The sequence below is a fragment of the Rana temporaria genome, chromosome 5, assembly GCF_905171775.1.
Source record: "Rana temporaria chromosome 5, aRanTem1.1, whole genome shotgun sequence".
Lineage (NCBI taxonomy): Eukaryota > Metazoa > Chordata > Amphibia > Anura > Ranidae > Rana > Rana temporaria.
The window spans coordinates 279,458,650-279,602,828 of NC_053493.1; positions in this window are offsets into that span (position 1 = coordinate 279,458,650).

A 144,179-nucleotide genomic window follows, 5' to 3' on the forward strand; every position below is an offset into this window, starting at 1 on the left:
AATTATATACTGTATATATAAACAAATCTATTATATATAAACACATCTATATAAACAATTTTATTATACAAAACCGCTTCTATAAAAAACACACATACATGCTCTCCCCCATCAATGTAATACAGTTGTAGTCACTAATATTGTGCTCTGCTTTCTTTCACACAGCAATGGATATAAGCAGGGGCGGACTGACAACTCATGGGGCCCCCGGGCCATAGGAGATTATGGGGCCCCCGGGCAATAGGAGATTATGGGCCCCCAGGCAATAGGAGATTATGGGGCCCCCTGGCAATAGACTATGGGGCCACACAGTATACACACACACTCATACAGTATACATACACAGTATACACACACTGAAAAGGTATTGGAGAGGCGGGGCAGCTATAATCTTGGGATATTTAGACAAAAAGGATGTCGGTAGGGAACATTTCAGGGACAGATGTAAAAAAACAACTGATTTTTACATACTGTCCCTGGTTTTACTGAGGCTGGCAACCCTGATGGGGCCCCCTAGCGGCATGGGGCCCTGACCTATGTACACTGACCTGCCTGACATACCTACACTGACAGTAGTGACCTGACCTACCTACACTGACAGTAGTGACCTGACCTATATACACTGACGGTAGTGACCTGACCTATGTACACTGACCTACCTGAGATACCTACACTGACCTATGTACACTGACAGTAGTGACCTGACCTATGTACACTGACAGTAGTAACCTGAATTATGTACACTGACAGTAGTGACCTGACCTATGTACATTGACCTACCTGACATACCTACAATGACAGTAGTGACCTGACCTACCTACACTGACAGTAGTGACCTGACCTATGTACACTGACAGTAGTGACTTGACCTATGTACACTGACCTACCTGACATACCTACACTGACAGTAGTGACCTGACCTACCTACACTGACAGTAGTGACCTGACCTATGTACACTGACGGTAGTGACCTGACCTATGTACACCGACAGTAGTGACCTAACCTATGTACACTGACCTACCTGACATACCTACACTGACAGTAGTGACCTGACCTATGTACACTGACCTACCTGACATACCTACACTGACAGTAGTGACCTGACCTATCTACACTGACAGTAGTGACCTGGCAACCCTGATGGGGCCCCCTAGCGGCATGGGGCCCTTGGGCAGTGCCTGAGGGCCTGAAAGTCAGCTAATGTCATAGCTTTCAACAGTTGGGTAGTGACAGATACATTGTCTTTGATATAAGATCTGTGATAACAAGCCTAATGTCAGGATCAGGGGCGTTGCTAAGTGGCAAAAAGACCAGGGGCTTCAGCCCGAAGTTCAAGGCCAGAAAGCGGGGGGGGGGGATATGTGATGGGCGCAGGCTTTTTTGGACTGGCCCGTGACCTACATACACTGACCTACCTAACCTTGCTACATTGACGGTAGTGACCTACATACACTGACCTACCTACACTGACAGTAGTAGTGACCTATATACACTGACCTACCTACACTGACAGTAGTGACCTGACCTATGTACACTGACGGTAGTGACCTGACCTATATACACTGACGGTAGTGACCTGACCTATGTACACTAACCTACCTGAGATACCTACACTGACCTATGTACACTGACAGTAGTGACCTGACCTATGTACACTGACAGTAGTGACCTGACTTATGTACACTGACAGTAGTGACCTGACCTATGTACACTGACTTACCTGACATACCTACACTGACAGTAGTGACCTGACCTACCTACACTGACAGTAGTGACCTGACCTATGTACACTGACGGTAGTGACCTGACCTATGTACACTGACTGTAGTGATCTGACCTATGTACACTGACCTACCTGACATACCTACACTGACAGTAGTGACCTGACCTACCTACACTGACAGTAGTGACCTGACCTATGTACACTGATGGTAGTGACCTGACCTATGTACACTGACGGTAGTGACCTGACCTATGTACACTGAGGCCTTGTACACACGGTCGGACCAAACCGATGTGACTGGTCCGTCGGACCGTTTTCATCGGTCCACCTCTGAAGTGGCCGTACAGCCTGATATGTGTACACACCGTCAGTCCAAAATCCGATCGGGTCAGAACGCGGTGACGTCAAACACACGACGTGCTGAATAAAACAAAGTTCAATGCTTCCAAGCATGTGTCGACTTGATTCTGACCATGCGCGGGTTTTGAACCAATGCTTTTCTGTACTAACCATCAGTTTGGTCCGATGGGGCAGCGGTCCATCGGTTCAGTTTTGAAGCATGTTTTAACATTTTGGACCGAAGGAAAACAGACCGATGGCCTATACACACGGTCGGTTTGGTCTGATGAAACTGAACTCCGGTTCATTCTCATCGGTTCGGTCCGACCGTGTGTACGGGGCCTGACTGTAGTGATCTGACCTATGTACACTGACCTACCTGACATACCTACACTGACAGTAGTGACCTGACCTACCTACACTGACAGTAGTGACCTGACCTATGTACACTGACGGTAGTGACCTGACCTATGTACACTGACAGTAGTGACTTGACCTATGTACACTGACCTACCTGACATACCTACACTGACAGTAGTGACCTGACCTATGTACACTGACGGTAGTGACCTGACCTATGTACACTGACCTACATGACATACCTACACTGACGGTAGTGACCTTACCTACCTACACTGACCTACCTACACTGACCGTAGTGACAGACATACACTGACCTATATACATACACATTAAACTGTCTCTGACCTACCTCAGCGGTGTCACAGCAGTCAGTCATTCCGGCGTCAGAGGAGGAGCCGAGGAGGGTAGAAGAGCCGAGGACTGGAGCCTGGGAGAGCCGAGAAGCCTGAGGAGAGGAGAGCCGCCCGCCCGAGCGGCGAGTCATGTGTATTTGTAATTCTCGCCTTCTGGAGCCAGCAGCGCCTGTGATGGACGTCACACGTCCCGCGGCGCGGTATTGGTCCAGTGGGATGTCCATCACAGGCTTCAGAAGGTGGGACCTGCTGCTATGGCACTCGGCAGGAATCGGCTCGGCGGCGCTCAGGATCAGATCGTTCGCGGCAGCCGCTCGGCTCGGGGCTCACAATGGCAAACCTGCATGCCTGAGTCTCGGGGCTTTATGGGGATCCATTCAGGGCTCCAGCCACCCAAGCCCGGGCCTCCCGACACCCCTGGTCAGCATGGAGCTATCAGAGAAGACCACCAAACGTCTCTGGCAGATGTCCACTATTCATACTCCAGCTACACAGTTAATGGCAGTGAGGAATCCTGCTCTTCTGCTATAGATCCTCCTTTTCCATACACAGACATGATCAGAGAAGAAAATGGAAAGAGCAGGGATGGAGCCCCAGGGAATGATATCCTGTAGGAGAGGATCCCTACGATCAGGAGCGGACTGACCATTCGGGCTCTCGGGCACTGGCGAGGGTCCCATGCCACTAGAGGGCACCATCAGGGTTGCCCGCCTCAGTAAAACCAGGGACAGTATCTAAGAATCTGTGTTTTAACTACTAGCCGACCAGCCACCGTCATTATACGGCGGCAGGTCGGCTCTCCTGGGCGAGAGCCCGTAGCTATATGGCGGCTCTTTGAGCGGGCACTAGGGGCGCGTGCGTCCTGCCAGAGGCGCGCACGCCCCCCGCGCGCCCCCGACTCCCGTGCGTGTGCCCGGTGGGCTCGATCGCCGCCGGGCACCCGCGATTGCTCGTTACAGAGCGGGGACTCGGTCCTGTCAGGGGGGGAAATGCTGATCTTCTGTTCATACAATGTATGAACAGAGGATCAGTGTTTCCCCTAGTGAGGCCACCCCCCCCACAGTAAGAACACACCCAGGAACATACTTAACCCCTTCCCCGCCCCCTAGTGTTAACCCCTTCACTGCCAGTGGCATTTTTATAGTAATCCAATGCATTTTTATAGCACTGATCGCTATAAAAATGACAATGGTCCCAAAAATGTGTCAAAAGTGTCCGAAGTGTCCGCCATAATGTCGCAGTACCTAAAAAAAATCGCTGATCGCCGCCATTACTAGTAAAAAAAATATATTAATAAAAATGCCATAAAAATACCCCCTATTTTGTAAACACTATAACTTTTGCGCAAACCAATCAATAAACGCTTATTGCGATTTTTTTTTACGAAAAATATGTAGAAGAATACGTATCGGCCAAAACTGAGGAAAAAAAATGTTTTTTTATATATTTTTCGGGGATATTTATTACAGCAAAAAGTAAAAAATATTAATTTTTTTCAAAATTGTCGCTCTATTTTTGTTTATAGCGCAAAAAATAAAAACCGCAGAGGTGATCAAATACCACTAAAAGAAAGCTCTATTTGTGGGAAAAAAAGGACGCCAATTTTGTTTGGGAGCCACGTCGCACGACCGTGCAATTGTCAGTTAAAGCGGCGCAGTCCCAAATCGCAAAAAGTGCTCTGGTCTGTGGGCAGCAATACGGTCCGGGGGTAAAGTGGTTAAAAAAAAAATCCCAAGATTATAGCTGCAGTACCTTTTCAGTGAGTGTATGTGTATTCTGTGTGTATGTATGTTGTGTGTGTATACTGTGTATGCATACTGTATGTGTGTTTGTGTGTATACTGTGTGGCCCCATAATCTATTGCCCAGGGGCCCCATAATCTCCTATTGCCCGGGGGCCCCATGAGTTGTCAGTCCGCCCCTGCCTACGATGACCAGGAGATGATAGATCAGTGTCCTGATCCAGCACAGATCAGTGTGCAGTGATAGAAGCTTGTCTTCCCCTCCTGTTGTCATCTGTCATTTTCTGTATTCCCTGCAAAATGTCACCATACCATCCAGTATGATCAGATCCCCCATCCATCCTCCCTGCCAGCACGGGACAGATCAGATGTCATCAGGCCCATTTTACATGCTCTGGCTCTCCATGGGCAGAGGAGAAGCTCTGATCTCCGCTCTCTCCCTCCATGCTATCTTCGCTCTGGAGTAGACTGGGAGTAAATTCAGCAGGGTGAAAGGAGAGGAGAACAGGACGGCCCAAACAACTAGCATAGCCTGGCTGCTCCTTCCCCTACCTGACACACATTTAACACTAGCAGCCCCTTCCAGATGTACTGTCCCGGGGAATGCACTAAGTTTATTAACCCTTCACTACCTGGGGGCTCTTCACTCCCCCCTCCTCCACCCCAGGTAGATCCAGTAGTCACTTCAGTGATGATGGAGGAAGGTCTCTCCTTCGAACCGAACTCTCTGTGTACATACACATACCTCACTCACTGCAGCCACATGATCAGTCATCCCCCGGGCCAAGTCTGCACTTCCACTGACTCAGGTGGTGGACTGGAGTAGAGAGAGAAGTGGCGAAGAGTGTGCGGATCGATGGGACAGTGGGACTATGATGAAAGCAGCTGGGGCCGGCGGCACTGAGATGGTGCTGCACTGCTGCTTAGCTTACCTGTCCGGTCCGCCTAAGAATTAGAGAGGCATCGCTCAGGCCTTGCTCTGCTTTTATTCCATCCACACAGTGAGTGGTGGGAAACTGCAAGTGATGCCGCAGTTCCACGCAAAGCACTGACTACTGTCCTCGGGACAATCATTAGAGAGTGGGAGTGTTCTGGATGTATGGCTTGCGCCCCAAGGACACTCTAAAGCCAGTCGAAGGAAGCTTCTCAGCAGCAATCACTTGATTTTAACCACATCAAGCCTCCCATAGACAGCTGTGTGTCCGGTATCCATTCACATTTAAAGGATCACTTTTTTTCATAAATAGCTTTAGGGGGGTGGGGGTGATGCCCGTGCGCCTCCTATTGATGGATCATCACTGGCAAATTCACTGTATGGTACGAGTGCACTGCAAGTGTACTTGGAAATGCAGTCACTGTAGATCTGTGGGGAAGATCTGAAATTAGGGGAAGTTCTGCTGATTTCTATCATCCAATCATGTGCAAGCAAAAATGCAGTTTCTTATTTTCCTTGCATGTCCCCCTCAGATCTATAGTAACTGCACTTCCAAGTGCACTAACCCCCATTGCTTTCATGTGTTTATGTTCTTGGTGATTGATGCCCCCCACCCCTTATAATCCTTCTATAGATTAGATGCCTCCCAAATCTCCCACTATAAAAAGCAGCCAATTAGCATGGATGGCTTGGTGTGGCACCACCTGAAAACAACCGCACCTTTCATTTGCAGCATATTACAAGAAGATCTCAGAGCTAATGTAAATAGCTGCAAACAATTAAGAGAGAAGCAAAGTAACGGTGGTCTCTTGTTGTCACCAATAGGGTAATGACCAACATACAGTAATTTTTTTTCTATAAACTGTATTTGGAAATTTGCTTTTCTGATTTTATAGGGCTTTTTGAAAATGTATTAACACATACATGGGTGTTGGGAAGTTAGAAAAAAATAAATCATGGTGAAGGGAGCGGTTGTAGATTGGACAAAAATTCCAAATATCTTCTTAACCTCCCTGGCGGTATGATTATTTCAGATTCTATGTGCTGAAAGCGGTACCATTATTTTGCATTGAAATTTGGCGTTTTATATTGTAGGACTACAATTCTTAAGAATAACTCACTTAAATCTGTCCAAACAAGAGTCTAGTAGACATCCTGGGTATAATAAAATTTGAAACACAAAATCATAAATTATAATATAATCAATACATATAAATAATTATAACAAATAATATAATAATAATATAAAATGTTTACTTTTAATTTTTTGATGACCAATTTTCCCACAAATCATTATCGCTCAATTCTGCAAGTGATTCTAATTTATTATCGCTGTTTTTTAGCTGGTCTGAAACCAGTTTTTGGTCTGAAACCACAAAAGTTACATAGTTACTAACTATGTAACTATGTAACTTTTGACATAAAGGGACACTTTTTGGTTGCTATGGACAATCTCCAGTTTCCAGGCAGAAAGAACAGTTTTTTTTTTATATAAAAGAACATGTAGGACACTGGGCAGACCACTAGGGACAAAGCGGGTGTGTATTTTTTTCATACAGTACTGTAATCTATAAGATTACAGTATACTGTATGTAATGTGTCTATTTACTTTTTTAAATTTGGCGCCGATCTCCGCCCCCGTGCATCATAATGTCGCAGGGAACAGAGATTGGCGGCACACAGGCACTGTGAATCGAGCGAGGAGGACACTGCTCGATCACACAGCAGGGAGGCATCGCAGGATCCAGGGACAAGGTAAGTAACTTGTGCCTGTGGACACTGCGAGGCGGTCCCGAGTCTGGCTCGGGGTTACCGCTTTTGGTCCTTATTTTCACCCGAGCCAGACTCGGGAATACCGCTCAGGGGGTTAAAAGTATGTAGACAAATACTAAGTCAAGCTATCTAGGTAAGCATTGGGAGACTTTGGGTTGGATTTACTAAATACAAATAGAGCATTCACGTTGCAAGAGAAGTTTCAATTTGCAAGGGAGGTTTCCCCAAAGCTTAACCACTTCCCGCCTGGCCTATGGCCGATTTACGTCCGGGAAGTGGTTTTGAAATCCTGACTGGACGTCCATGGATGTCCTGCAGGATTTCATGCCGCGCGCGCCCGTGGGGGCGCGCAGCGCGGCGATCGGTGATGCGGGGTGTCAGTCTGACACCCTGCATCTCCGATCTCGGTAAAGAGCCTCCGGCGGAAACTCTTTACCACGTGATCAGCTGTGTCCAACCATGGCTGATCACGATGTAAACAGGAAGAGCCGTTGATGGCTCTTCCTCATTCGCGTCTGACAGACGCGAGTAGAGGAGAGCCGATCGGCGGCTCTCCTGACAGGGGGGTTTGCGCTGATTGTTTATCAGCGCAGCCCCCCTCGGATCGCCACACTGGACCACCAAAAAAAAAAAGCTTTTTAAAAAAAAAAGATGCCAATCAGTGGCCACAAATGGGCACTGACTGGCAACATTGGTAGATCAGTGCTGCCCCACAGTGTCCATCAGTGCCACCCCAGTGTCCATCAGTGCCACCCCACAGTGTCCATCAGTGCCACCCCACAGTGCCCATCCATGCCCAGTGCCCACCTATCAGTGCCCATCTGTGCCATCCATAAGTATCCATCAGTGCCACCCATAAGTGCCGCCCATGAGTGCCCATCTGTGCCGCCTATGAGTGCCCAGTGCCGCCCATGAGTGCCCATCAGTGCCGCCCATGAGTGCCCATCAGTACCGCCTATGTGTGCCCATTAGTGCCGCCTATGTGTGCCCATCAGTGCCGCCTATGTGTGCTCATCAGTGTCGCCTATGTGTGCCCATCAGTGCCGCCTATGTGTGCCCATCAGTGCCGCATACCAGCGCCGCCAATCAGTGCCACCTCATCTGTGCCCATCAGTACTACCTCATCGGTGCCCATCAGTGCCGCCATATCAGTGCCCGTAATTGAAAGAGAAAACTTACTTATTTACAAAAAAAATTACAGAAAAAAATAAAAACATATTTTTTTTTCAAAATTTTCAGTCTTTTTTTAGTTGTTGCGCATATTTTTTTCGCAGAGGTGATCAAATACCACAAAAAGAAAGCTCTATTTGTGGGGAAAAAAGGACGCCAATTTTGTTTGGGAGCCACGTCGCACGACCGCACAATTGCCATTCAAAGTGCGACAGTGCTGAAAGCTGAAAATTGTCTTGGGTGGGAAGGTGCGTAAGTGCCTGGTATGGAAGTGGTTAATGAATAAGATGAAGCTCTGCTGAGTTTCATCATCCATGTGTAGAAAAAAAAAACAGTTTTCTGTTTTCCTTGCATGTGAAATTTCACCACATTCACTAAGGTTTGGGGAAAACTCCCTTGCAACGTGAAAAGGTTGTTTGCTTTTAGTATGTAATCCCTTTTGTTTTTTGTATACTATACATGACATCACCATACTGTTCACTGAAGAAAGCATTATATTAAACAATGCAAAGTCCTTCCAAATAAATTTGCTCCTACTTATTGCGTTCACCAAAAATCTTTTTATCATACAGTAACAAAACCAACCTCTTCTGCTTCTGCTGCAACCACAGTTGCTACTTGATTTATGCTATATAATAAACAAAATAAATAAATACATTTTATATACCATGATTCAAGTGTTCACATCAGGGAGCATGGCCAGAACAACGTCAGCTGTCGCCATACCCCGTGACTACATCGGGTCGGTTTGACCGGCATTCTTTACCTTGGTTTACCCATACCTTTGAATTGGTACTCTTGGATGCCTGCTCCTGAGCTCTGAGTACTGGCGGGAAGTTCTCTGGCTCTGAGTATTGGCTCTCTGCTGCTGGCCCACACCATTTGGTAAGAGTACCCTATTACCAAAAGAGATACACTAGAACATCTTATTTTGTGGCTGCCATGCTACACAAGAAGATCTGTGTGATGCTTCTGGATGCCAAATGCCACCCATTGACTTCTAGCCAAGGAGCTGTAGGAGCCCTGTGTGAGCTTTTGGTATTTAATTTCTCAATTTTTTGTGTCCTAACAGGTTCAAGTAATGTTTTGAAAACTACATTTAAGTGTGGACATTTTCCCTAAGGGGAATGCAAGTGTAATGTATCCTGGGTAATAGGAATGTCCTATGGGGAAATCCCTGTTGTATTTACTAGACCCCTTTAGTGGAAGCAGAGACAGAAAACGTCAGGTAATTTGTTGTTAAACTCCCACTTAGAAGAAGATTAGGATCCCCTGTTACCCAAGTGCGGACACAACATTGGAATAAAATAGCTGCAAGATAGGGGTCATCACATCACACATATATGTTTTGAGACATGGTTATATTATCAAAATAACGTTTTCTCAACTCCGTTGTTTTTTATTAACCAAAAAGCACAATGACTTTACTGGTTATTTTTACTGTTTTGATCATTAAAATAGGAAATATCTTACAAATGGTGACTTACCTGTTTGGATAGTCTGGAGGGACCAAGGAATACAGTCCAACATTGATCTAAAATGATTATGCTATATCTTGTACTGTATGTACCACTAAATATTCTGTATAGTTTCTTTCCAAAGTATACCTGATTGTAACTTGATGAACCAAATGTAATGCAATATAACACATATATTTGTCAAAACAGTGCTGATGGGAAAGTTCATTAGTCTTTTTTTTTTTTTCCAGATAAACATTTATTTACAACTTTGGTATAAGAATCAATAAATGTTACTGTTTTGCACTTTTAGGGCTGTTATTATTTTATAGGGAATAATTTATCATTCTAATAGAGACTAATGACATTTGTAATACTGAGAAAATATGTTCTTCTTTGAGAAAACAGCTATTAAACGTTCAAGAAATATATTTATCCTTCAGATAAATAAATAATTTACCACTTATGCCCTGTACACACGATCAATTCATCTGATGAAAACGGACAGATGGATTTTTTCATCAGATATCTGACAAAGCTGACTTTCATCCGTCTTGCCTACACACCATCGGTTAAAAATCCGATCGTGTCCAACGCGGTGACTTAAAACACTACGACGTGCTGAGAAAAATGAAGTTCAATGCTTCCGAGCATGCGTCGACTTGATTCTGAGCATGCATGGATTTTTGACCGATGGATTTCCCCACAGACGATCATTTTTTTTCTATTGTTTTTTTAACCATAAGAAAAATTAAAAACAGGTTCTATTTTTTTTCACCGATGAAAAAAAAACGATGGGGCCCCCACACGATCGGTTCGTCCGATGAAAACGGTACATCAGTCCATTTTCATCAGACGAACCGATCATGTGTACAGGGCATTATAGAGTGGCCATTGAATGGCCACTCGGTGTACTGAATTCCTGCTCGTTGTACTCATTTTTTTGAGTATCCCTTTTTAAATATCTTTTTTACTGTGCTTGTGTGTGTCCCCTAGCACTTGTGAGAGCAGTAAATGTGGTCACACTGCCAAAAATGCCCCTGCCATTGAACTTGATTATGATGAATGACAAACCTACCTGCACCCTTCATAATAATCTTAATAAATTTCACAAGATCTTGAACTTCTGGATCAACCATTAATTTCTTGCCGATTTTCAGCTTTTAGCACTGTTGCACTTTGAATGATAATCGCGCGGTCATGCAACACTGTATCCATATGACATTTTTTCACACAGTTTTCTTTTGGTGGTATTTAATCACCACTGAGTTTTGTTTATTTGCTGCTAAATAAATGGAAAAATACACATATTTATATATATAAAACAAAGTCTCAAACAATGCATATATATATATATATATATATATATATATATATATATATATATATATATATATATATATATATATATATATATATATATATATATATATAATATGTCCAATAAAATAGTGCACAAAGTATGTAACTCAATCACAAGAATAAAATAAATCAAACAATGTATAAACTTATATGAAACATAGTCCCTCAAAATAAAGTCCCAATAATAATCAATGGAATACAATAATGAAAAGTGCCCAAAAAATGTTGTGTACAATTGTCATGTGGTCTGCTCTAAATGGTCAATGAGATCACATGGTTCTAGAAGCAGACTGGTACAATGATCTGTCATCTGCTATGTCTGGTCTGCTATGTCATCCCCCTTCTCTTGTGTGTTCTGTGGCATTGTAAGAATGTGGTCTGCAAAAAGCGGGCCTTGAGAGGAAAGGAAGTCCTCCTCTTTCTCCCGCTGCTCTGCCACGAGTGCCCTGTCTATAATGCCACACAGAGTCTGCTCCAGCAGGAACACAACAGCGATTGTGTCACTGATGCATGCATTGTCACAGCTCACTATCCTTGTTGCCTCCTCAAATGGTGACAGTACAGTGCATGCATCCTTTATCAGCAACCATTGGAGTGGGGGATAAAAACCAAGCGTTCCTGAGCCTGTCGTTGTGCCATAATCACACATGTACTCATTGACAGCCCTCTGTTGCATGTGCAGCCACTGTAGCATTGCCAAAGTTGCGTTTCACCTGGTAGGCATATCAAAAACCAGGCAGTTTATGGGCAGGTGTAATTCCCGCTGAATCTTAGCCAACCAAACACTGGCTGTGTATGGCCACCTGAAATGGCTACAGACTCGTCTGGCCTGCTTTAGTAGGTCTTGCAAACCTGGCTACCTGTTTAAGAAAAGCCCCACCCTTGGGGATTTTCTCCTTTTCTATTCCATACAGGGGTGTTGGTAACACATATAGGTTTCCCTTTTGATGTTACTTTGCAGTTTAAGAAATGTATGCACCACCAAATTGAGGACAGGTGCTAGGCATGGTACGTGTGTCAACTTCCCTTGTCTAAGGGCAAACAGGAGGTTAGTGCCATTATCCCACACCATCATTCCTGGCTCGAGCTGGCGTGGTGTGAACCACCTCTGGGCCTGCCTTTACAGAGCTCAAAGAATCTCTGCTCTGGTGTGGCTCCTGTATCTAAACAGACCAGCTGAAGCACTGCATGGCATATTTTAGCCTGACTCATTGAATAGCCCCTTGAATGCTTAGGGGGTACTGGTGGTTCATAGGCTAATTCAGCAGAGGAGAGCATGGAGGAGGGGGATGATGAGGGGGTGGAACTGACAATCATCACCGCCATCCGTTATGAATATGTGATGGCAAAACAGGCTGCAACACTGAGCCCTGTCCTGCATCCTTCTCAGTTGCAAGCAACAGAGTTTTCAAAAACAGAGTTTTCCATTGTGCTGTGAACTAAATATACAGTATCATCCCTGACCATACTTTCTGGACCACATGTCAGCAGTAATGTGGAACTTGCGGTTAACTGTCTTGTCCAATGATGCCACAACATTGCCATCCACATGATGGTACAGAGCTGGAATGGTCTTATCTACAAAAAAGTAGTTATTGGGAACCTGCCATTGTGGTTCAGCAAATTCTGCAAAATCACAGAAGGGGCAGAATTCACCTGACAGAAAGGCAGAAGTTGTAAAGGAAGCAGCTTTGACACACTTGAATTTAAATGCTAGGCATGTGGGTGGAAGTGACTGTGTTTTCTTTTTCTGCAGCATCTGGGGCAGTGAAATTTGCCTGCTATAGTCTACAGCTGATGGTGTGCTGCTGGCAGACATGCTTAAAGGACCTGTGACACCCTTCACTACACTATCATCCATGTCACTGGAGGCTGCTGAGAGGTTATGAGATATTGTGGAGGTAGACTTGAAAGTTGAGGAGTGAGGAGGAACATAATTACATTTGTGTGGCTTTCAGGTGCTCTTACCAACGGGCTGAGTGGTGGGAGGTTAAATGCCTTGGTACCCAAATGGCAGGTGTTTTTGCCACGTTTGATCTGCTTGAGGCAAAGTTTACAAATTGCAACAGTGCAATCAGCTTCACGTGTGTTAAAAAAGGCTCTGACAGCTGATCTGTGGAAAGTGGGCCCGGTAGATAACAGCCCCACAATGTGATGGGATAGGGTGGCTGCTCTCTACTCTTCCATAATGGCTGCCTCTTTGGGGTTGTTCCAAACCCTAATTTTCCTCCTCTGCTCTATCCGGCACCTAAGTCAGTGACCTCATGATCATCCCTTTCATCCTCATCCTCACTGGAGCCAACTTGGCTATACGCTGTGGCTGGGGGAACATGACTGCCAATTTGTTGTTTATCAGTGTTCTTCTCTCTCTGCAGACTCATGTTCCTACCTTCCTCAACCTCAGAACCAACATCAAAATCAAGTAATGCCTGTTCATCATCAAGGTGCAAGTGGCTGACGCTGTGTTCAAATAACTCAGCTGACTCCTCCATGCATGATGGTGGGGCTATGGCAAGAGCTATGGACAAGGAGGCAGAATAAGCTGCTATTGCAGCTATGGTGAACTGCACACTAGTCTGGGTCATAGAGGATAAGGAGGATGAGGAGCATTTAGTAAGCCAGTTCAACACATTGACCTGGATTCAAGAAGCAATTGCGCCTGTGTTACCATAAGTTACACAGTGCAATTGCTTACTTGCCCCGGCGTAATGAATGCTCCTGATTCAGGAACCTCGTTACGCCGACTGCAGCCTAAGATATGCGCGGCATAAGGCTCTTATGCCCGCATATCTTAGGCTGCATTCTTGCGATGGCCGCTAGGTGGCGTTCCCGTTGTGCTCAGCGTATAGTATGCAAATTGCATACTAACGCCGATTCACAACGTTGCGCGAGCCCTGTGTACGCAATTTACTTTGTTTCCGTACGGCGGTTTTCGCGTAAGGCTGCCCCTGCTATTAGGGCAGCCAATGTTACGTATACCCGTCGTTCCCGCGTCGCGAAATTTGAAAGTTACGTAGTTTGCGTAAGTGAATCGTGAATGGCGCTGGACGCCATTCACGTTCACTTTGAAGCAAATGACGTCCTTGTGACATAATTTGCCGCAATGCACGAAAGTTTCCCGACGGAGCATGCGCTCTACGCTCGGCACGGGAACGCGCCTAATTTAAATGATTCCCGCCCCCTATGGGATCATTTAAATTGCGCGCGCTTACGCCGGGCATTTTGCCGGCGCGCCCACGCAATTTACGGAGCTACTGCTCCGTGAATCAAGGGCAGCGCAGTAATTTTGCGGGGGCGCAGGGCAAAATCGTTGCCCTGCGCCACCATAAAAATAGCGCAATTTTACCTGAATCCAGCGAATCCTCTGTGTGCTATGGCTGGATAGCATGGGCAACATCACTAAACAGAGGAGATGGTGCCCTGCCTGAGAACAGCCCACGTCTACCTTTGCTTGTGGACACAGATGCTGCTGGCCCCCTTACAGTGCATGGAAATGTCTGCCTTTACTTGTTGCCTCTGAATCATGATGGGGAAGCTTATTCCCGAAATGTAATAGAGACAGGGAAATGTGTACTTGGATGCACTTTAATAAATGGAGGGTAGTGTTTGGTGGACTTTAACTTGAGTACTCAATACACAGACACACTCCACAGACACACTACAATATACTGCAGTAAAACTGCACTGAGCCACTTCAATGCCCTGCAATAAAACTGTGATGCATTTCAATATACTGCAGTAAAAGTACACTAAGGCACTTCAATATACTTAAACTACGTAGATGGTTCTTTACTGTAAAAGTGGCAATGATGTGGAATTACCTTCCAAAGGCGGTGGTATCAGCGGGGAACATTGATAGTTTCAAAAAGATAAGCACTTAAACGACCGCAACATACAGGGATATACAATGTAATACTGACATATAATCACAAACATAGGTTGGACTTGATGGTCTTTTTTCAACCTCACCTACTATGTAACTATGTAATATATTGCTGTAAAAGTGCACTAACACACTTCAAAATACTGCTGTAAAAATGCACTAACGCAGTTCAATATACTGCAGTCTACACTGACACACTTCAATAAACTGCAGGTAACCTGCCCTGAGACACTAAACTGACACTACAGTAAAAATTAACAGTCACACCACACTCATGCTGCACTAATCACTATATTCACACTACACTGATATTTTACACTCACAATAGCACATAATAGCACACTAACTCGCTAGTAGCACGGAAAAGTACCAAACCTGTTCTTTCTATCTCCACTCCAATATCACACTGCAAATAACTGCTCTGGGGCAGGTCTATTAGCAATGAGCCATGATTGGGCACAGTCATTATTATTATCTCCAATCATGGAACTGACAGTGTCTTGTGGCCAGATTGGGCAAAATCCTTCATTGCCTCAGCCAATCAGGGCTTTCAATGCACTGTGTGGCGTGCAGTGCATTGTAGGGTGCTCGACAGGCCAAACAGTCAAATGCCCTGACAATATGGGTGTTCTCGAACAGGCGAACAGCCAATGAACTCATGCAGGGCTGAACGGTTCACCAAATACTACCAGGCACCATGTCCATAACTATTTTACAGCTTAAAGGGTAATTTGTTTACATGTATTGTATTAAACTTTAGGTCTAATTTAAGCATTTGTATAGGAAATGTATTTATCATACTATTTATAATTTATCATACTATTCATCATACTTTTTGTTTTGATATTCCCTCCTAAAATAAAATGTCTTTACATTTAATCAGAAATGCACCCTGAAAAACTGTGAAATGCCTAGAACATATACCTTCCACTTCCACTCAAAATAAGTTATTGAATGCTTATAATAGTCTTTCTAGCTTGTTAGAATGTTATTCACAGAGATAATTGAAGTATCACTTCAAAATTCTATTGGGAACAATTTTCTATTAAAAATGTGATCAATATTTGGCAACAGAGAATACTCTAAAGAACAGAAGGCAAATAGTAAGCAATAAATAGCATAAAAATTAGAAAGACCCAGTGGCAAAATCTTATGAGCAGAATTTAAGTAGATTTAAAAACGATGCAATTGCGCATCATAATTGGATTTAATAAAACAGATTATTGAGTCAAATTAAGACAGTCAAATTAATAAACTATCACTTAAAAACTCTTGGTTGTTTATCATACAAATCCTGTTGATTATTAGATATCAATTAATATCACATATTGTATCTACTGGTATATAAAGGGTATAATTGCTGTACAAAGAGTCAGACATTTATCTCTGTATTTGTATTTCTAAAAAATACTTAATATACATTTCATTTTGGGCATTGAACTATTTGAATTAGTTCTCTATGCCAAAATATTCCACAGGGAAAACATTTATATTAATTTTGATAATTTAATAGGGGCTCAAAAAATATATGTAGCGCCCTGCTGTTTTCCATAGCTGGTGCTGCCTTAAATTTAGAGCGTGGTCAGAGATTTAACTACCTCTGACTGTATTGTTTTACCAAATTTGGGCCTCTGTTCCAGCCATGGCTGTACTATGAGTGACCACTATTGCTGTCTGGGGTGTTGGTCCCACCCCAGGCCAAGGGTGGCAGCAGTCGAGTCAAGGTGTATTGGGTGTTTTTCCTCAGCAGCCAATCAGTGGGGATTGATCACCTCGCTGTGCATGCTGGGGGAGAGTACTTAAGGGGCAGACGTCATTAGTTTGCAGTCGTCGATCGCTGGTCTGTCATCCAACTACCCCCGTGTGTGGCCCTCATGGCCGGGGGTGCGTGTTCAAGTGTTCCTGGCTCCGGGACCACATTGGTCCAGGGTTGTGATCCACTATGTAGGCCTGGTAGTCAGACCGGGTTTACAGTTGCAGAGTGGTCCTGTGCTGTCTGTCCTGAGGGAGGAAGTCACGTGATGAAGAACCTGTCTTGGAGAGCATCCAGCCAGAGGCTGGTATCTCAGGAGAGGCCTTGAACTTCATTGAAGGACACACGATTGCTGAAAGGCTGAGTGATGGTCGCCTGTCAGTTTTAAATTTTCAAGTTTATTCAAGAGAGATCTGTGTGCTTAATCCTGTGTTGAGAAGGATTCTGGACCGAATACATCTCCACCTTTGGGAAGGTCTGTGGCAGAGACTTTGCTAAAGTTTTCCGTGTGACATCCTGGCTGCTAGGCTAGTGAGAGAGGCCTATCCAGGTGCACAATACCCACTGTGACTAGAGTGGCGACGAAAGTTACATTGCTGGAAGCGGGATTGTTTCCAAACAAAGTTTTACACCTGAACCTACTACCTATTACCCCTCTACCTCTTCAGCTACTACTTTTATTCTTGTAGTGTGGACATTGCAGTTCTTCTCAGCTCTCATCGTATACCCTAGACAGCGAAGGAATAGAGGTAACATGCCACCCAAAACTAACCAGCAGCTAGGGGGTAGTGCTACATATATGTATATTTATAGTATACAAAATATATGTACATTATTAATGAAAATATACTGCATATGAACCAAGTTTCTGTTGCAATTTATTAGCTCAAACATAGCCTAATAATCTTAACTTGAATATAAAAAGGTTTGTGTAAAACTTTATTCCTATAGAAATTCAAAGGAAAAATTGAGATCTAATATTCTTAGGCCTAAATTTGTTGAAAGACCTCATAATTACTGTCAAACACTTTCAAAACATGATTTATAGCAAACTGCTGCAGAAAATAACATGCAGTAACTTTGAATGTCCACTGACCATGATATTGCGAAATAAATATTTTTCACTGAAGACTGTCACTGGAGATTGGCCACAAGGGCTCCATTTACATTTATGGAACACTCACTTACTTGCCTACACTCTCACACCTCTCTGTAAAATCCCAAGAAGCAAGGACAAGAAATCCAGGGCAATCTCCAAGTGTACCTAATAAGGTGGCCAATTACTGTATATGTGTGTGTGTGTGTATATATATATATATATATATATATATATATATATATATATACACACAGTGCTGTGAAAACATATTTGCCCCCTTTCTGATTATTTTTTGTTTGCATATTTCTCACACATTTAAATGATTCAGATCATCAAACTAATTTTAATATTACACAAAGATAGATTTATTAAAGGGGTTGTAAAGGTAAAAAAATGTTTTCCCTAAATAGCTTCCTTTACCTTAGTGCAGTCCTCCTTCACTTACCTCATCCTTCGATTTTGCTTTTAAAATGTCCTTATTTCTTCTGAGAAATCCTCACTTCCTGTTCTTCTTTCTGTAACTACACACAGTAATGCAAGGCTTTCTCCCTGGTGTGGAGAAAGCCTCTTGAGGGGGAAGGGGGCGAGCAGGCAAGTCAGGACACTCTCTACTTTGCCGATAGAGAAAGGAGCTGTGTGTTAGTGGGTGTCCCGAGACTCCTGCTCGCCCCCTCCCCCCTCAAGAGGCTTTCTCCACACCAGGGAGAAAGCCTCACATTACCGTGTGTAGTTACAGACAGAAGAACAGGAATTGAGGATTTCTCAGAAGAAATAAGGACATTTAAAAGCAAAATGGAAGGATGAGGTAAGTGAAGGAGGACTGCACTAAGATAAAGGAAGCTATTTAGGGAAAAACATTTTTACCTTTTTAACCCCTTTAAGGGAAAAAAGCTGTTCAAACCTGCTTGGCACTATGTGAAAAAGTAATTGCCCTTCCCATGCTGAATCATGAATAAACTGTGATTAACCACAATTTTTTGGAAAGCTGAGTTATATTTCACTTGCCACAAAGAGGCCTGATTACTTCCAGACCTGTTGAATCAAGAAATCACATAAATAGAAGCTGTCTGAAAAGGGAAGCACACTAACAGATCACAAAAAGTCTCACATCATGCCACAATCTAAAAAAATTCAAGAACAGATTAGAAACAAACATGCATCAGTCTAGGAAGGGTTTCAAATCCATTTCTAAGGCTTTGGAACTCCATTGAACCACGGGGAGAGCCATTATCCACAAATGTAGATAACTTGGAACAGTGAAAGTGAGAATTAATCTAGACTAATAAAGTGGACTTTTGGCGGTACAAGTAACTAATGTAAAAAATCTATAAATATTTATTTATAAAAAAAGCACATGTAGAAAAAATTGTATACACAACTTTGTAAGACAGTAGTGTCAGCATATGATTCCAGTATATATGACAATGGTATTTTAAAAAAACGTATACTATATGCAAATATACTCATAATATGAGAACATATAGCATCAAAGGGTATATATAGACTTTTAGTTATTGAGACTGGGTTCAATATGCGAGGTGGTAGATCTTGCTGTTACTCTCAAAATGTTTCACGTAAAAAATGCTTCATCAGGAGCATAGAAGTAGACCAAACGAATTTCAGAAGAAAAAACGTTAATTCGACTGTTAGCAGTAGAACGGTGTATGTACAATACTTTAACCTAACCAGCCTCCTGGGCATTGGGTAGGTGTTCGTTTTATGTAGTAATAAATAGGTAGACTGTGACACAAACTGTCAGAAGACAGTGGCAGATAAGCGACAAGAAACCCCAATCCGACTTGGAACAGTGGTAAACTTCCCAGGAGTGTCCGGCCTACAAAAATTATTTCTAGAGCATGACGACAACTCATCCAGGAGGGCATAAAAGAACTAACAACATCTAAAGAACCACCTCAGGTAAGATCAGTGTTCATGATTCAACAATAAGAAAGAGACTGGGCAAAAAATGGATGGAAGCTGTCCACCAGAAGAGCCACTTATGACAGCAAACAGCATGTTATCAGTGAGGAAACAAACTCCAATGTTCCAGGAAGTGCTACCTTCACTTCCTAGAACATTGGACTTAGCTTCTTCACTGATAACATGCTGTTTACTGTCACAAGCAGCTCTTCCGGTGAACGGCTTCCATCCAATGTGGCATGGCTACATCCAATGCGGCATGGCTGCAGATAAGCTCTTTGATTTCATATTTATGCGAGTTTCCATTTGGCTTTTAATTCACAATTAACCCATTGATGCTGCACTTAGCTTGCACCTCTGTGTGTTCTTTTTTTGTAGTTTCAGAGATATGTTCCTGTCTGCCTACAACACCTTTCCTATGGGATTTTTATGAACATGTTATGAACTACCTACCAGAAGCATATATTACCACTTATCTAGGTGGATAGAGGCTAATTCATGTGAATAGTGCATTAGCATTTGTTTGCACCACAATTTCAACTGTTGTTTACTCACTCAGGCTGCAGGCATCCAGTAAAATCCAGACACAGGATTGAAGGTTCCATCCCACCAAGGACATTTTTGAACCTTCACGCTCCAAGCCCCATTCAGGTTTACAGGATCCAGAAAAATCCAAATACACAGTGTTCTCTGCTCAGAAGCGATAGTGTAGAACCTCACATTAAAGCGGAGTTCCAGACTTTTTTGATGTTTATTAAAAGTCAGCAGCTACAAAAAGCATAGCTGCTGACTTTTAATAAACATACACTTACCTGCTCTACTGTCCAGGGATGCACCGCACAGAGCTCCGCTCCTCTCCCCCCCTCTCCGCCAGTGCCTCCATCCTAACTGTGGGCACCCGGCCGTGACAGCTTTTGGCTTCACGGCTGGGCACTCACTGCACATGCACAAGTGGCGCTGCGCTACCTGATTGGACAGGCAATCGCCTGGGACCTGTCACATGTCCCAGGCGATCGCCTACAGAGATGGGCTGCCAAAAGGCCATATGACGTATCGCCTTAGTGGTCCCTGGGCAGAAGGAGGAAGTGGGACAGGAAGTCCCACTCCTCCTGAAGCCCCCGACCCCCCCAAAAAAAATTACATGCCAAATGTGGCATGTAAGGGGGTGAGGAGTGGATTAAGCGGAAGTTCCACTTTTGGGTGGAAGTCCGCTTTAAGTCTTAATGTAAATCTTGTGTAATTTTCTCCTACACTTTCACAGTTGCAGGGCCTCCCACTGTCACTATATATAATGTATAAATATATAAAGTAAATATACAGTATGTCTGCATCATGTTGCATTAAGACCAAACAACATAGCAAATTTCAAACAATTTAGCATTACAGTTTTCAGTTTACGTTTTTCTTTAGTTTCATTCAAATTCCATGCAATAAAAGTGCAATTTGGTTTGATTCATTGAATTTTATGGAGCTAAACCAAAGCATAATGAAATTTCTTTTCTACCTCTGAGCACCACAAAAGTAGTTAAATTATTAACTTTATTTAATTGAAGTGTTAATATTTAATGAGTTTTTGTTTTTCACCTTCTTCTCGTTTTTGTCTTCATCTCTTTTTTTTTTGTACAGGTGAGAACAGCTTAAGGAAAAAGTTCTGTCTACAAATAAAAAAAGGGAACAAATCAAAGGTTAGAAAGCATATGTAACAAAATATTTCTACAAGGCAGCTATGTTGTCATTATGCTTTTGACATAAAGGTAACCCATTTAAATTAGCAATGGCAAAACAAAGAGACTATGAGCTCTAATTTAGCACATCGATCAAAAAAGTGAACGTGAGCTAATGACACTGTTGAATCAGGTCATAAATGTATTGCTTTTTAAAAGCAATCACCAAGCTATCAAGCAATAAAGTGTATGGGGTAAGTGCTTCTCCTAAGACAGAACTGTCACTGACAATGATATACTGCAACAGTAAAGCATAAAAAATGATTTCTTTCATGTTACAGGTATTGGTTGCTAAAAGCCCTGTGTGCCATGTTATGCTTACAGCTAATATTCTGCTTAAGAAACAAGATTTTTATAAATGCGTAGGTGATTTAATTAACTTGTTCTGTAATATAATGTAAACAGCAGATGAAGATGTGTAAAATGCAGTAACTCAAAGTAGTCAATCACAATATAGTTTACTATTGTGGATGTCTAAGCTTTGTGTTCAGGTCAACCATGAGTTTGACCTGAACCCAAACTGTTTGCAGTTTGCTGAATGGACAAAATAAAAGATTTTGCCATTTTGCCTGCCTGAACCTCCAACTGCTGCAACCAAAAGTCATTCACTTGTTGGCAAGCCATCCACTTTTTTCAAATTGTAAACATCCAAGGTGACATTATTAATGAAATATGGCCATCCCCAGTGCTGCTGTTCACATTCCAGCAATGCATAGGAATTTTTAGTTGTAGCTGGAGAGGATTGTCATGCACGGATCGTTGTGATTGATAATGGATTTACATCCTTGAATGTCTTGATTGACATTGTATTTACATTGTAGGACTTTTTTTCAGATATGTTTTCTGTCATGAAATGTCATTAGAGAGGAACTTACAGTAACTCTCCCCCTTATTTCATCCCACCCATCCTCCTTACCTGTTATGATGTGTTCTCTTGAAAATATACACTCACCTATCCAAGAGATCCAGCGTTGCCCCTGCAATGATCCACTGTTCAGCTTCTGTGTCCGGCGACACCATCTTGGTTCTCCTCAGCCAACTGCATCTTTCAGATTTAGGCAGCCCAACTTCAATGGCACACAAGTCTCTGCCCCCTGGTTGCTGTGTGAATGGTACTACAGCTTCCTGGAATATGTGATGGCGTTTTCCATGTTTCCCAGAGGGCTGAACATTTTATCTCGGCTTATTATTATGGGATTATGGGGGGAGGAGGGTTACAAATATTAAACATGCCTTTCCAGGGTAAAGTTCCATTTTAAGTAATTTGAAGTGACTATGCATGATAAAGCCAGGGTGGCGATGGATCAGTTTCTATAGTGGTTTGGCCTTTTTCTTCTAGCTTCCAACTTAACCTAGCTAAATTTATATATCAAACTTTTCTTTTTCATACTAATTTCACTTTTCAGTGTTGCAGGGCATAAATAGGAGGTGATTTAGTTGTAATTAAGAGGTTGTAAGCCTTTGTGTTTTTTCACCTTAATGCATCCTATGCATTATGGTGAAAAAACACCTTGCAGTGTCTGTCCCCCCAGCCACCCTGTTTTACCTACCTGAGCCCCAAATTTCCATGGGCGCGATCCGCCATTGCTCTCTCCTCGGGTTCTCGGCTCTTCATTGGATAGATTGATAGCAGCGCAGCCATTGGCTCCCGCTGCTGTCAATCAAATCCAATGACGTGGGCGCCGAGTCCTGCATTCGGCGGCTAAGGCCGCCAATTTCTGGACAAGGTAACCCTTGTGATATCCCGCAAGGTAACCCCCTTGGGATATCGCTTCCCAGAGGGGGTTATCTGATGCGGGGAGGAGCTGAGAGAACCGCCGTGGGACCTCAGAAGAGGATGTTCGGGGTCACTCTGTGCAAAACAAACTGCACAGTGGAGGTAAGTATGACATGTTTGTTTGTTTTTTTGTTTTTTTAAATCGAACCTATAGTATCACTTTAAGGATTAAATTACAAAATTGTCTATTTAACAACAAATTCAAGTAAGCTTGACAATCATACCCAATGATCACTTTGTATTAATGCATGTGTGGTATTATAGGAAACCTAACTTCTCTATGCAAAAAGGTTGTCAGGACCTGATCCATCTGCTGGTGGCACTGTTGCTCCCTGGGCAGAAAGCTGTAGTTCCAGAGTCCACAAGCAGATGTTATTCAGCAGCCAAAAGGTTCCAGTAATCAGCTTCTCATTGTCCCAGCTGCTGGGAAGGAACTTAAGTTTCCTTCTTGCTGATACACCTAGCATCAGTGTCTAGATTTGCCTTGCTTGCAGATATTGTATGGCGATTTATCCTGCTTCTGCTCTTTATGTAGCTTTGAATCCTGTACCCTGCACCATTGCTGCATTACTTCTGCTCCTTTTTCCTGTACTCAGTCCTGATTCCCCACCTCCATGGCATCCTTGGCATTCCCTGTTATCCTTGTCCCTCATTTTGTATATACTGTATATTTGTACATTTTGTATAAAGTGGTTTTACAGGCAGAAGGTAATGCATAGAACTAATTCTATGCATTAAGATAAAAAACCTTCAGTTTGAAGCAGCCTCCCTCAGCCCCCCTAATACTGACCTGAGTCCCATCTCGATTCAGCCATGTTGCACAAGAGACTCGGCTGTCTGGCCGGGACTATCCTTCCTGATTGGCTGAGACATATTGAAAGGACTTTTGTGGACCTGTTAGGTAGCCATTTGTGTCGCTGAACTCTGTCCCTGATGGAAACAGCACCCTGTCCCTACACTGACAAAAAGTATATGAATGTATTAGACACCTATATACTAGAGCAAGTAGCACACCTCTACCAGTGTTTGAAAGGACTTTTGTGGACCTGTTAGGTAGAGATCTGTGTCGCTAAACTCTGTCCCTGATGGAAATGCCAACCTCTCCCTAAACTGACAAAAAGTATATGAATGTATTAGACACCTATATACTAGAGCAAGTAGCACACCTATGCTGAAAGGACTTTTGTGGAACTTTTAGATAGCTATTTGAAATAATACAGCCTGTCCCTGCTCCAAACACAGCACCCTTTCCCTATACTGACAAACAGCAGAATGTAAGATGGACGCCAGATCAGGTCTATTTATAAGGTAGGGGGTATGTCCATGTGCTGAAATGTCTCAATTGGCTGTCCTGCACCACCTGATGGATGTGTCATAGGTCAAAGTTCTTACCCATGTAACATTGTGGACCGCTGCGAACATCGCCAGATGTCCGGCGGTTTGGCAGACCGCAAACGACCAAAGTTTTCCGCGAAACGACCGCCTGGCGAACCGGCAGGCCATCTCTAACAGTGAGCATAACACCCTTCTCACCCATAGGATGTCCCCAAAATGTAAAGAGAGGCTGCAACACAATGGTGATGGCAGCAGCTGTTCACGGCACACACCTACCACTACTGCACATCAACTAAACTCTGCTCTTACTGGGCTCTGCATGCCCCACAGCTCTCCACTTCCTCCAGCTCCTCCACCCCATGTACCACAGTCAATGCACCTGACCCAATATCATCATTCCTGACATCTCATAAGCCCATTTTGGATATCACTTTAAAAGAAATGCTCATGTCGCTTCACTCCTTTCTACAAGCAGACATGCTGCCTTGCACCAACAAATTTAAAGGGGATATACAAGATCTGGAAGAGCGAGCGGACCACATAGAACAAAATCTGGGGAACTTTGCCTCTTCTTTTAATAACCTACTTGACTTCCACAATGAAAAGGCTGATGAGCTCTCCTGGTTGCGAGACAAATTGGCAGATCTGGAAGACAGATTCCTCCACAAAAAACAAAAAATTAGAGGCATTTCCAAATCCATGCAGAGCCAGCAGTCTGCATACTATATGTCCACAACCTTTTTTCAATTTATCTTCCTATGATCACTGAGAAGGAACTACTGGTAGACAGAGTTCACTGTCTTCTGAAATTTCCTTACCTTCCCGACAATGTACCCAGGGATGTCATTCTTAGGATCCACTTTTACCACATAAAGGAAAAAATCCTAAATGTTTTCCGCAATCCAGACTACATTCAGAAGAAATATACCACTCTACGTCTGTTCCCCAACCTTTCTCAACATACAACAACCAAACAATTGATATCTAATGAACTTTAACTAAGAGACGCCAAAACCCTATTATTAATGCATAAGTTACTCCCCTCAATTCGATCGTTTCCCACTCTCTCACCCTCTGGCACTGTTAAAAAAAAGCAATACTTTCTCTACATTTGATCTCCTCCGCACACAAAAACCAATTCCACTCCAGGAATACCTTCATTTTATGCAAATAAGACACTTTTATATCTCCCATTATAGTCTTACCCCTTCCTCCCCTCCGCCTCCTATGAACAGATCTGCCGAGAGGCCCCTAGAGTAAAGGGCCTCATTTCAACTCTCTATAAAAAAGCAGTGGCTTTGTGTTTTTCAGTTAAACCTCCATATAGGTTGAAATGGGAGACAAACTGTAATGAACAGTTTGCTCCAGAGAATTGGGATGCCATGCTGGCAAACCTTTGTAAGGCCACTAAATCACTGGCAGTTAGGGAAATTGCCTATAAGGTAATGGCCAGATGGTACTACACTCCTTCCAGACACCATGTAATGTTCCCGGGGACGTCTGGATTATGCTTTAGAGGCTGCCAGCTGCTGGGCACATTCAGACACATATTTTGGGATTGTGAGCTCCTTGCCCCGATATGGAGAGGGGTGACTGCTGTTGCCTCTGCAATATCTGGAACTTCTTTGAAGCTCATGATCCCAATGTGTTTACTTGGAGCAACAATCCCAGGGATCCTTCGCGGGGAGGAATGTCTAATACACACTATTTGTATATCTACTCTATGGGTCATTGCTCTTCACTGGAAGTCCCCTGTTTTACCCCTATGCTCCACCCAAGACAGAATTGATATGGTGATGATTATGGAAATGATTTTGTATACTCTACAGGATAGGATGCACCTGTTCGACCGTAGATCGGAACCTTGGAAAACCAATAGGCACATTCTGTTGGCACAAAGCTAAAGATTGTGCAAGGTTGTATAAAAGTATAATACCCTTGTGTATACCTTTTTCATATCTTTTTCTGTATGCTTTGGAATCGAACCTTGTTTAAATTTTTTCATGTTATGCTTTGGATGTCAATTTTATGATGTACACTGTTATATTATTGTATGATTTTTTATTTATTTTTTATTTTACCTTTTTAAAACAATAAAAACTTTTGTAAACAAAAGAAACGCCAAAACAATCAATCAAGGACCTGAGAAAACACAAAATTGCCTATAGGTGGGATCCGCAGAACAAGCTTAACATCTCCTACAATGACTCCTCAGTGATGATTACCACAGCTTGTGAGGGCCTTCACCTGCTCAAAGAATGGGGAATTTTTCCCAACCTTCTTCTAACCCTGACTTCCCCCCCACCACTGCTATAACACTGGAATGGTAAGTGGTTTCCCACAAGAAAAAGAACGAAAAAAACACAGCCCAAGGAACCGCTTGACTGCCTCAGCAATATTAAGCCATGTCTCTTATGTTTGAACCTGGAGCTTTCAACCTTGGCTCAACTACACTGGAGAAGAAATGCACAGATATCTCTGCACTTGGATTCCACAAGGGTTCTACCTTTTTTCCCTACTTTTTCTACTAGGCGCCAATAAAAATTTAGTGGCAAAATAAAATGCTAGCTGTAGAAACTTACTACGATAGTAAAAAAAATGACTGGATGTGTTTTTTAAATGCACAAAGTTGCAAAAATGAAGGCCGTTACAGAATACAAAGGGTACACTGTGCTTGGAGGAAAATAGGTTTAAACTCTGTATGCAGAAAGAGTTCTTCCTAGAAATAGCTGTAAAAATGTGGAGAAGCAAACTTACTGGGCTAGTTCAAAACATGACTGGATGTAATTTAAATGCACAAAAATAGAAATGGATATTAATATTTTATTATAAATATCACTGTAGATTGAAAAGTTCTTGTTTAGAGCCAATTGGATAACACTTTGTAAAGTTATTCTGTATTCCCTTGAACCAGCTTGTAGGCAGGTTGTGTCCTGTGTTCATGTTAGCCAGACTTGTTCGGTCCAGGTTAAGGGGGAGGGGGATAACTCTGCATTGCATCCCCTGCTCACATTTGCGGGCTTTTGGGGTCTGGCCTCCTGTCCTCTGATATATAAAAAGGCAGAGGTTTGGGTATCAAGAAAGCACAGGTCAGCGGACTAAGAACATGAATCTTGCAGGACATACTGAGACTTGTATTTTGTCTTTGGAATATATCAAAGCCCTGAACTTCTCCAATCGAGTTGTGTCAGCAATGTACTTCACCCATAAGGACTGTACCTATGCTGGTACACTGGGGCAACCACTGTTACAGTTAGGCAGGGAATTGACGTTTGGCCATGTTATGCTTATCATTCCAAGCTTTTTAGTAAAAGTTGTTTAACCACACAAAGTCTGGCCTGGAGTTACTCAAGGGGTGCATGTGGGTCCTGGCACACAAACAAGGGTCTAAGTCTACTAGAGCACGCAAAAGCAACATCACAGTAACAAAACTGCAACCAGTCCTTAATGTAGTACTTGGTAAGATGACAGGTTCTCTGGTAGCGAGGGGGTCCAGTGTTTTATGGCTCCATCTCTAGCGGTCCGTCTCCACCGTTCCTTGCATTGGAGTGGATTAGCGTTACAGAGTGTGATGGCCTGATCACTAGGTACAGAGAAACAAAAGTTAAATAAGCACATATGAGGTGCGTGCTGTGTGCTTGGCAGGACCCCCTTCTAAGAGTGAGGTAGCATAGGTACGCTGACTGAAACACAAGCAGCTCTTTGGAGAAACTCCACATATATGCTGCACACAAGTGGCTCATCTCTGTGTTGGGGGACTGTCCTAATGTTTTATTTTCACATGACCGTGTCCCTTGTTTGGTCTGGGAATTGGTGAGCATGCCTTTGGACAAGATGTAATTCCTGTGCTATAACAACCGACCCTGCTTGCCACCTGGTAAAGCCCAGAAGAACCCACCCCAGGGTCGGCCCCCTGTGTGACCCACATTTGACACCCAACAAGTTAATGGGGACATATGGAGGATATGTCACCTGCCTATCACAAAACACACCCTACCCTCACGAGCTGTGGTTAAGTGTTCTTAGAATGCAAGATTATTATTTTGTTATGTCTTTTTGTTAAACTTGTTGAACATTGTGCTTTAGCCTGCCGCAAAATGTAAAAGTATATAATCAACCGATAACTGTAGATTTATGCCTAATAAGGAACATTTTGGGCTCACTGCTTTCCTTTACCAAATACCTTCCTCCCTATTTAGTCACACACATCTTCTGAACAGTAAAACAAATCCATGCATTGTCCATTAAAATCAATGCCAATTGTAAAATTCTCCCAATACTGCACAGACATAAACAGGTGGAAATTACATACTGTAGGAGGAATAATGAGGAGGTGGGAGCTGCAGTATATAATATTTTTATACATGCTGGTGCTTTATTGGGACCGTTACATTTGTGAGTCTCCTTTTATGCCCAGAAATTCACCACTGCAAAAAAATACTAATGGAGACCTAAATTAGGTTAGTAGCAGTTACAATATGACCTTATGTGAAAGCTCCATTAACAGATATGAATAACGTATTTATAAATATTCTTTAGTTAGAGTTTGATCAATGCGGGTGTGTAGTATGTCCCTGTTATGAAGATAGTTGACAATCGTTTGATCTGATTGAAAGCTGCCAAGGGGAATATTCTCTTAATCACACAGGGGATACTGTATATAGAGGACATTCAGATGGTTTGGTGCCTGAGAATTTATTTAGACAAATGAAACCAACTCCATATATCCACTTCAAAGGTTCCCCTCATTTATATATGCATTGAAGGTGGTCATCCTCTCAGGGAGGCATAACTTGACTTTTGGGCACTCTGTCTAACCCATGCATATGTAATTTTTCATCCAAAAAGATGGAGAACCTGTGCATACTTATTTTTCCTCCAAAAAGGTTGTGCTAAGGATTTTTATTAAAGCTGTTGAGTTATGGTAACTAAAGGAAAGGATGAGGGAATGTGGCTTCCGCATGGCACTCACATCTAAGCTAAACCCTGGCCAGGGATCAACACATTACCATGCCAACCCACTCCTCCAGCTCACTATGCAAGGCAGGCAACAGTTCTGGGAGACACCTGGCTTCTAAATTGTCATTATCAGGCTCCACCAAATGGTTTCTGGCAACAGATCAAGCAGATTCCTGTGAGCCAAGTGAACAGTAGGGATGAGCTTCGAGTTCGAGTCGACTCGAACATTGCTTGTTCGCCAAATAGCGAACTATTTGGGGTGTTCGTGGCAAATTCTAAAAGCCACGGAACACCCTGGAAAAGTCTATGTGAGAAATCTAAAGAGCTAATTTTAAAGGCTTATATGCAAGTTATTGTCATAAAAAGTGTTTGGGGACCTGGGTCCTGCCCCAGGGGACATTTATCAATGCAAAAAAAGTTTTAAAAAAAGGCAGGTTTTTTTTTGGGAGCAGTAAATTTAATAATGCTTTAAGTGAAACAATAAAAGTAAAATATTCCTTTAAATTTTGTACCTAGGGGGTATGTAAAGTATGCCTGTAAAGCAGCGCTTGTTTCCCGTGCTTAGAACTGTCCCTGCACAAAGGGTCATTTCTGAAGGATAAAAAGTAATTTAAAATCACTGCTCCCAAAAAAAGTGCTGTTTTTAAAACTTTTTTTGCATTGATACATGTCCCCAGGGGCAGGAACCGGGTCCCCAAACACTTTTTAGGACAATAACTTGCATATTAGCCTTTAAAATTAGCACTTTAGATTTCAAACGTTCCAGTCCTATAGACTTTAATTGGGTTCTAAAGATCACAGGAACTTTTGGTCTATTTGCAGGTTCTGGTGCGAATCGAACAGGGGGGGGCGTTCGGCTCATCCCTAGTGAACAGGCCCAATCCTTGGAGTAGAGTAGGTCCTCCTCCACGCACACCACTTTCACACACCAAAATTCCCCCGGCCTTCTGCCTTTGGTTAGATGCTCATGAGGAGGCCATTAAGGAGCTCCAGGACTGAAAACTGAATATGTCCCATTTTGCACAGAAGACATTTTAAAGGCTTCTTTAAGGCGCCTTTTAATTTTTTTTTGTTTCACACATTGCTGGACTCCCACTACATATCTGTGTTTACGATTTTTTTGGGTCCCCGCTACTGTCATGTTGACCACTATATGGTTCTGAGGATGTTCTCTTTTACTACAGATTTTATATAATGTTAGGGGCCTGAAAACATTCTGATATCTGAATATACAAAAGGAATGCCGAAGGTACACAACACATTTTGAAATTCCGAAAACAAATTGGTCCAATATTGCATCAAGGACCAATTCCTTTTGGGAATTTCAGATTTTTTGTTTTAATTTTTAGCATTGTTTATTCAGAATAGCATTAAATTACGTTGGCGTATCTTGTTATACGTCGGCGTAAGTTCTTTGTGAATCTGGGCCGTAGTTTGCACTTGTAGTGCAAAGTGGATTTGCCTTTAGTAAATAACCCCCTGTGTGTCACAATTCTACAAATCCCTCTTCCAGCTCTCACACGTCTCCTCTATTTCACTGAAGATGGAGGAAGCTAATTACAAGCTACTTACTCAATGGAGCCATACACCATTTAAGCTTTGTGCTATGTTTCCATCCAATTCTTCACTATGTTGGAGAGACTGTGGTGGACACACAGAACATGGTCATATCTGATGGGACTGCCCACTCACCCATTCTGACAAGATTTGGTCAACATGATTTCTGTTATACAAGGTGATAATCTGCGTTAGAAGCCCTGGATGATTCTGTTTCATTGTACAACTGAACCAATAGGCAAATATTAGAGATCTGTTACACTTCATTTTCTAAATGCAGCAAAATATTTGATCCCTACATTTTGGGGGTAAAAATGTTTTCCCATGTTAACCCATTGGTTACGCTAAGTGATGACCTATGCCTTATGGAAGAACTGATGCATTTAACTAGAGGGTCTATAGATGGACACTCTAAAATATGGGCCTGTTGGTTTGAGTTTAAAGTTATTGTTAACCACTTCCATACCGGGCACTTACGCACCTTCCTGCCCAAGCCAATTTTCAGCTTTCAACACTGTCGCACTTTGAATGACAATTGCGCGGTCGTGCTACACTGTACCCAAACAATTTTTTTATCATTTTGTTCCCACAAATAGAGCTTTCTTTTGGTGGTATTTTATCATCTCTGCGGTTTTTATTTTTTGCGCTATAAACAAAAGAAGAGCGACAATTTAAAAAAAAACACAATTTTTTTTACTTTTTTATTTAATAAATATCACAATTTTTTTTTAAAAATATTTTTTTTCCTCAGTTTAGGCCGATACGTATTCTTCTACATATTTTTGGTAAAAAAAATCGCAATAATCATATATTGATTGGTTATAGCATCTACAAAATAGGTGATAGATTTATGGCATTTTTATTTTATTAATTTTTTTACTAGTATTGGCGGCGATTTGCGATTTTTTTACTGTCACCGTGACATTGCGGTGAACACATCGGACACTTTTGACACATTTTTGGGACCATTCACATTTATACAGCGATTAATGCTATAAATATGCATTGATTACTGTGTAAATGTGACTGGCAGGGAAGGGGTTAACCACTAGGGGGCGTTGAAGGGGTTAATATGTTCTCTAAGGTGTGTTCTAACTGTAGGGGGGAGGGGACTCTCAAGGGGAGGAGACCGATGTGTGTTCCTCTGTACTGGGAACACACATTGGTCTCCTCACCGCTGACAGGAGGTGGATCTGTGTGTTTACACACACAGATCCACACTCCTGCCGTGATTACCGACAATCACGGGGCACCCGGTGGCAATCGCGGCCGCCGGGCACCCGCGCTGGGTCACAAGCTTCGCCACGGGCGCGCGCCCTAGATCGCCGGGAACGCAGGACGTCATATGATGTCCACCCGGATCGAGGAGGGGTTCCTGCCGCCGTCATTTTACAATGGGATGTGGTTAAGTCTCATTTTTTTTTGTTAAAAATAAGAAACATGTTATACTTGCCTGCTCTGTGTTAATGTTCCTGTCTTGTACGTGATTATGCTCAAAGATCAGAGTTTTGGGTGGAAGAGGATAGCACTGGAGATGGCTGGTAAGTGATAGATACGTTCTAAAATTACCTACATATAAACCGTAATTAAACCTTACAGTATTGGTGGAATGCCTGCTGCAAGGGTGGATTTTATTTTTATTTTCAAGGAGCTGAGCTTTAAATAAAATGTATGTTTCAAGCATCTATATTTAGTATTATTGAAAGTATGTGAAGATAAACAAAGTGAGTGAAGATAAACACACTTTATGGCAAAACATTTATTAGATACAACTATCAGCTTACAAAACATAGCAGACTGTTTGCTGTGAAAAAAAATGTGAATGTGAATAATCATTTTTTTGCAGGTTTGTATAAAGAATTTCAAATGTTCTTGTCTTCCTAAGAAAATAAATGAAAAATAAATAATAATATGATATGATAGCTTATATTTACTATTTCTTATAGGCTTGTGCTTGAAAGCGATTTGATTTGTTGGACCAATGAGCGCTGCTAGTGAAACCAGCGCCCTCAGGGAAATCGGAAGCTAACGTTATTATTTAAATGAAGACTCACTAGAGAGAATTGGAGTCAACAAGATTAATTTTAATGATCTGTATTTCTGTGTATTGTGTTGCTATTTGTACTGTAGTGACTCCATGTGACAAAAATAAATAATAAAATGTAAGCATTTGCTGTACCACACTTCAGGTTATGCAGCTAGGATTTGTCTACTTAGGCCGCATACACACGATCGGTCAAAACCGATTTCCTGCGTCGTATCTTTGTTTTGTATCTTCAAAACAAGATACGACGGCATCTCAGGTTGATCCGACAGGCGTACATCTTAGTACGCCGTCGGATCTAAGATGCAAATTTTCGGCGGCCGCTAGGTGGCGTTTCCATCGAATTCCGCGTCGAGTAGGCAAATTAGCTAGTTACGGCGATCCACGAATGTACGTCCGGCCGGCACATTTTTTTACGTTGTTTGCGTTCGGCTTTTTCCGGCGTATAGTTAAAGCTACTGTTATGAGGCGTACCCAATGTTAAGTATGGCCATGGTTCCCCGTGTAGAAATTTGAAATTTTTACGCTGTTTGCGTAAGTCGTTCGCGAATAGGGATTTGCGTAGAATGACGTCACCGTTGGAAGCATTGGCTTGTTCCGGGTTAATTTCGAGCATGCGCACTGGGATACCCCCATGGACGGTGCATGCGCAGTTAAAAAAAAACGCTGTTTGCGTCGGGTCACGACATATTAACATAAAACACGCCCCCATCACAGAGATTTGAATGCCGCACCATTACGCTGCCAAAGATACACTACGCCGCCGTAACTTACGGCGCAAATTCTTTGAGGATTCGAAAAAAAAAGGTAAGTTACGGCGGCGTAGTGTATCTTAGAAACGCTGCGCCCGCCGCAATAATGCGCTGCTGTACGTGGATGTACCCCAATGTTTTTAAATGTCTTTGTTTACAAACTTTTTTATTAAAGTATATAAAATATACACTGGTGTGACAAGATACATAAAAGAGTAGAAGTCACAAGTATAATCTTGAGTCATAATATAAAAAATATAAAAAATTCAGGAACAAACCTAGGAACCATCAGAATACATTGATCAATAATGGTACAAATGTATATATATATATATATATATATATATATATATATATATATATATATATATATATATAAAGAATATAAAAGATATACCTAAGGATATTGATCATACAGATCATGGTAACTTATACAGTTACTACATTATTTTAGGACAGCAAAATATGTCTATGAGTCTTCCAAGCTTCCCATTTGCGACAGGTGCAATTTATCCTTTAGAGTCTTTTCCTTTAAAATTACCCCATCAATCCTATCCAAAATAAAACTCCTCCCCTCATGGGAATCCCTGCCGCGAATACTAATTCTTATCTGCCATTTCCCTCTTCTGGCCATCCCACCCTTACTGTGTCCAAAGGCCACAGTCTTAAAACAAGCAATCTACTAGCCGACATGAATCAGTTTTACAACAGACCTGTCTACACATGTGGGGCTAGGGTTATTAGGACCAGTATACCTATACCCAGTCACTCTCAAGGTACTCTACGGAAGAATACCGTACATTAAACTGCCAGCCTATCCCTCCCTTCTTCTTCTATGCTACCACCTAGTGCAATTCGGCTGGAGGAGACTATTAATCCCAATACTCTAGTTAACACCCCTGTGGACTCCATTGATGAATCTATGTATGTTCACTTACTAATTAACAGTTCACCAAACACTTCTGATCCATCTGCAGTTCACTGTTCACTTGACCGACCTTAGGTCTATGAACATTCCTGACCCCCTCACTGCTGATCATCCCCCCAACATTACCTCTTCCCAAGTAACTCTTATTCCCACACCCAAAGTTTCATGTTTATCTCCTTCTGTAGATCCCACTTTTTTAGCCCCAAGTCCTCCTCAAGCCAACCCCAAAAAAAATAAAACTCACCGGAGAGGCTGCAGAGGAGGACGAAAAAAGTCCAAAAACCAACATAATCAAATACCGCAAACTATGAAAATATTAAATCTTTCTTCCCACAACCTCTCTACTGTGGATACTACTCTGCTTGGTCGAGGACTTAACTTTGCCCCATCAACAAACCAAATACTTTTCTTTTATTTAAAGATCTCAATAGATACATTCGAAATCTTACCCTCAAAAGGTCCTTTGAATATGATGGTGACATCATAGATGCTTTGGATTCTTTAACTGAGGAAGATGGCTCATTGAACCTCTCCCCTTATAGTCCACTCATCTTTTAGGCCAAAATATTTTTTTTTACCCTGCTCAATCTAAGGGTCCTTATCTTGAGAGATTTTATAGAGTGGTGTACACTGATTTTCTTAAGTTTTGCCAGTCATCCTCCACTGTATGGATGATACACAACCAACACAACCTTTCTGCTCCCGAAACCAGAGCTCTTGCCTCCCTGATACATACGGCGGATATCATTATAAAATCTGCCAATAAAGGAGGAGGGATAGTCTTGCAGAACAGAGCAGATTATATTAAAGAAGCCTAGAGACTTTCTTCTGATAGGGCCACATACAGTAAACTTAAGAAGGACCCTACTACTGATTTCACCCATGAGGTTGAGTTGTTGGTCAAATCAGCTTTTGACAAGGGAGTTATCAATAAAATAGAAGCATTTTTCTTCCAAAAAAGTTTTTACCAGATCTCATATTTCTATCACCTACCAAAAATTCATAAAAAGTCTACATCTCCTCCTGGCAGACCCATTGTGGCTGCTATGGATAGTGTGACTATCAGTTTTAGCCAATACATTGACCAATATCTAAAACACCTAGTTCAGCAGTTACAATCCTATATTAGAGATGGTTTCCATCTCTTGGAGCTCCTTGCACCATACAAATGGGAACCTTCCTACATGTGGCTTTTTTTAGACGTTAATTCCCTCTATACTTCTATTCCCCACCAATTTGGTCTACTAGCTCTGGATTTTTTTGTTGTCCAAGACCCACTCATTAATATCAGACAAGCTGATTTCATTTTGGAAGCCACAATTTTTGTCCTATTCATAACTATTTTGACTTTGATGGCGATTTTTCCTGCAGGTACCGAGAACCGCCATGGGTGCCAACTTTGCCCCATCATACACAAATCTAGCCATTATTGGGAAAATAACTACATCTGGTGACACAATCTTTTTTCCACCAATATAATTTTTTTCGGATGATATATCGACAATATTATTGTGATTTTGGATGGGCCCCCTGACCTCATCACTTCCTTTGTTGACCACTGCAATCTGAATCCTTATGGTCTATCCTTTACCCATGTCTTGGATCCCACTAGCCTTGCTTTCTTGGATTTGGAATTAGGCCATGTAGGTGATACCGTAATTGCCAAAAATTATACTAAACCAATGGCTGTCAATTCGTTCTTGCACCACAAGAGTTGTCACTATCCCAAATAGATACAAGATATACCTAAGGGACAGTTATGTCGCTTACAACAAAATTGTACCTTGGATACTGGCAAGGAATACCCGGAGGAACTAAAAGAGAAGGCATGTGACTTCTATTCTAAGGGAAAACCTGCCAAAATAGTAAGAGAACAGACAGACCATTCTACTAGGTTCATCACTACTTTTCACTTTCAATATAAAAAAATACTCAGTAAACATTGGAACATTTTACAACAAGATCCCCATCTCAAAATTATCCTCCCACCACTACCTAGAGTCACCTATCAAAAAACCCCCAACCTCAAAAACAAAATTGCCCCCAGCAAATTAAAAACACTCACACTACCCCCAGCCCTACTACCTTCATACCCTTGGTATATGAAATTGCGACTGTACTATGATTCTTTTCCTTCTTCCTTTTTGGATAGACTATTTAAGTTTTTAACCTTGTTTTTGTTGTTCCTACTACAGGTTCCTATATTCCTTTTTATCTTATATATGGGGTGGTGGGATCGTATTCCAGTGAGTATGTGGTAATCCGGCCATGACAATAGAGATAATATAGAATATTATGTATTGTACTAAGCCAAATATTACCAATACCTTTCAATTTGCACACATTGCCCAATATTACCCCCTTCCCCCCTCTTTTCTCTTTCCACCCCCCAAGAAAACCTTTTCCTGGGACATAGCCCCTTCCTCAGAATTTTTTCTCTATTACTTTCTCTCTCGTATTTACTGTCATATTTTAGTACATAATTTTCTCCCTTTTTATGTTGGCTAATGTATTTTATATTAATAGGCTAATATATTTTATAATATTTCATATATTGATTGATTAAGCTTTTTTATATATGTATATTTTTTATTTTTTTTTATTTCATATTTACATATTCATATTAATTAATAATATATTTTCAATACTAATATATCACATTAAGAATGTCTATGGTACTAGTAATGTTGACACATACATTTTTTTTTTTTCATCTTTTCATCATTTTTTTTCATAAATTTTTTCATAATTAAAATTATGAAATTCTTTCATTCATTTTTTTATTTGTTTATTAATTTGTTTTGTTACTGCTAACTGTTAATCAATTTTATTATTTTCTTATTACAGTATATTGATCTATTGGTTTTTATGTCTAGTGGTTCTTTCTATATTATTTTTTTCTATTTTTTTTATAAATGTGTATTGCCATGGCTATGAATTTCTTTCCCCCTATTTACATGTATTTTTTTTTACTCCACCCCCGCTTCATCATATAAACACTGCCCTTTGATTCCATACCCTATGCTTGAAAAAGGAACGTAGCTATCATACCATTTTTATCACGCATTCTCAGAAACGCGTCGCATTACAGTGACGTCACGCTGTTTGCCTTCCAAGCCTTTCAAGCTTTGTTTCCCATCATTGCGGACACTGAACGGGAATTGTGAAGCTGCAGCGTGGCTTGTCACAGGCTCTGGTGCTTCACCACCACCATCATCCTTCCCTGGAATCTATACCCTGCATCCTGCAAAGCTGTGATCCCACCTTACCCTCTCTGGATTTTGATGTGCTGCACTTTGTCAGCTATAAGAGGACTTGCTTTGACCTGCGATTCCACCTCATCATCCCTGGGATCTGATGTGCTGCATCCTCCAAGCCAGAAGCGGACTTACTGTGACCTTTAGTCCCACCTCTTCAGCCCAAAAATGTACCCAAATTCAAGTTTCCTTTTTTCCATGTGAGTAGATATTGTTGTTAAAATAAATTGTTTATGATATATACTCATAGGCACCCCTTTCCTTGTTTTTTTAAATCTAAGGTTGAGGACAGGGGGACTGTTGGGGATTTCCAGTGTAGAGAAATAGCCCATGAGGTCGATACACAAATGGTGTGAATTAATTTGTACTCCCTGCAAAGGACACCCACAATGGGAGTTCCAATGAGATGCAATGAAATTGTAAGATTTAAAGTCGTGCCTGATATCGCTGAGGCTGTAGAAGAAATGTTATTCCACACAGAGGAAAGATGGCCACAGTCCTAAAATCTATGTTTGATTGTACGCATAAGTGACATCCCTGAAAACAAAGTCCTGATGTTCCTGGATATATGCTTTGAGTTTGTAAGGGGTGTAATACCATATGGTTAATACCTTAATGGCGGTTTCTTTAACTGCTAGAAATGTCTTACTTTTTACGTAAATTATCCAGCATTACATCCCAATCTTCCGGAGTAAACTGTGTGGCACATTCAACTTCCCACTTGGTCTTATAAGGAATCCCTCTGGAAAAATAGGAAGTTACCACAGCTTTATAAAGATTTGAAATGAGGCCCTTACCTCTGGGAGAGTCACAGCATAGCCTTTCAAAAATGTAGTTGGGGAGGATGTAGCAGGACCGTAATGCAAAATATAAAAATGCCTAGTTTGCACATATTGATAGTATTCTTGGATAGGAATTTGTTTCTGCGTACATTAGAGCAGGGGTCTCCATACTTTTCAAGCAAAGGGCCAGTTTACGGTCTTTCAGACTTCATGGGGGCCGAATCGGGTATAAAAATGCCCCAGGGCCGAGCATCAGTGTGAATAAACATGGCCCCAGTAGGGGTGGCAGTAGGGAGGAGGAATAGTGCTCCATCATTGCTATTAGTCTAAGAAAGAGTGCCCCATTGTTGGTGCCATTGGGAGGAATAGTGCCTCATATCATTGGAAGCAATACTGCCCCAAAGGCCGGATGAAGACTAGCAAAGGGCCACATCCGTCTAAGGTGACCATGTAATTAGCCTGCCACCATGACAAGTGTTCTGGAGAGCTGGAGTAAATTATGGTTCTCCCAGGAAGGATGAACTTAGAGGTGTCGGTGAGATCAGGCTAAGTTTACTCTTATAGAATTTCCAAAGAATTAAAGATTGGGTAACAATGGTATTAAGGGGGTGAAGTTTACAGTGAGAGTTAGAGGGAGACCATAGAATATATAGGAGGCAAAAAGGGCAATGGATATAGTTTCAAATTTCACCCAAAATTAGGTAATCCTAGGACACCCGTAGATTGGAATTTATATGAAACTTGTCTAGAAAATCTAGGTCTTTTGTCTTGCCAAATAAATCTATTAGGCCGAGTACTCACGATCAAACATGTCCGATGAAACCGGTCCGCGGACCGTTTTCATCGGACATGTCTGCCCTGGGACTTCTGTTCGATGGCCGTACACACCATCGAACAGAGGTCCGCGCGTAAACAATACGCGGGGCGTGTCCGCGGTGTCGCCGCGTCGATGACGCGGTGTCGCCGCGACAATGACGCGGCGACGTGGGCGGCCTGCCTTTAAAAGGCTTCCACGCATGCGTCAAAGTCATTTGACGCATGCAAGGGATGGCGGGCGGCAGGACATGTACGGTAGGTCTGTACAGACGACCGTACATGTCCGGGCGGACAGGTTTCCAGCGGACTGTTTTAAAGCAAGTCCAGGAAACAGTTGTCCGCTGGAAACCTGTCCGATCCGCCCGAAAATGGTCTGCTCGGGCCTACACACGGCCAAACATGTCTGCTGAAACTGGTCCGCGGACCAGTTTCAGCAGACATGTTTGGTCGTGAGTACGGGGCCTTAATGTCTCTTTGTAGGTTATCAATAAAGAGTTTTGGAATATTGATGGGAAGAGTTTGAAAAAGCTATAAGACTTTAGGTAACAGATTAATTTTGACAGCCGTGACTCTCCCTAAGAACGATATCTGAAAGGTGCGTAAGACTTTAAGTAAACTCCGGAGACGGGATACACATGAAGGATAGTTTGCAGCAAAGATAGAAGATAACTGTGGTGTGATATATTTTCCAATATATAGGGCCAAATTCAAAAAGCACTTATGCCGGTGTATCTCGAGATGCGCGGCGTAAGTGTAAATATGCGCCGGCGTATCTATGCGCCGTATCCCCAAAACGAGATACGCCTGAAAACCAGATTTTTCCGACCGACGTAAAAAGATTACACCGGCGCATCGTGGGCGCAAAAATACGCTAGATGCACCATTGTTTTGCTATGCAAATATGCAAATGAGGGAGATACGGCGATCCACAAAAGTACGTTTGACCGGCGCAGGCTACGCGCTGTGCACATCAGCTGTACGTAAAAGCAGCTTTAACTTTGCACCAGACGTGTGCAGGTCAGCTAAATTAACACCGTTAAGGACGAGCTGAGCAGCCACACTTGCAGGACAACAATCTATATTTGGAGAAAAAGGGATAGGATCTGACTGGTCTAGACTCAGTAATAATGTTTTTAACAATAGCACCTCATCCCAAAATTATATATGGGAAAGTAGAACAGCAGCGGGACTATAACGGTGCATGCAGAGACCAATAAAGAAAAATAGAACCAATACTATAAATTTTAATGATTTATTAAAAAGACACAAAGTAGCGTCAGGTTGTAAGGCATTTCATAGGTTATACAAAAGCCTACTACACAGATCAACAAACTGATCACTAATACAAGATTAAAAAGTTCCCGTAACAGACATTGGTACTCTAACAGAGATCGCAACCTGGTTGGTAAACCCTATATATTTCGCCCGGTTAGGCTTCTTCAGGGGTGGTTGGGATCAGAGTTTAGGATTCTGATAATGACATATGGAAAAAGAAAATTAGTAATTTATACATACATACATTAAATATACATAGACAATAAATGAAGTCGCTCAGCCAGTGTATAACACATAGTGCCCACCTGCTAGTCCGTAGTGGGAATAGAAAAATTACAGGGTGCGTATATACCCTGATTCCATCACATGCCTGGCAGATCAGGCCGGATGAGCACAAGTTGACAGCCACAAGGATACCCTAGGCAGGAGAAAGTGAGAGGCCGCCGCGGATGGAATTCACAGCGTCCCAAACCATCGGAGGGGTAAGGGGGGCACCCAAATAGCAGGGTGACCAACTGTGGAGAAGAATAACAACATCAGTGTCTAATACAATAAAAATGTTTAATAAGAATATTTATAGAAAGTAATCAGAAAAAGTGTACACTCACAGTGCTTAAATGAACGGGTATAGCATCTGTGGAGGCATGCGCCCAGCTTGAGACCGAATGCTTGTCAAATCTGTAACAAGCTAAGTCAAATAATGTGTCACAAACTAAGCAGAAAAATAGTTGTTGGAAATCAGACAGAAAAAAGGGGGAATGAAAGAACAGTAAGAAAATGAAGCAAGAAAAAAGGATAGAATGAAGTAAACAATAGTTTACTTCTGTATTCCAAATATCAATATAATAATTATAATGGTCTTCAGCAAAAAGCTATTCCATAATAGGATCAAAGAATAAAAATATAAAGAAGTATATTGAAGTAAAAAATCCGCTCATAAGAAAAAGTTTAATTAGAAAAGTAAGCCAGGAAGGGCTTGGTAGGAACACAGTTGGTGAGAGACATAATAGTTAGTTTAAGCAGGGAATGCGTTTTGTATAAACAGCAGCTATTAGGCATGATAGAGAAAATACCTGGTCAATCGCGCTGCAGCAGCACGAGTTGTCTCCACAGGAGTGTACAACACACTGACGCTCCAGCACAGGACATAGTCCTGATATACCCCTAGGCCCCTCCCACACGTCCGTGCGTCAGAGGAGGCGCGGTCGGGCGTGAGTGGACACATAGTGTCAGTGCGCAGACGCCCCACACTGATGCTTAGCGTGAGGCCTACAATCCCCAGCAGCCCCTGGGTTGGAAGGCGTGGACGGCCGAATGATCGGCCAATCACAACGCGCCGGGGGAGGGGCACCGTCAAAGAGCGGCGCGGCCAATAGGCAGGGAAAAGAACCCCATGTCTAAGAGCCGGGAGTGGCCAGAACGCCGGTGGATGGGGCGGGGGAGCCAGCAATCAGGGGGGTGAAGGAAAACCACTGACAGAAACGGGCTCACAAAGTGAAGCCCTTGGGTGTCCAAATGGAGGGAGACATACAGTGAAAAAGCAAACGCGGCAGCAACACAAATCCAGCAGTGTAAACAAAGGGGGGATGATCCAACGGGCAAAGAAAAAGCAACTTGGTATGATAAAAGGATATGTCATGGCCCAGAACTTAAAAAGGGCAGGGCCATTGAAAAGCCCAGTATGGAAATAGGCAGGGTGACACATGCATATATAAAATGGCAGAGCGATTGACAACAGAGTTCATACATATCAATAGTGATTGTAAAACAAAATAGTAATTGGAATCAAACAGCATCTATAGCATTTGTATACACAAATAATATTTCATACATGTACATCAATTAGCAAAATGCCAGAATAGCCAAGAGAAGAAAAACAGACAAAGGAAGAGAAAAGGAAAAAGAAAAACAGGCAGAAAGATCAGGGGAGAAAGTGAGGCATATAGAGGGAGAGAGTGACAAGAAGGGGTGGAAAAAGAGGAAGGGGAATCAAAAGATAAAGGGAAGGGAAGTGGGAGAAAGTGGGACGGGGGAGGGGGAAAAAAAGAGGAAAGGAAAATAGAGAACAAGACAAAACAGACAAATGATGCAGAGTGACAGGCATCATATATTTCATGCTGGAACAACCCAGACGGTCGCCCGATGAGAGCATGGCAAGTCAAACAGTAGGGCGCAGGGGCAGCAGGATTAAGACACCTCAAATAGATAGCCCTTACAGGAAAGATTTAAAGCTGATATATTCATTCAGTCCTGGATAATGGGTGGCGTTTAAAGTTTGTATCCATTTGGTTTCGAGTTGCAGAAGACTGCGATCAATACCCCCACCCCTAACATGTGTAGGCACATGTTCCAGGGCAGTGAATTTCACCATAGTCGGCTCGAAATTATGTTCATGTCCAACATGCCGACTGATGGCAGTGGTGGACAATTTTTTCCGAATGGGTCCAATGTGGTCTGATATACGTTTGTGGAAAGGTCTTTTCGTCTTGCCTACGTAGAAGCACCCACATAGGCATTTGGCCAGGTACACCACGCCAACAGTCTGGCATGTGACCCGATGCCGGATAGTGTGGGTACGTCCACCAGGCAGGACGACTGTCGATCCACTTAAAATAAAAGGACACATATGGCATCCTTTACATGAAAAGGTGCCGTTGATTGTATGTGAGGAATGTTCTAGGGGATTATGATGACTCTGAACGAGTTTGTCCCGTAGAGATGGTGCTCTTCGGTAAGTAACTTCTGGTCGATCCTTAATAAATTTATTGACAGTATTGTCAGCCAGTAATAATGGCCAATACCTATCCAAAATTTCCCTAAACTGTGCATGGCAAGCAGAATACTGAGTAAGCAGACGTATTGGTTGCAGGGAGTTAACCCTTTTGGGGGGAAAAATCAGGTCTCTGCGGTCAATACTCGCAGCTCGATTGTAGGCCTTCTTCAGGATATTGTGACTATACCCTCTATCTTTCAAACGGAAATATAGACTTTTGGCAGCTATTTCATAATCTTTCTTAAGGACACAATTCCTTTTTAATCTAATGTATTGGCTGTAGGGTATGCTTTTTACAAGCGACTGCGGATGGCCGCTAGAGGCATGTAGAATGGTGTTACCTGCAGAAGGCTTACGAAAGAGAGAAGAGTAGACAGTTCCATCCGATCCAATGAAAATGGTAAGATCTAGAAAATTAATCGATTTTTGACTGCATTCCATGGTAAACTTAAGATTAAAGGTATTTTTGGCCAATCTGTTCATGAATAACTCAAGTTCCGTTCTGCCACCAGACCACAGTAGCAGAACGTCATCGATGTATCTGTACCACGAAATAACGTGGCACAGATACATCGAGGATTCATCATCAGAAAAGAGCTCCTTCTCCCACCCCCCCAGGTACAGGTTGGCATACGATGGGGCACATTTAGTCCCCATCGCAACCCCCTGCACCTGGAGGAAGTGGGAGAGTCCAAACATGAACACATTTCTGGTGAGGATGAACTTAAGTAGACCCAGGATAAACATATTATAGGGTTCTGCCTGGTCGCCTCTATCCTTTAGAATTTTACCCACAACTTCAATACCCCTATCATGGGGGATTGCGTTATAGAGACTTTCAATATCGATAGCAACCAGCCAGGTATTGGGTGGGACTGATATGCCGTCGATAGTTTGCAAAAGATCAATCGTGTCCTTGATGTACGAGGACAGGGCGGTAACATGCGGGCGAAGATAATTATCAACCAGAGAGCTGGCATTTTCTGTTAATCCCGCACAGCCCGATACTATGGGTCTACCTGGTGGGCATTTAAGAGATTTATGAATCTTAGGTAGGGCGTACATTGTAGGAACCCTGGGTTCCTGAATATTCAAAAAGTTCCACGTATCCTTGTCAATCAGGCCCTGTCGATAGGCCTGAGTGATAAGGGCGTAGTATTCATTATTAAAGTTTAGAATTACTGACTGAGATATGGGGCGGTACCAATCCTTATTTTCAAGGATCTTGTAACACATATGTTCGTAGTCTTTTACGTTCATGACTACTACATTGCCCCCTTTGTCTGAGGGTTTGATTACTATGGAGCGATTATCCTGAAGACTTTTAAGAGCTTGTCGTTGGTTGAAAGTAAGGTTTGGGGAATTGTTAGAAAGGTCAATTTTCTCCACTTCTTTTATGGTCTGCTGAACAAATGACCATATACTGGCATTTTTGTTCAGGAGTGGAAAATTTAACGATTTAGGTTTAAAGGACATAGGTGGGGGAAAGGTGACCTGTGGGGCACATAATCCCAAAGTGGGTGGTACCAGGGGGGAGTCATCATCCACATGACCCTCCTCCCATAGTTCCATCAAAGTCTCGATGGCCTGTATCTCATCGGCATCATTTTTAAGTTGCTCAAAATTGCTATTGTCTGACTCGATAGATGGTTTATTGTAGATGACCTTGAACATTAATTTCCGGGCAAAGAGATGAATGTCTTTAATCATTTGAAATTTATCGCCTCCCATGGATGGACAAAATGTCAGTCCAAGCTTGAGGACATCAATCTCATGTCCACTTAATAAAGTGGATGATAGATTGATGACCTCAAGATCCAGAGAGGGCGTACTCACTTCATCGTGGGTATCGGGGTGGATGACAATTCCATCTGTTTGCCTAAAAAAATTGGTGCAATCTTAGGATCTATACTTGCCGAACTCTGGGGAAAGAGTGAAGATACATGTGAGGATACATTGGGTTCGCTTACCCGTCTCGTCGGGGTGGTATTGGGTGTCATTAACAGAGGCGACGTAAGTGCCGGAGCTCGCGGAGGGTGCGCTAATAGGGCATTCGTCACCTGTGGGGTATCAGGATGCAAAATTCGTGATAAGGAAGATGGACGAAAGTTGTCTAAAATAGAAGAGTTAGTAGGTAGACGCTTAGTGATATTGAGACCGGTTTGTGATAGAGATTCTGAGGACGTGGATTTTCGGTCATTTTTACGTTTCCGTGGGAAACGATCGTGAGACATCTCTCGGTATACAGTTGACTGACTTGATGCTGTGGAGGAAACAGAGGTAACATTTGGTATATTAGTCAAGTTAGCAGGCATGTTACGTGTAGGCGGGTGAGCTGTAGCTTTATTGAAAGTTGGTTGGTTCCATTTATAAGCATACTTATTGTCATAGGCAGCCTTGTCTCTAAGATATTTGCCCTCCTTAAAATTGATTAGGTCAGTGGTATACTCTTCCAGATGTTCTTTTAGGGATTTCTCCCTCTCAATGAACAGCGGATTGGATACTGATAATACAAGTTCAATGTACCAGGCGTTAACCTGAACATCCAGATCTTCGATTTCTGCCTCGTATTGGTTGCATAAGATGTTCATCATTTCAAATGAACAGGACTGTAAGTTCTGTTCCCATCTAAGTTTGAGGGCGTCATCTACCTTTTTGAGATTGGGGAATATTTGTATCCTTAGACCCCATGGGGTGATCTGATTTTCAACGTATTTAATAAAATATTGTTTATGCCAAAATATTCTGACCTTCTTTTCCAAAAGTCGTTGTAATCTAGAAAATGCTCGATCAAGCTCGGGAATAGTTATGTCAGCATTATTTGTATTAGACTGAATTTTAAACATAAAACCTTCCCATGCAGCACCACGAAAGTCTGCCATGCTGACAGCAAAAGACAACCTGAGAGGAAAATCAGCAGAAAGACCGAACAGGTAATAACAGGCCAAAACAATAACAAAAACAAAAACACATATACCGGGTGCCCTGTAACTGGTGAAGTGGGAAACTGCACCGGCCAAGGCAACCAAGTGGGGGTGACAATGATGCACACTCAAAGTGCTAGAAACACTGTCGGTAGAAGAGAGCTAGGGGAAGGGAACAGAAGAGGATCCAAAAGGAGGATCAGAGAGAGCGTGGACTAAATGGCAAAGTGATGAAGACTAAGTCTTATGAAAATATTTACAATTTAACAATAAATGTATCACAATCCCAATATCATGGGTTCATAAATACAGCCCAACGAGCATTGCATTTAATCATACGTTGCTAGGTCAGTCAGGTCCAAATATGATGTACTAAAACATCCAAGAGAATATTTGGAGAAAAAGGGATAGGATCTGACTGGTCTAGACTCAGTAATAATGTTTTTAACAATAGCACCTCATCCCAAAATTATATATGGGAAAGTAGAACAGCAGCGGGACTATAACGGTGCATGCAGAGACCAATAAAGAAAAATAGAACCAATACTATAAATTTTAATGATTTATTAAAAAGACACAAAGTAGCGTCAGGTTGTAAGGCATTTCATAGGTTATACAAAAGCCTACTACACAGATCAACAAACTGATCACTAATACAAGATTAAAAAGTTCCCGTAACAGACATTGGTACTCTAACAGAGATCGCAACCTGGTTGGTAAACCCTATATATTTCGCCCGGTTAGGCTTCTTCAGGGGTGGTTGGGATCAGAGTTTAGGATTCTGATAATGACATATGGAAAAAGAAAATTAGTAATTTATACATACATACATTAAATATACATAGACAATAAATGAAGTCGCTCAGCCAGTGTATAACACATAGTGCCCACCTGCTAGTCCGTAGTGGGAATAGAAAAATTACAGGGTGCGTATATACCCTGATTCCATCACATGCCTGGCAGATCAGGCCGGATGAGCACAAGTTGACAGCCACAAGGATACCCTAGGCAGGAGAAAGTGAGAGGCCGCCGCGGATGGAATTCACAGCGTCCCAAACCATCGGAGGGGTAAGGGGGGCACCCAAATAGCAGGGTGACCAACTGTGGAGAAGAATAACAACATCAGTGTCTAATACAATAAAAATGTTTAATAAGAATATTTTTCTTTATTGGTCTCTGCATGCACCGTTATAGTCCCGCTGCTGTTCTACTTTCCCATATATAATTTTGGGATGAGGTGCTATTGTTAAAAACATTATTACTGAGTCTAGACCAGTCAGATCCTATCCCTTTTTCTCCAAATATTCTCTTGGATGTTTTAGTACATCATATTTGGACCTGACTGACCTAGCAACGTATGATTAAATGCAATGCTCGTTGGGCTGTATTTATGAACCCATGATATTGGGATTGTGATACATTTATTGTTAAATTGTAAATATTTTCATAAGACTTAGTCTTCATCACTTTGCCATTTAGTCCACGCTCTCTCTGATCCTCCTTTTGGATCCTCTTCTGTTCCCTTCCCCTAGCTCTCTTCTACCGACAGTGTTTCTAGCACTTTGAGTGTGCATCATTGTCACCCCCACTTGGTTGCCTTGGCCGGTGCAGTTTCCCACTTCACCAGTTACAGGGCACCCGGTATATGTGTTTTTGTTTTTGTTATTGTTTTGGCCTGTTATTACCTGTTCGGTCTTTCTGCTGATTTTCCTCTCAGGTTGTCTTTTGCTGTCAGCATGGCAGACTTTCGTGGTGCTGCATGGGAAGGTTTTATGTTTAAAATTCAGTCTAATACAAATAATGCTGACATAACTATTCCCGAGCTTGATCGAGCATTTTCTAGATTACAACGACTTTTGGAAAAGAAGGTCAGAATATTTTGGCATAAACAATATTTTATTAAATACGTTGAAAATCAGATCACCCCATGGGGTCTAAGGATACAAATATTCCCCAATCTCAAAAAGGTAGATGACGCCCTCAAACTTAGATGGGAACAGAACTTACAGTCCTGTTCATTTGAAATGATGAACATCTTATGCAACCAATACGAGGCAGAAATCGAAGATCTGGATGTTCAGGTTAACGCCTGGTACATTGAACTTGTATTATCAGTATCCAATCCGCTGTTCATTGAGAGGGAGAAATCCCTAAAAGAACATCTGGAAGAGTATACCACTGACCTAATCAATTTTAAGGAGGGCAAATATCTTAGAGACAAGGCTGCCTATGACAATAAGTATGCTTATAAATGGAACCAACCAACTTTCAATAAAGCTACAGCTCACCCGCCTACACGTAACATGCCTGCTAACTTGACTAATATACCAAATGTTACCTCTGTTTCCTCCACAGCATCAAGTCAGTCAACTGTATACCGAGAGATGTCTCACGATCGTTTCCCACGGAAACGTAAAAATGACCGAAAATCCACGTCCTCAGAATCTCTATCACAAACCGGTCTCAATATCACTAAGCGTCTACCTACTAACTCTTCTATTTTAGACAACTTTCGTCCATCTTCCTTATCACGAATTTTGCATCCTGATACCCCACAGGTGACGAATGCCCTATTAGCGCACCCTCCGCGAGCTCCGGCACTTACGTCGCCTCTGTTAATGACACCCAATACCACCCCGACGAGACGGGTAAGCGAACCCAATGTATCCTCACATGTATCTTCACTCTTTCCCCAGAGTTCGGCAAGTATAGATCCTAAGATTGCACCAATTTTTTTAGGCAAACAGATGGAATTGTCATCCACCCCGATACCCACGATGAAGTGAGTACGCCCTCTCTGGATCTTGAGGTCATCAATCTATCATCCACTTTATTAAGTGGACATGAGATTGATGTCCTCAAGCTTGGACTGACATTTTGTCCATCCATGGGAGGCGATAAATTTCAAATGATTAAAGACATTCATCTCTTTGCCCGGAAATTAATGTTCAAGGTCATCTACAATAAACCATCTATCGAGTCAGACAATAGCAATTTTGAGCAACTTAAAAATGATGCCGATGAGATACAGGCCATCGAGACTTTGATGGAACTATGGGAGGAGGGTCATGTGGATGATGACTCCCCCCTGGTACCACCCACTTTGGGATTATGTGCCCCACAGGTCACCTTTCCCCCACCTATGTCCTTTAAACCTAAATCGTTAAATTTTCCACTCCTGAACAAAAATGCCAGTATATGGTCATTTGTTCAGCAGACCATAAAAGAAGTGGAGAAAATTGACCTTTCTAACAATTCCCCAAACCTTACTTTCAACCAACGACAAGCTCTTAAAAGTCTTCAGGATAATCGCTCCATAGTAATCAAACCCTCAGACAAAGGGGGCAATGTAGTAGTCATGAACGTAAAAGACTACGAACATATGTGTTACAAGATCCTTGAAAATAAGGATTGGTACCGCCCCATATCTCAGTCAGTAATTCTAAACTTTAATAATGAATACTACGCCCTTATCACTCAGGCCTATCGACAGGGCCTGATTGACAAGGATACGTGGAACTTTTTGAATATTCAGGAACCCAGGGTTCCTACAATGTACGCCCTACCTAAGATTCATAAATCTCTTAAATGCCCACCAGGTAGACCCATAGTATCGGGCTGTGCGGGATTAACAGAAAATGCCAGCTCTCTGGTTGATAATTATCTTCGCCCGCATGTTACCGCCCTGTCCTCGTACATCAAGGACACGATTGATCTTTTGCAAACTATCGACGGCATATCAGTCCCACCCAATACCTGGCTGGTTGCTATCGATATTGAAAGTCTCTATAACGCAATCCCCCATGATAGGGGTATTGAAGTTGTGGGTAAAATTCTAAAGGATAGAGGCGACCAGGCAGAACCCTATAATATGTTTATCCTGGGTCTACTTAAGTTCATCCTCACCAGAAATGTGTTCATGTTTGGACTCTCCCACTTCCTCCAGGTGCAGGGGGTTGCGATGGGGACTAAATGTGCCCCATCGTATGCCAACCTGTACCTGGGGGGGTGGGAGAAGGAGCTCTTTTCTGATGATGAATCCTCGATGTATCTGTGCCACGTTATTTCGTGGTACAGATACATCGATGACGTTCTGCTACTGTGGTCTGGTGGCAGAACGGAACTTGAGTTATTCATGAACAGATTGGCCAAAAATACCTTTAATCTTAAGTTTACCATGGAATGCAGTCAAAAATCGATTAATTTTCTAGATCTTACCATTTTCATTGGATCGGATGGAACTGTCTACTCTTCTCTCTTTCGTAAGCCTTCTGCAGGTAACACCATTCTACATGCCTCTAGCGGCCATCCGCAGTCGCTTGTAAAAAGCATACCCTACAGCCAATACATTAGATTAAAAAGGAATTGTGTCCTTAAGAAAGATTATGAAATAGCTGCCAAAAGTCTATATTTTCGTTTGAAAGATAGAGGGTATAGTCACAATATCCTGAAGAAGGCCTACAATCGAGCTGCGAGTATTGACCGCAGAGACCTGATTTTTCCCCCCAAAAGGGTTAACTCCCTGCAACCAATACGTCTGCTTACTCAGTATTCTGCTTGCCATGCACAGTTTAGGGAAATTTTGGATAGGTATTGGCCATTATTACTGGCTGACAATACTGTCAATAAATTTATTAAGGATCGACCAGAAGTTACTTACCGAAGAGCACCATCTCTACGGGACAAACTCGTTCAGAGTCATCATAATCCCCTAGAACATTCCTCACATACAATCAACGGCACCTTTTCATGTAAAGGATGCCATATGTGTCCTTTTATTTTAAGTGGATCGACAGTCGTCCTGCCTGGTGGACGTACCCACACTATCCGGCATCGGGTCACATGCCAGACTGTTGGCGTGGTGTACCTGGCCAAATGCCTATGTGGGTGCTTCTACGTAGGCAAGACGAAAAGACCTTTCCACAAACGTATATCAGACCACATTGGACCCATTCGGAAAAAATTGTCCACCACTGCCATCAGTCGGCATGTTGGACATGAACATAATTTCGAGCCGACTATGGTGAAATTCACTGCCCTGGAACATGTGCCTACACATGTTAGGGGTGGGGGTATTGATCGCAGTCTTCTGCAACTCGAAACCAAATGGATACAAACTTTAAACGCCACCCATTATCCAGGACTGAATGAATATATCAGCTTTAAATCTTTCCTGTAAGGGCTATCTATTTGAGGTGTCTTAATCCTGCTGCCCCTGCGCCCTACTGTTTGACTTGCCATGCTCTCATCGGGCGACCGTCTGGGTTGTTCCAGCATGAAATATATGATGCCTGTCACTCTGCATCATTTGTCTGTTTTGTCTTGTTCTCTATTTTCCTTTCCTCTTTTTTTCCCCCTCCCCCGTCCCACTTTCTCCCACTTCCCTTCCCTTTATCTTTTGATTCCCCTTCCTCTTTTTCCACCCCTTCTTGTCACTCTCTCCCTCTATATGCCTCACTTTCTCCCCTGATCTTTCTGCCTGTTTTTCTTTTTCCTTTTCTCTTCCTTTGTCTGTTTTTCTTCTCTTGGCTATTCTGGCATTTTGCTAATTGATGTACATGTATGAAATATTATTTGTGTATACAAATGCTATAGATGCTGTTTGATTCCAATTACTATTTTGTTTTACAATCACTATTGATATGTATGAACTCTGTTGTCAATCGCTCTGCCATTTTATATATGCATGTGTCACCCTGCCTATTTCCATACTGGGCTTTTCAATGGCCCTGCCCTTTTTAAGTTCTGGGCCATGACATATCCTTTTATCATACCAAGTTGCTTTTTCTTTGCCCGTTGGATCATCCCCCCTTTGTTTACACTGCTGGATTTGTGTTGCTGCCGCGTTTGCTTTTTCACTGTATGTCTCCCTCCATTTGGACACCCAAGGGCTTCACTTTGTGAGCCCGTTTCTGTCAGTGGTTTTCCTTCACCCCCCTGATTGCTGGCTCCCCCGCCCCATCCACCGGCGTTCTGGCCACTCCCGGCTCTTAGACATGGGGTTCTTTTCCCTGCCTATTGGCCGCGCCGCTCTTTGACGGTGCCCCTCCCCCGGCGCGTTGTGATTGGCCGATCATTCGGCCGTCCACGCCTTCCAACCCAGGGGCTGCTGGGGATTGTAGGCCTCACGCTAAGCATCAGTGTGGGGCGTCTGCGCACTGACACTATGTGTCCACTCACGCCCGACCGCGCCTCCTCTGACGCACGGACGTGTGGGAGGGGCCTAGGGGTATATCAGGACTATGTCCTGTGCTGGAGCGTCAGTGTGTTGTACACTCCTGTGGAGACAACTCGTGCTGCTGCAGCGCGATTGACCAGGTATTTTCTCTATCATGCCTAATAGCTGCTGTTTATACAAAACGCATTCCCTGCTTAAACTAACTATTATGTCTCTCACCAACTGTGTTCCTACCAAGCCCTTCCTGGCTTACTTTTCTAATTAAACTTTTTCTTATGAGCGGATTTTTTACTTCAATATACTTCTTTATATTTTTATTCTTTGATCCTATTATGGAATAGCTTTTTGCTGAAGACCATTATAATTATTATATTGATATTTGGAATACAGAAGTAAACTATTGTTTACTTCATTCTATCCTTTTTTCTTGCTTCATTTTCTTACTGTTCTTTCATTCCCCCTTTTTTCTGTCTGATTTCCAACAACTATTTTTCTGCTTAGTTTGTGACACATTATTTGACTTAGCTTGTTACAGATTTGACAAGCATTCGGTCTCAAGCTGGGCGCATGCCTCCACAGATGCTATACCCGTTCATTTAAGCACTGTGAGTGTACACTTTTTCTGATTACTTTCTATAAATATTCTTATTAAACATTTTTATTGTATTAGACACTGATGTTGTTATTCTTCTCCACAGTTGGTCACCCTGCTATTTGGGTGCCCCCCTTACCCCTCCGATGGTTTGGGACGCTGTGAATTCCATCCGCGGCGGCCTCTCACTTTCTCCTGCCTAGGGTATCCTTGTGGCTGTCAACTTGTGCTCATCCGGCCTGATCTGCCAGGCATGTGATGGAATCAGGGTATATACGCACCCTGTAATTTTTCTATTCCCACTACGGACTAGCAGGTGGGCACTATGTGTTATACACTGGCTGAGCGACTTCATTTATTGTCTATGTATATTTAATGTATGTATGTATAAATTACTAATTTTCTTTTTCCATATGTCATTATCAGAATCCTAAACTCTGATCCCAACCACCCCTGAAGAAGCCTAACCGGGCGAAATATATAGGGTTTACCAACCAGGTTGCGATCTCTGTTAGAGTACCAATGTCTGTTACGGGAACTTTTTAATCTTGTATTAGTGATCAGTTTGTTGATCTGTGTAGTAGGCTTTTGTATAACCTATGAAATGCCTTACAACCTGACGCTACTTTGTGTCTTTTTAATAAATCATTAAAATTTATAGTATTGGTTCTATTTTTCTTTATTGGTCTCTGCATGCACCGTTATAGTCCCGCTGCTGTTCTACTTTCCCACAACAATCTATATGCCAACATGCCAGGGGCATCCATGGTCATAGCTATACTACTGGCTTTAGATGCGCGCAGAAGGAGTAGGGAACGGAGGAGGAGGAGGAGGGCACGGGAGAGGATATACCGCACACGCATAGACGTCTTTGGCATGTGTGATTCTGAGGTGTATCGCATCTTGAGATTCACCCCTCATGTCATCATGGAATTAACCACAACCCTGCAGGATGACATCACCAGCCAACACACCGCTCACATGCAGTGCAGCCACTGGTCAAGGTACTGGCAACACTCCATTTCCTTGCCAGTGGCTCTTTTCAGCGTACAAGTGGAGCCGTGGCTGGGATGGCACAATCCTCCATTAGCAGATGTGTGCACCAGGTTATCCCCGCAATCCTCAGACGCATGGCCAACCAAATCATCAGACCCACCCAGGAGGACCTGTGGGTGAAGGCAATGCGTGATTTCTACAGAATTGCACAATTCCCACGCACTGTGGGGGTCATTGATTGCACACATGTGGCACTACAGCCCCCCCGTGAGACAGAGCACCTATACCGCAATCAGAAGCATTGGCATTCCATCAACGTACAGGTGATAGTCGATGCCCAATGCCTCATATGGCACGTCCGTGCCAAACACCCAGGATCCAGCCATGACAGCTTCATATACCGTCAAAGCCCCATCCCAATGGAATTTGAACAGAACATGTATGGGGACAGCTGGCTGGTTGGTGAGTGACATGGGTGTCAGGTATGACTGTCCCCCCCATGATGCAGACATCACGAGGGGCACATGCATGACTAACATCCTCCTGTCTTTTCCCTTCCAGGTGACTCTGCATATGCACTTGGACCCCATCTCATGACTCCATTCCGGAATCCCCAAACCCCAGGAGAGCAAAGATACAATGAAGCACACGCACGTACCCGTGGAGTGGGGGAACGCACATTTGGCCTCCTGAAATCCCGTTTCCGATGCCTGGATAAGTCTGGGGGTATCCTGTTGTATTCCCCAAACTTTGTGTGCCAGATCATTGGAGCATGTTGCATGCTACACAACTTCGCCGTGAGAAGGGGCCTGGAGATTGACATATGTGATGACCTGACCCCCGAACCAGACAATCCCCCCCTGACCGAGGCTACCCCGTCTTCTGAGGGAAGAGCAGCCAGGAGACAGATCGCATTAGACATCTTTGCACGTTAAACCCACACATTAATCAATGAGAATGCATGCATGCACACCACTGTGGTCCCTAGCACACACACATCACATCCTCATCAAATTGGATTAGCACAAGCCCACCATGCAGGACTTGGGAGCAGCAACGCCACGCCAAGGCTCCAATTATGCCACTGTACATTCATACACCATTCACACGGACCTGGGGATAACTTCTCTCCCTGGTCCTGGGGATCCCTTCTCCACCACAACTGAGGGTGACACCCCTTTTCCGGAAGGAATGTCACCCCCACAATCATACATCATTCACAAACATAAAACAAATCATAATTACAGTAAAAAATAAAAAAAAAAATAAAACACTGAAAACAAAAAAAGAGAAAAACGTAACGCCGCTGGCATGACCCCCCATGAGTCTCCCCTGCAGAGCCGGAGCCGTGGCTCCGCAGGGGAGACTCTTGGGTGGGGGGGAATCAGGGGAAGGAGGAGCATCCCCTCGTCTCCGCCCACCTGGCGGCCTGCCCTCCAAGGCCTGGGCAATCCGTGTGAGACCCACATTGAGGGCTGCCGTATTGGCCTGGACAGCCTGGGTCAGGGCACGCACCTCCTGACCCACACCTGCTGTGGCGGTCTGCAGGTCATTGTAGCAGTTTATCATTGCCAAAGAGTTGCAGCCTATGTCCTGAACTGACTCCCTGATGGAGGCCAGGCTCTCCCCCATCCGGCCCAAAGTCTGGGTGACCTGACCCAGATGCCGGGTCTGAAGGGTCTGGTCCCTCCGCAGATTTGCCGGCAGAAGCTCTGCCACCCCCCTGGTCTTTCGGGTCGCCTTCCTGCCTCCAGATGAGGCTTGTGGCCTGGGAGAAGGGGAGACCCATGGGGGGGAAGCCCTGTTGGGGAGGAGTGGCAAGGGCTACCCCTGATGGAGGCCTGACTGCTGCCAGCCCTAGGGGGAGCCTCCTCCAAATGGAGAAGTACCTCATTGGCACTGGTGTCCTCCTCCTCCTCAATCTACTCCTCCTTAACCTCCTCTCCCTCAACCTCCTCCTCCTCAACCTCCTCAGAGGACTCCAAGCTTGCCTGGGGGTCTTCCTCAGACTGATGTCCGGTGGAGGCTGCAGACTGGCCAGATGGCCCAGCACCCTCCTGCACATCTGTGGATGACACAAAACATACACAGGTTGGAGGATCCACACACTTGTCACATATTCCCTTGCCCCCCACACATGCTACTCACCAGATAGAAAAAAAAACACTTACCTGTCCTCACGGCCTCCTCAATGGAGTCAAAGCCAGGCAGGCCCTCCACTTGCTGCCTGTGGAAGCACTGGGCCACCAGCCGCTCCTCAGAAGTCAGCCTGACAGTGCATGGTGGTCCCCCTCCAGTGCCCCTGGCATGAGCCACCTTCTTGGCCAGCTTCCCACGGACCACACGCCTGAGATCATTTATTTTTTTCTGTATCCCATTGCGGGTCCGGGTCTCACCCCCCAACGCATTGACAGCGTCTGTGATATCCTGCAATATTTGCCTCCTCCTGGCCGGGGTGGTGTTGGCACTCTCAGGGCCATGCAGCAAACTACCAAATCTGGTAATGGCCCTCACAATAATCTCCTTCTCCCGCAAGGAGTAGTTCAGCTTTCTCTTCCTCTCACTCATCTTTCCAAAACACACGATCAAAGACACTCTCCAAAAACCACAACGACACGACACGACACAAACCAACAAACAGCCACAGACAACGGAACAAAAGCACCTTGCTTCAGGAAGGGAAACAAATGGATGTACTTTTGCAATGGAAGGGCGTATGTCTGGGCCTATTTATGCACTGGGCGTATCTCACTAAGTACGCCGGGCCTAGTTCCTATCTCACTGATTGCGCCGGGCCGAGTTCTGAGCATGCGCAGAGAGGCTGTGACCATAGTCGGCGTCATGCACATGCGCAGTACGGCCGGCCCTTCATTTACATGGGGTCATGGCTCATTTCAATGGAACACGCCCACGTCCTTCCCACTTTGAAATATGCCGGCTTACGCCTCGGAATTTACGTCGCGCCGGCGCAAATTTGGGTGCAAATACTATGAGCCGGCGTAACGTAATTGAGATGCGCTACGCCGGTCTATATTTGCGCCGATGTACGTGGATCTGGCCCATAGTATTTTGTTCACCAACCATTGGAAAGGAAATTATCCTCGGAGTGCTTCACACTGGACAGATGGTATATTAATTAGGAGAGCCATAGATTTCGTAATATTGACCATAAGTCCAGAAATAGGGGCACATTTAGATAGTATAGAAAATAAATTGGGCAGAGAGATTTGAGGATGGGCCAAAAAAAGCATGACATCATCCACATACATGCAGAGTTTAAATTGAGATGATTCAATGGGGTATCAGATTATATCTGAGTGTTGTTTAATAGCAATTGCTAGGGCTAAGGTGAATAATAAAGGGGACAGAGGACATCCCTGACGAGTACCTCTGCCCAGCATGAATAAGTCCCAGTTGCACCCTGGTAATTTAATTCTAGTTTTGTCATGGTGGTACGGAGCTCGTACACCTGTTAAAATGAATCTTTAAAGCCCATATGCTGTAGTACCGAAAATAAGTAAGGCCAGAGTATACTATCAAAGGCTTTGTTGATATCAAGACTTAATAATAGGACTTGCTTTGCATGTAGATTAGTATCTTGGAGATCATTCATAGTCAGACGAATATGATCAGTGATGAGTCTATTAGAAATAAATTCTGATTGATTGGAAGAGGTTAGAGTTTCTATAATATAAGCCAGTCTATCAGCCAAAGCATGATTAAACATTTTGAGGTCATTGTTAATGACTGATATTGATTGATTACATGCAACTCATGCTACATTGTCTATTTGCTATGGTGCCCATGTGGGCTCTTATATGTTGGAAGAACTAAAATACTTTTGAGGATTCGCATTGCCGAACATCTAACCAACATTAAAGGGTTACAAGTACCATAGTGTATCGGTACACTTTAAAGAAAAACACAATCAGGATCCCACACTTGCCCAATTTTGTGGGATAGACTGTGTATATCCAACTTGGAGGGGATCTAATAGGGTTAGAGACCTATCGCAGCGTGAAACGCAATGGATTTTCCTGTTAAAGTGTCTTTTCCCACGGGGATTAAACATAGAGTTAGATTTTAACTGTTTCATTAACCACTAGCCGACCGCGCACCGTCATTATACGGCGGCAGGTCGGCTCTCCTGGGCGAGAGCCCGTAGCTATACGTCCTATCGTATAGCCGCCACTAGGGGGCGCGTGCGCTCCCCGCTCGCCCCCGACTCCCGTGCGTGTGCCCGGCGGGCGCGATCGCCGCCGGGCACACGCGATCGCTCGGTACAGAGCGGGAAACGGGAGCTGTGTGTGTAAACACACAGCTCTCGTTCCTGTCAGCAGGGGAAATGCTGATTTTCTGTTCATACAATGTATGAACAGAAAATCAGTGTTTCCCCTAGTGAGGCCACCCCCCCCCCACAGTAAGAACACACCCAGGCATACTTAACCCCTTCCCCGCCCCCTAGTGTTAACCCCTTCACTGCCAGTGGCATTTTTATAGTAATCTAATGCATTTTTATAGCACTGATCGCTATAAAAATGCCAATGGTCCCAAAAATGTGTCAAAAATGTCTGAAGTGTCCGCCATAATGTCGCAATACCGAAAAAAAAATCGCTGATCGCCGCCATTACTAGTAAAAAAAATATTAATAAAAATGCCATAAAAATACCCCCTATTTTGTAAACGCTATAACTTTTGCGCAAACCAATCAATAAACGCTTATTGCGATTTTTTTTACGAAAAATATGTAGAAGAATACGTATCGGCCTAAACTGAGGAAAAAAAATGTTTTTTTATATATTTTTGGGGGATATTTATTACAGCAAAAAGTAAAATTGTTGCTCTATTTTTGTTTATAGCGCAAAAAATAAAAAACGCAGAGGTGATCAAATACCACCAAAAGAAAGCTCTATTTGTGGGAAAAAAAGGACGCCAATTTTGTTTGGGAGCCACGTCGCACGACCGCGCAATTGTCTGTTAAAGCGATGCAGTCCCGAATCGCAAAAAGTAGTCTGGTCTTTGGGCAGCAATATGGTCCGGGGGGTAAGTGGTTAATAACTCCTAAGGGACTGGTACTTATATGTTGGTAGTCATTTGGTGGTGACTTTTTTACTTTATGTCTAAACGTAATTTAGATTAGATGTCAAGTCCCTTTAAAATATTTTATAATATATTTGTAAAGATTTAAAGATAAAGGGCCAGATTCACAGAGCAGATACGATGGCGTATCTCCTGATACGCCGTCGTATCTGTTGTTCTATCTATGCGACTGATTCATAGAATCAGTTACGCATAGATAGCCATAAGTTTCGACAGGTGTAATTGTTTTACACTGTCGGATCTTAAGATGCAATACCGCGGCCGCCGCTGGGGGGAGTTTGTGTCGTAAACCAGCATTGGGTATGCAAATTGGAAGTTACGGCGATTCCCGATGGTTTTTCGCGTTCGATACGTTGCCGCTAGTCTAGTTTCTCGTCGCAAAGTTAGTTGTTTTTTTTTGGTGCCTTAACTTTACACTTTATAATCGTATTGCTGTATAAAGTTTGGCCGTCGTTCCCGCGTCGAAATTTAAAAAATAACGTCGTTTGCGTAAGCCGTCCGGGAATACGGAATTACGCTACGCGCGTCGCCATTCGAAAACATGACGTCACTTCGCGCAAAGCACGGCGGGAGTTCGGAAACGGAGCATGCGCGGTAGGTCCGGCGTGGGAGCCCGCCTAATTTAAATGGCACACGCCCATTTGAATTGGCCCGCCTTGCGCCGGAGGCCGCCGACGTAGGTTTTCATCGCAAGTGCTTGGTGAATCAGGCACTTGCGATGAAAAATTGCGGCGGTGTAACGTATCTACGATACGTTACGCCGCCGCTCATCTACCTGAATCTGGCCCATAATGATCATGTGTGGTAGTCCAACTATTGTGTGGTACGATGTGACATGCTATCACAGGAATGTCCCGCAGTTATGACACTCACCACATGGGTTTAGCAGAATAGATTTGGACTTAAAACTTATATGTTCACCCACATCTATTTTAATATGTATCTATGTAGTTTACCATTTGCGCCTCATATAGCGCCATCTAGTGAGGTTTAATCATGGATTTTAAATATGTTGTCCTAATATATATATATATATATATACACATACAATTTTTTTATTTTTTATTCTAATTTTAACCCATAATAATTATTCAGGAATGTACACCCAACGGGGTCATTTGCTGATAATGTTTACAGCCATTCGTCCATTTGTTTATTATTCTAGGTATGTTTAATTAATTTGTGTATATATACATTTTTCATTCTTTGTAAATTCAATGTAGGTTTATAAATGCAGCTATTTTTCAGATCACTGTGACAGACAATACTTATTGTGTAACGTGCTTAGAATGAGCGCATGTATATCTATAGAAATTGATAGGTCCCTGCTAGGTGTATAATCGTGGCAGGTTGTATTATTGGTGTATTGTGGTTACGGGGACATAGAGAGGCTGCGGCGTGAATACATCTGACCTCACAGAATGCCAGCCAGTACATCACTTTCGCCCACAACTCAAGCTTGGTAACTTCAGCTGATACGCTGATAAGCCATCCTTCCGCCCGGGGACTGCTCAGCTGCAGCCTGATTACTCGGAGGCTCTGTAGCATGCTGATACAGCCCATCGGGGCGTGGTATACCTGTTAGACCAATGAGTATGTAAAGAAAGTACTAAGACCATGTAGCCAATCCCATGAATAAGTGATTCGTCATGAAACATGTCGGGGCATGGCTACACAGAGAGTATCTGAACCTACGTGATTGATCCATGTGTATGGTGCAAAGCTTATGACTGGCAAATTAGAAAGGAAGTTTTCTCCCAATCGAGGATTTACAGTGCTGTGCGGTGGAGTGGTGAGATTATTTCTAGGCTGATTGTAGGTCCGCCGTGACCATTGTGCAACCAGTCTAAGGATATTGAAGAAGTTTGTTGTGCTGTGTTGTGATTCACTGCTTTAACCAAAGCCTTTTTTGTGAGTGTAACTGTTGCAGATTGTGTGCTGTGTTTTATTAAACTGCCTATTCGGCATTACACTATTGTGCACTTATCTTTATCACTTATGTGGAGTATCTGAATCACTTTGCTGAAAGTGGAATCCTTTGAAACGTTTTTGAAAGATCCTGATTTATGCTTTGCTGCCAAAGCACGAGATTGTGAGGCATATTGTTCTGGTGAGTGGCCAATTTGATGGGTGAAAGAATCACTGAACACATTTGGTGTGGTGGAAGACTCTGAAGATTGCAAGGATCTCTTATCACTTATGAACTTTTTTTGCTTTATCACCAATATTTAGATTCACGGGTTCATTAATTAGTGTATTAATAAAATGGCTTAACTTTGCAACGGGAAAAAACGACGTAACGCACGCGAGTAGCTTCGTGAATCACCGTAAAAGCTAATTTGCATACCCAACGCTGGAAAACGACGCAAACTACACCCATCGGCGGCCGAAGTATTGCAGCCTAAGATCCAAAGGCGTACGAAGCCGTAAGCCTACAAAACTAACAGACTTTTTTTAATAATGTCAGCATACCTAGGCCCCATGATGGTGCCTACAGTGATGGCCATGATTACTGTAATTACCATGACAGCAGCAGACCCTCAACCGGAGAATTCCCCATTCAAATCTTGCAAAAAGCATCACAGAAGAAATCATCTGCTCACAAATATCTAGGTGAGCTGGGGGAACATGATATGTCACAGGATAGCACAAAGGAATTCATAGGTGAGATGCATGACTATATCTCATGCTGGTTACCTTATGAGGATCATTACACAGATACACGATGGTGTGTGTCCTACAATTAAAGACTGAAGTTACTGCCATAGGGGACAGAATGAGTCATGCAGAAGATAAAATGGGGGAATTTGCTAATGCCCACAATAAGCTGATCGATTTTTTTAATGGGACAGAAGAGGACATTCTTGCCATTAAAAGTAAACTGGCAGATTTAGAAGACCGCTCAAGAAGAAATAATGTTAAACTAAGAGGGGTGGCTGAATCTGTTTTGCCTTCTGACCTTACTTAAAAACCTTATTTACTAAGGCGGCCACAGCTGCTTCTTTTCCTGAAGAAATGCCGAAACCCACAATTGTAGCCCTGTCTAAACCAGGGAGGAACCCAGATAGCCCTCAAAACTTCAGACCGATTTCTCTGTTAAATACAGATTTAAAAATCTATGAGAAAATAATAGCCAATCGCCCTAGCCACAATAACTCAGTTTTACAACCTAATTCGAATAGCAGACACACGTAATGCCCCCACTGTAATCCTGACGCTTGACACCGAAAAGGCATTTGACAGGGTGCACTGGGTTATCTGAGAGCAACCCTCGATAAATTTGGCCTCCAGGGTTTTATATTTATAAACTCTATATCACCTCTTTATATCACACCATCAGCCCAAATTTTCACATCCAATGTATTGTCGGACAAATTCTGTTTCAGCAATGGCACCCACCAAGGATGTCCTTTCTCACCCCTGATTTTCTCCATGTTGATGGAACCTTTGGCGGAGGCCATTAGATCCTGTGACTCAATCACAGGTATAGACGTTGGTGATTAAGCCCATAAAATAGAGCTTTTCACCAATGACGTAGCTTTAACATTGAAAAATGTGGCTTCTTCTCTGGACAAAGTACAGGAATTGTTAGACAAATTCAGTTTAGTATCCTATTAAAAATTAAACACAAATAAATCTAATATCATGCCCATAGGAATGACAAAAAAACGAATAGCTCAACTTAAAAAAACATTTCCCATTCAATGGGTTACCAATAACTGGTCTTATTTAGGAGTCATCTTATCTTTTCCATCACACGCAACTTACGACTCCAACATCCCCAAACTTATACTGTAGAAATAATAAAAAAAGACTTACAACATATATCCAGTTATGAGTTGTCGTGAATGGGGAAAATAGCAGCGCTGAAAATGATAGTTTTACCCAAAATTATTTACCATTCTAGACCCATACCAATAAGAATACCCAAACACTTCTTCATTGTCAGAGAACAATTACAGTATTTAGAAAATATATATGGAATGAAAAACCTGCTAGAATTTCATTTCCCTTACTACTAAAACATAGACGGAAAGGTGACGTGAACTTGCCCAATGCAAAGTACTACTACTATGCAGCCCTTTTAGACCAAAATAAAGCATGGTTTGAGCTACATTCCAATAAACTGTGGGTCCATATTGAAGAACACATAATAGGAAACAGGCACCTACCTTCTCTTTTGCTAGCTCGATGTACTCAACTACAGGTACACTACAAATCTTTTCCCTTGATAGATGCTACACTACTAGTGTGGGACAAACTACACCTCTCTACTCCCCCAAACTCACTAGAAAAATGCAGTGACCCTCTGTTACAAATCTATGAATATGTAATACCAAATTTAAAAGTCTTAGCCTGGTTAAAAAATAACATATTAACCTACAATGAACTATTATCTATACAACCTAAATCCACATAATTTTCTCAAATTCAACTCCTTTACCTTCATAACAACTATTCGAACATACATTATAAGATCCACAAAGAAACATGAAATTATCTGCTTAATAGTTAAAAGAAAACCAAAAGGATTATCATAGTTCTATAAAACATTACAACATAGTGGATCATTCCAAAAGTCCACTAATATGATAAACTGGGAACGAGAACTAGAATCCTCCTTTACACAACTGGCAAAAAGCAATTCAGTTCCTGTACCGCTACTCCCATTGTGTGAACTCCTGGGAACTAATTCTAAAAATTATATACAGGACATACCTAACTCTCGTTAGAATCAAGCAAATTTACCCTACTTCCTCCCATACATGTTGGAGACAGTGTGGGGAAAAAGGTGGCATTTTACATATATTATGAAGTTGCAAAAATCTAAGAAGCTTCTGGAAGGCAGTGTTCTCCCTGATTACTACTATTGCAGGACTAATCATATACCCATCTCCAAAACTAGCCTTACTGAACAGGCATACACAATATACCGTCCCAGTTCAATCCCTCATAATAAATATCTTAATCACTGCCAAACTAACCATTACATCTAAATGGAAATCTACACTAGCTCCCAACATTACAGAGGTAATATACAGAGTAAAAACCCATTACACATATGAAAAATACTTTGCAATAAGATCTCAAAATCTCCCCAACTTTAATTATTGCTGGAACACATGGGGCTTTTGTCACCCTGTACAAGGAGGGAGATGGATGATCTCAATGATCAAATGTAGTCACCAAAAAATTAGAAGAGATCCCACATAGCGCAATAATGTAAGGGTATTTATTACAAAAGAGTAAAAAAGGGAACACTCCCATTTCCAAAGTATACACAAGCTTGAATCAAAATACAGAGGGCATAGTGATGATGACAGTTCCTCATCCGACGCATTTAGTCTAATAAGACTTCCTCAGAGGTGTCACACGCTTGTGTATACTTTGGAAATATGAGTGTTCCCTTTTTTACTTATATATAATAAATACCCTTACGTTATTACACTATGTGGGATCTCTTCTCATTTTTGGGAATTCATCCTAAAGCGTGTCTGACTTAAGTGGTATACACCTCCTTAAGTCCACCATCTCTGGTAAGCCTCTGCACAATTGACGGTATCTTAATTTTTTTGATATTGATTATTCCAGTAAAGTTCCAGTGATGTTCAACCATCCTTTCATTAGGACTTTTTGTTCTGTTTTCGTTATTTAACTTTTCATATTGGTAGACAATCAATATTGTTTAACATCTCACCTTTTTATGATTTATATACCAATTGATATTTTGTAGTATTATTTATTACAGACTATAAGTTGTACACATTAATCATTGGATTTATTATCACTTTTCACGGTGTATTATAAGGTTTTCATATTTATGAGTACTGCACTATTTTTTACAGACTATTTACACCATTGGTCTTGGGCAGTGCTGGCTGCTATATATATATATATATATATATATATATATATATATATATATATATATATATATATATATATATATATATATATATATATATATATGTGTGTGTGTGTATTGTTGAAGCACAGCGTAGTATTTTTACATTTTTTTCAAATGTTTGGCACGGTCTCTCCTATATTTCTTGTTCTAATCTAACTATATTCTGAAGGTATGTATAAGTAATAATTAAAATGTTAAAAACTTGAAGGGGGTGCCCTTAACTTTGAGACACAGTATGTTTCCAATAGGGGTGTTTGGGGAGAGGGGTCACCACTTCTGACGATAATAAATACAACTTAATGATTTATCTAAAACTTTGATGATTTCACAGTTCCTATGTACTGTATTACTCAATATACATTGATCGCTCTGACTCTGCATTAATCATACCTTATTTTTTATTTATTTTTTCTGTCATATAAACATTTATTTTTGTTCAATTTTCTTTGTGAAAACCCAATAAAATGTTTTGAAAAGAAAGTCCTTCAGTCAGAGCACAATGTCCTGGGGGGGTTATTTATTAGGGGGTGGTTTTGGACGTAAATCCCGGTGTATGCTGTCACAATTGAAGGAATTAGCTCTTTTGAAATGGTAGGAGAGATTGAAATAGTTTAGGCATGGCAGGGAACAGATCGGTATTAGATTCAGGGACTCCCTGAATCATGAGATTGTTCCTGTGATTGCGATTGTCTATATCCTAGGCTTGAGATTGCAGTTGAGTAACTGATGCTGCAAGGGTCTCATGCTCTCTGGAGAGATCATCATGGGCTATACTGAGCTCATCATGTTTTGTTTCTAAGTGGTCAGTACAGGCCCCTAAAGCAGCTATCTTCTGTGTCAGTGTGGTTGTTTTTGTGCAGCTCTGATTGAAATTTAACAGCTATATTGCTGTATATAGATGCTATGCTCTTGTCTATGTCCTCTTTTGTGAGAGGAGAAGTGTACTAACTGTCCTGTGGAGGAATGAAGTAGTCCTGTGAGAGCTGTGATGTGGGAGAGGCAGGGCTGCAGGTGCCATCTTGTGAAATGCTGAATCTCTCCTGTGTCCACAGCAGGTAGTTGGTAAGAGACTTCTGCCCAGTTCCCCGGTCTTTCTTTTCTTTGGAGACATGCCCAGGATCATCCTGGGGGTGATGGGGGTATCTGAGGAAAAAAATTGCTGTGATCTGGCCTCAGGAAGCAGGCTAAACAGAATGAGCAGAGCTACTCAAACATGCAGCCGATCCTGCAGAAGTCAAGCATTCGCCCCCCATGTTTTTATATTTCTGTCATAGCAGAACCAGTCTTTCCTTGAGGTCAACCAAGCATTAAAAATGAGCAAAATTTTACATAAACTGGAATCCCTTTTCACTTTACTCTCCCCCTTTTTCATAATTTTTTTCCCTTTGCTTCTTTCTCACCAATGAAACAAGGATCAATCTAGATCCCTTGATGAGACAATCTAGTCACATCTCTCTCCAAACATAGGCAGATTTAACAAATGCTTCTGGCTAAATGAAAACAAAATAAGGTAGAATAGATTTATTTCAAGAAATATTATTATTATTTTTTTTTTTTAAACATAAGGGGCCATATTCTGAGTAAAGTTACGATGGAGCATCTCAGTATACTCCATCGTATCTCTCTTTTTTGGCCAGTGTATCTATGCGAGTGATTCTTAGAATCATTTTCGCATAGATACACTGAAGATCCGACATGTGTAAGTCACTTACACTGTCGGATCTTAAATGTAATTACTCCGCCGGCCACTAGGTAGTGTTTACGTTCAGGTCTCATTTGTTTATGCAAATGAGCCTGATACGCCGATTCCCGAACAAATTTGCGTCGCGTAACCGTCGCTTACGTCGTTTGCGTAAGCGTAAACTTACCCCTGCTATATGAGGGGTGAGTTTACGCAAGTCCCACGTAGGCCATGTTAAGTATGGCGTCGGGTCCGCGTCGTGTTTTCCCGTCGGGAAAGTCGTTTTACTAAGTGGTTCTTGAATACGACTTTACGTCAGTGACGCACACGTCGGCGTCATTGACATTTTACGCCGAGAACTGGAGCATGCGCACTGGGCTATTTTAAGCCCGGCGCATGCGCAGTTCGTTAGAATCGGGGGCGCGCTTAATTTAAATACAAGCCTCCCCCTTGGATATACGCGTGGATACGCCGGGCCATTTACACTCCGCCGCCCCAAACTACGGAGCAAGTGTTTGGGGAATACAGCACTTGATCCTGTAGGTTGGGGCGGCGGAGTGTAAATGGCTTATGCGCCGCCCGCCTAGAATCTTAGAGCATATGGCCCAAGGTTGCTAAACTAATGAATAAAATGTTCCAAACAGTAATCCATTCAATATCTCTGCTGTATAAAACAAACAGGTGAAAGATGAGCAACTTAATCTTAAACTTGTAGTTTTGGTCAATACTTTCTTCCACAATACATACAAGCTACATTCATTCTTTATTACTGGTTTATTAGGTGTAAATATATTAGGTGTACAGCTTTGTTTTCCATTCCCTACTAGACACATCTAGTAACCAGACCGTCCTGCTGAAAATCAAAGGACAGTCTGGACAAGTCTTGACTTTACTTCTTAAGTCTTTTTGCCAAGCCCTTGGTCTTTCTTAAAATAACTACACATTTTTTCAATCCTTCACTATAACTATTTCTGTTATAATGTTATTAAACAAATTGTCCTTCTTAAACTTCAATTATCTATGATATAAAGTATAAGGCTTCATGCACACTGAAGCTGATAAACTGCAATTTATTGGCGTTTTGGCTTTTTTTTTAAAGCCCATAAACTGAACTATATGTTAGCCTATGTGCCCATGCACACCCGTGCGTTTTTTAGTGTTAATGAGCTATGGAGTTTATTGGCTTTAGAGAACGCCCGAAATTTGCGTTCAAAGTGCTGTTTTTTGGCAGGAAAAAAAAGCTGAAAAACGCAGAAAAACGCAGAAAAATGCTGAAAAACGCGTAAAAACTATGAAAAACGCCGTGCCAGCGTTTTTTTTTGCGTTTTTTAATCCATTGAAAAAAAAAAAAGCTACACTGAAAAACGCTGATTAAAGCTATTGCAAAAACAATAAAAAACGTTGAAAGGCTCCCTGCAAAGCTACTGGCGTTTTTTTTTTTTATCAGCTTCAGTGTGCATGGAGCCTAATTCCCCACCACTCTTTGGACACAGGGTTGGAGATCCCATCCCGCCCAAGACACTGTGGAATCTCCAAACTATAGAGCCCAATGACGAAATACCAAAACCTGGAGAAAGCTGCAAAAACAGTTTTCTCCAGTCCATATCTATGCTCTGTAGTCTTGCACCCAGTAAATGTGCATACCCTGTTTCCAGCAAACTGTCCATTTTACCTTGACAGTAGCTTCTATTGTCACTGTATGTATATATATATATATTTTTTTTTTTTTTCACTTTAAGCATCATTAAAATCTCTGCTCAAGAAAAAACTACAGTTTTTAAAACTTTTTTTTCCATTGATACATGTTCCCTGGGACAAGACCCGGGTTCTCAAATAAGTTTTCCAACAATAACCTGAATATTGGGCTTTAAAATGAGCACTTTTGAATTCGAACGTTCGAGTCCCATAGACTTCAATGGGGTTCTAAATGTTCGCGCGAACGATCGGTCTGTTCGAACGTTCTGGTGCGAACCGAATGCGGGTATGTTCGGCTCATCCCTACTCTGGAGTATAGAGCCCACTCTCAGACACAAACCCGGCGTGTAAGGGCAAGAGAAAGGAGTACCCAGTGTATTAGCCTTAAAACACTTACTCGGTTTACTCATAAAAAGTTGAGAATCACAAAAACCCAGGTACAAAAACAGCAAATTTAAAAAAAGCCGGCAATAAAAAGTTACGAACGCCAATGCTTCCGGGGTCCGCCCTGACATGTTTTGTCACACGTGGACTTAGTCCCCCTGAGCCATGATTGGCCAAAGGCACCCTGCCTTTGGCCAATTATGGCTCTCTCAGCAGAGAGCACTGTGATTGGCCAAAGCATGCAGGTCAGGTGCATGCTTTGGCCAATCATAATACAGCAATGCACTGCGATATCGCAATGCATTATAGGGTGTTCCACAGCGCTCAAATTTTCTGTGAACACTCCATATGTTTCGGTTCCTTTTAGAACACCCGATGTTCATGTTGAACTTACGTTCGACTCGAACCGCTAGCTCCACCCTACTCAAACCTTCTGGTATAAAGTCATTTGGAGTGATGAGACCAAAATTTTGCTTTTTGGCCACAACCATAAACACTACATTTGCAGAGGAGTCAATAAGGCCTATGATGAAAGGTATTTATGGTAAGATCAATGCAGTATATTATCAAAAAATACTGGAGGTACATTTGCATTCATCAGCCAGGAAGCTGTGCATGGGATGTACTTGGACATTCCAACATGACAATGATCCAAAACACAAGGCCAAGTCGACCTGTCATTGGCTATAGCAGAATAAAGAATTGTATGCACCTTTTCAAGCAAAAGCAAAAAAATTGGTCCTTGGGTATTAATTGTGCCCATGAATTTGATATCCTGGTCAAACAGTGGAGAACAAATTGGCCTTTGGGTGTTATTGGTGACTTCACACTCTAACCCTATAGAGGTACTCTTAACGAAAGCAAGAATTAGCCTTGCTGTAAAAAAAAAATTAATTATATGCACCTGTCAAACAGGTGCGGAATAATTGATCTTTGAGTGTTATTTGTGCCCATGAAACTTGTACCAAAAAAAAATTTCAAGATAAAATCATCAACCAAAAAGCTTGGCAGCCTAGACAGTCTTGCAAATATTCCACCATTCAAATTTTTTTTACTCCACTTGAACTTTTTGCCCATCATCTATTACCAACTGACCTGAAATAAGTATGCAAACGAGGAACATCACAATTCCTATTATGTATACTTGTTTCAAGTCAGTGAATTGGCATTCCAGCTAGGGAACATGAATCAGCAATGGAAGCCTCCATATTTCCACATGTTAATAAAAAAAGCATGTTCTCTGTTTTAATATTTAAAAAAATTGTATGTTTTCTATAGTCTGTTATATCAGACTATAAAACGCGATGTAAATTTTTTTACAATTAGGAAACAAATTGCGATTTATATTTATCTGTTGTGTTTCCTGCCAAAAAATTCTGATCAGAATCATCTCTTAGGAAAACACATAATGTTGGTGTCACCGGTAGAGATGCAGATTTATGTACTAGGAAAAAATGACCCTGAACATGTAACAAGCAGTTTCAAAGGTAAGGCTTAAATCCTAAGAGGGCTTTCCAAGGAGATAACACAGAGCAAATTAATCACTTTTTAGATAGCTTTTATTAATACTTTTGGAGTGTTTTAACATCTGTTCCTAAATTACCTGAAATAGATGTATGCATTCGTTTTAATGCAAGAACACTAACTTACCATTATCAAGAGGAAATTGTGCATGCTAACCAAATCTGAAACATGAACATTCGCTAATTGAAGCAATACACACTTCACTGTTTTTACACAGTCATGTTGAAGTGAATTATACTGCAATTTCCTATATAAGCCATGATAAAAAGAATAAGACCAGATGGCAATCACAGACTGATTTTACAGAAATAGGCACTTTTTCCTGTTAATTGAAGAAGAAATATTACTGAATGAGAAATGTAAAAAAGAGCATGCAAGTGTATTAAATGTTTTTATAGAGCAATGGAAAGAAAATATGTATTTAAATAGTAAAATAAAAAAACATAACATAGAAAATTATGTTTGTGTATGCATTGTATTTTTGAATATTTTGAATTGTAAACATGTCTTAAATATATTGTAGGGTATAGGCATCTTTACATTATTTATAGTTGATAGTGTTCCATTAAAAGATTCAAAATATTTGAAAATAGAAAAATATAAACTTAAACACAAACCTTGCAATAATTGTAAAATTGAGAGAGGGGGTAATGAATTTTAGTTTAATCATAACAATTTTAAGTATAATAGGTTAAGGCTTACATGTAATGCCGCGTACACACGATCGGTCAAACCGATGAGAACGGTCTGATGGACCGTTTTCATCGGACCAAACCGATCGTGTGTGGGCCCCATCGGTTATTTATCCATAGGTTAAAAAAAAGCAATCTTGTTTTAAATTTAATCCATGCATGCTCAGAATCAAGTCAACACATGCTTGGAAGCATTGAACTCAGTTTTTTTCAGCACATCGTTGTGTTTTACGTCACCGCGTTCTGACACGATCGTTTTTTTTAACCGATGGTGTGTAGGCACGACTGACCATCAGTCAGCTTCTTCGGTTAACCAATGAAAACGGTCCATCAGACCGTTTTTAATCGGATGGACTGATCATGTGTACAGGGCATAAGTGAACATTTAAATCAAACCAATGTTAATTCTACGTTTATCCACTATCCGTGTAACCTTTTCCATATTTGGAAATCTATAATTATTTGCTCCTAAATCTGACCAGTCAGGTATTATACAAATGGTAATGTCTTCCTAAAATAAGGACATTCAAAAGCTTTGATTTAGCATAATTTTTTATAGTAAAACTATATGCTTACAAAGTTCTAGTTTTAATAAGCATCACCAAGCATTATAAAAAAAAAAAAATGAAAATATAACATTAGTAACTGTTAACTGGAGCAAATTAGTGTTACTTTTCAAAATTATAGCAGGTTGAATGAAAAGAAAACTGACAGATCTCTCCATCCACACAAGTGATGTGAATGTGGGGACTCCCCAATCAAAATACACAGATCAGTGCTGCAGCCTCTGGATGCAAGTGCTGATCGAATGCAGGTTTTCAAGCAGGACTGTTTGTCGTTATACCAGCTTCTGTTGAACAGACAGTGGTACACAGAGACATTAAAGGGGTTGTAAAGGTACAATTTTCTTTCCTAAATAGCTTCTTTTACCTTAGTGCAGTCCTCCTTCACATACCTCATCCTTCGATTTTGCTTTTAAATGTCCTTATTTCTTCTGAGAAATCCTCACTTCCTGTTCTTCTGTCTGTAACTCCACACAGTAATGCAAGGCTTTCTCCCTGGTGTGGAGTGTCGTGCTCGTCCCTCCCTTGGACTACAGGAGAGTCAGGATGCTCTCTACGTTGCAGATAGAGAAAGGAACTGTGTGTTAGTGGGTGTCCTGACTCTCCTGTAGTCCAAGGGAGGGGGCGAGCACAATACCCCACACCAGGGAGAAAGCCTTGCATTACTGTGTGGAGTTACAGAAAGAAGAAGAGGAAGTGAGGATTTCTCAGAAGAAATAAGGATGTTTAGAAGCAAAATAGAAAGATGAGGTAAGTGAAGGAGGACTGCACTAAGGTAAAGGAAGCTATTTAGGGAAAAAAATGTACCTTTACAACCCCTTTAATTTGGCCAGTACCTGTGGAACTGGCTGATTGTTGGTCTGTGTATATCTGCCTTAACTGGTTCAATCTGATAATACATCTTCTGGAGTGAGCTGGGATGAGGTGGGCTGTATAAAGACCCAGTAATGACAAATGATCATGTAAACGCTTTAGCTACTCTATTGTTTACTTCTTAAATGAGAATTAAAAGAGAATGTCCTGTATAACCATTTTTGTGAAACTAAAAAAGTGTATGCCAATTTAACTTCAATAGTATATAGCAAAAACTGATTTGTACACCTACCATTATTTTGGCTTAAAATAAATAGCAAAGTATGACAATCACAATAAAATGAACTAAAATCACATATTTGAGAGCTGGGGAGAAACATGTACACTCATCAGCCACATTATGAGGTGCACCTTGCTAGTACTGGGTTGGACCCCCCTTTTGCCTTCAGAACTTCCTTAATCCTTAATGGCATAGATTCAAAAAGGTGTTAGAAACATTCCCCAGAGATTTTGGTCCATATTAACATGATAGCAGTTGCTGCAAATTTGTCATCTGCACGTCCATGATGCAAATCTCCCATTCCATCACATCCCAAAGGTACCCTATTGGATTGAGATCTGTTGACTGTGGAGGTCAGTGAAGTACAATGAACTCATTGTCATGTTCAAGAAACCAGTTTGGGATGATTTGAGCTTTGTGACCTGGTGCATTATCCTGCTGCAAGTAACCATCAGAAGATGGGTACCCTGCAGTCATAAAATGTGTGGCAAGAAAATATCCCCCACACCATTACACCACCAGCATGAACCGTTGATACAAGACAGGATGGATCCATGCTTTTATGTTTTTTTACACCACATTTTTAATCTATCATCTGAATGTTGCAGCTGAAATCAAGACTCATCAGACCAGGTAACATTTTTCCAATCTTCTATTGTCCAATTTTGGTGAGCCTGTGCACCCGGTGTGGTCTTCTGCTGCTGTAGCCCATCTGCTACAAGGGGCGATGTGTTGTGCATTCAGAGATGGTATTCTGCATACCTTGATAGTAACAAGTGGTTATTTGAATTACTGTTGGCTTGCTATTATCTCAAACTAGTCTGTTCATTCTCCTCTGACCTCTGGCATCCACAAGGCATTTTTGTCCACACAACTGCTGCTCACTGGATATTTTCTCTTTTTCAGACCATTCTCTGTAAACCCTAGAAATGTTAGTACATACAAATATCAGTATGTCAACCGTTTTTGAAATACCCATACCAGCCCTTCTAGCACCAACAACCAAGCCACATTCAAAGTCACTTAAATCCCCTTTCTTCTCTACTATGATGCTTGGTTTGAACTTCAGCAAGTCATCTTCACCACATCTAGATGCCTGAATGCTTCTTTGCCTAAATGCCTTTGGCACAAGTGCTCACTTGTGCCAAAGGCACCAAGCCACAGAGGAGCCCCCCAATGAGCCAAAGACCCTGATGTTTGGAGAACAGCCATAATTTAGCACTAGGGGTATAGAGTATTTACATAATAAGTACTCAAAAGTACATTTGTTTTTTAAATAGATTCTAATAATAACTCTATCCACAATTTCATGCAAGCTGTGATACGCAGGGAGTGATATATTTGATGTTTTGCAAATACAGAGCATTTTATGTAGGCAAGACGATCCGCCAGTTTAGACATTTTTACGAACATATTTATTACTCTCAGTATTCCAAAATGCTTACCCCAGTTTTCTGCCACCTGGGCCTGTAGCACAAATTCGATACCACCTCCTATTTCCAATTTATCATTTTGGAAGTGGTGCCAGAGGACCTACGTGGCAGCAACTGGGATAAACACATTCTCCAGAAGGAGACACTATGGATTGAATGCCTACAAGCAACCAAATCACCAGGAATTAATGAAGTATTATCATACAGGCCCCTCCTTTGGGGGATGTGTGTGATAATGATACTCTTACAATATAATAACATGCAATTGCAGATGCTTAGTGTCTGATGTATTGGAAGTATGGGGCATGTTATGTTGTGGATATTGGATTGTTTAAACTGGATTTTCAGATTCTCCCTATCTGCTGTTTACACATTGAAATAATCTATGCATTTATTTAATGTTTGGCTATCTACGTTATTTAATGTTTGGCTATGCCATGTTCAGTATCTGCACCGATCCAGTTCCCTGTTAATTGGATTGATGCACTTTAGCTAGTTTATTTGCATCTTTATGCATTGTTTTATTATCAATTCAATACTTTGATGGTGGAAGCAAGTGTGATCACAACATTTAGGAATTGATGTCTACCTAGCACTTGATCATTTTATCATCAAATATTTCACAATTTTTTATTGCACGTGCACTTTATTACTTGGGACTGATTTTGGATATTATTTTCATTAAATGGACATTTTTTTTTGTTTGATACATCTTAGGCCGCGTACACACGGTCGGTCCATCCGATGAGAACGGCCTGAAGGACCGTTCTCATCGGTTAACCGATGAAGCTGACTGATGGTCTGATGTGCCTACACACCATCAGTTAAAAAACCAATCAAGTCCAACGCGGTGACGTAAAACACAACGACGTGCTGAGAAAAATGAAGTTCAATGCTTCCAAGCGTGCGTCGACTTGATTCTGAGCATGCGCGGGTTTTGAACTGATGCTTTTGCATACTAACCGTCGGTTTTGACCGATCGGTTAGGCGTCCATCGGTTAAATTTTAAAGCAAGTTCTACATTTTTCGACCGAAGTATAACGGACCAATGGGGCCCACACACGGTCGGTTTGGACCGATGAAACTGAACTTCAGTCTGTTTTTATCGGTTTTATCCGATCGTGTGTACAGGGCCTTATGGACACTGTCTTATAGGCATTAAGGGCCAGATTCACGAATAATTACGGCAGCGTAACGTATCCCCTTTACGTTACGCCGCCGCAAGTTTTCGGCGTAAGTGCTTGATTCACAAAGCACTTGCCTGTAAACTTGCGGCGGCGTAGCGTAAAGCTGTCCGGCGCAAGCCCGCCTAATTCAAATGGGGCGTGTACCATTTAAATTAGGCGTTCCCACGCCGAACGTTCTGCGCATGCTCCATTTGGAAATTTCCCACCGTGCTTTGCGCAAAATTATGTCGCCCCGACGTGTTTTTTGAACGGCGACGTGCGTAACATACTTTCGTATTCCCGGACGTCTTACGCAAAAAAAATAATAATTTGAAATTCGACGCGGGAACGACGGCCATACTTTAACATGGCTGGTCTAAATCTAAGCCATGAAAAACAAACGGTCCGCTAAATCTTCAACTGTACATCAGACTCCTGTTGGCTCCATCAAACGCTTTCTTGCTGCTGAGAGGGCGGGCCCTGGCTCTATGAGTGCTAAGACCAGGGCATCGAGGTCTCTCATCTCGCCAGCTTCTCACACTGCCTCTATCCGCGAAAGTTCACCGGCCTCATCCTGTGGATCGGAGATAATGGATGATCCTGGTTCTCCTGCTGGTTCTGAAATGTTCTCCTTTCTGCTTGAATTTAGAAAAGAAATGGCGGGTATGTTCCATGATATGGAGAAGTCGATCAAAAAAGACATTTCTGCGGTCTGAGCGGACATGGCTCACCTCCTCGACAGGGTTGAGGAAACGGAACAGCGTCAAGACTTGCATGAAGTGGCTATTAAAGAGCTACAGGACACTGTTACCCAATTGTCATATGCTCACAGGGCCTCACTATATAAACTTGAGGACCTCGAGAACCGTAACCGCAGAAATAACCTGCGTATCCGTGGCCTACCGGAAGCAACTGGAGATAATGATCTGGAACCCTCGCTCCGTGGCATCCTCAAAACCATTTTAGGCAGGCCGCCTACGGATCCCCTGCGGTTTGACAGAGTCCACCGTGCTCTTCGACCCCGTAACCTCTCTTCTGATCTGCCCAGAGATGTGATTTGCCGTCTCCACTACTTCGAAGATAAGAATGCTATCATGATCAAATTGCGGAACACCCCTAATATTGACTTTGATGGAGCTATTCTTCAAATTTTTCCGGACATAGCTAAAGAAACCCTAGATCGCCGCAGGGCCCAAAAACCACTTTTGGAGAGACTGAGAAGTGATGGAACTACCTATAGATGGGGCTTCCCAGCAAGCTTAATTGCGACCAAGAATGGTTGATCGTCCACACTGCGCTTTTCTGAGGAACTTCCTACAAGATCTCCATTTGCCACACATGGAGCTCCCAGGCTGGCAGAACCCCATTCCCACTTTTTCTACTCTTCGCTCATCCCAATGGCAGAAGACCCCTGCTAAGCTACGGAAGGTTTCTACTCCGAGCTCGTCCAAGAAGAATGGGTGAGGTACTCCTGGGCACCCAGTCATTTTTCCTATTAGCAATTCTCCTTACGGTGGCAAAGATGTGTTTTTCAGTCTGTTATTTTTTACATTGTTTTTTTTTTAAGTTCCTTTGCCGCTTTGAACACTTGATGGCTCATTTTTGAAATTGGGACTTGTTTAAACCGTGTTGCTTCCTATTTTGAGCCTTGCTGAATGTACATCACATCACCTGATAGGCTAACCTAGTGTTTGGAGAATGCTAAGTTTATGTTTTATGCGTTGCTAATTTCTTTCAGTTATAATTACCTTTATTTACAGGTCGGTAGCTGGCGGGGCCTCTGGCTCCACGTTGATACACTTGCCGGGGACATTGTTTCTCCCCCTTCTCCTTCTGGGGTTGCTGGGAAATGGTGGTCTTTATTTTTCTCCTGATGTTTTTTATCTTCAAATCCTTTTTGACCGCCCGATCCCTTCATCCCCACTGGGACCACCGCAGATTTCTGCGTGATTGTTACCTTACTCCCAATCGTTCTACGAAATGTTGTTCTGATACTTTTTTATGTACTTTTGTACTTTTCTTCTTTTCTTTTTCATTTCCCCTCTTATCTCTTTTCTCTTTGCCCTCCCCCCTCCTCTCCCCTCTCTATTTTGCTGGGCCACATGGCTGTATGACATGTTCACTTGCTTCTTCCTGGAACCATGGCTACTTTAAAAATCTCCTCTTATAATGTACGAGGCCTAAGTGTGGCCGCTAAGAGACATCAAGTTCTCCGAGAATTGCGAACTTCTGCCTGCTCTATCGCTTTCCTTCAGGAAACTTATTTGACCCACGCTACATCTGTGAAACTCTATTCACCACACTTCCCGCATTGGTACTATAGCCTATCTGACACTAACAAAGCCAAAGGAGTGGCCATTGGTTTCAGTAGGAATGCATCATTTCGTTTTACAGACATGCTTACGGACGACCACGGTCGTTATCTTTTTGTCAAGGGATTCATAGGTAACACTAGATGTACTCTGGCCAATATCTATTGCCCCAATCATAATCAAACCCCTTTTTTTACACAAACTCTCACAAAGCTCTCACAATTCGCCGAAGGCTTGATCGTTCTCGCGGGAGACATAAATATACCTCTAGATCCTACGATGGATACTTCCTTGGGCCGGTCAGGTATTCCATTCAAGCGGCTAGCGCAAGTAAAGAAAAAACTCTTTGATCTCCAACTTATAGATGCTTGGCGTCTCATGCACCCTACGGATAGAGATTATTCCCATTTTTCTGCACCCCATAACTCTTATTCCAGAATAGATAATATCTTCTTAGATCATTTCCACCTTCCCTTTCTCCGCTCAGCCTGTATAGGCACTGCCTCTCTCTCTGATCATGCTCCTGTTTCCATATGCCTGACTATACCAGATTTACCTCACCGCCCTAATAACTGGAAACTCAATGACTCCCTCATCACTAATTCGATAGAGATATCCGCCTTAACCAAAACGCTTTCCCAATATTTTGAGGAAAACTCTGTCTCAGGCACCTCTCCATCTCTTTTGTGGGAGGCGCATAAGGCTCTAATAAGAGGAAATCTTATCGAATTGGGTGCGAGGAAAAAAAGAGAACATGGTCAGCAGCTCAAACAGGTCTTGCATCAGATTGCTGAGTTGGATAAACAGCATAAACTTTCTCTCCACGTTTCACATCTAAAAGCCCTTACCCTTAAAAGAGAAGAACTCAAAACTCTCCTTGCCCTTGAAACTAGACGGAAATTTCACTACATTTCCCAGAAAGTATATGAATGGGGTAACAAACCGGGGAAATTATTGGCTAGGTCACTTACAGCCAGGAAAACTTTATCATTTATACCCAAAGTGAAACTGCCATCAGGAGACTTAGTACACACCACCCCCCAAATATCGCGAGCCTTTAAGGAATTTTATGCTGACTTATATAACGTGGAGGGTGGTTTGGCCTCTCTATCTCTTGCCGAAAAACGTAAACGAATCGTCGCCTTTCTTAGACAAGCCAATCTCCCTAAGCTTTCAAAGTCCGCCCTTAGCGCTCTTGAAGCGGATTTCTCCGTGGAGGAATTTAATTTAGCACTCAAGTCCTCCTCTTCCGGTAAAGCCCCTGGCCCTGATGGCTTCACCCTCCTATATTACAAAACCTTTAGAGATGTCTTATTCCTCCACCTTGTAGCCTATGCAAATTCTGTTTCCCGTGATTCCCCCCTTCGACCTGAATCATTATCCGCCCACATCACGGTTATCCCTAAACCTGATAAGGACCCTACCCTATGTAGCAGTTATAGACCCATCTCCCTTTTAAATGTTGACACCAAACTCTTTGCCAAAGTCATAGCGAATAGATTGCTTCCCCTTTTACCTAAGTGGGTCTCGGCTGATCAAACCGGTTTCATTCCGAATAGAGAGGCGAGAGACAATTCTCTCCGTACTCTGTCACTGATCCATTATGTGCGGAAGTGTTCCCAGCCCACCCTTCTCCTCTCCACCGATGCTGAAAAAGCATTTGATAGGGTGGACTGGGAATACCTTAAAACTACTCTCTGTCATTTTGGCCTTGGTCCTAAGATGTTCTCTCGTATCTTCTCCCTTTACTCCAACCCTACCGCACAAGTACGTATCAATGGTTCCTTAAGTGATCCATTCACGCTACATAACGGAACCAGACAGGGTTGCCCTTTATCCCCCTTGTTGTTTGCTATCTCCCTTGAACCCTTTTTGGCTTCTGTTAGGAATAACAGGGGAATTCATGGTATCCAGGTCGGCGCTAGAATACATAAATACGCAGCCTATGCGGATGACGTTTTATTCTTTATCCAACATCCACGTATTTCACTGCCGAATCTGATGTCTGAATTCTCCTCATTCCAAGGTCTCTCCAACTTTAAGATTAATCTTTCAAAATCTGAAATTTTAAATGTAACAGTTCCCCAACGAATGGCTGATCAGCTGAGACCCCTATTTCCCTTTCGCTGGGTTCCATCGCGCATGAAATATCTTGGCATTTATTTGACTCCCCACCTCCATTTTCTCTTTAGGCATAACTATATCCCTCTTCTAAATGCCATTAAGGATGATCTCCGGAAGTGGTCTTCCCTCTCTCATTCTTGGCTAGGTAAGGTCAACATAATAAATATGAACATACTCCCCCGTATTCTTTTCTTGTTACAAATGATTCCCTTGAAGATCCCAATAGGTTTTTTTACCCTTTTACAAACCATGGTCTCTCGCTTTATATGGAGGGATGGGCGTCCCAGGGTTTCTAGAGAGACTCTTTTCAGAGCCAAATGTTCAGGGGGACTGGCTTTACCTAATTTTAAAGCTTACTATCAAGCAGTTATATTAGCACGGATAGCGGATTGGAAATATGCCGCCACCTCCAAATTATGGGTTCAATTGGAACATTCTTTATGTGGCTCTGATCTCTCTGTGACCCCTTGGATCCCACGCTTTTTTAGAAATGTATCCCCTATTACCTCACCTCTCACCTTATCTTCCCTACAAATCTGGGATGATCTACATAAGAAATTTACGTGGTCTTATAACTCCCCATTAACTCCATTGATGTCTCACAGATACCTCGCCCCGGGTCTCCTTGACTCAGGCTTTCAGAAATGGTCACCGGGTGGCCCTCTCTTATTGTACCATGTTGCCTCCTCCAATTGTCTTAGGCCCTTGTCTGAGATTCTGGGTCATAATTCACCCTCATTCTTGGACAAGTGGAGATACAAGCAATTGAGTAGTTTTTTCCATACATTGCCACGTCCCTTAAGAGGTATCCCAGATCTCAACAGCATAGAACAGATTCTTCTGCCTAGGGATCCTCCTGCACGTTCTATCTCCCAATTCTACAAAGCCATCTTGGACTTACAATGCCCTTTGTATCCAGAATATCTATCCCGGTGGGAGAAGGATTTGGGGATTACTATTACTGATAAAAAAAAAGATAAGATGCTCAAGCTTACACATGTCTCTTCCCTGGCTTCTTCCATGACTGAATCTAACTTCAAGCTCCTAACTAGATGGCACCACACTCCTGCCAAGCTTCACCGTATGTTCCCTAGTAATTCTCCACTCTGTTGGAGGAATTGCGGTCAAATTGCCACCCATGCCCACATTTGGTGGTCTTGTCCCCTCATTCGCCCTTACTGGACAGAAGTCTTAAACTTGATCTCTGAGGTACAAATCCCCCTTGAACCGTGGAAGGTTCTTTTCCACGCCACCTCTAGGCCCATTGGCAAATACAAGCGTTCAATCATCCCACACCTTCTTAATGCAGCCAAAGCCATTATCCCTCGTCTCTGGGGTCAACCTGAAACTCCTTCCATTAAAACATGGTTACAAAAGATTTCTGAGGTTAGCCTCATGGAAGAACTCACTCACATTGCAAGAGACACCAGTGAACAACACTCCCGAATCTGGGTGTCCTGGTCTTCATTCATCTCTACACAGTGCTATTTAGATATTATTTCTTCGCCCCCTTACAGGTCTGAAACCACATGAGGCTGTTTTTCACCAAATTGTGACCCTTTCTCCCACTCCCTGACATGATTCCCCATTATTCTTGATATCTTACTAAATAAGTCCGTTTAGTGATATGCTCGATATGACTGCCATGTGTCCCAGCTCTCCCTCCCCCCCCCCTTCCCTACCCTTCCCTGCCTACCCATCCTACATCCCTCTAATCTCTTTTTCTCCATCTTTTTCCTACCCTCTTGTCTCTTTTCTTTTTCTTCATTTATAGACAAATTGAAACGCTTGTGTTCTCTATGATGCATCATTTGTTGTACTTTCCAATTTATTACTCTGTATTGATGCCTCTTTGGAGAGTTGATTTACTTTTATTGTACTGTCTATTTCTATCAATAAAAAAATATATTAAACAAAAAAAAAAATCTAAGCCATGAAATAGCAGGCTTAAGATTGCGACGGGAAAAACCGACTAGCGACGACGTAACAGAATGCGACGAACGCGCGTACCTTCGTGGATCGCCGTAAACAGCTAATTTGCATACCCGATGCGGAAAATTACGCAAACTCCACCCAGCGGTCGCCGAAGTATTGCATCCTAAGATCCAAAGGCGTACAAAGCCGTACGCCTGTCGTATCTTAGCCAAAAGCCGTCGTATCTTTGTTTGTGAATGACAAATAAAGATACGACGCGTCAAATTTAAAAGTACGCCGGAGTATCAGCAGATACTCCGGCGTACTTTTTCTGTGAATCTGGCCCAATGTGTATTATGGTATTTTCTCATTTATGTGTGCCATTTATATTAGCCTTTCGCTGCATTTTAGTTTTTAAATCGCTGCCTAAGAGATTTTTACTATTTTTTGATTTATGGTTTTAAAGTTTTTTTCCGTACTCAGTCTTTAACACTACAATTTGCACTTAGAAGGTAGCGCTGCATCTATTTTATTTATTTTCTATACACAGGATCAATGCTGACAGGTTTTGGCCATTACAACCTTACTCATAACAATGAGTAAGGCTGTAATGGCCAAAACATGACAACATTGTATTGATCCTGTGTATATGATGTAGCCAAATAAAGGATAATACTAAAGAATTATACAGTTGCCAGCTGAATTTCTGCTTTGGATGTTCATTGACTACGGTGTTCCCCTTAATATCCATATCAGACCTGAAGGGCCTGTTAATGGAATTTGGGGGGACCCCCAGCTTTTTTTATTTTTTATGAATGAATCATCTCTGAATTGCCAGAGCCGACAATTCATTAGAGCCGCAAAGCCGCTTTTAAATGCCTTTTTTCCTTTCAGAAATGACACTTTGTGCAGGGACAGTTCTATGTACGGGAAACATGCGCTTTTTCACATGCTGACTTTACACCCCCCCTAGGTACGAAATTTAAAGTAATATTGCACTTTTATTGTTTCACTTTTAGCATTATTAAATTCACTGCTCCTGAAAAAACGTCCGTTTTTAAAACTTTTTTTTGCATTGATACATGTTTCCTGGGACAGGACCCAGGTCCCCAAACACTTTTTAGGACAATAAATTGCATTCTAGCCTTTAAAATTAACACTTTAGATTTCTCCCATAGACTTTAACAGGGTGTTCCGCGGCTTTTCGAATTTGCCACGAACACCCCTAATTGTTCGTTGTTCGCCGAACAGGCGAACAGGCAATGTTCGAGTCGAACATGATTTCGACTCGAACTCGAAGCTCATCCCTATTGGTGTATTTTGGCCCATCTTGGTGATGAGGGTAAGCCATGCTTAGCTGAGTTTTTGATCCAGGCTGCGCCGAGGGACAGATGAGCCGCGATGCGGAAGAGGAGGCTTTGGGGGTTCCTGTATGATTCCCTATGTGTGGAGGAGGTGCATACCTTTGTTGAGATCACTGATAGTGTGGGATTTCCTGTTTTTGGTGATTAATAGTGTTGCCGGGTATGTCCATTTGTATTGTATTTTGTGATTTTGAAGATCTTTAGTAACTGGATTCAGGTGTCGTCTTAGTTGGAGTGTGTATTTAGAGAGGTCAGAGAATAATTGAATGCCCATATAGGGAGCAGGTAGCGGTGTTTTGGCTTTAATTCCTGCCAGGAGCCTTTCTTTAACATTAAAGAAGTGTACTCTCATGAGAACATCTCTGGACACTGAGGCTGCCAGATGTAATGACTTAGCAATCCTGTGGATTCGATCTATTACTATGTCCCATGGGGACGTGTCAGCAATGATGATGTGTATGGGTTCTTTTACGTATTTAGGCAGATCTGCTGGCAAAATGGATTCTGGAATCCCTTTCAGTTTAACATTGTTCCTGCAGGATCTGTCTTTGAGATCGGCCAGCTTGGCTGCTCTTTCACATCATCATAAATATCTATGATTTCATTCACTGTGGAAGTGCACTCAGTCATTCCCCGCTCAATACAGGTAACTCTGTTATCCATTGTGTGCATGTCTAAGGAGATTTTAGTGAACAGAGATGAGAGATCTGTCATAAGGGAGGACTGCAGAGATGGTAGCATGTCCTTGAGTGTGGTGTCCACGACAGGCTGTCCTGTGGTGGGGAAGGAAGCCATAGAGGAGTGCAGGGCATGGTTGGAGAGAAGGGGATTAAAAGCCTTGGCCTCGATTTGCCGGTGGAGCGGCCATTGCGGCACTGCATCCATCCTCATTTTTGCCTTTTCTGGGCTGTTTGTGAGGGAATCACTCTCCGTGGCTTGAGAGGGTGATGTGGGGGGACCTGGGGCAGGCAATTCCTCCGGAATCTTGTCCAGGAGATCTGTATAGGCATCCTTCGGCGTGGCCGGGCCGGCGCTATCTCTTGTGGCTTGAATGAGAAGATAGTGAGCTTTAAAAGTTTGTACTCATTCATCCTCTTTCTGGACATTATGTCCGTGTTACTTGTGTTCTCTTGAGCGAGGATGGCTGCGTATTGAGAGTCTAGTCGGGGCTGTGTCATTCCTGTTATCTCCCCTGGCTGACAAGCAAGGTGATTAAGCATCCATCTCCAGTCGGCCACACCACCTCAAATTCAAAATCTAATTTGAAAAGAAGAATAGAATAAAATAAATGACAAAACAAAAGAATAGAATAGGATAGAAAGGAATTTAATAGTGTAAAACAGAATAGAATAACAAATTAAGTGTCTAGTTGAGAGTCTATTTGGGGCTGTGTCGTTCCTGTTATCTCCCTTGGCTGACAAGTGACGCTATTAAGCATCTATCTCCAGTCGGCTACACCCCCACAAATTCAAAATCTAATTTAAAAACAAGAATAGAACAGAATAAAATAAATTACAAAACAAAGGAATAGAATAGGATAGAAAGGAATAAAATAGTGTAAAACAGAATATAATAAAACATTTAAGAATAGATTAAAATATATTAGAAAATAAAGTACTAGAATATAAAAGAATAGAATACAATAGAAAATAAAAGAATAGAATGGAAAATAATAGAGTAAAATTTAAAAAAATATAATATAAAATAAAATAATTTTATTAATAAAATAGAATATAATAATAACAAAAAATCTATTTGAATTTTGAATAGAGTAAATTTAAATTTGAATGGAATAATTTAGAATAGAAAATAATAGAATAGAAAAGAAAAAAATAGAATGGAAAAAATAATAAAATAGAAAATAAAAGAATGTGAGGCTACGGCAGTATGCTGAGCCTGCATGGGATAGAGCAGAGGGAGAAGTGGGCTGCCGCGCTCTGGGGTAGTAACAGCCTCTGATTGGTCAGCTGCGGCAGCCCCCTTCTCTGATAGGTCCGTTCGCGTGAGGTAAAACCCGCACTGGACGAGCCTATATAAGGGAGAGGCTGAGGCGATTTGCTCAGTCACATCTCCTGACAAGCAGCATCGCCCGCCTCTCCCTCTCTCTCAGGATGAAGCGCGCTGTGCAGGACAGCCGTGAGGAGCTCTTATGTAGACTCCTAGAGAAGGCGGAGAGCAGGGGAGGTGAAGAGTGGCTGAAGCGTTGCCTGTCTGAGGAGAGTGGCTCTGTTTTATCTGTCAGCCCAGCTGCAGTACCAGAGATGAGCGTGGGCGCCCCCAGGAAACAGCCTGGAAGAAAAAAGAAATGTAAGACCAATAATTTAGCTCCTCAAGCTGAGGGAGCTGCAACAAGAGGTGCTTCTTGCCAGCAAGGGAGCAGCGCTGCCTCTTCCCCCCCCTCCTGGGGACTTGGGTGAGCATGTTTTACCTGAAGTTGTTTTCAGTAATGTTAACCAGTTATCTGCATTTTCTAGTCTAATTGAATCTTTGTCTGTCATTGTGCAGCAGTTCAAAGGTATACATGATGCGGATTTTACCTCACAAAATGTAAATATGTATGTGCAACCAGGTGAGAGTCTGAGTACTCAGGCATGCACAGTAAGTCAGAGTGCACAGGAGACTGGTGCTGGAAATAGCGATAATGCTATTGATATGGAGGAGGTTGGTGTGGTGTGGCATGAGGCTGGTCATCCCTCTCTGCTAAATAAGGATGTTACTGTCAGATCGAGTGTGAGGTGTCCTGCTGTTAATAATACTTTACCCCTCAGATCCTCGGCTGCTATGGTCAGCGAGTCTTCCTTTAAGGAACCCCTCCCTTGCAGTTTATCCCCGCTGGGTTTTCATCTGTCTAAGTCAGTCAAAGAAAAAATTTGGAGGGGTGAATATCTCGATATATTATCACTTCTCCCTGCTTCTAAGGAGTTTTTGGCTAAATCTGACAGGCAGTCCAGCGAAAGAACAGAGGAAGATAGGAGGAGAGCGGTTCCTAAGACATTTCAAAACTGGCTGCAAGCGTTCTGTATCTATTCAGCAGTTATGGGAGAACGCTTCCCGGGGAAGTGCTCAGGTTTATTCCAACACCTGGATATTATTGCGGAGGCCTTTCGCCACTTTGGCGGCTCCGCATGGTTCTCATATGACGAGAATTTCCGTCAAAAACTAGCTGTGCACCCATCGCTGCATTGGGGGGCTAAGGACGTTGGTTTATGGTTAAACCTTATGCTGCCACCTAGGCCCCAGTTCACCCCTCGCCCCGCTTCAAATGGTCAGAGTCCAGTCAGGAAGGGTGTATGCTTTGCATTCAATGAGGGTCAATGTAAATTCTTATTGAATTGTAGATACAAACATGAGTGTTCTTATTGTGGCGGTACTCACGCGGCGAGCAGATGTTTTCGTAAAGCTGCCGCTAGTTCCTCTCATTCAGGACCCAAGGACACACATGGGAAAGGCCCCGACTCCGGTGAGCCTGGCAAGAATGCGCCCATGGCTCGAGCGCTATCCAGACCACAGGATGGCGGCTCTGCTAACTGAAGGTTTTGCCAATGGTTTCTTAGTGCCATCCTTTACTGGTTCAGGGTGTACACCAGTTAAAAATTTACTATCGGTATCCATGCACTCTAACTTAGTGCTTGAGAAAATTTGCAAAGAATTGTCTGAGGGTAGGGTGGCTGGCCCCTTTAATGACCCGCCATTCTCTAATTTCCGGTTGTCCCCTTTGGGCATCGTACCCAAGAAAGAGCTGGGTGCGTTCAGACTGATCCACCACCTATCTTACCCACCGCATTCGTCACTCAATGACGAAGTTGCCTCTGTGGAGGCTCCAGTCTGCTACGCCTCATTTGATGAGGCTTTGTGTCTTTTGAGGCAAGCAGGGCAAGGGGCTGTGCTAGCAAAGGCTGATATTAAGTCGGCTTTCCGCCTTCTTCCCGTGCATCCACAAGGCTTCAATTCTTTGGGTTTTCAATTTTTGAATAAATATTATTTTGATAAATGCATGCCAATGGGGTTTTCTATGTCATGCTTTTATTTCGAGGCTTTTTCCTCCTTCTTACATTGGGTCGTGTCAGTCGTTATCCCTCAAGGCCTTATCCTACATTATCTAGATGACTTCTTGTTTTTAGGTCCCCGGGGGTCATCAGTGTGTATGGAAGCTTTACAGGTTTTCTTTGACGTTTGTCATGACTTTGGCGTGCCTCTGGCCCAGGAGAAAACAGTTTTTCCCACGACAGTTATTGAATTTTTGGGGATCACGGTTGACTCCGAACGAATGGAATTCAGATTGCCACAACAGAAGATACATAAAATGAAGTCTATGATTGCAACCTTTCTTGTCAGTAAGAAGGTGTGCTTAAAGGAGGCACAATCTGTGCTGGGTCTTTTTGCTTTTGCAGCCAGAGTCATCCCTATGGCGAGGGTATTTTCGCGCAGGTTCTCGTTAGCCATAAAAGGTATGGTGAACCCTTACGCTCATTTCCGAATTTCAAAAAGCATCAAGGATGATCTAAGAATTTGGGATGCTTTTTTAAATGAGTTTAATGGTTCCTCGGCCTGGCAAATGGACTTTATTAATAGTTCTCAGTTGGAATTCTTCACCGATGCAGCTGGCTCTGCTGGGTTCGGGGCTTTCTTGGATGGGCGCTGGTGCGCCCAGTCCTGGCACCCTGATTGGCTCCAGAAGGAGATACTTCAAAATCTAGTTCTGTTGGAGCTCTTTCCAGTGATTGTGTCGGTGGTTGTGTGGGAAGACATCTTTAGGAATCGTAGAATCTTAGTTCATACGGATAATAAAGGTGTCTTTTTTGCCATCAATACTCTGTCCTCTAAGTCTGATCCCGTTCTGAGGTTATTGCGTTTCCTTGTACTTCATTGTATGAACTGTAATATATGGTTGAGAGCTGAGCATATTGCAGGTAAAGAAAATAACATAGCAGATTCTTTATCTCGTTCACAGTTCAAGAGATTCCGAGAGTTGGCGCCATCAGCGGATCAACATGGCACCCCTTGCCCAGACTTCCTCTGGGGCTTAATTTGGGAATAATATTCCGGAATCTCAAGGCTTCAGTAGCGGAAAACACCTGGAGGGATTATAGGCTTTCATGGCACAAATGGTGCTCTTTCTGTCAACCATTGGGTTTGGATCCACTAGATGTGTCTTCTTACGTGGCTTTGTCTTTTTTGTCCTTTCTCATTCAGTCTAATCTGTCCCCGGCTTCCATAGGTAAAATATTGGCTGGAGTTTCTTTTTTCCTTAAGTTTGCAGGCCTTCCTGCTCTTACCTCTTTCTTTCAGGTCACCCAGGTTTTGAAGGGCCTCAAAAAGTCTAGGCCCTCTTTAGATAATAGGCGTCCCATATCTATCCCCATTTTGATCGATCTTCTTCAGATCCTTCAAGATGTCTGCTCATCCAATTTCGAATCTTTGCTTTTTAAGGCTGCTTTCTCTATAGCATTCTTTGGAGCCCTTCGGTTAGGTGAGTTTACTGCAGCAAATAGAAACGCTTTTTCATTTCTCCGTTTTTCTCATGTTCAGTTTGACGTCGGTTCTGTCCGTCTGTTTTTGTCCAGATCAAAGTCCTCTCAGGTTGGCCAGTGGTTTTCTTTATCCAGTTCTCCTAATGAGGCTATCTGTCCCGTGTTTCATGTTCGTAATTATCTTTTGGTCAGACCATTGAGTAACGATTCCTTTTTTATTCATGAAGACTTGTCCTCTCTAACTAGGTACCAGTTCTCAGCTGTTTTGGCCTCCTGTTTGAAGCGCTTGAATTTATCTGGGTACCAATTTTCTTCCCATTCTTTCCGAATTGGCGCTGCCACCACAGCTGATTCTATAGGTTTTTCAGAGAGTAAGGTTAAAAAAGTGGGCAGGTGGGGCAGCAATAGATATAAGTTATATGTTCGTCCCAGTCTTCTAACTTTATGATTCTCTTTCAGATTTATCCAGGAATATCGCTTGGGTCATAGGTCACTCCTACGTGTTCTGGGCTTACAAGCACTCCGGATCCAGATCATACTCTGCTAACCTGGGGCTTGATCCTGATTTATTTTTAATTTTATGGTCAGGTGTTAGAGGTATGCGGTGGCGCAATTTAAAAGACCACCTAGCTTATTTGTCTTCTGTCTGGCCTCAACCCCAAGTGATAGTTATCCACGTGGGGGCTAATGACTTGGGTAAATTCAACACATGGGACTTGTTATGTGAAATGAAAAGGGATCTCTATTCCATAACTCAAATGTTCCCAGGTTCAGTGTTAGTATATTCTGAGATGGTTCCCAGGCTGTTATGGTCGCCGCACGGCACCCTTTTCTACGTGGATAGAATCCGCAGACGGCTAAATAGGACGATTCATAGTTTTATGCCTTCAATTGGTGGCTCTTCCTTTCGTCATTCCGAGTTAGAGGGTTTTTTGCCTGGGTTGTTTCGGGTTGACCAAATTCATCTGTCAGGCATTGGCCTGGACATTTTTAATATGGGTATCCAGTCCATGATCGAATCAGCCACGGTGGTGGGGGGGCCTCGGCCAACAGCTTCGCGGTTGGCCCCGGCCGGTGGGGAGTAGTCGTCCAGCTTTTGCTGGATGGACAGAAATTAATTTGATTTTAAAGTTTTAAGTCTAGCCAATTTGGCCTTTTGTAATTTAATTTATTTATTGAGAAAATTTTTGTAACCCCGCCCCCACATTTTATGGATGACACCGTGGCCAATTTTACCAAAGTTAAATAAAAATGTTGTATCAAATTGTTGTTTGGTCTCCTTATTCAATACCTCTGTACTAGCCCATGTGAGGCTACGGCAGTATGCTGAGCCTGCATGGGATAGAGCAGAGGGAGAAGTGGGCTGCCGCGCTCTGGGGTAGTAACAGCCTCTGATTGGTCAGCTGCGGCAGCCCCCTTCTCTGATAGGTCCGTTCGCGTGAGGTAAAACCCGCACTGGACGAGCCTATATAAGGGAGAGGCTGAGGCGATTTGCTCAGTCACATCTCCTGACAAGCAGCATCGCCCGCCCGCCCACCCTTACCTGTCAGTTTGTCATAATAAGTCATGGGGTCGTCTGTATGGGGGGAGTAGTCGTCCAGCTTTTGCTGGATGGACAGAAATTAATTTGATTTTAAAGTTTTAAGTTTAGCCAATTTGGCCTTTTGTAATTTAATTTATTTATTGAGAAAATTTTTGTAACCCCGCCCCCACATTTTATGGATGACACCGTGGCCAATTTTACCAAAGTTAAATAAAAATGTTGTATCAAATTGTTGTTTGGTCTCCTTATTCAATACCTCTGTACTAGCCCATGTAATAGAAAAAAACAGAATACATTCCAAAATAATACAAATTGTGAGCTGCACTATGGTAATGTGAATAGTGATCAATAAAGGTAGTGTGAAAATGTTCCTTAAAAATTAAAAATGGCCACGCAACTCTTCATACTGTATAGCTCATAATCAAATACACATATGGATTGTGGATTATTGATTGTAACATACATACATACCGCTGGAAATCCTGAGTGACATAGAGCGCACATTAACATTTAAGTGCACACCTGGCGGGGGGAACAGTGTTGTATTTATGCAAATTCATTATTAGACTATTGTCGATGAGTTCCTCTCTGTGATCTCTTGGTACATGCCATTAATCAATCTGAGATTGAATCACTTGGAGGCAAGTAAGGGAACTGGAACCAGTGTCACAGGAGATGTCATATCCACACTTAGCATTGTATGGCCCACCATCTGGGGGTCATACATTTCTGGCGAGGGCATGGTGTGAGAGGGGAGAGTGAGAGTTGCCATTACTTATTGAAACACTGGAGGCACTTTAAAAGGATGCGCACAAGAAGGACTTTTTTCACTATATGATGCTGAGTTGTATTGTTTAGTATGCATAGCATTTTAGGTAATAATCTGGATATCAGGCTTAATGAGACTTTTAATATAATCTATGAGAAATGATGTATGTTTTGATGGTATATGGGCTTTATGAAGAGTTGCACGACCCTGCACAATTTTCACAGTGCCTTTGTTGGTCACTATTTACATCACCATAGTGCAGCTGACAATTTTTATTATTTTGGAAAGTTAGTATATCAGGCAAATAATTTATCTTGCCCTGGGGGTGTTTTGCTGCTTGATTTGATGACTTTTTTTTAAATTTATGTTTCCTGGATGCAGAAAGTTAAATATTAAATTGCACAACTGAGTAGAATGAAAAAAAAACAATAGAATAAAAAAAAAATAGAAAGAATATTACCATCTTCCAAAATTCTAAATTGAATAGAATAAATTAGAATAGAAAAGAATGGAAAAGAAAATAAGATAATAGAATAGAAATAAATATAATAGAAAAAACAATAGAATAGAATAAATTAGAAACAATATAATCGTCTCCTAAAAATAAAAATTTTGATTAGAATGAATTTGAATGGCATAGATTATAATGTAATGTAATAGAAAATAAAATAATGGAAAAGAATAGAATAGAAAAAACAATAAAAGAACAAATCAGAAAGAATATAACCATCTTCCGAAAAACTAATTTTGAATAGATCGAATTTGAATTTGAATAGTAACGATTATAATAGAATAAAAAAGAAAAAAAACTATAGAAGTAATTTAATATAAGATAATATAATACAGTAGAATAAAATAGAAAGAATATAACCATCTTTGGAAATACGAATTTCAAATAGAATACATTTCAATAGAATATATTGAAATAGAAAAAAATAGAATAAAAAATAATAGACTAGAAAATTCAAAGGAATATAATTAAATAGAATAGAATAAAAGAGAAAAAATATAACCATCTTCCGAAATTAAAATTTTAAATAAAATAACTCTGAATTCGAATAGAATAGAAAAAAACTATGCTTTTCTATTATATTCTCTTATTTTCTATTCTATTATTTTCTAGACTAATTTATTCTATTTGAATTAGAATTTCAGAATAAAACCATTTTTGGAAATTCAAATTTTGAATAGACTAGATTAGACTAGAAAATAATAGAATATAACATTAGAGAATAGAATAGAAAATAATAGAATAAATATAAAAAAATAGAATAGAATACGTTAGACAGAATATAACCATCTTCCAAAAATTTGAATTTCGAATAGCGTGAATTTGAATAGAATATATTAGAAAAGAATAGAATAGAAAATAATGGGAGAGAATAGAATAGAAAAAAACAATAGAGTAAAATTCAATAAAATCGAAAAAAATTGAAAAAATATAATGAATACAATAAATTCACTAAAACATATATACAAAAAATAAGCGCGCAACCCAAATATTAAAGTGCAAGGGTGAAAACAAATTAGTGCATATACATGAAAAGATATATATATATATATATATATATATATAAAAACATTAACAGTAAAAAATAAAGTGTGACAATGCACACACAGAAAAATATGTATATCAATGCACACCAACAAATAAAAAATAAAAACACAATGTGAATAAATTGACCAAAGTGTTAACTACCCAAACGGTAGTAAATAGGTATGGTAAAAATAAAGTCCCCAAAAAAATATAAAAATATTTGGAAAAGGGTTAAACAGCAGGACACTTCCAGGGATCAGTTCATCGATTGCTGCAATACTCAACACAATATCTGGAAGAAGCTTGGATCTTATTCTCAGCCAAAGAGATGTAAAATTACTGACTCTTACCAAATATGATGGACCTCGGTTTCAGGAGGTCAATGGAGCGTGTGCATCCACCTGCCAGCCCTGGTATGGGATCACTCAACCCAGGGAGGGGTGCTACTGTCTTGCAAGGAGAGAGAAAACCTTCAGCTGTTTTTCCAGGCCGAATCACACAGGAAGACGGTAGTCAGATTCAACTGATGCCAGACACTGAATTATGAGAGTATTGACTGCAGAAAATAAATTCACTCATCCATGTCTTTCTGGACTTTGCTTTGTGCACTGGTACACATCATGTTCATGTTGGAACAGGAAGGGGCCATCCCCAAACTGTTCCCACAAAGTTGCAAGTATGAAATTGTGCAAAATCTCTTAGTATGAGGGGGGAGTTCCCTTCACCGGAACTAAGGGGCCAAGCACAACCTCTGAAAAACAACACCACAGCAAAACCCCCCCCTCCACCAAATGATTTGGAACAGTGCACAAAGCAAGGTTCATAAAAAAAAGGGCGAGTTTGGGGTGGAGGAACTTGACTGGCCTTCACAGAACACCTTTGGGATGAATTTGAGTGGAGGACTGCGAGCCAGGACTTCTCTTCCACATCAATGCCAAACCTCACAAATGTGCTTCTGAAAGAATGATCAAACATTCCCATAGACACACTCCTAAACCTTGTGGACAGCCTTCTCAGAAGAGTTGCAGCTGTTAAGGCTGCAAACGGTGGACCAACTCAATATTAAACCTTACGTTCTAAGACTGGGATGCCATTAAAGTTCATGTGTGTGTAAAGGCAAGCGTCCCAATACTGTTGACGGTATAGTGTAGATTACAATGTACAACCAATATAAATGCATAGCTCTGTTTATTCTCTATCCAAAAATGTTAAAAATGTGTGTAAACAAAAATAACAATGTATAAAACATATTTTTACTTTATAAGTTTAAACATAAAGAAAAAAAAAGATTATATGTATGCTTTTGTAAATATATCTAAACACATTTTCTTTTCAAAGGTTGTTTAATATCATAACTAATTAAACCCATGTATTTGACTTACAAGCATTCTGTATTTTCCTGTTTTTTACATTTATTTATAATAAATCATGTAATCCCACTAGTACACATAAAGCACAATCATATGTTGACTAATTAGTCTATAATGCACTGAATCTCAGTATAACATTGCAGTGCTCTTTCTTGCCTGAAATAAACATATCCATTACATTAAAAATGAACAATTAATCAAGTTCCTCAAATTTAAGGTATCAGAAACATTGGTTTATCCTAATGGGAAATGAACACTCTGTTCATAAGTAGAGTTTACTTACATGTTATTCTGTTGTAAATGATCAGTAAAATAATCAATATTTGTCATTCTACATACTGCATTTGTAATTTGACTAATGGATCCAATTGTGGATGTTGTAAAACAAATTTATATGCCACTACTCCAATAAAAGATGATCTTGCACATATGTATGTTTTTTAAAATGTAATAAAATAGAAAGAAAATCTGAAATATTACTAAATGATGTAAAAAAAAAAATCTTTACGGGTTCACCAATAATTCACCAATCTGGGTAGTAGAAAATCCATATTAATTCTGTTCATTAGGTTCCTCTATCAACTGTCACTTTTAAAAGTAGTGATGATATTTAATATAGTGACACAGCCACTATAAACAATATGCTATATGCATAAAACATTAATAACATACATACTGTGTATATATATATATTATTATTATTATATTAATAATATTATATATATATATATATATATATATATATATATATATATATATATATATATATATATATATATATATATATATATATATATATATATATATATACAGTATATATAAACATATATATATACATATACATATATATATATAGTACAGACCAAAAATTTGGACACACCTTCTCATTCAAAGAGTTTTCTTTATTTTCAAAACTTTGAATTAACACATGTGGAATTATACATAACAAAAAAGTGTGAAACAACTGAAAATATATTTCATCTTCTAGGTTCATCAAAGTAGCCACCTTTTGCTTTGATTACTGCTTTGCACACTCTTGGCATTCTCTTGATGAGCTTCAAGAGGTAGCACCCCATCACTCTCCTTCTTGGTCAAATAGCCCTTAAACAGCCTGGAGGTGTGTTTGGGGTCATTGTCCTGTTGAAAAATAAATGATGGTCCAACTAAACGCAAACCGGATGGAATAGCATGCCGCTGCAAGATGTTGTGGTAGCCATGCTGGTTCAGTATGCCTTCAATTTTGAATAAATCCCCAACAGTGTCACCAGCAAAGCACCCCCACACCATCACACCTCCTCCTCCATGCTTGTAGAGTCCATCCGTTCACCTTTTCTGCGTCGCACAAAGACACGGGGGTTGGAAACAAAGATCTCAAGTTTGGACTCATCAGACCAAAGCACAGATTTCCACTGGTCTAATGTCCATTCCTTGTGTTCTTTAGCCCAAACAAGTCTCTTCTGCTTGTTGCCTTTCTTTAGCAGTGGTTTCCTAGCAGATATTCTACCATGAACGTCTGATTCACACAGTCTCCTCTTAACAGTTCTAGAGATGTGTCTGCTGCAAAAGGTGGCTACTTTGAAGAACCTAGAATATGAAATATATTTTCAGTTGTTTCACACTTTTTTGTTTTGTATAATTCCACATGTGTTAATTCATAATTTTGATGCCTTCAGTGTGAATCTACAATTTTCATAGTCATGAAAATAAAGAAAACTCTTTGAATGAGAAGGTGTGTCCAAACTTTTGGTCTGTACTGTATATACACACACTGAGCAAAATTATAAACGCAACACTTTTGTGTTTGCTTCTATTTATCATTATCATTTATCCTATTTATCATGTCTAAATCTGTCAGCACTTCTCCTCTTCCGAGATAATCCAGCCACCTCACGGGTGTGGCATATCAAGATGCTTATTAGATAATATTATTGCATATGTGTGCCTTGGGATAGCCACAATAAAAGGCCACTCTAAAATGTGCAGTTTTACTGTATTGGGGTGTCCGGCGGTCCGAAAACCAGTCAGTACCTTTCCCTTTCTCCCCTTCTTTTCTACCTTTCCCTACAATCCCCATACCCCCCAGACAAAAAAAAAAGATTGTGATTTGCTTGGACTCACAGTATGAGGCTGACTTTTGAATACCTGTAACATATATTATTTTGTTTACGTTAGTTTTGCAATTTGATTTACTTTATTTATGTTTGGTTATATATCAGTACTGCACTTTTTTGTTTTTAATACATTCTACAGGTCAGAATACAATAATATTGGCCAAAAGAATACATTAACATCAGGCATAAGCACGTATGCAAACACATGTTTAATCTTGTTTTTTTAAGCACTTTCTCTCCTTCCTTGGGAAAGGCATTGAGAGGAGCTGAGCAAACACTCAGTGTGTATAAGGCCTTAGTGTTGCCCTGTAAGTCACACTTAAGCCTCGTACACATGATCGGAATTTCCGATGGAAAAAGTCAGACAGACTTTTTCCATCGGAAATTCCGACCGTGTGTATGCCCCATCCGAGTAATTCCATTGGAAATTCTGATGAATTCCATCAGAGTTTAGATAGAGAACATGTTCTCTTTTACTCCGATGAATTTCCTTCGGAATTCCCATGTGAGTTTTGTCGGACAAAGGTCAGATCGCGTGTACGGGGCTTAAAAGAGTCTCTCCCCACAGCTATTCATGACCTTTTTGATAAAAGTTTTCACATTAGCTTTAACCACTTGAGATCCGCGCTATAGACGAAATACGTCCGCAGCGCGGCTCTCAAGTGCCAAGTGGCCGTTTAAACACGGCCTTTTATGTGCATTACCCGCGCGCGCCACTGGGTGGCGCGCGGCGGGTAAAAACTGTCCCGGCGCATCGCCGAAGACCCGATGCGTGTACCTGGCGGCCGCGATGTCCGCCGGGTACACGCGATCGTCGGTGACACGGCAGGTGACAGCAGGGACGTGGAGCTCTGTGTATAAACACAGAGCTCCACGTCCTGTCAGGGAGAGAGGAGACCGATCTGTGTCTCTTGTACATAGAGACACAGCATCGGTCCCCTCCCCCAGTCACCCCCCTCCCCCCACACAGTTATAACACACCCAGGCTACACAGTTAACCCCTTCCTCACCCCCTAGTGTTAACCCCTTCACTGCCAGTCACATTTATACAGTAATTCGTGCATTTTTATAGCACTGATCGCTGTATAAATGTGAATGGCGCCAAATTTGTGTCAAAAGTGTCCGATACGTCCGCCGCAATATCCCAGTCCCAATAAAAATCGCAGATCGCCGCCATTACTAGTAAAAAAAAAAATAATAAAAAAAATCATAATTCTGTTCCCCATTTTGTAGGCGCTATAACTTTTGCGCAAACCAGTCGCTTATTGCGTTTTTTTTTTTTTTTTTTACAAAAATACGTCGAAAAATACGTATCGGCCTTAACTGAGAAAAAAAAATAGTTTTTTAAAAAAAAAATTGGGATATTTATTATAGCAACAAGTAAAAAAAAAAATATATTTTTTTTAAATTGTTGCTCTTTTTTTGTTTATAGCGCAAAAAATAAAAACTGCAGAGGTGATCAAATACCACCAAAAGAAAGCTCTATTTGTGGGGAAAAAAGGACGCCAATTTTGTTTGGGAGCCACGTCGCACGACCGCGCAATTGTCAGTTAAAGCGACGCAGTGCCGGACGCTGAGATTTCGCCTGGGAACGAAGGGGGTTTATGTGCCCAGTAAGCAAGTGGTTAAAAAAGGACAGAAATTATAGCAAGATTGGGCTACCACAGACTTAAATGGGTTTTATTCTATATTTTGGATTTGCAAACATCCTATTGAGTTCGGGGGAAGATGCAGCCAACCAAACTTTTACCAATACACTTACAGTGCCTCGCAAACGTATTCATCCCCTTGGCTTTTTACCTATTTAGTTACATTACAGCCTTTAGTTTAATGTTTTTTTATCTGAATTATATGTGATGGATCAGAACACAATAGTCTAAGTTGGTAAAGTAAAATTTGAAAAATATATACATAAAACAATTTTTCAGAACTAAAAAACAGATAATTGGCATGTACGTATGTATTCACCCCTTTGTTGTGAAGCCCAGTTACCTTCAGAAGTCACATAATTTGTCAAATGATATCCACCTGTTGAAACTGGGAAACTGGTCAGAGTTGGGGGAAAGATGGATGGTGATAAATACAGGGATATTCTTGAGCAAAACCTGTACCACTCTGTGTGTGATTTGAGGCTAGGGCGGAGGTTCACCTTCCAGCAGGACAATGACCCCAAACACTTAAGTGGTTTAAGGGGAAACATGTAAATGTGTCGGAATGGCCTAGTCAAAGCCCAGACCTCAAACCAATAGAAAATCTGTGGTCAGAATTAAAGATTGCTGTTCACAAGCGCAAGCCATCCAACTTGAAGGAGCTGGAGCACTTTTGCAAGGAGGAGTGGGCAAAATTCCCATTGGTAAGATGTGGCAAGCTTATAAAGACTTAGAGCTGTGATAGCCGCAAAAGGTGGATCTAAAAAGTATTGACCTTAGGGGGGTGAATAGTTATGCACATTGACTTTTCTGTTATTTTGTCCTATTTGTTGTTTGCTTCACAATAAAAAAAAACATATTCAAAGTTGTGGGCATGTTCTGTAAATTAAATTATGCAAATCCTCAAACAATCTATGTTAATTCCAGGTTGTGAGGCAACAAAACATGAAAAATGCCAAGGGGGTGAATACTTTTGCAAGGTACTGTATCACTCCTCCTAATCCTTTTGTTTTAAATTGTATTGTAACTGTACTGTCACCCTTATATTGTAAAGCCTTGCACAAACTGTTGGTGCTATAATAATAATAATAATAATAATAATAATAATAATAATAATAATAATAATAATAATATACACTAAACACTTATGGATGGCCCTGAGTGATTATTTTCAGTGCAATGTAATGGCTTTAACATGGCTTTCCATACTCTGGAAAATAGGCAGCTAATGTTACATTTGACATTTCTCATGTAATTTATGTGCAGCAATAACTATTTATTAAGCTTTTTACAAGAGTTGCATGTTTTTGTTTTGTTTACTGTCTGATATGTCCACTTTAAGTTTCTTTTTATGTGTCCACTTCTAGTTTATTTCATACACAAAAGATGGGAAAAAACAATCAACAAACTAGACCAGTTTTTTTTATCACACAGATGAATTCTAAAGCTGTACTGAAATCGATGTAGATTACATTTGCCGTTTAACTGCACTTTTTTATAGATTTTACAGAAGCATTTTATTTTAGATTATACCCTTGAACAGATCTATACAATAGAATTTTTTTTAATCTTATTTGCAAACCAGCTCTATGCTAAAATTAGATTTAGGGTGGTTGCACCATACACTATTTCTGTCTTTACAGAAAAGAATTTAATATGAACAGAAATTAATATTATTGAAGAAAGTAGCATTGCATTTATATTTTTTTCTTAATTGTACATTACAAAATAAAAATGTATGAACATTGCACATACAAAACGGTTATAAAGCTTTGGAGAAACTGGTTATATTTTTCAAATACTAAATAATTTATTAAACTGTGATTTTACTGCATATGTTTGCAAAAGGCTGCAATTCTGAATAATTTTGCTTGCCAATCTTCACTAACGTTGTGTAGTATGTAATCATTTTTCTGTACCATTTAACTATATGTTCTGTTTCACCTAACCATTTCTTATGTAGATATTTTTTTATGACAAATAAAAGCAATAAAAAAAAAAAAAAAATCTCAGTTGAGTTAAAGCACCTATTTAAAGTAAACATTAAGCACCAAACACACATCTGTAAACGTGTTGATACTGAAAACTTGGTTCTGCAAGTTACCATATTTAGTGGTTAAGGTAGTACTCAAACTCTACCAGGCATGAGAGAGAAGCCATATGTCTGTTGTGCAAAGCAGGCACTACTAGGGTGGTCTCATAGTTCAAGAGGTTATTAAAATTGTCCAGTGATGCTGCAGTCTCCACTCCACACGAAACCCCCATGACATTAAAGGGGGCAGGGTCACCCGTCCACATCATATGGTAAGCCCCGGCTTTCCCCCGGCAAGTGTCATTTTCACTGATTACTGTGTAAATGACACAGGCAGGGAAGGGGTTAATCACTAGGGGGCAAGGAAGGGGTTAAGTGTGTCCTACGGAGTGATTCTAACTGTGGGGGGCTGGGCTACTACGAGCAACACGACAGTGATCACTGCTCCCGATGACCGGGAGAAGTAGATCACTGTCCTGTCATTATGCAGAACAGGGAAATGCCTTGTTTATATCTCCCTGTTCTGCCGCTAGGCAACAGATTCCAGCAACGTACCGGAAAATTATGTGTTTACTTCTGCATGCAAGCTTGTCGGGACCGGGCGCTTTAACTATTTTCTTATTTATTTTACATTTTTATTTTGACACAGTTTTTTTAAATGTGGGTCACTTTTATATCTATTACAAGGAATATATACATCAAACAACAAAAAGCATGACAGGACCTCTTAAATATGAGATCTGAGGTAAAAAATGCCTCAGATCTCATTTTTACACACAAATACAATAAAAAAAAGTTGTTTTAAAAAAGTGTCTCTTTAAGAGCTATGGGCGGAAGTGACGTTTTGACATTGCTTCCACCCTACAGTGGTATGGAGACGGGTGGGGGCCATCTTCCCCTCACTCATCTCCATACCTAACAGGGAGAAGGATGCGATCACCTCCGCTGCTCCTGGCGGCTCCGATAAATGGCGGAGGGTACACGAGCGCAGCGGGAGGGGGGCCTCTCCCACCGCCGATAAAAGTGATCATGTGGCGAATCCGCCGCAGAGATCACTTTTAAAAAGTGGGATTGCTAACTCCTGGAGGCCCAGGTCCTCTCTGTGGCTTTGTGCAATGGTCCAAATCGTTTAGTGGATGGCGTGGGGTTGTTTTTCAGGGTTTGTTAAGTTAACTCTTAAGGCATCATTTTGGACAATTTCATGCTCCCAATTTTGTGGGAACAGTTTGGGGGTGGCCCCTTCCTGTTCAAACATGACTGCGCACCAGTGCACAAAGCAATATTGCTCCTTTTTACTTTTGTGATCACAAATTTTTATTACTACGGATGTCAAATGGTTTTTATTCAATAAAACCTATCTTTTTTGATCGATACCATATGGAGCCATTCTTTTTTCTCTTTACATCTTCCTCGATGAGAGTTTTTTTTGGCCCTTCCATCAGGCTGTTTCAACTTGGTTTCTCAACTTAACAGTCACCTACAAGACCCCTGGAAGCTGCACCTGGAAATGCCTGGGTTCCCATGATCATTGTGGAAGACCATCTTGGCTCTCTCTGCTCGATTGACTCGTTGGACCATCTAGCACCTAATATCATTGATCCTCCTAAAGAAATTAGCTTCTTCCAAAACACGAAAGGTTCTTCCGATACAATCACTGTGTTATGTGCACAGCAGGCAAACAACATCATAAGAAAATAGAAACCTTCACATCCTCCACTACAGGAAAGAAATACAATATAGACACCTTTATTTCTTGTGATACCACACATTTAGTCTTCCTGCTTGAAAGTACATGTCATAAACAATATGTAGGTAGAACCAAATGAAAATTAAGAGCCAATTTAAGACAGCGTGTATATAATATTAGACTAAACACTAAACACTGTTTATCTATGCATTTCCGTACTAAACACAATAGAGATCCTAGGGATTTACCATTTTTAGGGATCACCAAGTTGAAACCTCAATGGAGAGGGTGCAATAAGATTAGAGAAATATCAAAAATGGAAACTTTCTGGCAATATGAATTAAAATGTCATACACCTTATGGACACAAAATATAATGGGATGTCAATTGTTTTATAGCTACGAGTTAGATTTAGTTCACTCTTATTTTTTATTTTTATTTACATTTTTATTGATGGGTGACTCCTAGAGGGTGTATTGTTTTATATGTATTTTAACATAATTTATGTGGTCTGTTTTGGGTTATTATGTGGATGTACATTTAAGATAGACACCTATATTGTTAATATATTACGGTTCACATGTTAATTTTCCTCGTGCCATCATTAGACCCTGGGATATATTGTGATTTATCGGCGTATACCGCGCACTTTTTTGCCCTTAAAATCAGGGCAAAATCGTGGGTGCGCGATATACGCCGATACTCACTTCCCGCGTGTTTGAACGCCGCTGCCGCTGCCATATACCGAGCGCAGTACATTCGGGTACACTCGGCAAGGCTTGGCTCCCCTCGAGGATATGCGAGAGGAGCCGAGAGGAGCCGAGCGTGGCCGAGCGTGCCCGAGTGTACTGTGCTCGGTATATGTCGTCGGCGGCGGCATTCAAACACAGCGCGGAAAGCGGGGATCGGCTCAGAGACAGTGCTGGAGAAGCGGGGAGGACACCACGAAGGCCGCAGGTGGACGCCGGACCAGACAAAGCTGCGCCGATGGACGCTGGGCAAGACACCAAAACTGCAAAACTGTAAGTAATAAAAAAAATCCAGGAATTTCACGTCTAGATTAGGGGTGCGCGCTATACGCCGGTGCGCGATATAGGCAGATAAATACGGTATATTATTTATTTATTTTGCTATATACAATTTCCTAGTTAGTTGCAAAATGGGAAAACATATATTTGGTCTCCAAGAAATGGTGCTGAATCGCTCATTAGTGTCTTTTACTATTTTTTTGCACATCATTCCTTATGACTCATAGAAAATGATGCCAGATCAGTAATCACATGTTCTGGTCTCCATTAAAATGGTGCTGGACAGGAAGTAGGTTCTGGTCTCCATGAAATTTAGGCATTAAAGGATGGCCCGGATTCACAAAGCACTTACGCCAACGTATCTCGAGATACGCCGCGTAAGTGTAACTATGCGCCGTCGTATCTGTGTGCCGTGCCCACGATCAGAGATACGCCTAAAAATAGGCTTCCTACGACCGACGTAACTTGCCTACGCCGTCGTATCGTGGGTGCATATTTACGCTGGGCGCATTTTCCACTCCCATTGATTTTCTATGCACATGTGCAAATGAGGGAGATACGCCAATTCACGAACGTAGTTGCGCCCGTACGTCCGGCGTAAAGTTATTCCCCATTTAGGAGGCGCAACTCATGCAAAGGTATGGACCAGGAAACACAAGTTGTCATATCGTTTATCGTTTACGTTGTACGTGAATATGACTAGGCGTAGGTTACGTTCACGTCGTAGGCAGTGATTTGACGTATCTTAGGCAGTTGTTTCAACGTGATTCTGAGCATGCACACTGGGATACGGCCACAGGACAGCATTTTAAGTACATCTTTGGCGCTTGGCCCATCATTTGCATGGGGTCACGCCTCATTAGCATGGCTCACGCCCACTTCCACCTATGCTGGCTTACGCCGAGGAAACCCAGCGTATCTTTAAGAGTGAGTGGGAGCAAGTGCTTTGTGAATCTAGTGCTTGCCTCTGTGCGCTGCGTCGACGTAGCATATATTAGATACGCTACGCAGGCATAAATATGTGTCAATGTATGTGAATCCGGGCCGATGTGTTTTTCTTTGACCTCTGAAACTGACCACATAAATATGGTTGATACTTGCATTCATGTAAGACCCCTGAAGATGCATGTTGATGCCAATCGTGAAAGGAAATTCAAAAACCAACATGTCACACTGCCATATGGGTGATCCAAGTAGCAATGGTTTTTGATATACTTATAGCTGTTTGATTTTTAGCTATTTGAATGTGTTTTCTACCCATTTTTACTATATGTTTCCCTTTTTTAAATAAATTCTACACCATGAGGAACTTTTTGTTTGGTGACATATGGTTGGAGTTCTACCCTGCAAATGTCTTGTCTACCCCAATGCAGGTGATCGGACACTATAGCTGGCTACTGTGTTCATCAACTATAGTAGCCCCCTTTTCCATAAGGCAAGCAGGTCTACCGGTACTTGGTTGCCCCAAAGACTTATACATAGTGCTATAGTGCATGGCCAGGGCAGAAGCGAACTGAGCAGCAAAGAAAATAGATACTTGCGGTTAGCAGACAGATAATGTGGTTCTATGACAGTCCAGGTAAAAGGCAGGTTGAGTTCAAGGAATAGTCCAATATTCTGGTCCAAAGTCATACACAGGGAAATCCAAACTAGCAAAGCATGGCAGACAGATAGGGAGCTTGATCATGAACAACACACGTATCACGCTCTATCACAAGCACCCAAATGAGGTTTGAGCTGGCTTATAACAGGCTTGGTTTCCACCCAGAGACTGATCACATTAATCAGCCTGCAGGTGGACAGACAGACAAGGAGAAATCCATAGCCAAAACCCCAGAAGCTGGAATGAGGAACAGGAGCACTGAAGCCTTGTACACACGATCGAGGAACTCGACGGGCGAAACACATCGTTTTCCTCGTCAAATTCCTTGTTAGGCTGTCGAGGAACTCGACAAGGCAAGTTTCTCCATTCCCGTCGAGGAAATAGAGAACTTGCTCTATTTTTGGCTTGTCGAGTTTCTCGACAGTTTCCTCGACGAAAATGTACACACGACCGGTTTCCTCTGCAAAAAAATATCTCCCAGCAAGTTTTTTGCTGGTTTTTGCCGAGAAACTCAATCGCGTGTACGAGGCCTGAGTGTTCCTGACAGCGAGAGCGTGAAGGATCCCTGACATTGAAGCTGGTGGACATCACCCCTCTCACCCATGCTGTTTTAAAGAACCTTTCTGATGAGTATGAATTGCTAAAGGGGGTTGTCTGGTGAAGGCTGATAATTGGGGTTGCACTTTCTACTTGCATGAAAAGATGTTTCACCTGGGTGTAGATTTCTTTTAACAACAATATTACACCATATAAGTTTCTTTTTGTTTTCCGGTATAATTTGGAGTTTAGTCACATCATCATTATTCAGAGTGTTATCAGCAAGAATTAAAGGAGAAAGACACAGCAATGCCCTATGATACCAATGCCTGTCTGCTGCACTTAATTGTGTAGCCATTCATTTTGGTAAGCCTCCATTCACATCAGTGGCTGAATAGTTTTTGGCATTGATTAAGTCGGACTATTGGAAATATTTGTTGTATTGCAATTGGACATTTAATTAACATTGTTGTTTTATTTTTAAAATTTCTTGCACATTTTTGCACTTTTTTAACCACTTCCCGACGGCCGTACGAATATGTGCGGCCGCAGGGTGGTTCTAAATCTCTGACAGGACGCATATATGCGTCCTCCGCTCTTCCAGGCCACTAGAGGGCGCGTGAGCGCCGGCGGCGGCGCGCGCGTGCCCGCCGCATTCCTGAGATACCGGTGCGCGTGCCTGGCGGCCGCGATGTCCGCCAGGCACTCGTAATCGGCGGCTACAGGGACAAGACGTGGAGCACTGTGTGTAAACACAGAGATCCACGTCCTGTCAGGGAGAGAGGAGACCGATCTGTGTCCCTTGTACATAGGGACACAGCATCGGTCACCTCTCCCAGTCACCCCCCTCCCCCCACAGTTAGAACACACCCAGGGAATACATTTAACCCCTTCCATGCCCCCTAGTGTTAACCCCTTCACTGCCAGTCACATTTACACAGTAATCGGTGCATTTTTATAGCACCGATCGCAGTATAAATGTGAATGGCGCCAAAAATGTGTCAAAAGTGTCCGATGGGTCCGCCATAACGTCGCAGTCCCAATAAAAATCGCAGATCGCTGCCATTACTAGTAAAAATAAATAATAATAAAAATTAATAATAATTCTGTCCCCTATTTTGTAAGCGCTATAACTTTTGCGCAAACCAGTCGCTTGTTGCGATTTTTTTTTTTACCAAAAATATGTAGAATAATATGTATCGGCCTAAACTGAGAAAAATTATTTTTTTTTTTTAAAATGGGCTATTTATTATAGTAACAAGTAAAAAATATTGACTTTTTTTCAAAATTGGCGCTCTTTTTTTGTTTATGGCGCAAAAAATAAAAACCGCAGAGGTGATCAAATACCACCAAAAGAAAGCTCTATTTGTAAGAAAAAAAGGACGCCAATTTTGTTTGGGAGCCATGTCGCACGACCGCGCAATTGTCAGTTAAAGCGACGCAGTGCCAGAAGCTGAAATTTCACCTGGTCAGGAAGGGGTATACGTGCCCAGTAAGGAAGTGGTTAATTCTCAGTACGCACTGCATATTTTTATGATTATCATTTATAGGACTGAGTATTGCCTGTTTTTGCTAGCAGCTGTACACATTTTTTATTTTGTGGTATAGCACTCACTCTCACCCCCTTTTGTTGCATTTGATAAGTTACCATTTTGCTACAATTTGTTATCACTAGACAGCATTATACTTAATTAGGAAAACTAAAAAAAAGCAACATTCTATTGCATCCTGATTGATATATTTGTGGTTCTGTCCTTACAAAGTATTTCACAGGATAAAAAGAAAGCATGGTGTTAAGAAGAGGGTTTTGTTTATCTTTTATTTATTTTTTTGAAAATTCATAATTATTCAAATACATAATGATAGCTACATTTATACCCATGTTCAACATACATTTTTATGTATTTATTTATGCATTTTCTTTAAAAACAAAATTGCATTATTTAAAATCTTCAACTTTATATGTGCTCTGGGATTTGATTTGAGTTCATCTACAGTTCACAGATGCAAATAAAGTATTGTATGATGCTTCTCAAATGTATTTCATTAAATTGTATTCCTAAAATTTGTTTACAGCATATGCATGTTGTAGATCGTTGAATATAAAGAGATATCTAAAATGAGCCATTCCAATATGCAAATGTGTTAACGATAATGTATGCCTAAATATAATTATGAATACACTGTCTGGAATTTTAGTACGCTTCAATTATTATTATTATTATTATTTTTTATTATTTTGAAAGAGTTGACAAAAAACATGGAAAGGAGAAGAAAAAAATAAGTCTGTCACATATCTGTATGAGGGTGGTGCACAATTCCCATCCAAGCAAATCTGGAAGTTGAGACAGGGTCTGCAAGATCAATGGTAGGGCACAAGTGCCAGGAAGTGGAAACTAAAGACTGGAACATGGGAGAGCTGGCATTAGACAAGAAAATGTACAGTGAACAGAGCACTGAGAATACACAACGTTTAGTTTGTTTTGTTATGAGCAAGGATAGGAACAAACAGAGGTTTGCAATGTGCACACAGCAAGGCACAAAGTAGAACCATCTTGGTCAGAAGTCAAGCCCCAGGTTGGCAACAGAGATAAGAAGAAAACATGGGCAGATAGGGATAATCCAGGAGCAGATAAAATGTAAGCTGTGCCAATAACAGGGTCATGCATAAGGTCCAAGATCAGGAATTTCAGAAACTTAGAATTAAAGACCATTCAGTAATGGTCCTATAAAAAACGTTGGTTTGAATAGTTTGCTAGGCACTAGTATTTGTGGTGTATGCCATGATGGTCTTTGTGTGCACATTGTCCCATGTTGTTAGCTCCTATGCCCACAAACAATCACTTATAAGCTTTATGGCTTTCATGATCTTTCTGGCATGATGTTCCTGACAAGGTCAATCTTATGGGTTGTTTATAAAGGATTCTTTGCTAGACATCAGTCTATCTACATTTTACGACATTCAAATCTCACAGCTTTACTTAACCTTTTTACCCCTGGGAAACCCTTGAAACTATTTTTGGTCTTTGGGAACCCTTGAAAAAAACAGTTCATTGGAAATTAATGGGAAAATGCCCTTTATATGGTGGTCAGTGGGAAGAATGTCTATTACATGTATGGTCAATAATAAAAATACCACTGACTCTGTAATGTATAATTGGCTCCAGAACTTTACAGGCACCATCAAAAAGAAGGTCATTCAGCCACAGCTCAAAGACTCCCTAGCAACCTTTAGAGTAAACCTAGTTGGGCATGGCTGTCAATTATTTTTAAAACAAATTTACCTTATTTGACTATCATTTTAAAAAAAGCATTCTTCCATCAGCATACAACATATTTGAAAGATTCCAATTTTAATCAAGATCCACACATCCAATTAAAAATCAAACACAACTGCATTACACTAGTCTTATCATTTTTGAAATTTATAGCCAATAAGAATCTTGGATCTTTAAGTACTTATCATGCAACGTTGACCTAAAGCTGCTGATTTGTACAAAAAATTTACAAAAAAATACTTTTCTCACCTGTAACCCACCCTGAGGCGCTCACCCAATCCCCTCCTGTCCACCATTCTTTTGGCCTTCCCCTTGCCCTGGCTCTCTTCCCCCTTTATCTCCTTTTCTTTGCTATTAGTTTTTGTTGTACAATGTATTGATATCCTGATATGTGATGTCACTCAAATTCCCAAACAAATGAAAGTAGAAAAACCCTAATAAAAGTTCTTAATGAAAATTTGATTACAGGGCTATTAATTAGTGGATGTCTATAGATTATTTTGAAACATAAGTTTAGTTTAGTGTCACTTTAAGTCCTGTTATTACGTGTTGTAATCTCTTGGTACTATTTGTAAAACCTGTTTTTTTTCTTCAATAAAAATATTGAACAAGAACTTGGCAGCCAAATGCTGTAAAATACAGATGGGTGAATGTACAGCAAACATTCACAATGTACATCACATAGTAAATCCTTTATAAATAGACACTTTAGAATATTTAAAAAGCAAAACTAATGACATGTTTCAGACAATTTACCTTAATTTGCTTTTCAACAGTTGGTTTACAGCCACTATTGGCTGATTTAAGAAATTTGAAGAAAATAACATGACTACAGCAGTGAAATTGGTATATGTTTCATAGAATTGCTTATGATCTTAATTTAGTGCAGTACCACACTGTCTTTAAAGTTTAACAAAATGTCAACACAGAGTGCACAAAAATACTTCAAAACTTCAAATTCCATAGACAAGGCAGTTGTTATGATGAAATAACAGAGCCATTTATCAGAGACAATTGCCAGATGTATAGCAGCATGTTGCACCCTCTTTAATATGAAGGAACCCGTAAAAATAAGGGCTGGTAGATACAACAAAAAAATGTCAGTAGCAACAATAAAATTATACAAATTGTTAATAATTGTCAGAAAAGTAAATTGCAGTTTTTCATAAATAGATGCTTAGTAAAGAAATGCCTCATTGCATTGATGGTCAGCAGAAAAGTGCCTCCTCACATTGGTGGACATTGTAGTTAACTTTTTAGTAGGCCGCATTTAAAGTTAGAGAGGAAAAGAGAAAGGGAACTCAATTTTAATTATAAAATAAAAATGACAGTGAACTATTTTAGAGACAACAGCCAGAAATAGTGTAAAATCAGCATTGAATCAGTTGGAGTGGCATGCATTGTGGAAAGACAGCATGCAACTTTTCATCCTTCAAGTCCACATCTAAGGCCTTGTACACACGGGCAAACATGTACGATGAAAACGGTCCGCCGGACCGTTTTCAGCGTACATGCTCGCCCGGAGATTTCTGTATGATGGCTGTACACACCATCATACAGAAATCCGCGCGTACACGATACGTGGTGACGAGGCCGCGCTGTCGCCGCGACGATGACGCAGCGACGTGCGCGGCCCTGGAAGTTCAATGCTTCCACGCATGCGTCGAAGTCATTCGACGCATGCGAGGGATGGCGGCCGCTCGGACATGTACGGTAAGTCTGTACAGACGACCGAACATGTCCGACGGGCAGGATTCCAGCGGGCATGTTTCTAAGCAAGTTTAGAAACATTTGCCCGCTTGAAAACGGTCTGGCGGGCAAATGTACTCTGGAATCCTGTCCGATCGGCCGTACACATGACCGAACATGTCTGCTGAAAGTGGTCCGCGGACCAGTTTCAGCAGACATGTTCAGTCATGTGTACGGGGCCTAAGTGTGTATCTGACACAGAAAAAAATTGAAAAAATATTGTACAGACTACATAGACATTTTGCCTATTGGAGCAGGCCACATTTTAAACATGACACAAATCATGCATATGTTGAGGTCAAATATAAACAATATGGTATTTTTAATGCTATAAATAATAAATACATTTTAATCCAGAGGACTTCAGTCCCATCACCTACCCTTAATGTCTGTTCTTAAAAATCCTACCTTCCTTCCCACTGGGGTTGGAAGATCCTTAGGGCCAGATTCACATAGAATTGGCCTACGCTGCGGCGGCGTAACGTATCCCATTTACATTACACCGCCGCAAGTTTTCAGCGTAAGTGCTTGATTCACAAAGCACTTGCCTGTAAACTTGCGGCGGCGTAGCGTAAATCCGCCCGGGGCAAGCCCGCCTAATTCAAATGGGGCGGGGACCATTTAAATTAAGCGCGTTCCCGCGCCGAACGTACTGCGTACTTCCCGACGTGCATTGTACTAAATGACGTCGCAAGGATGTCATTGGTTTCTACGTTAACGTAAACGACGTAAAATTTCAAATTTCGACGCGGGAGCGACGGCCATACTTAACATTGGCTAGACCACCTAGAGGGCAGGTTTAGTTTTATGCCGCATATCTCTACGGAAACAACGTAAATTTACAGCGACGGGCAAAGCGTACGTACATGAATCGGCGTAACTAGTCATTTGCATATTCTACGCCGACCGCAATGGAAGTCACTTACACCTGTTGGAGCTTAGGGCTATTTATGCGTAACCTGATTCTATGAATCAGGCGCATAGATACGACAATCGTATCTCAGAGATACAAGTTAAATGAATGGTCTCTCAACCCGAATATAAAAAAAATCTTATTAGAATATTCATACTATGCTCACTAGGATTAAAAACTAATGTGTCAAAATAAAGTTTAATTTTGCATGCTGGGTTGGTGATGTCGTTGGTGATGTCACAAGGGGGTGGGGCCACCAGGTGACATCACTGAGTGGCCCTGCCTCTTACCTATTTAAGAACTATCACCCGGCAGAGCAGGCATTTGGCAGTCAGCCTTAAGCACAGGTGAAGTGTTTTTTGGGAGGTCCGGCGGTGGCGGTGGACATCGTGATTGATGACGAATTTACATCAAGGAACATTGTTTTTTTCTTATTGACACTTTTTTTGGTAAAAAAATAGGGGTACAATGGTCCCCTATGCTCATTCACATTGGGGTGGGATCTTGGGCCCCCTTATTAAATGGGGCTTCCAGATTCCAATTATTCCCCTGCCCACAGACCCCCAAAACCCAAGGTTGTCAGGAAGAGGCCCTTGTCTCTTCCTCACCCCCCCTTTCCTCACCTGCCAGGCTGCATACCAGACCTGAAGGGCCATGTATAGATGGTGGTTTATTTACTAAAGCTGGAAAGTGCAAAATCAGGCTCACTTCTACACAGAAACCAATGACCTTCTAACCCTAGCCTGTTCAATTAAGCTTTGGTAATAAAACCTGGAAACTCATTGGTTTTATGAGAAGTGAGCCTGATTTAGCATTTTCCAGCTTTAGTAAATAACTCCATTGTGTACTTTAAAGTGGGGTATGCCTGTATAGCTATGCTTAGGTATCACAACAAATAAACAGACTTTACTTGAAGCTAGCATGAAGGTGCTCACCAGTGTCCGGTCTTTTGGAGTGATGAAAATAAATAAGAAAAATATAGTGCTCTTGGCTAAAATTAAGTTTATTGCGATAAAAGAAAGGCACTTACAAAGGTGGCACTTCCATTAAGTGCAAGCAAACGAGTGCTCAGAGAGATGGCTGCGGGTGATGCCACTTGACTCCTTCCTGTACGCGTTACATCCTGAGGGCGGAACTTCATCAGCGATTGAGAAGACACACCTCACAGCGCCTCTAAATAGTCTTGCCAGATCAATGAAACGGCAGGACACATTACCTCATTGTCTGTAGCAATGGCAACCAAACATTCCTCCCTGGAAACCAGGAAGTAGTAGTGGCAGCCCACGTAATCTCGCTATGGATTATAGAGCTACCCCTGTCTCCTATACATTATGTTACAGCGTGAGACAATACTGACCCATCACAAAGAGTAATCTTCAAAAATGATATCCTATAAGGGCAATCTTATGTGACCCATCTGTTAATTCAGGGGTCCTGTTTATGAAGTTAGAGGCTAGATGTGTCTGTGGTGGAGGCTGCACACTGTGTGGTCAGCTGAGTGATTTTAGAGTCACATCTTCACAGTTTCTGGAACCTGTGTGTCCTTCATTTATGAACTCTTTTGTTTCCAATTTTATTGTAGCACTGCACTATTTAAACTTTATGTTGATCTGGGGGGTTGTCAATTCTACCTTGAGTATTTAGCTGCTATTGCTTTACTGTTAGAACTGTTTACGTATCTGTACTTGTTTTACCATTCATAATTAAATATGGGCACCTGGACCTTCTGTAAAAAATTGGTATACAGAACTTACCCAATAAATGTTATTTCCTGCTTGTGTATTTGACTCGCTGATTTTCCCAGAAGTATGCACTAAGGGCCAGATTCACAGCGGAGATACGACGGAGTATCTCAGATACTCCGTCGTATCTCTCAGAGTATCTATGCGACTGATTCATAGAATCAGTTACGCATAGATAGTCCTAAGATCCGACAGGTGTAATTGTTTTACACTGTCGGATCTTAGGATGCAGTACCGCGGCCGCCGCTGGGGGGAGTTTGCAACGTAAACCAGCGTCGGGTATGCAAATTGGGAGTTAGGGCGATAAACAGCGGTTTTTCGCGTTCGCTAAGTCGCTGCTAGTCTAGTTTCCCGTCGCAAAGTTAGTCGTCGTTTTGGGTGCCCTAACTTTACTCAGCACATGTGCTGTTTAAAGTATGGCCGTCGTTCCCGCATCGAAATTGAAAAATTCACGTTGTTTGCATAAGACGTCCGGGGATACGGAAGTACGCTACGCACGTCGCCGTTCAAAAAAAAGGACGTCAGTTCGCGCAAAGCACGGCGGGAATTTTGAAACGGAGCATGCGCAGTAGGTCCGGCGCGGGAGCGCGCCTAATTTAAATGGCACACGCCCCTTTAAATTACGCAGGCTTACGCCGGAGGCCGCCAGCGTAGGTTTTCATTGCAAGTGCTTTGTGAATCAGGCACTTGCGATGAAAACTTGCGGCAGTGTAACGTATCTGCGATACGTTACGCCGCCGCTAGTCTATGTGAATCTGGCCCTAAGATACCAATCAGATTTTAGATACTGCCATCAACAAAAAAGTAATTTTTGGTGACATACTCCCAAAAGGGTTATTCACTTCAAAATTAATGCAGACACTGAAACTTGCCTTATTCTCCTGCTGCTGAGAAGTGTTTGCTTGCTGCATGACTTTCCATTAGTGGTTGCAGTCCTCCACCATATTTGAGGTGGGTAATTGGCTACAGGTCCCCGGGGTGAGCAACCTTTTTAGGAAGAGTGTCCATTAGTGTCTTGGCAAAAAAGTAGTGTGTTTATTGGTGCTAATTACAAGTTATACTTTATACAGGTGCTGTACAATAAACCCCCCAAAAAATAGCATACCAAATACTACAAAAACTACACATCTTTGTAATTTTCACAACATTACGTGGTATTAAACCAAAAAGTGGTAAAATTCCAATTTGAGAGTACCAATATTAAGAAAGAACTTGCAGAATTCTTTCTGAATCCCAACATACTTGGCAAACATGCCTTTAATTTGGATAAGTGTTTGTTAAGTGCTTGAGATATGCCTAATCTGCCATTAGCAGAGGAACAATGTTTAGTGGGTAGTTCTATTAACCACTTGAGGCCCGCCTCCTGCACATATACGTCGGCAGAATGGCACGGCTGGGCACATGTACGTACAGGTACATCCTGTACATGTACCCAGCCGTGGGTCGCAGGCGCGCGCCCGCGGCGCGCTCCTGCGACCCGGTCCAAAACTCCGGGACCGCGGGACCCGCGGACCCGATTACCGCTGGGGTCCCGCTATCTGTCCCCGGAGCTGAAGAACTGGGAGAGCCGCGTTTAAACACGGCTTCCCCGTTCTTCACTGTGGCGGCTGCATCGATCGTGTCATCCCTTTTATAGGGGAACAAAATCGATGATGTCACTCCTACAGCCACACCCCCCTACAGTTGTAAACACACATTAGGTGAAACATAACTCCTTCAGCGCCCCCTGTGGTTAACTCCCAAACTGCAACTGTCATTTCCACAGTAAACAATGCATTTTAAATGCATTTTTTGCTGTGAAAATGACAATGGTCCCAAAAATGTGTCAAAATTGTCCGAAGTGTCCGCCATAATGTCGCAGTCATGAAAAAAATCGATTATCGCCACCATTAGTAGTAAAAAAAATCTTTTTTTTATAAAAATGCAATAAAACTATCCCCTATTTTGTAAACGCTATAAATGTTGCGCAAACCAACCGATAAACGCTTATTGCGATTTTTTTACCAAAAATATGTAGAAGAATATGTATCGGCCTAAACGTTTTTATATATTTTTGAGGGATATTTATTATAGCAAAAAGTAAAAAATATTGATTTTTTTTTCAAAATTGTCGCTCTATTTTTGTTTATAGCGCAAACAATTAAAACCGCAGAGGTGATCAAATACCACCAAAAAAAAGCTCTATTTGTGGGAAAAAAAGGACGCCGATTTTGTTTGGGAGCCACGTCGCATGACCGCGCAATTGTCAGTTAAAGCGACGCAGTGCCGGATCGCAAGAAGGGGCAAGGTCTTTTAGCTGCATTTTGGTCCGGGTCTTAACCTCCCTGGTGGTATGATTCTGTCTGGAATTACGTACCAAAAGCGGTACAATTTTTTTCATGGAAATTTGGTGATATGTTTTATAGGCCTGCAATTCTTAGTAATTACTTAAACCTGACCAAAACAAGACTCTAGTAGACATTCCAGATGTGATCAATTTGAAACACAAACACATGAATTATAATTAATCAATAATATAATTTTATTCAACAAAGCAATGAAAAATAAAGAAATTAGTCAAAGAAAGAAATTCAATACACATCCATAGTGTGAAAAAGTTTGAAGCAAGGAACTAGACAAAGTCCGACATTGCAATCTGGGCAATAGTACCTTGATTCTTTTCGGACTTTTTTCCCATTTTCATCCCTCTTGGAGCAGCAAACGACGCACATCCTGGTAGGCGCTAACTTTCGTGCGGTTGTTGGTACAAATTCCACAAAATGACAACCTGTCAGGCGCTCTGGATTAGTAGAAAAAATAGTGCAGCGCAAATAACACAATAAATACAATAATAAATCAATAAATCAATTTGGTAGAGTCCATAAAGTGCAAAGTGATATAAGTGCTCCAAAAAATCAATGGTGATCAAAAGTGAAAAAATCTTCAACAGATCCGTGACCCACAGGAAAGGGTTAACCTCCACCAAGAGTAAAGGATGGCCTCTCACCTCAATACTTCGACCTGTGGCTAGGTCAAAAGGCAAGAAGCAAAATCTCCAGAGATAGGTAATCAGCTTTACATGGGTTCAATTCCAACAAATCCACCAGATGGCACCAGCGGGCAATAAGCAAGGCAACACTCTCCCATACAGCAATTACATGGACCGAAAAGGAGTAAAGCCTCGTACACACGGCCGAGGAACTCGACGTGCCAAACACATCGAGTTCCTCGGCCAGTTCAGCCCTGAAGCCGCCGAGGAGCTCGGCGGGACGAGAGCTCCCATAGAACAACGAGGAAATAGAGAACATGTTCTCTATTTCCTCGTCGAGCTCCTCGTCGGCTTCCTCGGCTGAAAGTGTACACACGACCAGTTTCCTCGGCAGAATTCAGCCAGAAACTCGGTCGGAAGCTGAATTCTGCCGAGGAAACTGGTCGTGTGTACGGGGCCTAAGAAGGACAATTCTAAGTGCTAACTGCTTAAAACGTTTAATAAAATTTAAAAGCATAAGATAAAAACTCACATAGTCCTGCACTCATAGACCGAGTGCAGGTATAACAGCAGTTACCGGGACAAACGTCCGGATCAATGTACACAGCTTGTTTGGGTCTCTGTGAGGCAAACGCGGATGACGTCGACGTAGCTCCTCCCCCTCGTACGCGTTATGTCCCAAAGTGGGCGGGACTTCATCAGCGTGGGGCGGGGATCTCCGTGAACGTCCCGCAGCGCAATATATACCATGTGGTTGCCATAGCAACATTCACAGGGACTAATTAGCCAGCGCCATCTTGTGTCCACACAGCAGAGTACAAGATAGATAAAATAATTATTTAAGGGCCAAAAAGTTACAATACAATTAGCCTGAGGCTGGCGCCATCTAGTGTTTAAAGAAAAAAACACCAGACAAAGGATAATAAATCTTAATGTACAACAGCCAGGCAATATAAAACTAAAAACAAATAGATAATATATAAATTAGACGTCAGCCGCCTTTACCTCTTCCAGACCTCAATTATCACATGATCATCATCATAAGAGCCAAGTAGTAATTCAATAATTCAATAAAAACATTTAAAGTAAAATACAGATATAATATTAAAATTTATATATAAAATAAAATATATATATAAAAATCCCCAATACATTTCTCAACGATTAGATATAAAACAGTTGAGATCAAACTCAACGTTTAATCCCAACGGCACTGAAACCTTCATCTCATAGATCCAATAGGATTCACGACGACTTAATTGTCGAATGTAGTGACCCCCTCTCCAGTGTCTAGAGACCTTCTCTATACCCCAGAATTTGAGGCATTTGGGGTCTCTTTGATGATGGTCTCTAAAGTGTTTAGATACACTATGGGTTTTTATGCCACGTTTAATGTTGCTCACATGCTCGCCCACTCTCACGTGCAGCTCACGTGAGGTGCGCCCTATATATTGTAACCCACAATCACACTCGAGCATATAGACTACACCCTCTGTTGCACAGGTGATTAGCTGCTTTATCGGATATTCTACGTGGGTTACATTAGAAGAAAAAGTCTTACGTTTTTTAATGTTCAGTTTTGCATGTTTGCATGTGGCACATCTGCCACAGGCATAGAACCCTGACAGAAAATTAAAGAGCCTGGGACGAGGAATAACAGGAGGGTCAGTGACTCCAGGGGCCAATCTATCTCTCAAAGACGGTGCTTTTTTATAGATAAACTGAGGCCTCTCAGGAAGCGCAGGGCCAAGAATTGAATCTCCCCTTAGTATCGGCCAATATTTGGCAACAATTTTTTCAAATGCTTTGTGTTGGACATTAAAATCCAATAGCATCTTGAAATTATTGTTCACTAGATCATCTTTGGGAGGATTATCTTGTATCATCAGATTTCTATCTGCAATCCTGATTTTCTCTATTTCTTGCTCTATCAAAGGTTTGGAGTATCCCTTAGCAACAAACCTAGTGGCCAGCTCGCGAGACTGCACCAGGAAATCCGATTCCCTAGTGCAGTTTCTTCGCAATCTTAAAATTGGCCACGAGGTATGTTACACAGCCACAACCTGTGGTGGCAGCTATTTAATGGGATGTATCCATTCCTATCCACCATCTTAAAGTGATTTTTTGTCACCAATCTAGACTCAGATTTGGATATCTCTAAATCTAGGAAGGTCACCTGTTCCGTAGAGACGGTCCAAGTCAAGACAGTCCAAGTCAAGTTTGAAACGTATGTAAGTGTACAGAAGTATATAAGAAATTTAAACTTAAAGAAGTATTTCTTGTCAAATCCAGTTATAAAGAACAATATAGCTGTAACTTCTCATCACTCTACATTGAGAAACAAATCTGTTTTCAATCCCCAATACACTGATACCAAACACTTGGATGTGTTTCGGAATCTTGTCTGTAAAGATCTTGATAGCTTGAGAATCAAGAAAGTGAAAGATTCACAATGTATACAGAGGGGTATTGCCTCTCTGGAAAAACGTAACGAGATTGTTATACGCCCCGCAGATAAGGGGGGGGGTTAGTGGTCCTTAGTAAGACTTATTATTTTGAGGAAATGGGTAGGCTACTTGGTGACCAGGACACTTACCTCTTACTGCGAGGCGATCCAATGGTGAATTTTAAAAATGACCTCCATACTCTGATTGAGAGAGGCAAGGGATCTGGGATCCTCAATAAGAAGGAAGCTGCATATCTAGACCCTTATTATTGTCGGACACCGATCATATACTTCTTGCCTAAAATGCATAAAAATGCAGAACGGCCTCCAGGCCGCCCGATCGTGAATGGGATCGATTCAGTCAGTTCACGGTTGGGGCAGTATTTGGACATATTCTTACAGCCGTTAGTCTGCAAATTGCCTGCGTATCTACGAGATACCAAGCAAATTATCCAAATTCTGAATTCAATCAAGTGTACATCTGAAACGATATTGGTGACAGCTGATGTGGGGTCTTTGTACACCATTATAGGGCACGATGCAGCCCTTACATCGGTTGCATGGGCTCTGGATTCTACTGATCTAGATCCCGAGAATGTTCGTTTTCTTTTGGATAGCTTGGAATTCTGTTTACTTAAAAACTATTTTTGGTTTGATAAACAGTTTTTTCTTCAGCGTTGCGGAGTTGCAATGGGGGCTCGTTTCGCTCCCAGTGTGGCCAATCTTTTTATGGCCCACTGGGAGCGAGATGCGATCTTCCATGATATGCCACCTCAGCTCCGCTGCTATCGTAGATACATAGACGATATAGTACTTATCTGGGAAGGTGACATGTCATCTTTGGATGCCTTTATGTTTAGGCTGAATTCCAACCAGTTGGGTATAGTCTTGACTTGGACCGTCTCTACGGAACAGGTGACCTTCCTAGATTTAGAGATATCCAAATCTGAGTCTAGATTGGTGACAAAAAATCACATTAAGATAGTGGATAGGAATGGATACATCCCATTAAATAGCTGCCACCACAGGTTGTGGCTGTGTAACATACCTCGTGGCCAATTTGTAAGATTGCGAAGAAACTGCACTAGGGAATCGGATTTCCTGGTGCAGTCTCGCGAGCTGGCCACTAGGTTTGTTGCTAAGGGATACTCCAAACCTTTGATAGAGCAAGAAATAGAGAAAATCAGGATTGCAGATAGAAATCTGATGATACAAGATAATCCTCCCAAAGATGATCTAGTGAACAATAATTTCAAGATGCTATTGGATTTTAATGTCCAACACAAAGCATTTGAAAAAATTGTTGCCAAATATTGGCCGATACTAAGGGGAGATTCAATTCTTGGCCCTGCGCTTCCTGAGAGGCCTCAGTTTATCTATAAAAAAGCACCGTCTTTGAGAGATAGATTGGCCCCTGGAGTCACTGACCCTCCTGTTATTCCTCGTCCCAGGCTCTTTAATTTTCTGTCAGGGTTCTATGCCTGTGGCAGATGTGCCACATGCAAACATGCAAAACTGAACATTAAAAAACGTAAGACTTTTTCTTCTAATGTAACCCACGTAGAATATCCGATAAAGCAGCTAATCACCTGTGCAACAGAGGGTGTAGTCTATATGCTCGAGTGTGATTGTGGGTTACAATATATAGGGCGCACCTCACGTGAGCTGCACGTGAGAGTGGGCGAGCATGTGAGCAACATTAAACGTGGCATAAAAACCCATAGTGTATCTAAACACTTTAGAGACCATCATCAAAGAGACCCCAAATGCCTCAAATTCTGGGGTATAGAGAAGGTCTCTAGACACTGGAGAGGGGGTCACTACATTCGACAATTAAGTCGTCGTGAATCCTATTGGATCTATGAGATGAAGGTTTCAGTGCCGTTGGGATTAAACGTTGAGTTTGATCTCAACTGTTTTATATCTAATCGTTGAGAAATTTATTGGGGATTTTTATATATATATTTTATTTTATATATAAATTTTAATATTATATCTGTATTTTACTTTAAATGTTTTTATTGAATTATTGAATTACTACTTGGCTCTTATGATGATGATCATGTGATAATTGAGGTCTGGAAGAGGTAAAGGCGGCTGACGTCTAATTTATATATTATCTATTTGTTTTTAGTTTTATATTGCCTGGCTGTTGTACATTAGGATTTATTATCCTTTGTCTGGTGTTTTTTTCTTTAAACACTAGATGGCGCCAGCCTCAGGCTAATTGTATTGTAACTTTTTGGCCCTTAAATAATTATTTTATCTATCTTGTACTCTGCTGTGTGGACACAAGATGGCGCTGGCTAATTAGTCCCTGTGAATGTTGCTATGGCAACCACATGGTATATATTGCGCTGCGGGACGTTCACGGAGATCCCCGCCCCACGCTGATGAAGTCCCGCCCACTTTGGGACGTAACGCGTACGAGGGGGAGGAGCTACGTCGACGTCATCCGCGTTTGCCTCACAGAGACCCAAACAAGCTTTGTACATTGATCCGGACGTTCGTCCCGGTAACTGCTGTTATACCTGCACTCGGTCTATGAGTGCAGGACTATGTGAGTTTTTATCTTATGCTTTTAAATTTTATTAAACGTTTTAAGCAGTTAGCACTTAGAATTGTCCTTCTTACTCCTTTTCGGTCCATGTAATTGCTGTATGGGAGAGTGTTGCCTTGCTTATTGCCCGCTGGTGCCATCTGGTGGATTTGTTGGAATTGAACCCATGTAAAGCTGATTACCTATCTCTGGAGATTTTGCTTCTTGCCTTTTGACCTAGCCACAGGTCGAAGTATTGAGGTGAGAGGCCATCCTTTACTCTTGGTGGAGGTTAACCCTTTCCTGTGGGTCACGGATCTGTTGAAGATTTTTTCACTTTTGATCACCATTGATTTTTTGGAGCACTTATATCACTTTGCACTTTATGGACTCTACCAAATTGATTTATTGATTTATTATTGTATTTATTGTGTTATTTGCGCTGCACTATTTTTTCTACTTATTCACTTTGAGATATTCTTGAGTTATATCTACAGTGCTGGCTTGCAATTTAGTTTAATTTGTATTTATTTTCCAGCGCTGAATCACTTTTTATTTATATAGGCGCTCTGGATTCCCAACGTCAACAGAGCGTCGTCCGGGTCTGTTAGCAGACACTGATGGCGTCGGGTGATTGATAAAGATCTGCTCAGCCACCTTCCATATAAAGTCAGAATGAACAAGAGGTATGTTCGTATTTTCTTTATAAAGGATATAGGCGTTCCAAAGACATTGTTCAAGGAGATGCCTAAAAATCTTTTTATAGTACTTCTTTTGTTGTTTTCGCATCGCCGGGTAAAATGTCATTGCCTGATCGGCTCGGTCGACACCTCCCATCGTGTGGTTATAGTCGATCACGACTTGCGGTTTCAGCACATCTTTTCCGTGTTTTGTGCGGACCATGGTAGTGGAGGTGCTGTGCACGGTGCTCATGAGACACACGTTCTTTTTGTCTCGCCAGCGCATTGCCATCATTTTGCCCTTTTGAAAGGCAACCATCTCTCCTTTTTTTAGTTGTTTCTTGCCAAACGTAGATGGCATGTCATGCCGGTTTGGCCTCACGGTACCATACCCATCCGTTTTATTGAGGAGCAAAACCTCATAAAGTTCCGGTGACGTGTAAAAATTGTCTGTTGTCACGCAGTATCCCTGGTTCAGCAATGGGTCCAGCAGCGACAGGACAGACGATGTGGCCATCCCATAGCGGTTGTACCTGGGATTAAATTTGGTACCTTTCCCGGTGTAAATTACCGAATTCCATATATAGCCGGTGGATGATTCACATAGCATATAAAATTTTATGCCAAAGCGCGCTCTTTTGGATGCAATGAATTGGATCCAACTCAGGCGTCCCTTGTAGGCCATCAGACTTTCGTCCACACTTACATCCCTTTCTGGCACATAGGTCCGCTGAAATTTGGCAACAATCATCTGGCACACCTCCCAGATTTTTTTCAGCTTTGGCGCAGGATGTTTGGCCTCGTCAAATTCTTCGTTGTTGGCGAAGTGCAGGTTTTTCATAATTAGTGAAAAGCGATACTCGGACATCACAGTGCCAAAAAACGCAGTGGCCAGCATCTTATTGGTGGTCCAGTACCATTTCTGGAGCGGTTTGCCCACCACCCCCTGAAGGATGATGAGTCCCAGAAAATTCCAAATGTCCTCCTCAGTGACCGGTTCCCATTTTCTGGATCTGGAAAATCTGCCACGCAGCGTAGCAGATTGTTGATCGTGGTAGCGATTGGTCTCTGTCACAATTTGTAAAATGACCTCCTCAGATAGAAAGAGTTTCAGATACGCCAGAGGGTTGTCGGCCTCCACATCTACCTTCATCCCAGGAGATCCAGTAAATCGGAACCTCGGGGGCGATGTCTGGTCCGCATTGCTGTCTATAGGGCACCAAGTGCGCACATCACTCAGGTCAGGTGCGGGATCATCGGCGGCGTCACTTTCTGGATCAGTGTCAGATCCAGATGATAAATCTCCCCACGATTCACTGTCGCTCTGATCTGCGAGCAACTCCGTGTCGCTGCCGCTATCGCTGTCGCTCAGCTGGTCCAAAAGCGCATTTGGAGGACAGCGCTTTTTTGATGCCATTTTTTATATGGTTTAATATGGTTTTATATGTCAGAAATTACAATGGCAAGGGGCAATGAAAGGGCACTGTGTCAGTTTTCAAAGTGATACAGTGTAATCCTCTCAGATTACATTGTATCACCACCTTTTTATGTGTTTGTGTTGGTGCATACATTTGAATTTCCCTCCTAGTTCCGCTCCCATACACCATTGCGGTGCAGGGAACAGAACCAGGAAGTCAGATGAGCGATGGACGGCGCGGTGGGGGTCTCGGCGGCGATCACAGCAATGATAGATCATCGCTGGATCGCCTGGAGAAGGTAAGGAACCCTGCTGCGCTCTCTGCACATCCACCCCGAGCGTAACTCGGGGATACTGATCGCAACATAAAAAACCAACCCCGAGTCACGCTCGGGTTTACCGCTAAGGCGGTTAAGTGGTTAAAGAATCCAATTTTCCAGCCAGAGAGGGTTTGCCTGATGAGGAAGTCATTTTCACTTTACAAATGACATCTAAAAGTATACTGACTTTCTAGAGCAGTAGACCAAGTGCGATCATTAATTTAATATATCACTTAAAAAAGGCATGCCATTTGATTTAGTTGGATTCTGAAATTCTTAGATTCCAAATCCCATGTATAATATTTATTAAGAGATTTAAATGATTATATAAATAAATAATGATGGCTTCCATTTATTATAATAATGCACACATTACTGAAGTATTTTATAAAATTGATGTGCATAATGAAAATATTAATAAACCAGCATAAAATTGATCACTGCAATAAAAATTCAATTTGTACGTCAAGGCAGTTTCCATATTTCCAGTATTGACTGCCACAGGCCATGTACTGAGTATTTTATCCTTTCTTTCTATATAGGATGTTAAATAGCTAGTTAAAGTAAATTAATTGTGCTACATTGTTTTAGAAGGTGTATGCTATTAATGCACAACATGTACAAATGTTGCTGTAATTTTATTTGTATTTTAGCAGTTATGACTGAAAATGTAACTGTATTGTTAGCTCTGGATACCCAGAAGTAAAAATGACAATAAATGTAAGCAAAACTGCCATAAAATTTAGTAATAAGATTGTTGCCCTTGTTTATACCTTGAAATAGACCTAAATAGGTACTATTTAGTTTGCAAAAACACAATGCATCATGTGCAATTGCAATTGTATTTAAAATATTTGTCTTGACCTTTTTTCATAAATGTATCATCTTAGTGTTGATTCTATCCAACCTCTGTCAGCTAATAAAAAATATTTTCCAAACAAGGAAAAAACACTGCACTAAAAGATAAGTGTATAAACATAAGAGAATCCCAAAATGATGTTGGGATAAAAAGTTGCCAGTACCAAAAACCTAGGATACCAGAAGTTGAGGGACATCGTCAGGGATAGGCTGCCTATCCCTGAAGACGTCCTTTCGATGACGAAACGCTGAGTCGACATCATTACGTTCTATACATGGAGCCCAACAGAGAAAATTAGAGGAGACGCCGCATCCCTCCATTCTTACACTCACTGCAAGATTTTTTCAGCTTAAGTGTAAGTGCAATCATTTAGTTGAAAAAAACACTTTTAAAACGTTATTATGCTATAAGGTTTTTTTTTTCATTTCTCATTTCATGAGACATTGAATCATCACCCTATGCTTTAAACGACCATCTGGAGTCAGTCTAGTTTGGAGACTTTGCCTATAAACGACCGTTTGGAGTGAGTCTATTTGGAAGACTTTAAATCCCTGTGCCTAGAGAGACCGCTGTAATAACGGTCATCCACCTCTGGTAAGGAGACTACATTATCACTATTTGAGTGTCCTCTTGGTGGAAGAAGATTTCTCTCTTTACACATTCAACCTATATGCACCGATGTGAATCACAGTATATGGACTTTTTGCCTTGTTTTGGCTTATTTCTATCCACCAATTTTGGAACTTTTTTTCACAGTTCTCATTCATCTTTTTATGTACATATTTATTTTGTATCAATTTGTCATATTGGTTTAATCCTTGTTTAGCCATTTATTAACATTTGTTTTTTACAATTGGTTCATCACATTCTTTCACTTAGTGCTGTACCTCATTATATATACTCTGTCAGCTAATGCCTGTATGTATATGCACTCACTCCTTTGTTGGCTACCAGAGTTGAGCGGACACCTGGGTGTTCGTGTTCGATGGGTTCGGCCGAACTTTGGAAAAAAGTCCGGGTTTGGGACCCGAACTTGACCCGAACCCGAACCCCATTGAAGTCAAAGGGGACCTGGACTTTTGACTACTAAAATGTCTCTAAAAAACTAATGGAAAGGGCTAGATGTGATTCGGGAAATAACTTAAATTAACATAAAAAATTAATAAATAAATAAATAAAAAAAATGGATGTTTTTTGAATAGCACAATAGGAGAAAAGTATATAAAGGGTGTATCTCACAGTAACATATGCAGTGCTGGTGTAATATGATTTGTTAAGCAGGACTGGCTCCTATATATTTCTCCCCCTAAAAGAACAATCAGGAACCTTTTCCTAAAGTATCTGATGCAGAGTATCTCACAGGAACATATGCAGTGCTGTTGCAATATGCAGAGTATCTCACAGGAACATATGCAGTGCTGCTGCAATTTGATTTGTGAAGCAGGACTGACTCCTATATATTTCTCTCCCTATAAGAACAATCAGGAACCTTTCCCTAAAGTATCTAATGCAGAGTATCTCACAGGAACATATGCAGCGCTGGTGTAATATGATTTTTGTAGCAGGACAGTCTGACTTTCCCTACCCTATCTAAAGCAGAGTGACGAGCTGTGCTATGTCCCTCTAGCTTATATAGAGTCTGGGTCACATGCTGGGTCACATGCTACACTGGCCAATCACAGCCATGCCATTAGGAGGCATGGCTGTGATGGCTTCTTAGTCACAGGAGTAAAACAAATGGTGATTGGCTGCCCTGTAGCCCGCCATTACATTGCCGAACACCGGACCCGAACCCGAACTTACAGTAAATTGTTCGAGTTCAGGTCCGGGTACAAAAAAAACAAAAGTCTGTACCGAACCCTATTGGCTACACAACATTGAGCTGCCTTCCTGAACAAGGTGGACCTTGCCTGTGCAATGTGTATTGGCACAGCAGCTTCATCTGGGATTGATGTGACAAGATAGCAAAGCAGAAATACAATAAGCTGAGATTTGTTCCCTTCTAACAGGATTTGCTTAAACAATGACCTTTATGTGATGTTTGCCAAGTTTTATTTTATTGTATGCTGCAACTTTGAAATGGCAATACGGTGTTCAAAATTATAGGACATTTTAATGATTGGGCTTTACAGTAAAAGTGCCTCTCTCATACAGGGCAAAAAATAGTTTCACGTTTCTACTTCCATGTAGTGCTCTAAAAGCGTGTATACTTACCTATCTTTTGCTCCTACACTGCTTCAATTGGCTACTAATACAAAAAGAAAAGCCCTATGTAAACAAAAATTGGTTTGAGTCAAAGATCACGTGAGTCTAAGAACACTACGTGTGACAATGCTTATTGGCTCACAGCTGTCACATTAGCCCTATGCTCCTCTTTAGCTGGAAGTACTGGGCATTTTCTTTGGCTCCTGGTGTTGAATGGAGTGACACAAAGAAAAAAGGGTACATACAGCATATGCTGCTGGGGATGGGTAATTAACCACTTACCCCCCGGACCATATTGCTGCCTAAAGACCAGAGTACTTTTTGCGATTCGGGACTGCGTCGCTTTAACAGACAATTGTGCGGTCGTGCGACGTGGCTCCCAAACAAAATTGGCGTCCTTTTTTTCCCACAAATAGAGCTTTCTTTTGGTGGTATTTGATCACCTCTGCGTTTTTTATTTTTTGCGCTATAAACAAAAATAGAGCGACAATTTTGAAAAAAATGAATATTTTTTACTTTTTGCTGTAATAAATATCCCCCAAAAATATATAAAAAAACATTTTTTTTCCTCAGTTTAGGCCGATACGTATTCTTCTACATATTTTTCGTAAAAAAAATCGCAATAAGCGTTTATTGATTGGTTTGCGCAAAAGTTATAGCGTTTACAAAATAGGGGGTATTTTTATGGCATTTTTATTAATATTTTTTTTACTAGTAATGGCGGCGATCAGCGATTTTTTTTTCGGTATTGCGACATTATGGCGGACACTTCGGACATTTTTGACACATTTTTGGGACCATTGGCATTTTTATAGCGATCAGTGCTATAAAAATGCATTAGATTACTATAAAAATGCCACTGGCAGTGAAGGGGTTAACACTAGGGGGTGGGGAAGGGGTTAAGTATGCCTGGGTGTGTTCTTACTGTGGGGGGGGGGGGGGTGGCCTCACTAGGGGAAACACTGATTTTCTGTTCATACATTGTATGAACAGAAAATCAGCATTTCCCCTGCTGACAGGAACGAGAGCTGTGTGTTTACACACACAGCTCCCGTTCCCCGCTCTGTACCGAGCGATCGCATGTGCCCGGCGGCGATCGCGCCCGCCGGGCACACGCACGGGAGTCGGGGGCGAGCGGGGAGCGCGCGCGCGCGCCTCCGGCGGCGCGCACGCGCCCCCTAGTGGCGGCTATACGATAGGACGTATAGCTACGGGCTCTCGCCCAGGAGAGCCGACCTGCCGCCGTATAATGACGGTGCGCGGTCGGCTACTAGTTAAAGCAAAATGTTATCAGGACATGTTGTCTTGAATGGGCAAAGTTGAATTTCAGGGATTGATTTACTAAAGGCAAATATACTGTGCACTTTGCAAGTGCAGTTGTTCCAGAAATTAGTAAACTAGGTAAAGCTTCCCTTTGCAAAGAGAATCACATGCAAGGAAAAAAAAGAATACATTTTGCTTGCACATGATTGGATGGTGGAAGTCAGCAGAGCTTCTGTTCATTTACTAAGCTTTGGAGCAGCTGCACATGCAGAGTGCAACTGTACTTTGCAAAGTGCACAGTCTATGTGCCTTTAGTAAATCAACCCCTAAGAGTTCTTTCATATACACTTAAAGGGCCAGATTCTCTTACATCCTGCGGCGGCGTCGCGTAAGCTATTTACACTACGCCGCCACAACTTACAGGAGCAAGTGCCGTATTCCCCAAACACTTGCTCCGTAATTTGCGGCGGCGTAGTGTAAATGGCCCGGCGTATGGCCGCGTAATTCAAAGGGGCGGCTAGTATTCGAATTGATTGAAATGCGCATGCGCCGGGCTGAAAAATAGCCCAGTGCGCATGCTCCAGCTCATGACGGAAAACGTCAATGACGCCGACGTGAGCGTCATTGACGTAAAGTCGTATTCAAGAACGACTTAGGAAAACGACGTAACTGACGGAAAAAGCCGACGCAGACCCGACACCATACTTAACATGGCATACGGCGGACTGGCGTAAGGTTACCCCTCATATAGCAGGGGTAACCTTACGCTTACGGAAACTACGTACGCGACGAGTACGCGACGCAAATTCGTTCGGGAATCGGCGTATCAGGCTCATTTGCATAGTCAAATGAGACCTGAATGTAAACGCCACCTAGCGGTCAGCGTTGTATTGCATTTAGGATCCAACGGTGTAAGTGACTTACACCAGTCGGATCCTAGCCTAATTCCGGCGTATCTTGTTTTGTGAATACAAAACAATGATACGCCGGCGGGAATTTCGAATTACGCCAGTGTATCAGTAGATACACCGGCGTAACTCTTTTGAGAATCTGGCCAAAAGTTTTTTATGCATTCTATTGTAAAAGTGCACATTTTTTAAAAACAAAATTCCTTAACTACCAGTCGCCGTCATTTTACGGCGGCAGGTCGGCTCCCCTGCGTGAGAGCCCGTAGCTATACGTCGGCTCTCTCGCAGGCCCCCCGCTCTTCCCCGACTCTCTCGCAGGCCCCCCGCTCTTCCCCGACTCCCATGCCCGGCGGGCGCGATCGCCGCCGGGCACACGCGGTTGCTCATTACAGAGCGGGGATCGGGAGCTGTGTGTGTAAACACACAGCTCCCGGTCCTGTCAGGGAGAGAAATGCTGATCTTCTGTTCATACAATGTATGAACAGAAGATCAGTCATTTCCCCTAGTGAGGCCACCCCCCTACAGTTAGAACACACCCAGGTAACATACTTAACCCCTTTCCCGCCCCCTAGTGTTAACCCCTTCACTGCCAGTGGCATTTTTATAGTAATCCAATGCATTTTTATAGCACTAATCGCTATAGAAATGCCAATGGTCCCAGAAATGTGTCAAAAGTGACCGAAGTGTCCACCATAATGTCGCAGTACTGGAAAAAAACTCTGATCGCCACCATTATTAGTAAAAAAAATAATAATAACATTTTAATAAAAATGCCATAAAAATACCCCCTATTTTGTAAACGCTATAACTTTTGCGCAAACCAATCAATAAGCGCTTATTGCGATTTTTTTATGAAAAATATGTAGAAGAATACGTATCGGCCTAAACTGAGGAAAAAAAATGTTTTTTTATATATTTTTGGGGGATATTTATTATAGCAAAAAGTTAAAAATTCAAAATTGTCGCTCTATTTTTGTTTATAGCACAAAAACTAAAAACCGCATCAAATACCACCAAAAGAAAGCTCAATTTGTGGGGAAAAAAGGATGCCAATTTTGTTTGGGAGCCACGTCGCATGACCACGCAATTGTCAGTTAAAGCGACGCAGTGCCGAATCGCAAAAAGTGCTCTGGTCTTTGACCAGCAATATGGTCCGGGGGTTAAGTGGTTAAAGCACATTTAAACCCAAGAGAAAAAAACAGTATTTTCAGCGTGTACAGAAAGTACCTTTGTAAAGCACTAATCCTATTGACTCCCAGGTTATGAAGATGAACAAAATCAAACATATCTGAAGTCCAGCCTGGGTGGCAACCACCCTCTGTAAGCACAGTGGAGTTAATGTAGGCATCTAGGGACAGGAAGTTTGTTAGTCTCTGGATTACCAGATAAAAATAAATGGGGAAAAAAATTGAAATGGGAAAACAAATGTAGCCTTCTAATCTAAGGGCTGTTAGGCTGCAGTATAAAAAAATAAAAAATAAATGTTTTTGGGTTTAGATTACTATTACTACTTACATTAACCCAGTTTTAATATAAACGGTGCACCCTACAGTGGCAGACTGGACTTGGTTTTACTGTAAACGTCATGGTCTCTTCTACATTTATTATAATTAGGCACTGATGAAGTATTGATGTAACAGAATGAAACCTGCTCCTGACTACAAATTTTACAGTATATTTGTGAAAAATCTATGTCACAAGTTTTTCTGCAGTTTCCTGCTTGTGTATCCTTGCTCCTTTTGCTGCGGTGCTTTCTCTACCCTGATTCCTTTCACATGTGTGGTTTGGCTGTGCTCACCTATGGTGGGTACTGCCTGCTATTCTGTGGGTTTTTATGTTCTTCTATTCCATTACTACCTGGCCCGCCTCCTAGTTTTTCCTAAGAAATGCTCTGTGTAGTCCACATAGAATACTTGATATCACTCATCCAGAAAAGAATGTGCATAATGACTTCTGAGCTTCCTTTGACTTTCCTGATTTGCATACTTGTTCCTGGTAAGAGCCTCAGTAAGCATTTAGGATTGAGCATCAGCGTGAAAGCCAATGATCTAGCATCTTTAGATGCAAGTCAGCAATGCTCATATTTGCTGACAGGGTTACTTTAATGTCATAGTTGTGTTATAGTCACAAACTGTCCTATTACATTACATTGTATGAGATTGCTTACATTGTTAGATTGATTTCCATAACTATACATTGTACTTAGTCCGTTTTGCATTTTATGTATAATAGTAATAATCATAGCAAAGTGTACTCTTTTCAAAAAATATTTATCGATATATTAAGAATTCTTTTAAAAATTAAAAACAAATGTTAGCTTTTTCAAAGCTCTGTTTGAGAATATTTTAGATAATTTCTAAGGGCAGGAGAAAGCAATTAAATGTAATAGCAAGACTGAGGTTTCACTATGATGAATAACCATATAAAACTGTTATTTGATTTAAATCTCAAATGAATTCTCCTGTAGGATTATTATTAAAAAGTTTAGAGTATAATCTGTTCTCCCTTTAAGCTTTACTTATAATTCACTTTACACTTTTCTTCTCAAATAAGCTACCAGTCTGTTTAATTAGAAATGCTTTTATTATTAAGCTACTGTAACATTTCTATATTATTCTTCATATGTACATAGATTTATAATTTATATATATATATACATATACTATACTATATAGGCGTGGCCTAATCCATGTTTAGAAAGTCCTAGAGTTACATCCAAGACTGCTTGCAGCCATCTCGTAGCTATTTGGAGATTACCATAAATAAGAAGTATCGTTTGAAGTGGTGTGCTGTGCCGAGGATTGCGGTGAGACTTTCCAGTTGACCGAGGGTCCGCCGTGACCACTGTTATCTGCCATTGAAGATTTTGAAGTGTGCAGCGTTCTGTTTATACACAAAGTTTTTTATTGGAGTTTGTTTGTGAGTGCAACTTTTGGAGGTTTATTTGAGTGTATTTATTAAACTGGTCTTACGTTTTTACACTATTGTGCACCTTTCTTTTTTTGCATTGCTACTTGGAACATCCTTGCATATAATATTGGAATCCATTTATTGGTGACACCGTGGAGATACTTTTATTTCAAGCTCGTTAGCCAAACACGAGAGTGGGAGGCATAGCATTGTGGTGAGTGTCCACTGTGAGGGGGATTGGAGCACTGAACACTGAGGTGTGGTGGAAGTTCTGGAAAAGTGGATTGATCACACTGAAGTTACATGAACTTTTTTCTTTATACTTCACATCTTTTATGTTACAACACGGACTTTTTTTCACTTATTATTATTATTATATAATAATTCTGTTGCATGTTTTCAATGTATGAGCTCAATCACTTTTAATTGTGTTATCACATTGTACACTTGCATATTTTTAGTTTTGAATATTTATTTATTCTCACAGCGCTGTGGTTTTATATTGGCACTTGATGTATATAATATATTCCTTTATTTTTCACTATACTATATTACCAAAAGTCTTATCTGTCTTTACACACACACAATTTTTAATGGCATCCCAGTCTTAATCCATAGGGTTCAATATTGTGTTGGCCCACCCTTTGCAGCTATAACAGCTCCAACTCTTCTGTGAAGGCTGTCCACAAGGTTTAGGAGTGTGTCTTTGGTAATGTTTGGCCATTCTTTCAGAAGTAAATTTGTGAAGTTAGGCATTGATGTGGACAAAAAGTCTTGGCTCGCAGTCTCCGCTCTAATTCATCCCACAGGTTTTCTATCGGGTTGAGGTCAGGACTATGTGCAGGTCAGTATTTATGGACATTGTTTTGTGCACTGGTGCGCAGTCATGTTGGAACAGGTAGGAACCATCCCTAAAGTTGGGAGCATGAAATTGTCCAAAATCTCTTGGTATGTTGATGTCCTAAGTGCTCCCTTCACCGGAACTAAGGGGACCAAGCTCAACCCCTAAAAAACAACCCCACATCACCCGCCCTCCATCAAATAATTTGAACCAGTGCATAAAGACATGGATGAGCGAGTTTGGGGTAGATGAACTTGGCTGGCCTGCACAGATTTCTGACCTCAACCCGATAAAACACCTTTGGGATGAATTAGATTGGAGACTTCAGGCCAGGCCTTTTCGTCCAACATCAGTGCCTGACCTCACAAATGTGCTTCTGAAAGAATGATCAAAAATTCCCATATGCACACTCCTAAAGCATGTGGACAGCCTTCCCAGAAGAGTTGAAGCTGGTATAGCTGGTTAGATATGTTAAGGGGAGCTTCCAGATTCCAATAATCCCCCTGCCTGAAGACCCCCACAACCACCAGCCAGGGTTGTGGGGAAGAGGCCCTTGACCCTATCAACATGGGGACAAGGTGCTTTGGGGTGTTGGGGCATGTGACCTGGTATGGTTCAGAAAGGGCTCACTGCCTGCCAGGCTGTATGCTCGGATTTTGGGGGGGAAACCATGCTGTTTTTGTTATGGGGTTCCCTTTAAAATCCATACTAGACCGGAAGGGGGGACCCCCATGTAATTTTTTTTAAAACTCTTTTCAATTGCCGGCAATGTTTTTTTATTCAACTGTCAGCGGGAAAGCCCATTGACAGCCGTTGATAAGGACGCGGCAACTGGCTTTCCAGCCCCACTCCTTAAAAACTGGCTATTTACTTTGCCATGATTGGGCAAAGCTTAACCCTAGAGAATAAAATGGTGGGTGTTGCAATTTTTATGTCATGCAATACTTTTGAGCAACGGTTTTTCAAATTTTTGTTGGAAAAAATACACTTTGGTTCACCCCTGAATACCAAATTTTTTGGTAAAATGTAAAAGATGGTGTTGCGACAAGTTAATTGATGCCAAACATGTCATGCTTTAAAATTATACATAACAAAAGAAAGAAGGTGCCACCAGGTCAGGAACAATGTGATTTTAATTTTAAAATAGGTGCATTATCCACTTACATTTAAAATTAGAGAACTCAGCATACAAGTCCTTGCTGGCCCATAGGTGGCGATCATTCGCTGCAGATGTAGGCTGTGATGTTAAAACTATCCCCTGGGATCTTCGTCAGCTGGGAAACCAGGATGTCCAGGCGATGTGTGCACCAAGAGTGAGGCTTGAGACACAAACATGACAAGCGTGACATCATCACACTCCCACGCTGTTTGTGTCTGTGCCTCAAGCCTCACTCTTGGTGCACACATCGCCCGGACTTCCTGGTTCCCCAGCTGATGAAGATCCCAGGGGATAGTTTTAACATCACAGCCTACATCTTCAGCGGATGATCACCACCTATGGGCCAGCAAGGACTTGTATGCCAAAATCTCTCATTTTAAATGCAAGTGGATAATGCACCTATTGTAAAATTAAAATCACATTGTTCCTGACCTGGTGACACCTTCTTTCTTTTGTTTTGCATATTTGGAGCCTGCTCTCATCTTCCCCCTGGAGGCTTGCCCTGGAACATGGACTCTGTAAATAATCTATAGGACTTTTTCCCATTTTTCCATTCCCCATTCTAATTTCTCCCATTGTGTGACACACACTGTATAATACATAAAAGGGCTATCATTCAACTGACATATTGTCTTGCATACCTGATTACGGCGCCACTACCCCCATTGTATTTTTTTAAAATTATACATGACCATGGAACAAATACAAACTATGGTAGAATAAATTATTCAACACTTTAAAACGTTTCCAGGAGGGCTGGGGCTAGAATTATTGCTCTCGCTCTGACATTCGAGGAAATACCTCACAAGTGTGGTGCATTTACAGGACTCATGTGCATGTTCGCATTTGCATGGGGAGGGGGTGCTTTCATTTTTTTTTATTATTTAAATATATATTTTCACACTGTACCTTAAAAAATGTTTTGGACCTAATTGCTTTCAGAAGGTATGAACAACATGGGCCATGACAAGTCCACTTTATGGAGAAAAATGGGGTCTACTAGACCCCATCTGGCCCCCAAAACATCTGATCAAATTGAATCAGTTTGATCCAATGGTTTTACGAGCCAGTAATGGCTTGCAAACAGCCAACTGAAACCAGAAGTGACAACATTCTGGTTCTGACATCCCAGAGGGAAAGGAACAATGTAAATTCCTTCACTATGTCTTAGGTATCAAATACAGCTGGTCACATCATTATAGGGCTCCCCGAGGGGATGGGAGAGCCTGGAAAAAGCAGAGGCAGTGTTTGGAGAAGAGACCCACTTCTGTCACCTGTAAAAGTGATACAGCAGCTGTATAGCCACTCGGATTGCTTTTACATTTTAGGGAATTTCTAGTTGCAACCACGACCCTGATATAACCACTTCAGCCATAGACTTTATATATACAATGAGCAAAATTATAAATGCAACAATTTTGTGTTTGCCCATATATTACCATAAGCTGAACTAAAAGATCTATGACTTTTTCTATGTACACAGACGGCCTATTTCTCTCAAATATTGTCAAAAATATGTCTAAATATGTGTTAGCAAGCAATTATGCTTTTCAGAGATGCTCTTTAGACAGCATGATTATTGAACAGGTGTGCCTTAGGCTGGCCAAAATAAAAGGGCACTGTAAAATGTGCAGTTTTATCACACAGATGTTGCAAGTTTGGAGGGAGCATGCTATTGACATACTGACTGCAGGAATGTCCACCAGCTGTTGCACTTGAATTGAATGTTCATTTCTCTACCAAAAGCCATCTCCAAAGCTGTTTTAGAACATTTGGCAGTACATGTACACCAGCCCAGAACTTTCACATCCAGCATCTTCACCTCCAAGATTGTCTGAGACCAGCCACCCGGAGATACTGTGACAAGATCCTTCGGCCCATTGTTGTGCCATTCATCCATAACCATCACCTCATGTGTCAGCATGATAATGCATGGCCCCATGTTGCAAGGATCTGTACACAATTTCTTGAAGCTGAAAACATCCCATTTATTGCATGAACAGCACACTCACTGGACATGTCACCCATTGAGCATGTTTGTGATGCTCTGGATCGGCGTATACGACAGTGTGTTCCAGTTCCTGCCACTATCCACACAACTTCACACAGGCCACAATCAACAACCTGATCACTTCTATGCAAAGGAGATGTGCTGCACTGTGTGAGGCAAATGGTCACAACAGATACTGACTAGTTTTAAGAGCCCCAACCCCCAATAAGTAAAACTGCACATTTTAGAGATTGGCCATTTATTGTGACCAGCCTAAGTCACACCTGTGCAATAATCATGCTGTCTAATCAGCATCTTGAAATGCCAAACCTGTGAGGTGGATGGATTATCTTGGCAAAAAAGAATTGCTCACTAACACAGATTTAGGCCGCTTACACACGGTCGGTCAAAACCGATGGAAACAGACTGAAGGTCCGTTTCATCGGTCCAAACCGATGGTGTGTGGGCCCCATCGGTCAGTTATCCTTTGGTCAAAAATTTTAGAACTTGCTTTAAAATTGAACAGATGGATGCTTAACCGTTAAAAACCAAAGAGAATAAAATGGAATAGACAAAAAAGGACAGAATAGACTATAATATAATAAACAATTCGAATAGAATAGACTAACATAGAAAGAATATAAAGTCTTCTGAAATTCAAATTTAATATTTCAACTAGAATACATTTGAATTTGAAAACAAAGGAAACAAATAGTATAGAAAATAATAGAATAGAAAAAAATACAATATACTATAATAGAATAGAAAGTAATAGAATTAAATAAAACAATAGAATAGAATAGAATAGGAAAGAAAAAATATAACCATTTCCCAAAAATCCTAATAGAATCCATTTGAATTTAAATAGAATAGAAAATGATAGATTATAATAGAATAGATAATTACAGAATAGTTTAGAAAAAAAACATGGAATAGAATAGAAAATAAAAAATATAACCATGTTCTGAAATAAAAAAAATTTGAATAGAATAAATTTGAATAGAAAAGAATAGAACAGATAAGAAACGACTTGAATATAAAATAGACTAGAAAATAGAAGAATATAATATAAAATAAACAAATAGAAAAAAAGAGTATAATAAAAAAAACAATAGAATAGAAATAATACAACCATTTCCCAAAATTCTAATATAATCAATGTTATTTGAATAGAATAAAAAAGAATAGATTAGAATTGGAAGATGGTTATATTCATTCTATCCTATTCTGTTTTTTTCTATACTATTGTGTTATTTTTCATTCTACTCTATTCTTTTCTATTCTATTCAAATTTTTAATTGATTCTATTTGAATTTTGGAAAATGGTTATATTATTTATATTCTGTTATTTTCTATTGTTTTTTTCAATTATATTCTTTTCTATTCTATTAGAATTTCAGAAGATGGGTATAATCTATTTAATTCTATTATTTTTTTAATTTTATTATATTCCTTTCTATTTTACTCTATTCTATCCTTTTATTTTCTGATATCTTATTTTCTATTCTATTTTATTCTCTTTAGAAAATGGAAAACTATTTAAATCCAAAAACCTTTTGAATTTGAAAATGATTTGAATTTGAAAACTATTCAAAATGTATTTGAAAACTTTTTGAATTAATTCAAATTTGAATTTGAAAATTTAAATTGATTATAAAAAACAATAAAACAAAATGAGTTCCAAAAAACTAATTAAACACATTTAACTAAACAAATTTATGTAAATAACAAATCAAAACTAAACTAAACATTTTTGTTGTTCTGCACATGTCTAGTATCACCTAAAAACCTGTCTGACCCTGCCTGGCTATTCCCTCCCACAATCAACAACCTGATCCCTCGCCTCTGTAACTGACCATGGTGTATCATGGTTGCTTAGCCCTGACACTGTGGTAAGTTTACATGCCTCCGTCATCTGCAGCCCTGCCTTCTGCTCTCCTGTGTCTCCTGTGTCCTCCTCCCCTCCCTGTCTGTCAGCTCTGTGCACTCCACGACCCTCCCCTGCTGCTGCAATCAAATCAATACTATGATCATGCCATTCCCTCTGTTATATAATGTTATGTTTCCCTGTGCCTGTGCTGTATAAAAAAAGCTGCAGATTATACCATATATCAGGCTCTGGGTGCTCACGTGGCTCCTCGGATCTCTCTCCTTTCTCCTCCCCTCCTTCCCAGCTGACGTCAGTGGCAGTGCTCGGCTCCACCCACAATAGCTGTTAGCTGGAGAGAGCCCAGGAGTCACGTGAGTACCAGGAGACGCTCCGATATAAAGTATAATAGTAATTTTTTTTATACAGCACAGGCACAGGGGCATGTAGCATTATAAAACAGAGAGGATGGCATGATCATATTATAGTGCGTTAACAACCACTTTAAGCATTTTGGGTTTCCCAGTATGAGAAGGGCTGCATTGGTTAAACATTACAGATGATGCAGTTGGCTCCATGCAGATGTTGATCTTTGTGTACACTTGTTATATGTTTCTATATATGTCCCAATATTTGTACTATGATTAAATGAAAGCACATGCCACAGAGGCATTTTAAAGCATTGAACAACACCCACGTATTTACATAACTGTCACCTACCTGTCTGTAAAGCAAGAGAGGATGTCCTCTTGCACAGTTCCTATCTGAAAACCCTGGAAGTGGAGACAGGAACTGCTAGGATGGTGGACGGGTGCAGGTTTCAGAAACTTGGACCAGCAAACGTGAGCTTGAACGTACCTACTGTATGTCAGATAAGCAGAAGCATTGAGTGAGATCACAAGCCAAATTCAGAAACAGCCAGGTGGATAGGTATCAAATCACAAACATAGTCCAGGTCAGAGACAGGCAAGGGTTGACAAGATGTCGGAAGTAAAGTACAAAATCAAAAGGCAGAAACAAAAGTCCAGGCAGCAGACATGATCAAGCAAAGTAATCCAGAGAAAAGTTAGATGTAGCCAGGTCAGAAATGTAGTCAAGCAGGCTTCAGAAACATAGATAACAGGGGTATACACTAAAAGACCATCCAGCGATGATCTCATGCAGGCCTTAGGTTTACATTTGTAATCAGGCACCAGGATCTGTGGTGGGCATGCTGGTGCATCCATGTTAGGGCATGACGGGAAAGATTTCCTCGACAGCTGGCTTGAGGTTCCTGAAAATACCATTTGGATTCCCTATGTTAAAGAATAAGGATTAATTCCAAAACTCCTAGCATTATAGCAAAAATGATATGTCCATAAAAGTTTGATTTTGTAACCAATTGCACATATATAAATCTACCACACCATATTAAACCAGTAATCCCGTTTTATGCTACACAAATACAATTTGTGGCACAGAACTGAGTTGTTTCTACCCCAGTATGGTTTGTTCTCAGCCAGTCACGTTACATTATAGCATATATACTATATATACTGTGTAGATTGCTGTAAACTTTAAAGTGGAAAAAAAGTCAGAGTTTAGTAATTTTCTACCTTTTTTGCTGACTCTTCCCATCCTCCTTGATCAAACTCTATGGTACATTTTACATACAGAGTCTAGCCCCAACTCAATTTTAAATTAGAAATAAACTTTACAAAGAATTGAAGATTAAATGAATTTAATTATTTTCTATGAAATATGTATTCCATTTATATGCGGTTCTGGTACTCAACACAACCATCCCAGAAACAAAGTGACTATCACTAAAGTAGAAAACTGTATATTTATAGCTGAAACATTTTAGCTCTATAAAATCACAAATTACAATGAAATGTAGAGTACATACATATGAACTATATTTAGTTCAAAACTCCCAAAGGCTCATCCCGTAATCATAACATCAAAGAGAAGTCAAGCAGAAAGAAACATTGAACATGCCAATGAAATATACACAAACTTAATTAACAATAAAAACATAGTTTATTACAGCTCTCATAAAAAAAAGTTAAAACATGTGGTATCGTATCACAAGTCAGTTGGTCTATGCATTTTGCAGGTCACCTTGTTTCATGAGGACCATATTTTGACAATTTAAATATTGTTGTCCAACAACACTTACTCCTCTGCAGTACACAGAAGAATCCATATGGTCCAGGGGGCACACACATATGAACACATGCTGGCCTGTAGAAGAACCTAAGGAAACCAAAGCCCCAATAACGAGACTGCAATACGTTTAAACAAAAAGTCAGTTATGACTCCCAAATTGCCATATAAAATACCATAGAAGAAGGGTGTCAAATAAAAATCTTAATAATATTGTATATTCCTACCCCACAAATTAGTGGGAAAGAGAAACATAGGGAGATCAAAGAAAACATAAGCATATACAATGTATAAAGAAAAAGGCAAACTTGGGGTTCCAGAAGCATCTACAAAGGGTATAAAAATAGAAAAATAAATTATATATGCCCTTTGTAGTCCTCCTTATAGCAAACCCATATTAGGATAAGCCCATCACCCCAAAAAAGGGGTAAGCATGATGGGCTCATCTGTTAATATTTTACAGATATATAGACACTTCATCCTCTTGTTTCCATTTTTCTGAAGATCATCATTTGCATTTTGGATGAATTGTCTATACACAGTACTGTGCAAATGGTATTTAGAAATGCTGTGAAGTAAGAGCGTTTTCAAAAAGCAACTGTATCTGGCATAGATTAACAGATGGGCTCATCAAGCTTACCCCTTTTTTTTCTGGTAATGGGATTATCCCTATATGGGTTTATTATAAGGGAGGCTACAAGAGACATATTTATTTACATATTTCTCCTTCTCTTTTTCTTCTTGTAGACCCTTTGTGGATGCCTCTGACCCCAAGTTTGCCTTTTTACATAAACTGTACATTGTATATGCTTATGTTTTCTTGGGTCTTCCTATATTTCTCTACCCTGCTAACTCACAGGGTAAGAATATATCATTAAGAATTGTATTTTACACACTTCTTCTATGGTATTATACATAGCAATTTGGGAGGCATAACTGACTGATTGTTTAAATTTATTGCAGCCTCATTATTGGGGCTTTGGCTTCCTGGGGCATTCCCATGGGCTGACAGGCGTTCATGTGTGCATGCCCCCTAGATAATATGGAGTAGTCTGGGAACTTCAGAGGGGTAAGGAATGTCTGTTTATGTTAGTACTTGTGTTTTTTATTGTTTTTCTTTCTCCCACTGACGAGGACAGTATTTATTATTATTATGATCATTATTGTATTTTAGTATATTTTTTAAATATTTTTTTTATAACATCTGCACATTCTTTTTTAGTATATATCATTGTATTCGTGGTTGGACAATGATATTTAAATTGACTACAGATTGTCCCAATGAAGCAGGTCAACCTGTGAAACCCGTACACCAATTGATGCCACATTGATCGTTTTTAACTTTTTATGAGAGTTGTAATAAAGTATGTTTTTTATTGTAATAGAGTTTGTGTATATTTGACTCCCATTGGCATATTCAAAGTCCCTTTGCGTTTGACATTTTTATTTGAAGCTCTTTAGGCCACAGACTTTTTTCACAAAGTTGATATGATCTACCTGGTATAAAAAAATAATGCAACACATTTATATTGAATATTTCAAATTTAGTTGAGTAAAGTAAAGAAAAATAAAACAATTAAAATGCATTTTCTGTAACACATCTTCTTGCTGGCAAATAAAGAATATGTAGGAACTCTGTCACCTTGACAAAGTGTGACACAACAAATAAAATAGATGTGGGTTGAGAGTGATGTTTTGTTTAATTCTGTTTATTCTATACTGGGATTGCTAGGTGAAGTAAATTATCTTGGACATGAGTACTGCACTCCTGCTTCTACAGCAACACTAAATTAACTTACTGTTTTGTGTTTGCAGAAAATATAAACAGATGCATAAATGGTTGTGTGGAAAATTGTGTATTAACCATAACAAGAAACTTTAAATGTGCAAGTCAAACAAATTCATTTTACAATTAATTATAAATGACATTTGCAGCCTTTTATGCCAGAGAAGTTTACAGGATGTGACCAAGGAGACAAATGAATTTTAAATGAAAAGAAAGAAGGCTGTTTAGCAATGACTTTCATGGTATCTGTAGAAAGATAGATATCTGAAAGAAGCTCCTAGTAGCTTCTTGGAAAGGTCAAGCACCAATTGGGCCATTATTTCAACCCATTTAAACTTCATTTGCATTTCTAAGGAGAAATTTGCTAATGATCTTGCCAATAGAAATGCATTAACAATTGAATGAATTGCACAGCTTGGGCAACGTTTTGTATTTACACATATTATTTTTCCCTTTTTATATACCAATTAAGTTAAATCTTTTCTGCTTTTTATATATCTAGATGTTATCTTTTATTTATATGTATGCTTGTAATTGCAATTTAATTTCACAGATCATTTAAAGCCCAGAAGTATGCAAAAGTGATGCATGATGGAAGGTTCAAAACGTTGTTTCATTTTATGAAAGTATAAACTTTTTCTTGTGACCTTTGGATCTAGGCTTATGATGGGTTGGCGTTAAATCCCCAAGGTCAGCTTTCAAATGCTTAAACCTGCTTTTGCACTAGAACCACATATAACATAATCCTATTTATTTTTTCAAAAAGTAAAATTCTGCAGATCAGTACAAGGTGCATCTTCACTTGTTAACATGAATTATGAGAAACAAAGTGAATTTAAAAGGGTCAGAGGGAAAACAGCTAAGTACATAATGGAAACACAAATGTATATATTTATTATGCTACCTGTCAAAACATTTTTAATTAATCCAGTATTTTCTTTCACACACCTCTGCTAAATTGCACAACTAAGAAGATGCATTTATTGTTTCTTAGTTCAGCAGGAAAGACTTGCTTCTTCATGCTTACTCATTATTTAGTGAGCTGGCTGAATGTGGACAAGTCACATAACAAGCTAAAAAGCTTAAACAGGAAATGGTCTGACTTTGCAATGTCGCAGATGTAAGTATGCAAATCATAAGACTGTCTAAATAGAATTACAGAACTTTTGTCAAATAGAACATTTCACATTAATGAATTTCAACAATTATTTAATTGCCCAGGGCTCCTCTTCAAAGGAAATCGATACTAACAAAATACAGGGGCTTCCATTGCTAATCTTCTAAAAACATTTGTTTCTTAGCTGTTGGCCTCGATACTTGCTGAGTCTCTCATTTAATAAAGTCAGAGGTGAAAACCATTTTTTATAGAGATAAGCTTAATATGGACATATTTTACTCTTTTTACCTTCAATACTTTACCCAAAAAAGGCAAGCTTTCATTGACCTTGCTCTACCAAATTTGGAAAGAGATGCTCTGCTGTCCTCCTTTTGTTTTTTTAAGTACTAACTTATCACGAGCCAAATACAAGCCAATAACTAATTGATTTCTACAACTTACATCATCCTGGCTATCTCAGTAATGCCTTCAACTCCATATTATGGATTTCCAAGTGTTAATTTGGCTTGTTTAGATAATGACAACTTCTCCTACCCCTTCCCCTTTTTCCTCCTGTGTTCCTTTTCCTTTCCCCTCCCTCCCTTCCCTCCCCATTCCAACCTCCCCTCCCTCTTTTTTGTCTTCTGTGGCTTCATTTGCTACAGTACACTTGGTATGACTTAACTGAGGCCTCCCAGAGGCTGCCCCACCCTATTGGACTAGTGTATCCACTGGAAGATCTTTCATCCTTCCAGGCCTCTTTGATCTACTGGGAGACAATATCAAATATACATGCTTATTCTGTAAGTGGTTTATGCATAATATATACATTTATTTTGTAGAAAAAAAATTCACCTTGCCATGTCCAACTATTTTTGATTTCATTGTACACTGTATACACTGTAGTTAAAAAAAATCAATAACTAATTTTTATTTACTTGCACTGTGCCTTTAAACTTGCTAGAAAATCTGAAAGCTCCAAGAAAGTTAACTCCTTAGGACAGCCTCTACATGCTAAAACTATAAAGTTTGCCACTCAAAACTCAAGAGTGTGCTAACAAATTCAACACAAATAACCTGTTCCAATTTAAAAAAAATGTTTTGTAAATGCCTTTGTGCCTGCCATTTAACATTTTTTTTTTTAAATATACATTTTTAAAATGTATTAGTGACATTTGTTTAAATGAACTGCAGAAGCCAAACTATTAGTAGTGCAAGTTCATAAAGTTTGTGTATGGGAATGGCATCATACTGTATCTGTATATACTAAAGCCTCGGAATCCAAAATGAAATTACAATTTAATTTTAAAGTCATTAGCCACAGTGGCTGTTGGTACTTATAGGCATTCTAGGAAACTGTGAATGAATGACATTGCCATGTTTGTGCTGTTTTCAAATAGTAACAGCGGAGAGGGAGAGAGGATCCTTGGCCCCTTGTCACAGGGAGGGAGGGCAATAGAGTGAGAGCTGCAGATGCTGGAGCATGTTATATATTCCACCCTAAAAATGGGTGGAATGTGCAAATATTCTTTAATCCTAAAGGAGATACTCATTAAAACTGAAATTACTATATTGCAGGGGCTGCCTTAAATTTGACCTTTATCGTGCAGATTTTTGGAAAATTTGTGAGCTTATCACACAAGCAGGAATGACATATCAGGGGGTATTCCAAATGTCAGCTGTTTACACAACAGCCAAAAGTTGACATATTGCATTGAATTTTACATACAACTATTTGTACTTGTTATATTCTTTCACATAACTGGAGTTATCCTTTAAATTGTAAATTGTTTTACACTTTTTGTAAATATTCATGTATATTTGGTCAGTATATGTCACAAATGTTCCCTTGGATGTAATTAACTAAGAGTTTAGAAAAACTTTGGAGGCTATAGAATGAATGAGAAACGTATTAACACAGTCATTCAGGTGTGCAGACTGCAATATGCCCACAATGGCAGCTAACAGCCATTTGAGAATTCAAAGCTCTTACCTTTTACAGCTGTGACATCTACTTATTGATTGAAACACGTTTCCCAGAAGATCTTAGCTTTCAATATTCTTTATTTATATATTGCATTTTACTTTTTTTGAGCTTCAAATGAATTAAAATAACCAATTGTGAGTTTAAACATCGAACAATCCTTACACCAGAATGATGCAGATTTAAAGTTTTTTTTTTTTAATTGGTTAGTTTAAAAAAAAACATATATGTAAGTGCTACCAAAAATGATTTAACTGGAGCAGTTTATATGAAAAAATGGA